The sequence below is a fragment of the Cynocephalus volans genome, chromosome 5, assembly GCF_027409185.1.
Source record: "Cynocephalus volans isolate mCynVol1 chromosome 5, mCynVol1.pri, whole genome shotgun sequence".
Lineage (NCBI taxonomy): Eukaryota > Metazoa > Chordata > Mammalia > Dermoptera > Cynocephalidae > Cynocephalus > Cynocephalus volans.
The window spans coordinates 166,130,688-166,254,281 of record NC_084464.1 but is presented as its reverse complement, the minus strand read 5'-3'; the positions used below and the strand labels follow the sequence as shown (position 1 = coordinate 166,254,281).

The following is a 123,594-nucleotide window of genomic DNA, read 5'->3' as shown; positions in this document are numbered from 1 at the left end:
GAGCCCGTGGCGCACTTGGTAGAGTGCTGCGCTGGGAGCGTGGCGACGCTCCCGCCGCGGGTTCGGATCCTATATAGGACTGACCGGTGCACTCACTGGCTGAGTGCCGGTCACGAAAAAACGACAAAAAAAAAAAAAGAAAAAAAAAAAAAAAAAAAAAAAAAAAAAAGATAGAGTTTGGAAAACTTCTGAGGGCAGGCACATTTTGGATAGTATTTTAGTACTTTGTATTCATCTTTTAAAAGAAATTACCACGTTTGAAGGAAAGATGTTAATATTTTTTACTACTTCCCTGTCTAATATCCTCCCTCTCCAATCAAAATGCTTGCAAATGTGTAGTTTTTCTATTTGTTGGTCTGTTAGTTAGACTCTTCTTAGACGTGAGAACTGAAAAGCCCAACATAATTATTTTAAAAAATGAGGAAAATTTTATTTCCCAGGCTTTTGACCAAGGATAGGTTCTTTCCATCTTCCTACTCTCCCACAGACTTCCATGTTCATTTCTTTACCTTGGCAGAATTTAATCATGCTGCCATAACTAGACCAGCCATAACCCACCCATGGGGTTGGAGCTGGAGCTCAGCTTCCCTGAAGCACACAAAAGAGTGTGCTTATGCAATTTACAAATTGGGATCTACTAGCATGGAAGCATGGTGGACTTGGGGAGGCAACCAGTAATGTCTGTGATAAGCAGCATGATTTTCACATTTGTACTCAGAACTGAGAACACCTGGTCCAATAGGTCAGTTGAATTACCCATTAGTTGAATGATCTGTAAAAACATAAGTAGAGGAAGGTTTTCTTTTCACTTATGTTGTATGATGAGTTGGTGTTGCTGTTTCTGTTTATGAGAGACAATGACCTGAACTGCAGGCCCTACCTGAACAACACAAGTGGAGTTGGGCTGAGGGAGTATGCGAAAGCCTGGCGAGAATTGTTCTCAGAAAACCATTCGAGTCATACTCTAGCATTTGAAGCAGAATGAGTGAGTAATTTAGGACTAACAATTCTGTACTGCAGAGCACAGACATGATAGTTGTACCCCAAAGAATCTTCAGAAAAGGAGTTATGAATTGCTAATGTTGGCCAAATTAAAAATCGGTAATAAATATATGAAATATGTCACGTTAAGCAATGTATTTTCCTGGTGAACTTGTCAGGATAAATGAGTTGCAAAATATAATGCCTAGTGATCAAGTTGACCGCCTCACAGACTTATTTGTAAAATGAGAGTTATACCTTTCTCCTAAGGTTAGCATGTGAATTAATTTAGACAATATGTAATCGAGCACTTTTGCACAGAGCATTCCAAGCCTAAGATGTTATCTGCTGTTGCTAGGTTTGACTTCTCTGAATTGCCTTAGCTCTGCTGTCTCTCTTGGCCTTCTCTCAACTCCCAAATACACTTAGTTGTTAAATTCTACAGATTCTAATTTTTTTGAAATGGCTCAGCATTACTCTTCTTTGTCACTCCTGCTGTATCTGCCACTCTGGGTCCTCACTTCCTGCACATCTGTTTCAATAGCCCTTTTCTTTTGTTCATCCATTTGTTAATTTTTTGTTAAGCAGTCTCATACATCTGCTGTGTTCCAGGCACTATGTGAGATGTAGATTGTATCATGGTGAAAAAAACAGATGAGGCCCTTGCCCTTACTGAACTTCCATTGTATTGTGGGGCTGGTTTTAAGCAACTAAGCCTCTGTTAGTCATGGCCAGGGAGAAAAACCGAGGGACCTAGTTTTCTTTGTCTCAAGTCTCATCCCCCACCTCACACACAGAACTGATGGTGTTATCTTGGAGTCATAACTTTGACTGTTTCACTCCCTGTCTCAAAACCCCTCAGTGGTTCTCGATTGCCTTTTGAGAATACAAATTCTTCTGCCGACTCTTAGGGTCTAGATTCTCCATAATATAAATACTCTCATTTTCTGAGGTTTGAGGATTCCAGATGCATTACAAACACCTCCAATCCTAGCAGCACCTCTCGCTGCCAACCCCACTTCTCTCTCACTTCTACTCCAGGTTGGGTTAGATTCCCTCCTTTGTACCTCATAACATCTTGTGCACATTTCTATTATTGCCTCCCCCATCAGAACCCCTTCCCACCTCTTCTTCCCTATAAGCTATATTGAGGTTTATACCAAGAAAACCTCTGCTTTACTATCATCCGCCTACTTCTCCACTCCACCTAGGCAGCCCTTTGTCATGAGCCTATAAAAGGGTGCAGTCACCTTGAAGCCACCAGACTATCATGCTAGATATTCAGGACCATAACTTCTGAATTAACTGCCCACTGTCCTTAAGGAACCATAAAGACCAATCACAGGAAATATCACATCAATATTTACTTCAATCACTGCCAGGAATCTGAACGTCCTCTAATCTGACTGCTTGCTTCTCCAAGCATTTTCTAGTGGGTTAGGGTAATTTCTTTACATGGTTTATCAAAGTCCTCTATATTCCCAGCCTTTCCCCCAGACATATTTTGAGTTCTTTTTCTTAACAGCAAACTGACTTTTCCCTGAGGAAGAGTCCCAGTGCAGCCCTTTCAAGTGAAAACTATTTTTTCTCTCAGTCCCTGATGCCTCAGAGCAGGAGGTAGGGTGGGCAACCCGTTTGACCTTTAAAAAGTGTAGCTCTTGGAAATTTATGCTGTCTGGATACGTAACCCTTTACCTCTGTTTGTTGCTGTTGTCTGTACTCCCTGGATTATTCCTTCTTGTGTGGGGGAAAACAGCCCCAGGTTGTTTTACCTGTGTTTCTGACTGACTGGTTCCCATGACCCCCTCCTTGGGTTTAATTTGCTAGATTGGCTCATAGAACTCAGGAAAACACTTACTTACATTTACCAGCTTATTATAAAGTATGTTACAAAAGATACAGAAGAAATTCACAGGGCGAGGTATGGGGGACAGGGCATGGAGCTTTAATGCCCTCCCTTGGCTCACCACACCATCCTCCAGGAACTTCCATGTGTTCAGCTATAAGGAAGCTCTTCAATCCCTGTCCTTTTGGGTTTTTATTAACCTTCGGCCCTCTTCCCTCTCCAGAGGTTGGAGAAACGAGGCTAAAAGTCCCGAACCTTTAATCCTGCCTTGGTCTTTCAGGTTACCAGCCCCATCCTAAAGCTACCTAGGGGTTGCCAGCCACCAGTCAATTCATTATCAAACAAAAGACATCACTCTGGAGACACCAAGGATTTTAGGAGTTGTATTCCAGGAAACAGGGACAAAGACCAAAAATATACAGAGTATTCCACAATGCCACACTTCTCAATAATTTGAAGGCTTGAGCTACTGCATCACAATCTTCATCTCTGTCCATCTCCTGCCATCATTCTTTGTGACTTCAGTTTCCACACTGATGAGCCATCCAACAAGGCAGTCCTCACTTGGTGGTTCTGGGATGCACACATTTCAGTCACCATTGTTTAGTTAAACCATGCCAGCTCCTAAACAACGTGGGTTTAAATTTTAATTATGATGGTATATTAACAGTGAGTAATTACATAAAGTACAAACTTCACAGCTAGCTCTTTAGTCCACAAATCACTATGAATATAACAGATGGGCATTGTCTTAGCTCAGGCTAGTACAATGAAATGCCATAGACTGGGTGGCTTAAACAACATTTATTTCTTAGGAATCTGAAGGCTGGAAATTGAGATCAGTGTGCCAGCTTGGTGGGATTCTTGGTGAGGTCCCTCTTCCTGGTTACATGGTCTTGGTGGATGCATGCAGAAAGAGAGAGGGAGAGATAGAGACAGAGACACAGAGAGAGATCTGTGTCTCTTTCTCTTTTTATAAGAATATTAATCCCCATCTCATGACCTAATCTAAACCTAATCACCTTCCAAAGGCCTCACTTCTGAGTATTAACACATTGAGGATTAGGGCTTCAACATAGGAATTTTGGGGGAACACAAACCTTCTGTCCAATCCTTCTTTCAGCATCTGTCTGCTATTGGTCACTGCACATCTGTTTTTCAGTTCTTCAGTTTACACACAGACAGCAAAGCATGTAGTTATGTTGCCTCATTGTTTCCCGGTGATAAACCCACATGATGTTTTACAAAAATGGATCATCAAAAGAGAGAATTAGCCAACAAAGATAAAAGTACAGCAAATAAATAAAAAATAATAATGCTGGGAGTGAAATTGCATGTGATTAGAAAATTTGAAAATGATGACAGCAAAGCAAAGCAAAGGTAGGATGAGAAGTAGGTGCTGTAGGATCCACACAGGAAGAATCCAGTAAGGAGGAAAAACAAGGTAAAGTTGCTTCAACATCTTTTATTTTAAATTGCACTAGGAACAGAAAGACAATTATGGCCGAGATACTTTCTTCTACTTTTGATTGCTGTAGACTGTAGTAAATAAATTTAAAAATCCCAATTAATTTGGCTAGCATTCACACAGAAGTGTTGAAGGTAGTTGTCACGTTGAAAGAACATGGTAATTACAGAGAACATGGTAATTACAAAGAAACTTTCACTGCCAGTAAAGTCTGGTTTCATCATGTTAGAAGTCAACATGAATTGATTAATACTGAGCTATCTGATGAAGATGCCAGCACAGTTCAAGGTGCTGCTGTGAGGTTTGTACCCAGTTTCACAGATTAGTTAAGACGGCTGTGACAAAAAAAGGTGAAGATGTGCACAGGAAGTGATGCTGATAAAACAGTTCACGTTAAAGAAATTCCTGGAGATATTTCCCAACAATGAAAGTGCAAAGATAAACTGTTGAAAGCCTATCCAAACTCAGAAAGGAGTATGACAATTACCAAGACAGAAGAGATAAGTTACAGATGAGAAGGCAAGCACAGCTGAAACTACTGTTGGTAATTTTTTTCTTTTTAATAAAGAATAAAGCACCAATTCTCCATGTTTCTCACACTTTAAATTGTATAATACTAGATAAATATTAGTTTTACAATTTAAAAAATTCCCTATACATTTTTAACAAGCAGCAAGAGAGTTTTTAATGTTTTGACAAAAGTTCTTAAACATTACAGGACAATTGTAATTTTTCTCTTTGATTATTAAGATTGCTATGTCAGCTTCCATGGTCATTTTTGTAGTCCTATGCTACTGTGAAAACTAGGAGTGGCTGTAATCTAGCTTCTCAATTACGTGCCCAACTCAAATTCAATGACCTTTTCTTCCAGCCCACCTTAGTTCACCCTCTAGACCTTGCTATCATCAGTATTGTATGACCTCTGAAATCTTTATTTCAAGCAAGCTATCATCATGCAATCATTTACTGTCCTTCAGCTCACCACCTCTAGTACCCTGAAGACAGCCACCCACTCTTTAATTGTATTGAAATCTCCATTCATTGGCCTTTTTCGTTGTTCATAGCCCTCTTGTTTTCTTCCTTGTTCAGCTTAGATTTCATAGCCCATTATAATCACTCCTTTACAAACACCTTCCAAATTCTTCTGCCCCTCTTCCTCACCTGGGAAAACCCCTTCCTGAATGAACCCCATTATCCACTTTGTCCAAACCTAAATCAAAGTAGCTAGACTTGACTGAGAACATCACAAAACCAGACTGAGTAGCTTCACTTTAAATTCATGACCATCAGTATCGAGTAGGCACACCACTTGGCATCCCAGAGACTTCGCTTTCCTACTCTCTGACACACCTTCTCTTTCCTCAAACCTTCTATGTTCCTCTTCTCATTTTCAGCCGATGATCTCACCCTATACTCGTATTTTATTACGGAAACAAAAGCTTTCAGAGGTAAAAGTCCTTCAAGTTTTCCAACATCAAATCTCTAAACCTTCTTGCAGTTTTAGCCGGCCACCTTTTGTCTTTCCTGTTACAATGGATGGATCGTGCATCTTCCTATCCAAGGCATATTGCCACACCTGTGTTCTGGGTCCCATTCCTTGTTGCCTCCTTACAGTCTGCCTTCCAGCGGCATGCACTAGTGTCTCCCATCTTAAAAACACCACCACCACCTCTCCAGTTATCCTCTTTCTCTATTACTTGTTACAATAACATCTCTCAGAAGAGTTGCCTATACTCTGGCTCCAATTCCTAGCTTCCCATTCCTTCCTTAATCCACTTCAATCTACTTTCTGAAACCAGCACTCCACTGAAACGGCTTGAAACCGTCAAGACAGCTAATTGCTCCAAAGTTGCTAAATACAATGGACATTTCTCTGTCTTCATCTTACTCAACTTTTTCATTGACATAGTTGACCAGTCCCTCTTTTTGAAACACTCTATCCTTTTGGTTTCCAATATATGACACAGTGAAAGAAAGTGAGCCTAGATGTGGGTACCGTTCAAACTTTATTAAAGGAAGAAAATCTGCCGAGCTGTGCTGAAAATGGCAGGCAGCCCGGAGCTGCCCTGAAAATGGGGGACATCCCCTAACATAGGGCAGTGGGAGCTTATATTAGCTTTTGGACCCGAAATGTATGGGGGGAGGGACCATTAGGTTGAAGTAACTAGGTGGAGAGTTGTTTCTAAGTCAGGAGGCTTCTGGTAAAGGGAAGTGGGGAGGGGCTTGGTGCTGGAGGGGAAGATGAGGCCGGAGGCTGTTTCGTGCTGGTGCTTATTGTGTGCACAATGGCTCCAGCCATGTCCTATATCCATCACACAGTTTTCTTCCTTCTTCTCTATCTTACATAGGTTAAGTAACTCTGGACTTCTTCGTCTTGGGCCTTTTTCTTGACTATGTCTACATGTTTTGAGTGGTCTCATACAGTTTTATGTTGTTCCCCCACCCCACTACTGTTTTGCCAGTGCCTATTAGTAAACAGTAAGGCAGTTTTTGATGAATGAATGAATGATTCCTTATATCCCCATCACCTAATATAGTTTTCAGGTCATAGTTGGTTTGCCATAAAGTATTTGTGTAATAATTGAATGGACATTGTTATTTTTATTCTACAAATGAGAAAATGGTCAGTGAGATTAAATAATCTACATACTTTCACACAGCTAATGAGTGGCTCAGCTGGGATTCAAACCAAAGTCTTAACTCTAAATGTTTGTTCTCTCCTTTACATCAGATTGCCTCCTATATATTTCATCCCTAACTAGAATCTGCCTTCATTTATCCTATTCTCAAGCCAAACCAGAAGTGATGTATCTGGAAGGCAGCTATGCTCACCACTATACCACCAACGCGCTCAGAAGTGATGTATCTGAATGTGTAAGTCTAAAACTGGTTTTAACTGTCTAAAACTAGTTGTAACCGTTTAAAACAGGTTTTATTTTCCTATCTCCAGTTCTTCCAAAGCTGTCTTTCAGGGTATAAGCTGAGCTGAGGCAGAGAGAGGACCATGCCCTTCAGACGACCTCAGGAACCTGGACATTCTCCACCAAACTGCTAGATCCAGATTAGACCAACCAAGGGACTGTTTTCAGAACTGACAAATGGATGCTGCCTCATTACTGTATTTGGCCCAACTTGGAACTAGCCCATCTCCTATCACCTGGTCATATGGCTTGATTCATACCTAGTGCCCCTTTAAAAGCTTGTTCAGCCCTGGGTCCTAGGAGACAGATTTGAGAGCTGTAACTCCTGTCTCTATGCCAGTTGACCTTGCAGATAGGGTCAGTGAGCCCCTGCTAGGAAACAAATATGCCTGCTAATTTCCCACCTCTCAGTCTTTTTTGGCTTGCAACCCATTTCCACTTCCAATTGCACATCTACCTGTATCTGTCCTACCTATCTCTTAAGACACTTCAAATTCTGTGTCAACTTTGATATCTTAATTTTTGTAGTTGCTAATAAATTTTCTCCCACCTGAGCTGCCTTTAAGTACAATGATATGTTTGTATCATATTAGCATTGAAGCTGCCTACAGGCATCCATAAGGTGCTTCCTTAATATTCTGCCTTGCCTTGCATAATGGAAAGCTGAATAAGTATTTGTTGACTTAGAATGAAGTATTTTAAATTTATATTCGATCTAGAGACCAAAAACCCAAGGGACAAGAGGACTAAATAACTAGACTTCTTTTTACAATTTATTTTATTTTATTTTTTTAACACCTCACTCTATCCAGAGAATCTGAGAGCTCTGATCAGGGAAGGTAATTTTGGGAAACGATGTCATTTCTTGGCGGGTTCAGTCAAAAGCTGAGGCAGCAGCCTGCAGCTGCACACTGGGGGCCAGAGCACCTTTCATCCCCTCACTCCTCCAGTGGACGTCAGGCCATTTTCTCAAGTGCACTCTAGGCAGGGTGATGGGGTGCTGGACTGACTGAGCTTGTGCGAGAAGCAAAGTCTGATTTAGGAGCAGTTGGATGGCCTTGAATCGTCGGGGATGCCATCTCTAATCTGGTACAAGTGAAAAAGTCAGGAAAGGGAGGGCTGGGAGAGTAAAGGAGGCCGTTTGTATTAACGTCACGGTCTAGAAATAATCCGTTTTGTATTTCCACACTTTGCTGACTGTAGGCACCAATAACAAATACAGAGGGAGCCACACTGTACTTTAAATCCAAGAACATGATCTTGCCAGAAACAAGCCACCTACACTCTCAGGAAATAAAGCGTCTGCTAAGAGATGGACTTCTCCACGTTTCTGGCTCCCTGTGTCTTAATGTGCGGTCTGCCACGTGTCTTTTCAACGTTTGCTTCCTAGCCTGCTGTTTTTAGTGCGGTCCTAGACGTGACCCGGTCCTCCTGGGAACCGGGATCACTAATGAACTCAGCTCCAGTGGAACGACTCTGCGGGCCCAGGCGCCTCCTCCGGACCCACCTCCGTGGACTGCGTTTCTCCCCATTTTGCAGACGTGAAAACGCAGGGGAAGTGGAGGCGACGGTCACACCCCTGCGATTCAACTTCGGCGGCTCCGCGTTTGAAGACCGCGACGCCAGCCACCGAACGATCGTGGTGGACCTGCGGGGCGTCCGTGGCAAGGCCACGTCCCGCGGCAGGTGGCTCGCGGCTCCGGGGCTCCCGCCAGCCAGAGAACAAAGGCGGCGCGGGGCCGCGAGGAGGTGGGCCGGGCAGTCAGGCCGCGGAGACCCCGGGCGGGGGGCGGGGGCAGGGGGAGGAGAGGGCTGACGTGTGGAGGGGCCGGGCCGGGGGCCGCGGGGAGGGGGCGGCCGCGAGCGCGCCAAGTGGCGACGAGCCGGGGCGGGGCCGGGGGCTGAGGGAGCGGCGGCCGGGGGTGGGGCGTGCCGCGGCCTGAGGGGAGCGGCGGGCCGAGCAGAACGCCGGGCCGTGGGGAGCCTCCGGCTGAGGCGGCGGCGGCGGGCCTGAGGGGAGCGGCGGGTCTGAGGGGAGCGGCGGGTCTGAAGGGAGCGGCGGGTCTGAGGGGAGCGGCGGGTCTGAGGCGGCGGCGGGTCTGAGGGGAGCGGCGGGTCTGAGGAAAGCGGCAGGTCTGAGGGGATCGGCGGGCCTGATTCGGCAGCGGCCGTGCGGGTCGGGCTGACGTGAGGAGCGCCGCCGCCGCGCGTCCTCCATTGCGGCCTCAGCCCGGGTCCTCGCAGCCCCGGGCGTTCTCCGCGCGGGCGGCGCGCTGGCAGCGGCCATGGCGGTGGCGGCGGCGCTGGCGGGCCGCGGGGCGCGCGGCGGCAGGGGCCGGCCCCCGGGCGGGCGGGCGGAGGGGGCGGGGCCGGGGCGGCGGGCGGCCCGCGCGGCGGCGGCGGCGGCGGCGGCAGCGGCAGCGGCCGGGACGAGGAGACGGAGACGGCGGCGGCGGCGGCGTGGGGCGCTCGGGCTGATGGCGGCGGCGGCCGGGCCCGGGGCGGCGCTGTCCCCGCGGCCGTGCGACAGCGACCCTGCCACCCCCGGAGCGCAGTCCCCGAAGGTGAGGAGGCGCCGGCGCGGCCCGAGCGCGGGCGGCGCGGCCTCGGCCCGGCCCAACGGCGGCCGCGGGCGTCTCGGGGGAGGGGACGGCCACGGCGGCCGGGAGGCGCCGTCCGCGCTGGACCCCGACCCTGAGGAGGCTGGGGCCGGGGGAGGGGAGGGGGGCAGCCGCCGGCCGCGGCCTCTCAGGAGCAACAAGTGCGCGCGGCCGCGGCCTCCCGAAGTTGTCGGCGGCGCCGCACGTGAGCGGAGCCTCGGCCCTTGCCTCGCGCTGCACAGGCCGGGCGCCTGCGAAACTTTCCTCAGGCGGGGCCGCCGCGTCCCCGGAGCCCGGCTGGCGTGTGCGTACTCATGAGTCCACCATTTCGTGAGCGGCTTCTGAAACCTGCACGCTCACCACAGAACAGATTGTAAACAATATGGAAAGTAAGACGGTTAGTGAGCTCGGCAGGATGGCGGAATTCACAGACGTCCAAAGCCGAGAGCGGTGACGCGCGGCCTCTCGATGTTCTCAGTGAATCTTGTTTTTTTATTAAACTTTGTAGTGTTTTCAGGAGGTTAAAAAAAAAAAAAAAAAAAGTGGTGTTTTCAGGCTCAAACATGAGTGGAGAAAGATCGGGACGAGCAGTAAGTAGGAGGCCAGGCGCCGAAACAGTTTGTTCCCCGTTCGTTTAGTGGTTTGTGACAGTTGGAAGGGAGGAGTGACGTTTTCGAAACTTCAGAACTTGTGCTTGGAAAGCAGCGATTAGAAGACACTGGGAACGCGGGCCTGCCGTCCTCGCGCGGCACCAGCAGTGGCGGCAGGAACGGTTCCGGTGCTGTGCGACGAGGCCGCCCCGCGTGTCCCCCGTGCCCCGGGATGAGGACGCCAGTGTCCCCCGCATCTCACGCGGCCTCGCACGCGTGGGCTTCCGGCCTGCCCCTTATCCACCCGCAGTGAAGCTTGTGATGTGCAGGGACCGATTTAATTCGAAGGTGGGAACCACATGTAACTCTGCAATGCAGCCTCTGATTTAATGTATTTGGGAGTCTTTTAAAACGTGGACCCCTGTGTCAGCATCCTTGTTACAAGTAAATTCTTGTAACAGTCTCATTCCATCTTATACTGGGAAAGGTATTGCTGTTACTACCTCTCTAGTAGCAGGTAAGTAAACCAGATGCTCACTTCATGCAATAATGTGTTTGCCTAAAATTTGTAATAGCAAATCTAAAACATCTTATATATGAAATTGTGATTTCGGCTTTCTTTGAGGACTTTCCATTTTAACTTTCTCTTGTTTTTTTGTCTATTTTTGAATGTCTCAATTTTTTAGCCAAAGGGAAATGTACTTAAACAAATTGACATAAAAATCCTTAAAATGCTCACAAGCAAGTAAAATAGAAAAAAAGATACTTGAATGCTTAAAATAAGTTATGTCTGAAGAAGTGGATATGAAATGTTGTAATTGTGATACTTATTGTTAAATGTAAATTTTGGGAAAATAGATTTTGATTATTTTCCAGCTCCTACTTGGTTGCTAGTCTTAATACGAATATACAGAGCTCTTTAGTTGAGTGTTTATTTTATAACACTGAAAAAAGAGAATATTTTGTGTATTTTACTATTTGGAAAAGAATCAGTAAATTCTTGGAACTGAGACATTTGAGACTTTATTAACCTCATAATCATAATTTTAGCTAACATTTATCAGACACATAATTATGGTCTAGTCCTTGCTCTAAGTGCTTTCCATATATTAACTCATTTAATCCTTGCATTAGCCACATAATATGGGCACTATTATTTTTTGTTTTTCAGATAAGTAGAGACAATCACAGAATAAGCACCCAGCTAGTGAGGGGCAGTGCCCAGTAAGATCCCAGGCAGTCCAGCTCTGGCATGTCTGACCACTATATCATACTGCCTCTTTATATTCTTTTGCAGGATTGCTTTCATTATAATATGTAACAAGGGAACCATGGTATTTAATAAAATTGTATTAGCATTAGAAGCTACATTACCTTGATTAAAAAAACAAAACAAAAGAACAAAAAAAACCAGTCTATGATTAAGACCTTAAGCTTTGGCTAATAGGTAAAGAAATCAAGTTCCCTAACTTCTGATACCTCAATTCATTTTCTTGATGAAATACTAGAACTTCCAGCATTTATATTCTTGACACTTAATGGATTGCATTAGAAATATATAAGCGTCTTCTTTTTGGGCTGTGTGTGTATTGCTATATTACAGATAGATGACTCTTAGTAGGGTATATTTTGGGGCCATGTGTGTATTGCTATATTATAGATAGATGACTTATTAGGGTATATTTTTGCTAGATTTTTGCAACATAAGGAAAAAAAATGAGTGGTTAGGATTAGTAACCTGTTTTTAGTCCTTGTATGTCCCCTTTCCACAGGGATATGAGTAACCTAAAGTAGTCAGTTGTTGGCATAGTCCAATGAACCAGCTCTAACTTGAATTAAGCACTGCAAATAATCCATACATTTTTTTCCCAGCTTGGGTAGGAGGGTTTGCTTTAATTTTAGAGTGATGCAGCAGTTTTGTGTGTTTATTAAAATCAGAAAGCATTTTAACCTCAGTTGATAAAGAGAGTGAATGTAGATTGAGATTTACAGGTTAATTGAAATTTTTCTTGTTTCGAGTGGATTGAAGATCCATTTTTAGTTCTGTTCCAGGTCTTGCTCATAACAAATTCTTGGCCCCTTTTAGTTATAGTAGGAAGTTAACATTTGTGTAACTAGTTGTCCTTAGAAAGCCTTTCTCTTGTTTTGACTTCTAGAAAGTCTGGGAAAATACATAATCATTCTTTCTTTGTTTATTATTCATTCTTTTATTCTTTGTTTAATTATTGTTTTTGAACCTTTTAAATGTACAGGATGATAATGAAGATAATTCAAATGATGGGACCCAACCATCCAAAAGGAGGCGAATGGGCTCAGGAGATAGCTCTAGGAGTTGTGAAACTTCAAGTCAAGATCTTGGGTAATGTCATTTTATTGCTTAGTAATATTTTTTGTGGTATGTTTCTCCTGTCTGCATTAGCTTCCTCTTTCCCTCCCCTCAGCCCTGGCAAAGGCAGTTGTTAAAAATTTTAGAATATTTTCTTCCTGTCTTACAATATGATACCAAAGTTGGTCTTGCTACTTAGTGCAATTAAAAAAGAATTTATCATAGTAAAATACATTTAATAAAATACACAGTTTTAACTGTTTTCAAGTGTACAATTCAATAGCATTAATTACATTCACAGTGTTGTGCAACCATCACCACTATCCCTTTCCAAAACTTTTTTACTACACCAAACAAATTTCATAACCATTAAACATAACTTCCATTCTCCTCTCTTCTCAGCCCTGACAACCACCATTCTACTTTTCTTTTCTATGAATTTGACAACTGTAGGTACCTCATACAAGTGGAACCATACAGTATTTGTTCTTTTGTGTCTGGCTTATATGATTTGTCTTCAGGTTTCATCCATGTTGTAGCATGTCAGAATTTCATTCCTTTTTAGGGCTGAGTAATATTCCATTGTATGTATATACTGTATTTTGTTCATGCATTCATATGTCAATGGACATTTGGGTTGTTTCCACCTTTTTGTTAATGCTGTGTTTAGAATATTGTGAGTATTGGCGTTTGGAGTCTCTGCTTTCATTTGGAGTTCCCTGTTTTCATACACTCCAAGGAAATAGCTAGATCATATGGTAATTCTGTGTTTAGTTTTTTGAGGAACTGACAGACTTTTTCACTGCAGCTGAACTATTTTACATTTCCACCATTAATACTGAAAAGTTTCCCGTTTCTTCACGTTTGCCAATTTGTTATCCTCTCCCCTTTTTTTTGATAATAGTCATCCTAAAAGGTATTAATTCCCTATCCGATATATTATGATTTGCAAATATTTTCTCCCATTCTCTGGGTTGTCTTTTCACTCTGTTGATAGTGTCCTTTGATGTACAAAATTTTTTATTTTGATGAAGTCCTAATTATCTGTTTTTTTTTCTTTTGTTTGTGCTTTTGGTGTCACAGCTAAGAATCCATTGCCAGTAGAGGTCATGAAGATTTCTATGTTTTCTTCTAACAGTTTTCTCGTTAGCTCTTATATTTAGGTTGTAGATCCATTTTAAGTTCATTTTTGTATGTAATGAGAGGGTAAAGATCCAGTTTCCTATTTTGGCATATGGATCCCCAGTTTCCCAGCACCATTTTTGAGAACACTGTTCTTTTCGTTAGTTACTTTTTGAATGAATAGATGCATAAAATAGTGTCTCATTCCTGCCTCTAATTTAGAGGTTGAATTGGCCCAGATACTGAAATTTGTACTCTTTTCTGTTCAGGATTGAGATTGACTGCAGTACACTGGCACCTTCAAACTAGGTCTGTTCTTTGCTTCTGGGTTTATAGAGTTTATAAAAACAAAGAATTATGGTTTATAGTACAACTTATTGAGAAATAGGTTTTTAGAGTTCTCCTTTCTTAGCTATTTGTGACTCACTGAACAGCAGACAAGAAACAGAAGTTGATTTACTTTATACCTTGGGTGGATGAAATGCTGGCTATGGGGGTTAAGCCCAGAAGAAAGAGCTGATATCACCACCTTGCTTCGGCCTCAGGTCTCTGAAGTTAAAAAATGCGTTTGTTCCTAGCAGTCTTGATTCTTCTGTTTTATATAGAAAATTTTATTTTTGATGTACTTTTTGGATTTGATATTCCAGATGATGATTTCTCTTCCTTCTACCTGCTTTGTAATTTTCTTTGATACACACAAAATCAAGTCATAGCAAACAAAGAATTTAAATACTTAAAATAGTTTTCAAAATATCCTTAAAAATAAAAGCAATTGAAATTTAATGAAAGCCACATTTAAGGCATAATATACATTTCTGTGCTTAGCTTTAGTTACTATCCAGCAGAAAATTTGATAGAGTACAAATGGCCACCTGATGAAACAGGAGAATACTATATGCTTCAAGAACAAGTCAGTGAATATTTGGGTGTGACCTCCTTTAAACGGAAATATCCAGGTACTTAAGTCTTAGTTTATGTAATAGATTAAACCTAACTTTTAACTAATAGTAATTCTTTATTATAGGCTGTCAACTTCTAAATTCTTCAGTGTGGATTATTTATAATATATTTTATGTTCTTGTGTTGTTGATTTTCATTTACTCCTATCTTTCAACATCTCTCTCTATTATTGATATATTCTAATATCTCATAAACTGATTTAAAAGCAAAATGAGAAAGGTGAATCTCCTGGGAAAAATTTTAGAAAAAATCATTTTATAGCCAAGAATTTTGGATTCTTTGCCATTGCTCCTTGACCTTAGGTATGGAGTTAGCTATATATAAACCACATCTAAACTTGAGAAATGTTATTTCTGATTATTTTAATACAGTTATTTATGTTACTTTCTTTCTATGGATTAATTTATTTTCAATTTTATTCTCTTATTTCTTGAATTTATATGATTTTTGTGTACTCTTTTTAAAAATATTTGGATATGTAATATGAAATACTTTTAAAAATTAAGTTTTTAAGCTTTTAAAAGTTTTACAAATGCATAATGTTTCACTATTTTTAATAGTCTTTTGTTCTTTTTTTGGAGATTTAGAGCGACGAGATTTGTCTCACAAGGAGAAACTTTACCTGAGAGAGCTAAATGTTATTACAGAAACTCAGTGCACTTTAGGTAATAAAAGACTTTAATGTGAATTTTTCAAGCTGAACATTTATGAGGTGATATTGATAAATATTTGTATTTCCTTTCCTAAAATATTTTTAAAAATTCATAAACTAAATTGAACTATTTAAATGCTAGATCATTTACTTCATTTTTTATTACTGTTAAAGTGCATAGAAGAATGAAACTTACACCAATGGTCCCCACCTGAAGATGGTTCCACTTAAGATTTTTCAACTTTACAATGTTTTGAATGCCATACAGGTTTAGTAGAAACCGTAATTTAAGTACCTGTACAGTCATTCTGTTTTTCACTTTCAGTACAGTATTCAATAAATTACATGAGATATTCAGCATTTTATTTTGCCCAACGGTAGGCTGCATGTCAGTGTTCTGAGCATATTTAAGATAGGCAAGCCTAAGCTATGATGTTTGTTAGGTTAGGTGTATTAAATGCATTTTTGACTAATGATATTTTCAATTTATGATGGGTTTATAGGGACAACCCTGTTGTAAGTCGAGAAGCATCTATATTCTCTAACAGAATATAATTTTCTAATAGTAACTTTCAGAGTTGTCAGAGTGTTTATTTTTTGTGTGCAAAATTTGTACAGTATTTTTAAAAGGTATTGATTTTTGTCTCTTAAAAGGCAAGTTTTGCTCAGTTTTTACTTCTGTGTAATTATCTTCATGCTTTATCTATTTTCTTTAATAAGCATTTTAATGTAACAGCTACTTTTTAATATACATTCATGGGAGTTCATTTCAGCAATTGGTGAAATCTGCTATTGTGAGTTTTGAAAATTATCTATATGATGTGTATATGTGCTGATCCTTTTGGTAAAATCTAAAATGTCTGTAATATTTCTAGTTATGGAATTTGAAGACTAGGAACTACAATACTTTGAAAACTGTTTTTTTAACTCATCTAAATAACTTATATTACTTGTTAGTATTTAGTGTACCTCATTACTTCACAATTGTTTCTAAGTAAAGGGATATGTGTTTAGAATACATAGAATCTAAAAAAACTCATTTAGTTGAAATACTGATTTGTTTACCCTTGCAAGACAATCTTTTAATTACTTAACTTTATGTTATGAATATTATTTTATAATTTTCAAATGTATTAAGATATTTTGTTTTGACTATTGGAAAACCTTTTTAACTGTAGAGTAGCTCAAAGGAGAAGCAAGTTTTGGAAAGCAGTTGTATTTACTTGCCCTTAAAAGAACTTCTTCACCCTTTTTTCCTTTTTTTTGGTCTAAAATAGGTTTAACAGCATTGCGCAGTGATGAAGTGATTGATCTAATGATAAAAGAATATCCAGCCAAACATGCTGAATATTCTGTTATTCTACAAGAAAAAGAACGTCAACGAATTACAGACCATTATAAAGAGTATTCTGTAAGTAATTGAGGTGACTAGCATCTTTTATTTGGGTTGGAGAGAGTGACATTTTGTAGTTAAATTTGACTTCCAACTGTAATATTTTTATTTCAGCAAATGCAACAACAGAATACTCAAAAAGTCGAAGCCAGCAAAGTGCCTGAGTATATTAAGAAAGCTGCAAAAAAAGCAGCTGAATTTAACAGCAACTTGAACCGGGAACGCATGGAAGAAAGAAGAGCTTATTTTGACTTGCAGACACATGTAGGATGACTTAAATTGAGTAGTCCCCAGACCTTGCTTACTGCTTGTTACTGCAGAGTGCACATTACCCCTTTATTATTATTGCTTTGTGCCAGCTATATGTGCTTTTCCTTCCCAGATTTTAAGAGATTAATTTTAATGATGTGCCTAATAATACTCAATTTACTTTTTTTGTGTGTGAGACATCTTTTGCTTTATGGTTGATATTCTACTGAATGAGACTAATAACAGCTACATATCATACTTGCTGTGTGTCCCCGAGGGTGGATGTAAGAGATTTCCATATTAATTCCTTTAATTCCCATAGTAACCACGTGAGGTTGGAACTAGTATTATTTCCATTTCATAGATGAAGAAGTTGAACGACAGAGAGGTTGTATAAGCTGCCCAGGTCACACTGCAGTTAAGTGGTGAGCAAGAGACACTGCCTTTCCTCAGAAATGCTCATGGTGAACAGGCAGATAAAACTATCACATGTAGAACTAGAAAGCACCAACGGTCCCATTAGATTATAGCTCCCAATGTCTCTTAAATTTTTAGCTTTTTTGGTGGGGAGGGGGTGTGCAATGGAGAGCACGTGGGGGTTCTTTGCCTGAAGCCTTGATTCCTAGTGTGGCATCAGTTTTGTGTTTTGCTCTATGTTAACACAGGTCATACAGGTGCCTCAGGGGAAGTACAAAGTGTTGCCAACAGAGAGAACGAAGGTCAGTTCTTACCCCGTGGCTCTCATCCCCGGACAGTTCCAGGAATATTATAAGAGGTATTCAGTAGTTTTAGTTACAACTGTTCAGTAGTTTTGGTGGGCTGTCAGTGAGGGGTTTTAGAACCTTGTGTATACTTGCCTCCTAACAATTTTTGGGTATATAAATATCACCATAAGATGTTATATAGGATTTGTGTCAATATTCTTTATCTTCTCTGGTTCTATGGTGAAGAACACCCTTCAGTCAGATTTGAACATCTGCTGACAAAGCCTGGATTGCCCATGTCTCTGCCCACCTTCTTTGAATTTGTCATAGACAGGTGCTGGAGGTTCTCTAGCATCTCTCTGCTCAAAGTATGGTGCAGGTCTCGCAGCACTGGTATCACTCACAAGCTTTCTGGAAATGCAGAATTCAAGCACCCAACCCCAGACCTACTGAACCAGAGTCTGCATTTTCACAGATGATGTCACCTCCAGATTAGAGTGTGGGAAGCACTGACTTGGACTGCAGAGGAGAGGAGGGGAGGAGTGGAGAGGCCACAGGGCAGGCGTGGACACCTGGTTGCTTCAGCCATATTACTGACCTGGCCTGCGTGTTGCTTCCAATTTGTAAACCAAAAAACCTGAAGGGAACTGAAGAAAGCAGGGCTAACAGGTTAATTTTGTTTCAGAATCTCAGCTTTAAACCTTATGCTGGAAGGAATAGAATAGAGACTGTTTTTTAGAGAATAGAATTTAAATAGAGTGTAGAATCATACTGTTTAAAAGTCAAATTTAAGTCATGGGTAGAAATTTTTATTTATTTATTTATTTTGTGTGTGTCAGCAAATTATCGAAAGTTATATGCGAGTGTACCAGCCTCTTTGCTATTTGGTGAGATTTCCTGGTTGAGGGAGGTGCTGACCCAGGTCCCTTCTTGAGTGAGGGCTTCACTGAGGGTAGGAATGAAGGTGGCACTAAACTTTGTCATCTAGGTGTGCCATCTGGCCGTGGGGAAGGGATTGCGAGTCTCTAGCTTCAGACAAAGTAGATGATTGAATTTGTTAGAATAGATGCTTCACAGATGGGTTAAAAATAACTTAGTACTGAAAATTTTATTTTTTAAATTATGTTCTCAGTAATATGTACCATGCACTGTTGTGATTCACATGATTAATTTATTTAATCCTCACATCAGTTCTGTCAGGTAGACTCTGCTATTACACCTTTACACGTGAAGGAATGGCAGCACAGAGAAGTAGTAGTGACTTGGGAGGTGGATGTGAGCATTCAGCCAGACCTAGGGCCCAGGCTTTTATGCGCTATTCCGTGTTGCTACATTTTCACCCTTGTCTGCTGACATTTTATTATTTTCTTTTTTGGGTTAAGGGTAAAGAGGAGAGAGGGGTTATCTTTTGATAATGAAAATGAAATGTGTATTTCACATGATCAGACTACTGTTCAGGCTTTTTTATTTATTACTTATCCCCACATGACCAAAATGAATAATTATCTCATCATTTTTCAGAAGTATTTGGTGTTGAGAAGTTTAAGGTGATCTTAGTAGCTCAAAGATTAGTCCATTTGTATTTAGCAGTAAAGGAAAACTGAAAGTAATTTTTCTTAACTTTAGGTACTCACCAGATGAACTGCGGTATTTGCCATTAAACACAGCCCTGTATGAGCCCCCTCTGGATCCTGAGCTCCCTGCTCTAGATAGTGATGGTGACTCAGATGATGCTGAAGATGGTCGAGTTGACGAGAAACGGAAAAATAAAGGCACTTCGGTAAGAATATCTTTAGTAAGAAGCATTTCCTTTCCCTTTGAGTTTTTGCAATTAATAATTGCTTTCCTGGAATGTTAAATTGAACTGTGTCAGCACCCTCTTTTTGAAAAAGCACAGTGCCTATAATTTCCAGAGAAGGTTTTCATCAAGAAAAGTTATTTATTGTTGAGTGTTGATATAAACAAGCTGTGCATGGACTCTGTTTAAGTTTTATATTGAAAATCACCCCTTTGTTATGAGCAGGTTAGGCAAGGGTACTGAACATTAGTTTGTGATCTTTTTGTTTAACTTGCTGTCTATACAGCTTAAAATAAAGACTTAGACTGATTTCTTGCCATAGAGAAACGTATTTTTCTTTATTTGAGGAGGAGTGCATTAACTTGTGTTCTTATTGTTGATTTAATCTTAGACTTCCTACATTTACTAACATGTTGTACTGTTAGTTGGGTTTTCCTGTATAATTTTTTTTTTTGTCTTTTTGTGACCAGTAAGGGGATAGCAACCCTTGGCTTGGTGTCGCCCGCACTGTGCTCAGCCAGTGAGCGCACCGGCCATACCTATATAGGATCCGAACCCGCTGCGCGAGCGCCGCTGCGCTCCTAAGCGCTGCACTCTCCCAAGTGCGCCACGGGCCCGGCCCCCTTTTTTTTCTTTTTAAACAAAATACACTTGCAGACAGTGGGAAGTTGGTGTACTCTGTGGAAATGAAGGAGAACCAAAAGCCAGTGATGGTATAGGGCTTTGATCTTAATGATGACACAGGGCTTTGATTTTCTTTAGCACTGCATTTTAAATAACTGGCCATTTTAAACTTTTCACGGTAGCCAGCCTGAACCTCAGAATGTGCTACCATGGGGTGGGCATTAAATTTCCTTAGAAGCTGTGATCAACAGCTTCTAAAACATATTTAATAATACTTGTTACATAAAATAAGGTGCTGTTCAAGTATTAAGGTGGTGATACCACTTTTCTCCTTTCTTGGTCTTGAAAGGGGAAGCTGACTTCCTCCCACACTACTGGGAATATAAATTAATCCAACATGTTGGGAAAGCATTTTGACAGTATACTAAGAATTTTAATTTTCACAGAATTTGACCTAGAAAATCCACTAATAGAATTTGTCCTAAGGACTTAATCAGATACTGACAAAATGTAATTAGAAAGAAATGTCTGTTAGAATGTTAATAGTATTTCTTATAGTGGAAATCAGATGTAAATTTTAACATTTATGGTGGGCGATATTACATTTATAGGATGGAAATGCAGTTCAAATAATATTTAATGATGTATGAAAATGCTTTAAAAATGCTAAAATAAGCACACACAGTGTAATCTAGATTTGTGTTTTAAAAAATGAGTGCTCATTATAGGGGGTGTGTGTGAGAGAGTCTGGATGTCTGTATACGTGAACACACACCCAGGAAAGCGATCAGGAGATGCTTCAGTGTTCCCAGTGCTTGTCTCAGGGTTAGGGTGGCTGTGGATAACATAATTTTTTCACTTATAATTTATATGAACGTAAAATTGTTATTCTGATTAGAAAATTTTAAATTATAAAATGAATTAAATGATCAAATATTGAGGTCTTAAACCTTGAACATGTAAAATATGTCAGATACTGCTGTAGATAGTTGGAGATATTGGCCCTACATAGTTTAACATTATGAAAAGACAAATGTGTGCTTGAAGAACTTTTTAATAACCTTTATTCCTAAGTGAAAATACCCACACTTATATGCAACAGTATGTTTTTGTATGATACAAATATGTTCCCCTGTAACATGAAAAATGATGTTGAAGCTGTGTGGCATAATAATAGCTGAAGCAGATAATTCCACTCTTGTTGACTTAAATCAGAAGACAAGTTGATTAAGGTACTTACTGATATAGATGGAATTAGCTTTACACTATATTTTACTTATAAAAAGGATGTTATTTTTAACATGACTTATTTTAGTCTCCACTGGAAAAAGCTTTTTCATACTTAGATTGATTTTTAAAAATTTTTAATTGACAAAACTTCCATTTTTTTGAATATATTTTGTAGTTTTCAAAATTAAGACTCAAATCTGTCTTAATTCCAAGGAATTTTTGTTTTTGCCTTTTAAACTCCAGGACAGCTCCTCTGGCAATGTATCTGAAGGGGAAAGCCCTCCTGAGAGCCAGGAGGACTCTTTCCAGGGAAGACAGAAATCAAAAGACAAAGCTGCTACACCAAGAAAAGATGGCTCCAAACGTTCTGTACTGTCCAAATCAGTTCCTGGGTACAAGGTAGAAGAAAAAAGCCCCTGACTCAGCTTCTTTACTGACCAGCCTCTCTCCCTGAAATATTTTAACTTTGAATTTCACGATTGTGGAGCTCCTGCTTGCTGAACCTCACTACCTGTTCTACTGTGGTGTGCCCTCTGTCAGCTGCTTTCTTTTTGCTTTATTTCCTGGTGGCTTTTCTGTCACTTTTGGCTATGGTTTAGCTTCTGTTTTTTGTATATGAACAATTTATGAGTCTTTTTTTTTTTTTTTTCTTTAAATAATAACCAGGCAAGTATGGGTTTTTAAAACATTCATAGGCAGATCTTTATACTTTCTTTCCTCGGAGTAATGGTCATAATTATCTGGTATTTTAGTATAGCTAAGCCTGCTGAGCTGTAAAGTTTGGGTAGATATACTGTTAGACTGTTATGTTGCATTTCTGTAGTGCCTTTCATTAGGAAAGATCCGGGTTTAATCTAAGGATTATTTGACCCATCTGCCAAATTCAGCAAACTCTGGGAGAAAATAGTAAACCTCTTATTTACATTGTGGTAATTTTTAGCATTACTTTGGCAAATAGTCTATATAATTCTATGACAAGGATTAAAACATACTTGTTAACTTTTTGATCTGATTATTCTCAGAGTAAGACAGTAGGTTGTCAGCAACTATTATTTTTAATGTTTCTTCCGTCTGCCTCTCCCTTTCAAAAGGTTAGGTGACAGATGAGTAGCCTTATTGTCATATAGGGATTTAAGAATATTATAAAAGGAATAAAATTAGCTGAGCAGTTTTATGTTTTGGATGGTGATAGTAAAACATACAGTTCCTTTGGTTTGGAATGTATTAGAATATGCTTTTCATTGTGATTATGAAGGTGTACTGAAGGAAAGTTTTAGAATGAAGTGATGAGAAAGTTTTGCCGAGTGAAATTGTGAAGCACCTTGTCTGTGTCAGAACTGGGATTGTGGTAAATAATCCACAGGAACAGGCTGAAGTGAGCTGTTAGCCACCTTCCCTCCAGCCTAACCAGAATTCTTCCAAGCAGTTCGTTTACCTTTTCTTGAAGTAAAAAAAGTGACCTAACAGGTAGCATATTCCATATTTTATTAGAAAATGCCTTCATGTAATCAACTTAAAAACACATGTTTTTGCAGACTATAGCAACCAAATTTTAAGCTTTGTTCACCAAGGGTTGGCTTCCAAGGGTGGCTTCAACAGGCTGCTGCTATGTGATTTTTACATTTCTTTTTGCATATATAGCTTATCTAATTTTTTTAAACTAAAGATTTAAATTAATGCTTAATAATTGAAAGCAAATGAACTCCAAAGATTAAATTTTGTAAACTTAGCCTATGTGAATGAGTGTGTGCTACTCATCTGTTAAGAGCTTCAAGTGGGAGTGGCAGCTCAAAGCACACTGTCCTGTTAACTCTGTTTTGTAGATCTTTCAAACAATAATACTGATTGATCATGGGTTAAAAAAAGAATATTGAAGTAGATGTTTTAATAAGGCTGAAAATGAACTATTCAGTACCATTATTGATTTAGTGTATAAAATATCATACAGATTACTAAGTTAATACTCAAGGGAATCTGATGTGCACAGTATACATTTTACAATCTTTTGTGAACATTTTTAGTACCTAAAAATGTTTCAGGTATTTCAAAGATGGGAACAACCAAGTATCTAGACATAATACATTAATGTGAACGTGTTTATTAAAAGTTAACCTCTCTATGAAAAGTATTAATAAGCCACGACGTGCCTAAATATTAGGGTAGTTCAAGCTGAACTTCATATATATGTGTGTGTGTTTTAAAATATGGGAGTTAAGAAACATGATAATGTATCTGATGTCTTGCTTATTAATAAGATTCACTAGTGCTTGCCCTTTATTTGTAGGACAGTATTGTTTAGGTTACATTAACCTGGAATTAAAACATAATTGTTAGGAGTCAGGCCTGTAAGTATATAATTAAAATCTATACTATATTAGTGCTACCATGAAAGTCTCACTTATCTTTGGCTGTTTTTCAAGCAGAAAGGAAGTGTACTATGAGTCTTCTATTTGAGAACTATTAGGATAAGTATTTTAATTTTTTTGTCAGTAGTGAAGCTTCGTTGTTGCATTATTAGGAGCAGTACTGTGTCAGTCTGACAAATGCAGGGTTCTGTCCCTTTCCTCTTCAGGGCAGTTCTGCACATTGTTCCTTCCCTCCCTCCTCAGCTCTACAGTCCCCTGAGTGACTAGCTTCCCAACCCACTATTGTTATTTGATGTGTAAAGTTCTGGATGCAAACATTGTGGCTTCTTAGAGAGCTCAGATGCTTGAATGAGCAAAGCACTTTTGTATGTTGAGCTGTGGCATCATCACAGAAAATGCTCCAAAGCTATCTCTCCCCGTTTTCCTTCTGTCTTTTCCTGTTTTCATCAAGATGAAGACTGTTGGGTAAGAAAAATTTTAAGTGGTTTAACAAAACACGATTCAAGCTTAGAAGTAAACCTAGGATTTTCCTTGTTTCCCTTTCTTCATAGGTGTTCAATGTATATTTAATGACTGTAGAACTTGAATTGCTCTAGAATATGAATGACTAGCCTTGTGTTTTGTTCCTGTTGACTTTTGTTTTGTAAAGGATCTCCTGTGAGGAGTAGTCTTTTTAGAATTAATACTGTGTGGTTATTTCCCTGACTTTATTGAAAGATATTTGGATACTTACTATGCCAGTATCTAACTTAAACTACAAGTATTAAATAAGTATATCTTTTATATTTAGTGTAGGTACCATAACCAAAAGTGATTCTTAGTTTTGGTGGATTGAGAGGTAGCTTTCTGCTTTATATTTTGGCAGTTACAGATTTCATCATAACCGAACCAGAGTTTGGATCATAGAAGTGCACTTCCTAGCTGTTTTTATTTAGGTATAGGAACACATGATGAGAAGCTTATGCTCAGAATGTAGCAGTAACAACAGAGGGTAACTACACTGCAAGACTTAAAAGGTTTGAGCATGTGACACTATCCTTTTGTTGGCAGCAGGGTATAAAAATATACATATAGAAGATGTAGAATAGTTAATGGTAAAGTTTTATATGTATGTTTAACTACCATATTTATTATTTTGTAGAGACATTTGTGATTGTTTAGAGTTATTGTTTTTATTATATTTATGTATAAGGTTGACTTTTTAAAATAAATAAGCCAAAAATTCTTTTTGAATGCCTCTGTCATCTTTTGCAAAGAAAGATAATTTTAAAAATAAATTAAGAATTAAGAATTGTTTAGGCGTAACAGGTTATGAAGGTGGCAGTGAGACATTTCAAAGCTGGAATATATACAAGGTTTGAGTTTTGTTTAGGTTCCTCTTTGGTTCAGTAACGTAGGAAAGGGAAGTACAAGATACATTTGACTAGGTTGGCATAAAACAGAAATGTAAAAATTCTACTTAAAGAGATTTTTCTCCCAGTTCATATATCATGTATGCCCCCTGCCCCATTTCGTTTTTGGCCCACACTTGCTCTTCCGTTTTTCTACCACTGTTATTTACGTATTCCTATAGCATGCGTGAATGTCATCTTGTAACGGTCAAAGCTGGGATGTTCGGGTGCCCTCCCTCCTCTGGCATTTTCAGGAGCCCTTTTTCCTTTGTCATTTTTCTATGTGTTGCCTAATATGTTTAAAGACCAGAAACCTTCACTGGACCATGATGTTTTTAACATGAAAGAGGAATAGTATTCAAAATATGAGTGTTTGTGTATTTTTTAAATGACTACAATTTTTTTTTGCTTGTCTGAACTTAAATTTTTCCATTATAGTGTTTTGCATTTCACAGTGAATGCTTTTTTCCTTAAGTGTAGGTTCTTTTATTATCTAGGCAGAGAATAATCAGACAACTCAGTTTTCCACAAACATGTATGTACATAAATGTATGCATGAGACATCTTTCAATTAAAATTTTTAGGGCCGAGCCCGTGGCGCACTCGGGAGAGTGCAGCAGCGCTGGGAGCGCGGCGACGCTCCCACCGCGGGTTCGGATCCTATATAGGAATGGCCAGTGCACTCACTGGCTGAGTGTCGGTCACGGAAAAAAAAAAAAAAAAGAAAATTTTAAAACACTGATTTTTATAGGTCTAGTTTTAAAACTTTGCAAAATACCAGTTTTTAAACAAAACCAATATATATGCTGCTTAAAACTTAGTCTTCTCTTTTATAATCAGCCTGACTTAAATATAATTGTCATTTGGTACTTGGATTTTCTCTTCCCATGATTAGTGACATTTGACATTGTATTTAGTCTTTCCTTCCAGTTGATTATACAGATCTTACTGTGCACATAGGGAGTATAGAATGCTACATCTAATCTTAACATGAGACCATGCTACAAAATTTTAAGATGAAATTTAAAGCTTTCATCAGTAGGCCATCGTATGTTGTAAGCAGACTCATGTCTTTCAAAAAGGTCCTTATTAGCAAGTTACCAGAAGTAAAGGTAAGGCAGTAAAATATCAGAACTCCTTTTGAACCCACAGTAAGCTCTTCTGGCATGAATTTATAGCCCTCTTCTACCCTTCCAGCCAAAGGTCATTCCAAATGCTATATGTGGAATTTGTCTGAAGGGTAAGGAGTCCAACAAGAAAGGAAAGGCTGAATCACTCATACACTGCTCCCAATGTGATAATAGTGGTGAGTATTGAAATGCCTTCTTAAAATTTTAACCACAGTATTTGTTCTTCAAAAACTGTTTGTCAGCTAGACTTCAACCAAAGAGTCACCAAATATACAGGGTAACTTGTGAGGCATAGACAAAGTCCATGTATTTTCTTCTACATTGTATTTTCATTTCTCTTTGGAGATTAAACTTTATAGCCATTCTTGGGAAGTAGTATTTTATATGCCCTATTAAGTTAAAAATTCTTGTGTGAAGTACTACTAATATTGGTTTTGATTTAGGCCATCCTTCTTGCCTGGATATGACCATGGAGCTTGTTTCTATGATTAAGACCTACCCATGGCAATGTATGGAATGTAAAACATGCATTATATGTGGACAACCCCACCATGAAGAAGAAATGATGTTCTGTGATGTGTGTGACAGAGGTTATCATACTTTTTGTGTGGGCCTTGGTGCTATTCCATCAGGTAAAGATTAAAAAAAAATAAGAACATTATCTTTGAGGGATCAGACTCTGGATTTTTTTTTTTTTTGAAGCTTCATAAATACTATAATGACATGACTGAAGCTGCAGTTATTCAGGTCATGTCCACCTGCTTTTTATCCCTAGACAACCCAACAAAAGGACAAATGAGATGTCAGAATGCCTAGGCTATGTTTTGGGAGTATAGTTCAATGTACAGAATGAGCTCGTGATTTTCCGCTGAAAAAGATAAAGTAACAGAACATCAGTTTGATTGAAGGCCTTGATTTTATTCTCATACGTCATCTATTTAGAAACTTAACAAAGTGACTGCTACGCCTTTATACATATTAAACCAGATTTCTATAAATTGAGGCAGCATGAAAATTCCAGCTAACTTTAGAATGAACACAGAATCCAAGGAAAATCACAGTAATTGGATTAAAACATTACACAGATAATTGTGTAATTTCAGAACTTATTTGCATAGTTAACACTGTATAATAGTACTCTTTAAAATATATGCCTAGAACTAAGTTTCCTGGGAATCATTAAGAAGCAAGCAACTTTAAATATTTAAAGTTCTGTAGTAATTTAGATAAGGTTTGTAGCATAGTTTAACACTGTGCTGTTAATAACTTGAAGTTTTAAAGTGCTGTGTCAGCACAGTACACCAGAACTTGAGAATGTGCTGTTGGACACGGAGCTGCCAGTGCACAGCAGGGAGCAAGGCTTAAAAAAGCCAAATTCAGTTACAGGTTTCATATTAGGATTTATATTATTGAACTTTTAAAGTACAAGAGTGCTTTAATTTTAGGATTATGATTATTTTATAAAGGTCCATATCATTGTATAGCCTTGCTTTCCCTAGGCCCCCCTTGACTTGCACTGAATTTTGCATGGCATTGATTACACTGATTATTTTAGGGGAAGTTTACATTTTTCTCCTTACATTAAGGAACTCCTTAGTGCCCTTTCCACCGAAAATCCACAGGGGAATATCATTGATGACAGCTAAGGAAAGAGAGCTTAAATGGGATTCAAATTCAGTCCTGTGAAAGTGTAATTTCATTCTATATTAACTAACAATTTTTTTCCTAGGTCGCTGGATTTGTGACTGTTGTCAGCGAGCCCCCCCAACGCCCAGGAAAGTGGGCAGAAGGGGGAAAAACAGCAAAGAGGGATAAAATAGTTATTTGACTAATATTGTATATGCATTTAAGTTGAATATTTGGTGCCAATTTATTTACAACATTTTCATTTTTATGCCAATAAAAAAATTTTTTTTTGAAATTAACTATGAGCTTAAAATCTGCAAGTTGATTTATTTCTGTTATAAGCTATTATTACCCTTGGAACTAATTCCAGGTAGAGAAATAGTCCATCTTCCAAATTATCTCTTAGTACTTTAACTCTCCCCCAAAATTCAGTGGAAATATTTAGCAATTTAATTTGAAATACTAAACTATTCCTTAGTCTGAAAAGTTCCTATTATTTTCATGAAACTTTCTTAATCTTTATTGTTTTTGGCCTGCCATAGGTAGCATAACAAAGTTTATAACTAAAGAATTTTAATTAATAGGTAGCCCAAGATGGTAAAACAACAAATGGCTTAATTAGGTGCACCTGGATTTACAATGGCCATTAATTGGCACAGGAACAAAGTTTGTAAATACCTGCCTGCCTGGAAATCCCGTTTGGATAAAGGTATCATTTCTGCTTGGAGTACAGGCATGGGAAGTATAAATAATTCCACTTCTGTCTTGATTTCAGTAACTCTTGAAAAGTTACACACTAAATTTCATTTAGAATCTCCAGAGTAAAATTAGAAAATTATCAACCTGTTAATCTGATCTGTGTAATTATAAAAGGTTGCTTTATTTTGATTTCTTTTACTTAAATCTGAGTTCCTGCAATCTTTCTGTTTAGGCACCTGACAAACTAATTGAAATAGTTTAAACATGTTATTTTGCAAATTTATTTTATAGGAATTTTGATCTTTAAGAGAAAACAAGTATCGTGCTTGCTGCTTTTCCTATTTTTGGGATAACTGAGGTAACAAAACCGTATGGCTTTATTTTTCCATCCCTTGACTAGAAAAGGTTAACCACAATGTCAGCTGGGTAAAAGTAGCAAAGTTCACAGCAGACTGCAATCCACTTCACAGACAAAGGGCATTGTACTCCAGAGTGTGTTGAATGAATCAAAAAAGGATTTCAAGTACCAGTTTTAAAATACTAATTAATATGGTCCACAGAACAGATTCCTCTTCTTGAGATGCGTCTTCTGGAGTATAAGCATGCTTCTGACTTGTGTCTGCACCGTCTGAGGAATAAGCAGTCTCACCAAATGGGTACTGTTCGGTGGTTCTATCGTAGTAGACTTTCATTTCAAACTCGCTCTCGTGGTGCGATGGGTGTCCGTAGATGCCTATTCCCACAGGGCGCTGGAAGTGTGCTGGTATATAAACGACATCCTGACCACAAGTGACTGCCTGTAACTCATAGTCATCAAAGCTTGGGTGGAGAGTGCTATCAGATATGTACAGGTCTGCATCCCCTTTTAAGCTCTGCATCTTAAGAATTATCTTTCCCTCATGATTTAACCTCAAATAGCTGTAATTCCCAGCTCCTATCTGACCCTGAACAACATGCAGCAGGATCCATTCTTCTGGAACGTCGTCGTCTTCAGAGCAATTCACCAAGGACATGGCTTGGGATGCCAGAAGCATCAGCAGGGCTCCCTTCCAGGGGGCTCTCCTGCCGGGCGCGGCCATTGCTGGTAGTGCTCAGCGCAGGGGCTCCTCATCTGTCAGCGTTCTGTGGGTGAAACCATGGTTGACACGCTTAACCACCAGTGCCCGTCTCCACTGCATGCAACCGGTGGCGCTGGCCAAGAGCGTGTCCAGGCCCGTGGGACTCTTCAAGCCCTGCAATTCCATTGTAGGCCCACCCCGGGGGCCCACCACTGGCCCAGAGAGGGGACAGAACAGAGGAGAAGGGACAGCAGGGGAGGGGGGACAGGAGAACAGGAGAAGAGACAGCTGGGGAGGGGGGACAGGAGAACAGGAGAAGGGACAGCAGGGGACGGGAGACAGGAGAACACAGAGGAAGGGACAGCAGGGGAGGGGGGACGGGAGCACGGGAAGGGACAGCCGGGGAGGGAAGACAGGAGCACAGAGGGGAAGGGACAGACGGGGGGGGGGACAGGAGAACGGGAGGAGACAGCAGGGGAGGGGGACGGGAACAGCGGGGCGGGGACAGCAGGGGACGGGTGACAGGACGGAGGGGAGGGGACGGAAGGCGGGGAGGCCTGAGGAGAGCCGCAGGAGAGGAGGAGAAAGGCCGCGGGGGGCGGAGAGCCGCCGGCCCCACACAGCGCGGACGCCAGCGGCTGCCGGGGCGGCCGTCGCGCCCCCGACTCACCGCGCTACCCGCAGGGCGCCGCGCCAGCAGCGTCCGGACCTCGGCCCGGGCCTGGCCGCACGAGGCGGAAGTGGGGCCGCCGCCGGGAAGGGAGGTGAGACGCAGGGGGCGGTCCCCGGAAGCGAGGTGCGCCTAGCTCTCGCGAGACTGGCAAAGAGGTGGGGCGCTCGGGCGCGGCGTGCTCGTCACCATAGCGACGCGCCGGGCGGACCGGGAGGTGGGGCTGTGCCCGTCTGGATGCCGTCGGGTGCTCGGCTTCGTGAGCTGGCGGGACCGCAGGTGACAGGCGTCGGCCGCCTTCTACCGGTTACCTGTTCACGTTCTACCGGTTACCTGCTCACGTTGCTATTCAAACATGGTGCTTTGTGCATGAGCTTAAGGAGACTTCTCAGTGGAGTCGTCTGTAGACTAGGGAGCTAGGGATGCCTGGCGCTACTGGAAATAGGTCCCAGTGAGAAGGGTTTTGTGTCATTTAGGGTCACGCTTTTAATTGCGTCGATTCCAAACCCTGCGGAATCATCACTTTCTGGAATCTGGCAGAGAGAGCATCTGAAAACATGTGTCTCTCTCCAGCCCCTTTCTGTGGAAGCACAACGCTGCCACCTGCTAGGAAACTTTGTCCTGGCCAGGATGTCACAGGAGTCCAGCAGCGGGGCTCAGCATGTACTGGGTTAAAAGAAGGCTTATATTGCAACATTTGGTGGTTGCATTTGCAGTCACTTATGGTTTTGTGGCATGACTGTCGTAAGGTTGATTATTTTCTTTGGGTTGGTTTTACTGAATTTAGGAGAAGCTGCATCCAGGTGGGTAGTAATCACTGGTGTTTGAATTAATGATGGAGATGGTACTGGTGGAGCTCGACATTTTTTCCTGCAAGAAGTGTCCCCATTGAACCTGGCTGATGGGTGGACAGTTCCAAGCAATAACTGCCCATTTTAAATCCCTGGGAAAGTATATCAGATTGGAAGACAAGAGAGTGTGTACAACATAGGGACGCTCTTGGATTTATTTTAAATTGTTACAAAAGAGAACAATTTTAAAACTTCAGCATCATAACTCATCAATAGTAAATGATTTTTGCTTACTTACCTGAGTCCATTCGGATCTCTATAACAACGTACCATAGACAGGGAGGCTTATAAACAACAGAAATTTATTTCTCACATTGCCGGATGCCGGAAGTCCAAATCAAGGCAGATTTTGTGTCTGGTGAGGCCACTTCCTGGTTCATAGATGGATCCATCTTCTCCCTATGTCCTCACATGGTGGAAAGGGCAAGGAGCTGTCTGGGGCCTCTTGTGTAAGGACACTAATCCCATTCCTGAGGCTCCACCCTCATGATCTGATCACGTCCTAAGGTGCCACCTCCTGATACCATCTCCCTGGGAGGAGGATTTCAGCATATGAGTTTGGCTGACACCGTCATTCAGACCATCGCATTACCTAACCAGTCACGGTGGTGCAAAGGTGTGAAATCATGGCCAGAACTGCCAGTCTATGAAGTTAGGTTTTTATCAGCTGGCTAAGAGAAATTTTTAAAAAAATTACAGAAGCTAAATATAAGGAATACTATTAGATTTTAATAAGTTAGACAATGACTTAAAGCTGTAGAAATGCCCAGATACAATTTCGTGCAATTCCCATACCTGTTATTGGCTATCACTCAATTTATACTAAGTCTGTCCTCACAGTAGACAGAATGAGAAACACTCTCCTTTCTAGGCTAATGCGGAGAATTTTGCCTTTTCTTTTGCTGTGTAGTAACCATCAAGGATATTTTATTTATAATGCCGTTTGCCATTTTACTATGGGAGCTCAACATGCTATCCACCATATTACGTTTTCCTAATTGGAGGATAAAATTGCATGTTTTTGGCTTGCTTAACTACGGAAAGAGAAAGATTTTGATCTTTCTAATCAGAAAGGAGTAATTTTCTCCTTCTAAAAATACACCTATATAGGTAGAAAAAAATGCAGAGAAAATGCACAAGATTTTAACAATGGTGCCCCTTGAGTTGTAGAAAGTAATTCATCTTATGTTCTTTCTAATTTTCAACCTTTTACATATACTGCTTCTGTATCAAGAAAAAGGTATTAAATGTCTAGCTTCCACTTCATCTGAGATTACTGCTTTGTGTTTACTGGCTTATTGTGGTGCTTACTGTGGCATCTTTAAAACGATGGTCCCATTAGCAGTCACTGGTAACTGCATTTTCCTGAAGTGCATCCCAAGTCTTAGTTTATCCTTCCAGACTTGTTCTTATGCATATGCATACATAGGATATTCCTAGGATATCCTATTACCTTGGTTATCCCTGAGGAATGGCATAACAGGAAGAGGAGGTAGGGATGGAAAACTTTTACTATTTCTGCATCGTTTAAATGTTTTATCCTTGATTGCTTTTGCAATTAGAAGAGTTGAACAGTTTATATTAGGGGTAGGTTAAGTGCAACAAATCGCCCCAACAAAACAATAGCATGTTTCTTGCTTACCTGGACCTGTGTGGCTGTTTCTGGTCAGATCATTCTCTCACGCAGTTCTCTGCAGGCTCTGACTCAAACGTCTTTTCTGTCTTGTGTCTTTTCTGTCTTCTCCCTCAGGCCCTCCAGATCCTTCTATTCAGTGAGTGGGTGGGAAAGAGGAGGGAGAGGCATGCACGGAGGGTTTTATGTCCAGGCTTGTAAGTGGCATACATTATATGCCCACATAGACCCTGTCCCTGCAGGCAGTGCCAGAACTCAGCCACGTGGCTGCGCCTAATTGCAAGGCAAGCTAGGGACTGTAGTTTAGTTTTGTTTCCAGAAGGAAAAGGAAGTGGTTTGGTGGAAAACAAGCAGCGAATGTATCAGTCTCCCTTCTGGTGACCAAACATGCCTCACGCTTGATCCCACATGGAGAACACTCTCACCCTCCCCAAGGGATACACCTGATCACGGTGCCCAGCACGACCTGCAGCATCTCCCAGCATTGCATGGTTCTCCCCATCAGGCCTGTGTGTGGCTCCTCATGGTCCAGAGACATATGAACTGAAAAGACTTAACTATTTGGTCCCCCAACCAAAATGCAGTGGTTTAACCTGGCCAGGGTTGTTGTAACAGAATCTCCCTTTCAGAAAGGTGGAGGTGAGAGCAGTTTCCCAGTCTGACCCCAATTCTGCTTCTGAGAGGAATTCCCTTGTCCATGGTTTTCTTAAGCTCTTGGCTCAACCCTTGGCCCTTTTCTTGCCATGGCCTCCCTGAAATGGCCAGTGAGGATGCTGTCCTTCTCCTCGAGGACTGCCTGGCCCTCCTCCTGGAGCCGTGAAGAGGGGACCCCTGACCATCAGTCTCAAGCTCTCAGAGCATCTTTATTCTTTGCTTGGTATTTTCTGTCCTCATGGTTCCCTGAAGGGAACCGTAGGCTCTGGCCTGTGTCTCATCAGCTCGCCCCAGCGACCCCCCCAACTCACCCTTCTGGTCTGCTTTTCAAGCCTGACTCTCTATGTTCTGTTTACACACTTGCTTGCCTGGATGGCTGATACCCTGAGGTTATATGCAGCTGAGGCTTTGAGTGGGAAGGTAACTTCTTTGTCTGCTTTTTGGTGAAAGGCTCATTGCGATGGTCCTTTGTCCCTCCCTGCAGCATCTTGAGGCAGCCCTGGCACCCCCGCTTCTGCACACCTTCTGTTCCCACTTGTTTCTGCTCCTGCACCAGGCAGTTCTTCTCAAAGCCAATTTTGTCTGTTGGCTGTTGACACCTGCTCCTTCCGCTCCTTCCCTGCAGGGCTGCAGGATCAGTAAGTGTGAGGTCACATGATCATATGAAATGTACTTTCTAGTTGCTATTTAAAAGCATTATTTTGCACCGTTTTGCTATATTTTATATATTGCATTGTATGCCTCCTAAATTCTTTCCTAAATATTGTGAAAGAATGGATAGGTGGATGGATAGATACATAAATTATAAAGCGTACAAGTTTATTTTCATAGATGTTCAACACAGTTTAACTTAAAAGAGACCTCTTTGCCCCTTATTTTGGGTGGAGACACGCACACGCACACGCATACACACACACGCACATGCACACGCACATGCACACACATGCACACGCACATGCACACGCAGCCACCAGGGGCAGTACACAGTTGGCCATGAGCCTTTGGCCCTCTCTCCCACGAGAGAGCTGGGAGCTCCCGCTTCAGGACAGACGGACGTCTGGACTCGCTCTCACCTTCCCAGATGCCTCTCCTTCCTCGTGCCATTGTCGGCCTGATACAGAAGTTGCAGAGTAAAGAGACACAGGACGCTCCGAGTGTAGGAAAGTAATGGTTTCATCAAAATTGTAGAAATGGTGGGGGAGGGGAGCAGGGAGGTGTCTGCTTTCTCCTTTCTGGACAGTTAACATTTACTGCAGTAGTTTTTCTCCTTTTTTCCTTAAATAAAGGAACGGAGGGGACCAGCATATTCTCGAGGGCTCTAAATGTTCTAATATTTTCTTTTAAAGTTGAAAAAATATTGGAAAAGACAATATTGGATTTTTAATAGAGATACATTTCTTTATAGGTTAGAAGATCCAAGTAGATATTTTAAATTTTATAAATTTTACCAAATATCTAAAATCTGTTCCTTTCAAACCTTTCCTGATACAAGTTCTCCAACTCAGCTCCTCATCGCCTTCATCCGAAATGTCTCAGGAGCCCACCTGCCTCTGGTCTTCCTCCTCCCTGTTTCCTGTTTCCACAGCACGCGGGAGGGTGAGGAGGGGTTTCAAACAGTTGCTCCCAACAGCCTGATTAGCAGAAGGAACGACTGTGCATTCTCAGCTTGGTGCATTTTAGTTTTCCCTTTTTTCTTTCTTTACCTCCTTCATAAAGCAATCTCCCACCCGTCACATGAACTGGGGGCACCACATTGCAATGCAGATGGTTTACACAACTGTTCTCACCGCCTAGTTATTCCCAGGAGTATGTTGGACAAATAGGTCATTATTGGGGAGAGTGTTATTTGGGAAGGTGATTTAAGGAACATGGTTCAGAGCATCCTGTGGGTGTTTTATTAAAAGCTTTAATGACAGAGATGTGAACTTGATCCTGTGTACTTTAAATTTTTTTCTTAGTTTGTAGTTATTCAGCAATAACCAAAGAGCACTGAACAGCTGCTCCTGGGCACTTTTTGGGAGAAGAATTTCTGTATGTCCAGTGTCGCTATTGACCAGCCTTGAGCTGACAGAGTAATGCCTGGGAAGGTGCCTTGCCTGCTGGCGCAGGCTCCACGTGTGTCCCCCTGTAGGGCCTCGTGCTGATGACGCAAGTAGCTGAGCACCCCTCGGCAGGGCCGTGCGTGTTCGCATGTGCCATTTGAGAGTATTTCACATTCTTAGTCACTAGGCTTTTGTTGAATGCCTGTCGTGTATTAGGTACCAGGCTCAACAGTGAGAAAATAGGCAGATGTTAACCAGTCATAGGATTCTGCGTGTGTGCGTGCGCATAGGCTGCATGCGTGTGCAGTGTCATATGTGATCACAGTGAACGTTGTGAAGGACAAGTGTGGGGGCCCTGCGGGTCCTGTCAGGGCAGCTGAAACGATGGGGTAGTCTGGGCCATGGCTGGCTCTGAGTGCGAGGGGGGTCAGGGCTTCCCCAGCGGAGAAGCAGAGGCGGCAGCAGCCACCACGAGCCTGTGGGAGCGACGGGCACGTGCAATTTGTCGAGGGAGGAGTAGACTGAGGAAGGGACTGGGACTGGGACTGGGTGAACAGCGAGGAGACAGCTGAACGTGGTGGGGCTCGAGGGGTGTGTCACGGGGTGAGCAGAGCACGGCCGGGCCTCTGGGCCTTGCTCAGGACTCTGGTCATTTGTCTGGGGAGAGACGGGCAGCGGTTGGCAGCTTCTGAGCAGGCATTGGTGTGGTTGGAGCCCTGTTCATAGAGTGGCCTTGGCGTCCTGTGGGGATGGAGCCCACTCATATCTTGATTGTGAGCCCAGAGAGGACCTCCGTAGAGCACTGACATTCCAGAAGGCCAGCTTAGGACTGGGGACAACATAGCAAGGACTGGCCCAAAGAGCAGAGGCATATCAAAGGGACAGCAGAGGCTTCCTGTAGCCCAGCAGTCAGTGCCCTTCAGGTTCATGAGCCCAAGTGGGACAGACAGTGCCCCAGGGACAATGTGGGCCCCGTAAAATGCAGCAGGTGAAGGTTGAAATCTCTGTCCCCTGGGAACTGGAGTACAGTAAATGCAGGCGGAGTTTGAAGAACCGGAATATCAAGGTGAACAGCTGGTGGTCCCTCCTCAGGTCCAGGAGCGTCCCCAAGCCCCTGCCTCCTTCCCAAACACGGCAACTGTCTCATTCTCCAGTGTGCTATAGTTTAGTTTTGCCTGCTTATACCCTTGATATGGCCAGGATCGTAGAGTTTGCATTTTTTTGGCTTCTTTCATTCAGCGCGATGCTTGTGGACTCATCTGTTTTTGCATGCAGTTCTGTTCATCTGTCATCTTATCGCAGGGCATCCCATGTGTGAACACAGCATTCTTCCACTCTGTTGGTGGCAGACACTTGGGTTGCTGTGAACGTTCTTACGTATATTATGTGTTTCTTGGTGCTTGGTGCATGTGTGCTCTGTTAGGCATATGCTTAGCATGGAATTGCTCCTAAATATATTTTTCCAGTGTGTTTGTAACAACTGACACTCGCGCCGAAGGGTGTAAAAGCTCATGTGGCTGCACATCCTTACCAATCCTCGGTCTTTTCAATTTTAACCGTTTGGGTGGGTGTGTGGCAGTTTTCATTTTTTCATTTTTATTTGCATCTCTCTGGTAACCAGTTGGGTGTTTTTCTCAAGTCGGTCACCCTTGGGAAGCCTCTTGTGACTGTCCTTGGCAGCCGTCTGCCGGGCGGGCCGGCTGTGCTGCTGACTCATGGGATTTCCTACGCTGTCGATGGCTGTGTCAGTTTCATGGGCTGCACGTCTTTTCTTGCTTCGTGGCTGGCTTTTCACTTGCTCACTGTCATTTGTAGATGCTTATTTCATTGAGGTTTCTATTTACCCTTCCTGAGATTTTTTGCGCTTCTAAATGCTAATCTATATTTGGACGAACTAGTACGTTGTGTTTCTGTTGCCTCTGCGCCCATCCCCTCTTCTGACAAAAGCACCTGAGGCCTCAGGCTGGCCCCTCCTTTCCCTCTGCGTGCCAGCCTCTCTGCACGCTCATCCTTCTCAACACACGACTCACTTCAGGCTGCAAAGTGGCCCAGACTGGCCCAAACTCACAGGAGGTGTTGGGGAATCAGCAGAGGAGATGCCTCTTCCCCCATACCCTGGAGCATGGGGGTGCAGGCGGGGCCTGTGAAACGGAAAAGGAGCCCAGACCTAGGCGGGCAGAGCTGGGGAGACCAGGCCCTGATGGTGCCGGTCGTGCTAGGAAGTCTGCCTGTGCTCCTGCCCTTTGTGTTACCGTCGGTGCTGTGATGGACAGCCCTGAAGAGATGCACTTTGGGGAATGTACAATGATGTGCTTGTTGTAGGTTCACAGAAGTAGAATTTACAAATCAAAGGATATGTACTTTTTCGACCCACATTGCCAAGTAGTCACAGTTTGTGCACACTTATCCTTTCACCAGCAGTGTATGAGAAATTATTTCTATGCATCTGTACTGATGATATTTTTATTTTATAACTTAGTTTTTGCCAATTGGGTAGATAAAAATAGTATCCTATTATTATTTTATATTGCATTTCTTGTTTACTATTAGTTAAGTATTATTTTTTATGTTTACTGGGCTCTCGTGTTGCTTCTTTTGTGAATTTGTTGCTTACGTTTGTTTCCCATTTTTTCCTATTGAAGTTTTACGGTTTTCCTTATTTTGTATATAGCTTTTAAAGTATTAAGACTGTTAAATTCTTTGTCTTCATTGTTGCAGATTTTTCACTAGATTTTTATTTACTTTTGATTTTTTAATGATGTTTTGTTTCCCGCAGTCCATCTGAAATTTAATTATTATCGTTTTTATTTCCCGAATGGTTATTTAGTTGTTCCTGAACAATTTTTAAAAATGTGTTTCTCATGGCTTAAGGTGATGTTTCTACATATTTCATCCCAGTTAAGATGGGCACATGTAGTTCTTAACTGGTTTCCTGCCTGGGCAAGGACTTCTGGCAGTTGACAGGTGGAAACTCAGTTGAGATGGCCTTTTGGCTCAAAGCAAAGGAAAACTGCATGTGGTCCTGAGCACAGGCTGGCAGGAAACTGTGCATTGGGTCCAGAGGGGTGAGCAATCCGCCTGTGGGTTCCAAGTCCGCACAAGGAGAGTGATGAGGCTTCAGAGACGCCTGGGCTCTTCCTGGGCCATGTGTGGGGAAGCTTGGGCCAGGCAGCGGGGCACAGATGCCTGGCCAACCAGAGCAGCAGCGAGTGGCTGCACCACCTGAGAACAAACCTGCCCCCCTCTGCACCTGTCCCCCAGCACGTGCCTTCCTGCTGGTGCTTGCAGGTCAGACTAACTGCATGTGCACAGGGGATGCCAGCAGGCTAGGGGTCGGCAAATGTGAATTCTAGCTGCGGTGATTCCACTAACTCGTTTTATCACCTACTAACCTCTTTGATATTTTTGGTTTTTTCCCCTGTAAAAAGTTATCTAACAACTGTAAAGGGTGATTGTAAGAATGATATAATCTATTACTGATATACACAAATCTGCATGTTAATATCTATGAAAGTGATTTGTAAACTGCCAATTGATATACAGATACTATTATTTGCAACGCATGGTGCTAAATTCTATAAGAATTACAGAAGAGAATAAGACAGTTCTTATGCCCAAGTTTATATTCAAGGAAAAAAATCACAATTTGATGGGTGCATTCTTAAAAAATTTGAAATTATGATTTTTGATATATTCTTTGATTTGTCTCACAAGGTATTTTGTGCTTTGGGGAAGCAAAGGACGGGGTGACAGGAGCTTCATTCATCCACTCAGGACATGGTATCCAGCACTCACTGTCCTGCTAGGCACTGATCACTTTGAAGTTACAAAGTCTACAAAGCAAATCATGCCACCTTTGAAACATCTAGCTATTTTTATGTGACACTCACTGTGTCTTGGCAATGCAAAATAAGTAAAACTGAAATTGTGAGTTGGATACAAATGTGCTTTAAACATTCAACACATTTTTATTTTGTTTTTCTTCAAATATCAAGAATTTTCAAGTCTTTAAAAATTACCTCATATATTATAACAGAGAGCATTTGTTATATGGGAGATCATGGGAGTATAAAATCTCTAATAGTATTTTGAGAACTTTACCAGTTTCATTACCCCAATTGCCTGTTAACTTGGCCCTATAAATGCTAAAATAAGGGTTTCTAGTCAAGTCTCTTATTGAAAACATTCACTGACCTCTTCTGAAATATTTTTCAATAGATAATCTGAAGTAGTCCGTGTTTGTTTTGTTAAATCTGGAGCTCCACACCCACACACAGGGAAGCGATTGCAGCTGCCCCATCGCAGCCCAGAGGTGCTCAGCGATTGCATCCTGCACCAGATGATCGGAATTGCCAACCAGGTGGCCAGCCAGGTGGAATGCCCACCTGACCCCTGTCTGACCCTGGGTTAGGGTTAGGGTCAGGCAGCTGGAGGATCCCTCCTGGGCCGTGTGACCGCGGCTCCCCAGCCCCCTGCCCCTGAAGGTAGTATGCTTCAGACTGTGGGGAGTGCTGAGTAGACGGTGGATGGGGAGGGGCCCCCAGGGGTCTCAGCTAAGACCTGGGGAATGAGGAGGAGCTTGAGGTGCAGTTAGGGCAGGTGTCCTGGGGCGAGAGGAAGAGTGCCGTGGTCTCAGAGCAGAGGGGAGAGGAGGCAGCAGCCAGCCTCGCAGGGCCTCACAGCCACGGCACAGCTCAGGGCGTAGTCGCAGTGTGGGGAGTGGACATCCGGATGTCCACTGGGTGTTCCTGGACTGAATGAGGAAGGCAAGGACACTGTGGTGCCGCCTCTCAGTGCTGTCCTTGCAGCTGTCATGGCATGCCCTGGGCCCTCTCAGGACAGTGCGGGCTTCGAGTTGGCATGTTCCTTCTAGAATATGGAGCTGGGCTGTGGGGGGCCACGTGTGGCAAGTGTCAGCTGTCCGTGGACACTTTGGCAAGCTCTGCTCTTCCTCTGGCGACGCAGCTCCTGTGCTTCCTGTGGTCGTGGAGCATGCTCTGTTTCTTTCCACGACTGGAATGCAGTCACGTAGTCCATTACCTAGGACCTTCTGGTTGGGTCACCAGGGAGCCAGCAGTGTTTGTTCTGCCCTCTCCGGTTCTCTGCAGACTGGAATGCTCTGCTCACATGCCACGGTAGGATCTGGCTGCCTGCAGCACTCAGTCCTGTGAAGAGACTGCCCTCCTGACCTCTGCTCTAATTACAGGTTCCTGGGGAAGGGATCCTGGCCCAAGGAAGAGAATCACTTGATTTTGGCAGACAATCAGGTGTCCACCGCAGATCATAGTCTTGGGATTTGCATGATCTTGCTCTTGGGTGTTGAGGCCAAATCTGAAAGTCCCTGAGAAGAAAGAAAGGGATTGGGTGGGAGATAGAGAGGGGAGGAGGTGCTCAGTGGAGCGGAGGGCTGCAGAACCGAGGGTTGTTGATCTGCGGTTGTTCATGCTGGTCTGGGGGCCCTGGGGCTAGACCTTCCCACCCCATCCCTCTTGATTCTGACGACCTCACCCATTGCTCCAGATTCATGGATGAGTTTTCGTAAACAGCAGCTGTACTTTTGTCATGTCTTTGTTCAACAACCTTCGATAGCTCTCCAGTGCCCACAGAGTTTAAGTGTCACTCCCTCTATGGTCTTTTGTTTGCTGACCATGACAGGCTTGCTCCAGTGGATGACAATCTCTCTTCACCCTCGCCCCAGCTCTGCTGGTCAAATGTCCACTCAGTCCTCCTTGGTCTTAGCTGCTACTTTCCCCGTGAAGCCTGCCCAGGCCTCTCCAAACTGAATTAACTCTATTGCCTTTGAAGCCACAAGACCAGCATGCTACTGGATGGTTGGGTCCTGTGAATGCACACAGCCAGCGTGACAATGGATGGTTGGGTCCTGTGAATCCGGATGGCCTATGTGATGGTAGATGGTTAGGTAATATTAATCCAGATGGCCAGTGTGATGGTGGATAGTGGGGTCCTGTGAATCTGGATGGCCTATGTGATGGTAGATGGTTAGGTACTGTGAATCCGGATGGCCTGTGTGATGCTGGATAGTTGGGTCCTGTGAATCTGGATGGCCTGTGTGATGGTGGATGGTTGGGTCCTGTGAATCCGGATGGCCAGTGTGATGGTGGATGGTTGGGTCCTGTGAATCCAGATGGCCTGTGTAGTGGCCAGATGGTTGGGTCCTGTGAGTCCGGATGGCCTGTGTGATGGTGGATAGTTGGGTCCTGTGAATCTGGATGGCCTGTGTGATGGTGGATGGTTGGGTCCTGTAAATCCGGATGGCCAGTGTGATGGTGGATGGTTGGGTCCTGTGAATCCAGATGGCCTGTGTGGTGGCCAGATGGTTGGGTCCTGTGAGTCCGGATGGCCTGTGTGATGGTGGATAGTTGGGTCCTGTGAATCCGGATGGCCTGTGTGATGGTGGATGGTTGGGTCCTGTGAATCCGGATGGCCTGTGTGATGGTGGATGGTTGGGTCCTGTGAATCCAGATGGCCTGTGTGGTGGCCAGATGGTTGGGTCCTGTGAATCTGGATGGCCTGTGTGATGGTGGATGGTTGGGTCCTGTGAATCCGGATGGCCTGTGTGGTGGCCAGATGGTTGGGTCCTGTGAATCTGGATGGCCTGTGTGATGGTGGATGGTTGGGTCCTGTGAATCCAGATGGCCTGTGTGGTGGCCAGATGGTTGGGTCCTGTGAGTCCGGATGGCCTGTGTGATGGTGGATGGTTGGGTCCTGTGAATCCAGATGGCCTGTGTGGTGGCCAGATGGTTGGGTCCTGTGAATCTGGATGGCCTGTGTGATGGTGGATGGTTGGGTCCTGTGAATCCGGATGGCCAGTGTGATGGTGGATGGTTGGGTCCTGTGAGTCCGGATGGCCAGTGTGATGGTGGATGGTTGGGTCCTGTGAATCTGGATGGCCTGTGTGATGGTGGATGGTTGGGTCCTGTGAATCCGGATGGCCAGTGTGATGGTGGATGGTTGGGTCCTGTGAGTCCGGATGGCCAGTGTGATGGTGGATAGTTGGGTCCTGTGAATCTGGATGGCCTGTGTGATGGTGGATGGTTGGGTCCTGTGAATCCGGATGGCCTGTGTGACGGCCGGATGGTTGGGTCCTTGCCCACTACGTGGTCAGCAAGTCTGTTGGCTGTGCCTTCAAGTGCATCTGTTCCCCTGCAGTGGGGGTGGGGCAGAATGGAATCAGGTACACCTTCAGGGCTAGCGCTGCAAGTGTCTGACTGAGGGTGTTTATGAAGTTATTAAGTATGAAGTGGGATAAAAATCTGAAACATTATGTTTGTCGATTTTCGTTAATTTATGCCTTATAAGACACAGCCAGGTAATCACTCGTTATATAGTCCATGGTGACTTCCCTTTAATGACAGAATATTCTAAAATAGTTGAATAAATCCCAGGCTAGTTATAGGAGGTCTAGATTTATGTTAATTTCATCACCAACTACTTTGCTGAGGTCAATTTAGAAAACTTTGTGTCTTAGTAATCGGTATCAGTGACCAACCTCTGAACACTCTACCCAGCCCAGTGCTGGCCAGTGCCTTAGGGTCATTGCTTACCGTTGCCTCCGTGAGGCTGTCTTCCTCGCTTGCCACTGCGGAGCAGACCCAGCAGGTGTAGGCGCGGTCTGTCGGGTGGGGATGGTGGATTCTGACTCGAGGCCTGTTTGGTTGGAAAGCCCGTGGGAAGCGTGGAAAGGTCCCGAATGTGGAGCCCCAGGGTGATTTCTCTTCCGTTTCCCCGAGCAGTCGGTGTGATGTGGTGTGTGTGTGGCCGTAGGAGTAATGACGAGTGAATGGTAGACCTTGTCTGTATTAAACATGACACATGAGTCATATGTACTTTGTGTTTCCAGACCGAAGATGGAAAACCCACGGGAGGATTTTCCCACTCATGGTGGCTGCGCAAGTGGCACAGTCATGGAGAAGTTCCTGATTCACTCCGCGGAGTCCACGTGCCACGTTCAGCTTGCCTGCAGCACGCAGCACTGTGCTTTCCCTCTGCACGGACGCCAGCTGTGCATATGGGACACCGAGGGCCCTCCTCAGCAGGTATCTGACAGGCTGTGCACGTTCCCTGTGGAGTCTGGCATCACGGAGGCCCTACCTCGTCCCCGTGGCTCTGAGCTCCATCGCATCGCTGCAGGCGTCAGCGGCTCGTTAACACTGAGTAGTGCCCATTGCGTGGCTGTATGCTTGATGATGACATTTTGTGCTGTTAGCCCCGTAAATACCTCAGCTTCTCAACTGCCTTTAGTGGGATTGTCAGAAAGCTGCCTTTACAGTAGGTGTCTTCAAGGGACAGGCGACCCCAGATGCTGGCAGCACGTCGCTCAGACGTCTCTCTGTGATCACGGTACCATAATTCTTTACCACCTTGGCTGCTTTCTGGTGCCTTCAGAAGAAGCTGTTTTGTGAATCTTGCTGGGTTTTTCTTGTTTGGTCAGGAGGGTCACTGTGGCTCTGCTAGCCTGCCGTTTCCAGAAGTAGAGCTCTCCCTGTCCTCTGTTAAGTGATGTCCCCCACATCACACGGCCATTGTCTACTTAACACAGCTTGTAAGCATCCCACTCACCATGGACGGTGCAATCTGTGACCTGCCCCCACCCCGTCCCGTCTTCCCTCTGTATTTCCTTCCTTTTCTGTGCCACGGTCACCCAGGATTAAAACCTGGAACCCGATGCCCGTGGCGTTTGTCCTTTCTGGTCATGGAGTCTTTGATTCATCATCTTCTCTCTAAAAGGTGACAGAGAATTTAATAAAAGTAGTGACATTGTGAGGCTTATAACATGTGAATGTAAAACACGAAGCAGCAGTAACATGCAGGTGGTGGGGGGAGAAGTGAAAGACATTCAGTGCTAAGGCCGGTGAAGGTAGGATATGGCCAGAGTGGACTCCAGAGGGAGGGGTGCCAAGTGGCACTGTGACAGATGCGTCCCTTCTCCAGGAGGCGCAGAGGTGCATCGTCTTCCCTCTACCTGCACCCCCACCTCCACCACGTCAGCTGAAACTCTGCCGTGTGTTCCCACCTGTCTCCTCTGCTCCACGATTGTGGCAGGTGCAGATCAGCGCACTGTGCGCCCCTGCTCCGTCACATCTCCTAGCTCGCCGTCAGGGCCGGCATTCCTGCCTCCCCGTGCTGCAGCCTGCCTGTTCCCCGCGTCCCCAGCGGCCTGCACCCCTCTTCTCAGCCTTGTTCTGTTCTTTGCTCTCCGTCTTTGGCTCAGCCATCACCTCTTCCGGCATGTTGCGGGGATGCGTGTACATTTGAGGAAGAATGAATAGTGGAGAAATGGGAGAACGCGTTCACCTGCAGAACTTCGTTTGTGGGTGTGACAGACAGTGACAGTGAAACGGTTAACTGGAGAGAATAATTTAGTAGTGTGTAAGCTGGAATTTTAATGAATGAATTTGGAATGAATATATGAAATAAATATATTTGAACAATTCAACCTATTAATTTCTTAGGTTTGAGGGTATTGTGTTATGCTCTTTTATTTTTTATATGTTTTCTATAATTATGGTATTTTTGGTTTTTGTTAATTTTCTCAGCTTCTAACCCTACAAGGACACCATCAGTCAATTACTGCTGTGGCTTTTGGAAATAAAGTGAATCCACTTCTGATCTGTTCAGCCTCACAGGATTATATCATAATGTGGAACCTGGATGAATGTAGAGAGAAAATACTTCAAGGTAAATGAAAATATAAAACATTTAAAAAAATGTACAGAGGAAATAACTCATCCTTAAATACACTTGGTAACATGGGGCTTTGGGATCATTTCTTACTCCTTTAACCTTGAAGCCAGACACCTGAGCTGGATGCTTAGCCTGGAAGCCTGCTGTGCTATTCAGACCTGCTGACCTTTGCCACGTGGTAAGCTGATATTACAGGCTCATTAGTATTGCTCTTACGTAATTTATTGTTTTAAAAGCTGAGTTTTGTAGAGATCTGAAAACGTGTAGGTGGGTTGAAGTGTTGTTTTCTCACACAGGGAGTGTTTCTTGGGCACCTGTCATTTTTCAGGCTGGATTCACAGTGGTGAAGGGCTTGCTCCCGGCCCCTGTGGACTTTACAGCTGAGTTTGAGGCCAACGAAAACCACATGAACAGGCAAGCAGGTGGTAGAAATTGTGGGCGTGCAGTGGAGAAAGCAAGAAGGGGTTGGCACGGAGAACGTGGGTGGGAAGCACTTTACGTGGCGTGACCTTGGAGGAGGTGGCATGTGAGCTGAAGGAGGAGAGGCACTGGGCGGAAGGGTGGGCTGGGGAGGGCACAGCATGGGCGGGACAGAGGATCCATGTGGGCAGAGGCCCTGTGCGTGCAGAGCTTGAGCTGTTCAAAGAGCTGAGCGTGTGCCTGTGCGGAGGAGTGTGGTGGGGATGTCAGGAGAGGCTTGTCGGATAGACTTGAAAAGTTAGGTGGGGACAACATGAAGGAATTTGAATTTTATGTAATCATATCGAGAATTTGTAGGATCACCCTAAGAAACTAATGTCACGTGTAGTCTGTAGTATGGCCACTCCATTGTCTGTGTGTCTCCACCGATATGTGCACATGCACACACTCGCTTGTGCACACGTGGAGTGAGCTACATATTTGTTGTCTGCTCCTGTGGGGGTCTTTGATAGCAGACAGCCCTCCGTGTCAGCAGGAGCCATGCATGCTCCCAGAGCTTATTTTTAAGTTTCTTCCGGAGCCTCTTATGGACTTCGGCTCCGAGTGGTCTGTTCCCAGGATGGTGGGTGGATGCCTAGCCCTGGAGCACTGCACCGATGCTTGCGTGAAACCTCAGGGTCAGCGATCAGGCCTCCAGCTTGCTTTGTTGGAGCTGCACCCTGGGCCCTGTGAGTGTGGCCATGGGGTTAGAACAGGCTTGTTCTCCACCTTCATTTGGGTTGTGGGAAGACGGTCTCACAGGCCATGAGCAGACGGCTGCGTCCCGTTGTCAGGGACAGGAGGTGGGGCACAGCTGGGCCTGGGCGGTGTGCTTGTATTTCACCACCTGAGGACGCACATGGATGTGGGTCTGTGTGGACTCAGCCATGGTGGTGGCCAGTGGCCTCTGTGGTGTATGTCCATGCTGACAAGACACTGGCCAAAGCAGGCCATGCAGATGAGCCAGGACCTGGGGGTGGACTCAGGGGAGAAGGGCTGGGATGTGCAGCTTAATGTGTGGGACTCTCCCTAGGTGCAGGGCACATGGCCCTCAGAGGAGAGACCTGTTCTCCTTCCTGCATCAGTTGCCCACGATGAGTCCCACATTCCAAACAGTTTCTGAAGAACTTTTATGTTCAGCGTTTCTTATACTCTCAAAGAACCAAAATTATATCAGAGCTTGTTATCCTGTGTAGTTGTCTGTGCTTTTCTCACTATGTTGATGTGACGTTGAGAGCGTTGATGACAGACACTAATGACTGGAACTCCGTTTAGGGTTGATCCCTCGAGGGACTGTCATGGGCACGCCTCCGGGAAGGGTGCTGTGTTTAAGATTTAGTCCGGATGATCGCGTTGTTGCAGTGTGTGCTGGAAACAAAACACTCGTGCTGGAGAGCCAGGTAGGATTAACATCGCACGCGCAGTTTAGTGGGGCCTGAAGCCCCTCGGTTGCTGAGACCCTGCCCGCCTCTATTTTTCTTTCTGGCTTCCTTTTTACTTTTCTGTCTTCTTATTTTAAACAGTATTTTTAATCCGGTGTATTTTTAATCCGATGCTGTAGGGAAAACAAATGAAAACGCATCTTTATCTTGCAGCTGGAAAGCCGCTAGAGTCAGATACTGCTGTTTATGTAAATCGTAAAACCCTCGCATGAGTCTGTGTATCAGGGATGACCTTAAACTACATGTTCAGTTAGACGTTTGCTTCTTGGTTGCTCTCCAGCTTCAGCCATCTCTGCAGAACCCTGGTCGCAGAGCGCTTTTGTCGGTCTCTTTTGTCAAAATTCGCCTTCTGTCAAGAATCAGACCTCTCTCCTTTACTCTTTAGTTGGGAATAGTTTACGTTAAGGATGTCGCCCTCCCAGGCTGCGTGATTTTGAATCTTGTGTTTGCTGGAACTGGTAAGCTCTGACCCGCGGGGAACAGTGTCAGGGGCTGGAAGGGGGACATGGGGCTTGGGGCTTGGGGGAGGGCTTCTTGCTTCCTCTGGATCCATGGGCTGCTTGAGGATCCTTTCGGAGATTACCCAAAGGCTGGTGTCATGTCTTGCCTGCTGTGAGCATTTGCCAGATTTACGCAGTTAACAAACTATGTCCCTGCTATAGCTTTTCTTGCTATAGCCAGTGAAATAAATTCAGGTGGGAAACAGGTGAGCCATAAAATATTAATGGATTCTCATGAGCCTAGTGTGTGCTAGGCAAACGTTTCTGACCTAATTGTGAAGTTAAGGCTCGGACATGAAAAAAAGTTAACATTGTAAGTTAAGTCACAGACAGACAATGGGATGTGTTCTAGGAGTTAGGTAGAGGGGCTTTAGTTGTTTCTAGTTTAACAGTCTGTGAAAGCTTCCTGGATAAGTTGGTATTTGAGCTGTAAATATTTAAAATGTTTTGTGCAAACATTTGTGACAGTTAAATAGATTAGTATTAGGCCATCATACCATATATAACAAAACTAACCACTAAAATGGAAAAAAAAAATATATCTTTATGCCAGGAAAAGGAAACCCAAAATGAATTAGGAAGATACTTAAAATTGTTAGTGTTTGGGGGAAGATAAGGTGTCCCAGAGAGAGGAGGAGGAACACAGGGTCAGGCTCAGCCACACACGCCTGTGCACGCTTCCTGACAAACATGAGAAATGCAAGAAGACGTACTGGGAAGACACTTCAACAGACGCAAATAAGTGAGCTGTCTAGTAATTAAACGACCCACGAGTGGTTCACATGCTTTCAAGAGAACGCTCAGCAGGCAGTTCACGAAGTCTGTGTTGAAAGACTCCAGGTGAAGACTAACACCTTTCAGTAAAAGTGCTTTGAATCAGCATGAAGTACAGCCATAAAATATCGAAAGGACACAAAGTATTTTTCAGGATATTATGTTATTCATAGACAATCGACTAGTTTTATTTTATAGAAATTAGGGGGGAATAGAAAAGTATATTTCATAACACTCAGTCTCATAACTGTCCCTGTTTCTACACATTTTATAATCTGATGGTGACTGGAATAATAGCATTCTAAATTGTGTTTACCAATGGCCATATGTTGTGTTATTAAAGAAAGTCTTCCAGCGTAAAATGTCTATTTGTAAGTTAAGTCACTACACACACGCACGCACACATGCACACGCACGCACACATGCACACACACACATGCACATGCATGCACACGCACGCACACATGCACATGCACACACGCACACACACACACGCACACATGCACACGCACACACACAGGTGCACACGCACACACACCCGTTTTTCTTGCATGTGTATTAGGGGATACTTCTCTTGTCTGAATTGGATGCTGTAAAGTTCAAGAAAAATGCCCTGCCCTGGCGCTTGGAGTCCCACAGGGATATTCAGTGGGAGGTGACTGATTTTGGGGACCCCTGCAGCTGTCCCTGCCCTGTTTCTCAAGCCGTGTCATGGAATTCCAGCTGCCTGGGCTGTGGGAGGTCTGAGGGCTTAAGGAGGAGGAATAACTTACGAGTAGACGTCAACACTGTCTTGTCCTGTTTTAGCAACCCCCGGACGGAGAACAGGTGCTGAAAAAGAAGGAACACAGGGCAGGTGCCTTTTGACTGACAGAGGAAAGGGGGGACTGGAGAAGGCAGGTGGCGCATCCCCAGCACAGGTGCACGATGGGGCAGTAGGAGGCGGGACCTTGAGGAGACGCCTGCTCCATAACTTTGCTGAGGGTCAGCTCAGGTTAGATTTTTCCATCTTTCAAATTTGCCGCTGATGTGGCCCATGACTGCTTCTGCCTCCCTCCTACTTGGGCATCTGAACTTTGATTTCTAGGTTTATATACAGATAGTTCCAGATTTGGAAGAAGCGTTAATGCAAAGGAGATTTTATATTAATAGGAGCTGTTTTCTGCGATACACGTATAACTTCTTGATAATAATAATTACTGGAAAATTCAGCTGCTAATCCTCTCTCCCAAACTCTCCTAGAGTCAGTCCGTGCTAGTCGAGCTGGAGGGTCACCTGGGCCCAGTGACTGCAGCTGAATTTTGTCCTTGGCAAGCAAACATCATGATCTCAGTATCTGAAGACAGAAGCTTTAAGGTGAGGGATGGATGTCAGCTGCTCTCAGGCCCACCAGGGCTTTAGAACCACACCTGTGACACACTGCTGCAGGGCTCCTGGTGTGTGATCACTGCCACGTGTATAATTTTGTTTCTCTCTTTTTTAAATTAAAATTTTATTTTATTGTTTTTAAATTTTATTTAATGACTATATTTATCATTGCACAATGTGGTCATTTTTTTGTGGCCCTTTACCCCTTTCTCACTAACTCTCCTCAGCCTTCCCTTTCTCACCTCTGGTGGCCTCAAGTCTGTTCTCTCCTTTTGAAATTTCAAGGAATTATTTGTTTGTTTATTTCTTTCTTTGTATTGCTATAGCCATAAGAGCCACACTTTTACTTCTAAAGAAACATGTGTTTGTTCAAAGGTCTGGGACCATTGTACGGGATCCTTAATATACAGTTCATCAGTGTTAACAGGTAAATTTAAAAATCTTCCATATTTTCTTTAAATGGGCTATACGTAATCAAATTCTCCTAGTACATGTGTTGTCCCATGAGATGCAGCTGTGACATTCAAGTGGCTCTGAATCAGTCTCACTCATAAACAGCTGTTTACTCCCACTCACATATTGAAAGGACCCACTTAACAGTTAATGACCTTGAAGTTTTGAACTTAAAATTAAACATATGCTTGGAGTCTGAGCCTTTCTATTCAGAAAAGAGTAAAAGAATGCCAGCTCTCAGATACAGTGCTGACCACTGCAGGGAAAGACGAGCCCTCTGCTGTCCCATGGAGGCAAGACCAGAGCTGAGACAGGGCTCAGAGTCTGTGGGTTCCGACTGCCCTCTTGGTCCAGCGTGCTGTTTGGGAGGGCTGCATCCCTCAGCTGCATTGGTTAGGCGTTAAGCACGCAGCTTGGGAAGTGTGTACGGGTGCTGTCTGCAAGCTGTTTGGTGGTCAATGAAGCCAATAGTTGGTGCAGAGTCTGTATGTTAAGCCGTGTGGGAGGTTTCCTTGGTTCAGGTCTCCTTGAAACACAGGATACTGCCTGTGACGTCCCCAAGCAGATCTCACCCTGTAAGCCCATGGCTGCTTCCCTCCTAGGACCTCACGGCACTGCAGGAATAGACAGTTAGGATAAGGTAGGTCTTTCTTGGGATAAGTAACATGAAAGTGCCACTTAAAGAATATACAGATACCTTGGTGACTTGGTAGAGTTACGTTATGTTTTCCCAAAGATTCAACATTCTTCCTGAGGTTAATTTATCCATGTGTAGAATACGATATTTTAACAACGTGAATACATTTACATTTCTTGGAGGTATATTGGAATTATTTTCCTAAAATTAATTATGTGGGATTATTATTTGACTGTCAAGAAAACAATTATAAACTTGATCTTTGATGTCATTTATAGTTTATTTAGAGCATAGAGTATTTTTCAATATCCATTAATCTAATTCTCCTTCTGAGTTCTTAATAGTTGAGAGTAGGTTTTAAATAGAATGACATCCTAGGCAATAATTTTTCTATAGACAAGACATCCATTCAATTGCTGTTTTCATCATTAAGTCCATAATTTTATCACTTCTGGCCGACTCTGGAGTTGTTCTGTTTCTGGTGCAGCACTGGTTGGATCTTTGTGCCACTGTCCCTCTCGGTTCTACAGCTGTGGGTCTCAGTGCCACGGGGTCCTGCTCTGGACACGCCAGTCTTCTGTCTGGGCACAGGGGTGTGATTTATTGGGTCTGTCCACAGCCGACTTTAATTAACAGCCACTGGGCTTTTATCTGGGGTACCCTCCCTATCTTCCCTCATGATCGTGGGGTTTTCCAAATTTGTATTCACTTGCGGTTTTTACTTCTGGGTAAAAAAACTTATTTGGGCATATTTCAAACTTGACTAAAAGAAGCGTTATAAGTAAAACTGACAATTCTCAGCTTAAATGACCCCAGTCACTTCTAAACTAAGGTACATGTCCCGTGTTCCTTTGCATAGCATATCCTCTCCTCAGCTTGTTCATTGATGAAGAAAGCAAGCAGCTTGTCACTGGGTGTGCTGATGGCCAGGTGAGAGAACTACACAACTAAATTCCAGTTTTCATACATTGTTATAAGTGAGCATGTGCACAAAAGGTCTTTGTTTCCATATTACTTTGTACTTGTGATTTGAAGAAACCAGTCAGCTCCAGTGTGCTGAGACTGTCGCCTAGTGGGTGTCTCAGCGTCATTGTGGGGTTTTTAATACAGGGCTGGGCCTTTGGTCTGCAGGGGGGCCAGGTAATCTGCATGTTCTAAAAGATATTTTATCTTTTTCACAATGTTTTCTAGTTAGTGTTTAGAAAGCATGGATAAAGGTGCTATTGATACAATTTGAGAAAGATAGATTTTTGGAAACTAAGATAATTTTCTATCTTTTTGACAAAGTTGACTGCTGTCATCCTGTGTCTTATCACCCAGTAACATGGTTAGACAAGTCTGTAGCTTTGAAACTCTGGTGTGTGTGTACAGACGAGATGGGGTGCGGGCTGTTGGAGGTCTGCTAGGTAGAGCGTCTTGCAGGATACCTGCATAATGTGCACTACGTCTGTACCTGAGTCAGGATTCTTAACTGACGTGCCAATAACGAGGAAGCGCCGTGAGGCTGTGGGTGTCCAGCAGGAAGGAAGTGGTCTGGACAAGGGCTTTAGAGACTAGAGAGCAGTTCAGTGGAATATCTAAGGGCCACGAGTGACACGGCTCTTGTGACTTGACTCTCAACCCGTTTTTCTCATTTGGCTTTAACTGCTTTTTCTTAAGTACCATTTGTGGAAAGAGATATGCGTCTGTCTGTGTTTTGCTTTTGTAGCTTTGGGTCTTCAGTTTGATTGAAACGCATCATTATCGTTGTGTGGCTCGTGTTGACCTAAGGAAAAGGAGCAAGAGTTTCTGCACGACGAGGACCAGGTCTGGGTGGTGCAGCCTCCCAGGTAGGCTGCTCAGATTGTCCCACAGGGCCTCCTACTTGGTGTGCAGTGTTCACTGGGCCCTGTGCTGAGGGCCTTCTGCTAGAAGCAGTGGGCAAAGAGGTTGGAGGAGGAGCCTCCTTATTTAGGAGAACCCAGGATCATGACCTCAGACAACCACTAACCCCTGGCAGGTCATGTGAATGACAGTGGCCTCTGAGCTAGCAGCAGACGAAGGCACAGGCTGTGTGTGTGTGTTGGGGGTGGTGGAGGGGTGGGGATGGGAGGCTACAGCGAGCAGAAGACCACAGGCAACAGGGAGCAGCAGCTCCAAGGTGCACGAGATGTTGTCATGGTGGTGGGGTCTCAGGGGGAGAAGCCTTCCAGCCTTGCACAGACGCTTCTTGCTCAGCAGACTGGTGCCTCCACACAAGATCCCCCTGCACCAGCCCAGCCTGTCCCCACCCTCCAGGCCCTCACCTGGTCCTCTCCTACTGCTCAGGGCTGCTTCTGGCAGTTCACATGTCAACCCTACCCCCGTGCTCTATGTAGCCACGATACTGTCAGAAAAGCAGCTGACACTGCATAGGAAGAACCGTTAACTTTATTTTTTGGATCCAGTTAACCATTGCGTTATAGGAGTATGCAGTGAATTTTCTATCTTACAGCCAGTGTGTCTTTGCACTGCTTTCTTATCTTTGTCGCTATTTGTTCTTTCTTTCAGTGTGTGTTTTTTGCAGATAGCTTTAGAATATTTCTTTCTATAGTAGATCAGAAATTACCTTTATATGCAATACACCAATTTTTCCGTAATGTTAAAATTGTGGCTTTCATTATTTACGTTATAAATACCCATTTATTACCGAAGTAAATCGTACATCCACTTTAGGAACTATGGAGTCAAACTTCCCAATTTGACCATCTCTTCTTCCCCACTCCCTTTCTTGGATCCTGTACTTGAAATTCCATCCTTTACAGATGTCATATAGGGTGTAATCTTTATTTTAACCTTATTTTTCATTATTGTTAAGCCTGAGTGTTTTTCTTGACTCATGATTTGAGTAATTCTAGCGACATATATTTATTAAAACCTCACACTATGTCAATCGTTTACCTCTAAGCTTGGTTTATAAGTTTAATTTCTGTTCTAAGATACAGAGAGTCAGCTTCGCTCCACCAATGACCCGGAGGGAGTCGGAGAGACGGAAGTGGCCTTGCCCGTGCTGGGACTCGCACACTGTCATCTTTCACCTCTACTCACTCCTGAACGGGGACGGTAAGTGTGACGAACTCAGTGGGACAAAGTCATGAAACAAAAACCGCTTAAATTCCTTCAATGAACATAGGTTCACTTTCAAAGAATGATTAAAATAAAACCAAGTTATTTTTGCCTCTTTGATTATTACTAACTCTAAGTGCCCTTAAGATTGCATTTTTTAAGTCTTAAGGTTGGTAACCTTGGTCAATTATGTTTAAGACTCTTTAATATGAGGAATTAGATTATTTTCATTTTTGCTCATCAAAACCCAGGCAGATCTTTTCCTCTGTAGCAGGACTTTTTCTTCAGTAAGGTGCATGGTCGTTGTAGCTCATTCTATGTGTGTAGCTCATTTCCCATGTGTGCCATGTGTCATACATTTAAAACTAACCCGAAGAATTTTATTTATTTCTGTGATTGACAGAAATCGTGTAAACATTTGGCCATGTAAGGAAGCATCGTTTAACTGTGATTAAAGCATATTATAACTGTGTTTACCTCTCTCCCTCTAAAAAAGCTTGGAAAGCCCTAGTGATTACGAATTTAGCTAAAGACTAGCCTCTGATTCTCTCTGGATGAGGAAGGATGTGTCTTTGGGAGGAAAGTTGAAAACTCGAATGGCCTTGGCACTGGCATGGCCTTGGGAGCAGAACATTCCCTACTTGATCCAGAGCACGTAGAGGGGACAGGGCAGGAACAGAGGCTGGACATCGTGCTCCTGTGCTGACTCGTGGGCCATGTCTTACCTGAGGGCAGTGGGAGCTGTTAGAAGGGGTGGGCAGTGGCCACACGACTGACTTCTGTTCAGAGTGACTTGCTGGTCCAGCATGTGCACCAGGGCTGGAGATGCCGAGAATGAGCCCAGGGCCCTGCCCCGGGTGACCAGGCTGGTGCTGGGGGTTAGTGTCCTGGGGGTGGAGCTGGCAGAAGGGCCATTTCTGAGTCTGAGTCCAGCATAACCAGAATAAGGCTTGTTGATTGGTTTCATAGCAGCAGCAGCAAACAGGCCTGTGTTTGCACTCCCATAAATGTGCTACTTGGGCAAGTTGGTTTCCTCCTTGAGTTTGTTTCCTTATCTGTAGACGTAGCTGGCAATGCCTTTAGGTGCAGGGACTGTGATGGCACCAGAGCCTGCAGGCTGGGTGCTCACCCGAGTAGCAGTCCTGCGAGAGACGCAGGCACCCACCTCCTCTGTGACCTCAGAAGAAAATAAAACCCACATAGATTGGAGTTGAGGTGAGGTCAGGCTTGGCTGCTTTGAGTTACCTGTGTTCAGTAGATGGTAGCTGGATGTCCAGGAAACCCAGCACAGGTCTTAATACCAGCCTTGTCAACGCACAGTGGTAAATCATCAGAACCAAGCCCGTGCAGGAGCAAGTGGAGATGGGATGGAGAATTAGTGGTGTTGCATGAAACTCTGGAACTAAGGGCCGGCCCGTGGCTCACTCGGGAGAGTGTGGTGCTGATAACACCAAGGCCACGGGTTCGGATCCCTATATAGGGATGGCCGGTTAGCTCCTGGTGCTGACAACACCAAGTCAAGGGTTAAAATCCCCTTACCGGTCATCTTTTATTTAAAAAAAAAAAAAAAAAAAAAACACCTCTTGAACTAAAGATCAAGGTCTTGTTTTTCAGTCTTTCTTCTGAGAATAGCAAATTCTTGTGGATCGGAAGCTCAGCTGGTTTGTTCATACTTAATCTCGCAAACTTTGAACTGGAATCTGTTTTACATTATAAGGGTAAGATCATAAGTTCAAATAATCTTTGATGTAAATTTTGTGTAACTGTAATGCTTTTCTTTGTAAAGGCTTTAGTGCAGAAAGCCTCGCCATTTGAATTTGAGGATCAGATGAGTTTAACTGCTGGTGACGGCTTATCAGTAGCCTCTGTGGGGCCAGATCCCAGGGGCAGGCCTCAGCTCTGCCCGCCTGGCCTCCAGGGTGTCGGCGCAGCTCCCTGCTCCCTGGGAGGCCCGTCCCCACCCTGCATGTCCACCCCGTGTCTGATTCCTGCCGAGTGCTGGACGTCACACCCAGACACACTCACGAGTGCCTCTCCTCTCCAGGCCTGGGTCCCTTCCTCCATTCCTGTCACCCCCAGTCATGTAGGGGTGGCTACCCATGCCTCCCCTCACCTTCCCCACATCTAATCCATCACCTGCTCCTGTCAGTCCCAGCCACTGCTTTCCAGCCCCTCTTCCTCTTCCCTGGCTCGGAAGGCTGCCACGGGGAGGGTCTCCCCACCCCGATTCTGCATAGGAGCCAGGTGGTTGCTCCCTTGCCCTCCTGTGAACCTGCGACGGCTTCCTTGCTTCTAGGGTGGGGGAGGAATTGCACAGCGTGGCCGGCCCACGCCTCCCCTCCCGGGAAGGGTCTCTTCTTTCCTGACGATGCTCCTGCCCACAGTGGCCTTCTCTCCCATCCCTGAACTCTCCAGGCCACAGCACAGGCGTCTCAGCACCACTCCCCCCCCCCCCCCACCTGTCCTGAGATCCTCCTCGCTGTCCTTCTTGGCACTGTCACAGCTGCAGTTACACGTGTGTGTGAGTTTGTGCGTGCTCTGTTTCACGTCCCCAGCACCCACACGGCGCCCACCAGCAGGGGTGTTTGGAAACAGCTGAACACACGAGTCAGTGAGCGTTAGGTCCCTCTACCTACGCTCTAAACATGGTTTCTTTCTTTACTGAAAATTAAGATTTTCGGAGCCTCAGCATTCGAGTTGCTGGATCGTGCGCAGTGATGAGCAAAGCCACGGATTGTAAGGTCAGTGACAAAGCAGCCACTGCTTCAGGTTCTGGGAAAGCACCTACCTCAGCTCGATTGACACCTGCTTCCCTCCACTTGGTGTCACGATGATGGGCTTGACAAATGTGATTTTTATGCTTTGTGCAGCACTGTCACCAGTCAGGCAGTGTGACCATCTGTGCAAATGCAGCAGGTGCACTTTTAAAGGCTGCGTTTACAGTAGAGCGCGGCATTGCAGTCTCCTCTGGGCCGGGTCCTGCTGTGAATTTCGCACAACTTGGGCCCACAGGCATTTTGCTTGCTCACGTCCCTGTTCGGAAGTCTGACTGCGGTGCTGGAAATCGACCTGGCGGCCCTGGTGAGGTCTCAGCAGCGCCTCGGGGTGGGGAGGAGCCTTTCAGTGCTGGCCAGGTAGGTCTTTTCAGGCACAGTGTCCACGCAGGTCTATCAGTTGTGAGCGTTTTATATTCCTTTCTATGTTATGAAGTAAAAGTCAGCTTTAGTCTACTCCCAACTATACTAACCCTGTTTGAAATTATTGTTCATGCTCCTGTTTATAACATGTTTAAAACTAAATTGTTCATAATTTATTTTAATGTGAAACACTTTTATTTCAGAATAGAATGTACATGATAAAACAGCACTTTTACTAAAAACGTATTATCTTTTTTCTTACAAGGATAAGAATAAGCTTGATAGTTTTCATTTCCAAATGTTGTTTATCCACATCTGTGTGAATCAATCATTCATAACCATCCTTCAAGAGGACACTTCATTGCAACAAATCCGCTGTGACTGATCTCATAGCACAGCTTCGTTTTTATTTTAGCTCCTGTGTCCTACCAACCTCTCCGCTGTATTTTGGAAACGTTGAGGAAAAAAGTACCAAGCCTGCTAGTGAAAAGCGATCTGGTTAGTATAACTACTCTGAAACACAAAAATACAAAATTAGCTAATTCTGATCATGGTTGGCATTGCTGCATTGCTTTGTGAATTCACGTCGGCCAAAATGTAAACTCAGTCCTTCCTTCCTTCCTCCCTTCCTTCCGTCCTTCCTTCCTTCCTTCCTTACTTCCGTCCGTCCGTCCATCCGTCACTCCTCCATTTCTCTGCCTCTCACGTGGTTTTTACATGTCAGCTGTGGTGGAAGTGTGCTGGATGCTTCTTTTCCTGATTTGGGCACAATTTACAGGTATTTATTTATTTATTTATTTATTTTGTATTTTTTATTTTTAACTTTTATTTTGTCGATATACATTGTGGTTGATTATTGTTGCCCCTTACCAAAACCTCCCTACAGGTATTTAAAAACATGCTTAAATACTGACAGTTGTTTTCTGGTAACATAATAATTATTTACTATACATTTTAAAAAAGAAAAACCACAATTATTTATTGTGAGATGAGAACTCTTTTTTAGTTTTTCTCTGAAGTATTTTAAAGCAAATCTCAAACAACATGTTATTTGACCCCTGCACACTTCCGTCTGCTTTCCTAAAACACGTGGGTGTTTCCTTACCGCGCTGCGATGGCATCATATCAAAGCTAACAGGAAGGCCTTGGTATCTTGTATTAGCCAAGACGTAATAAATTTTTCTTGATTGTTTCAAAACATTTTTCATTGGTTTGTTCTAAACAGCAGCCAAATAAAACCTCATGTTGCTTTTTTCAAAGAAATAATTTTAAAATTATCTTTCATTTTAATATGGTAGACTTCATTGTATTTCATTTATCTCCATTGTAAGTCATTGATAATTACTTTTTTCTTTCTTGTCAATGACCAGTCTAACCCCCAATCAGTCTTGTGAAGCCTCTTGCTTGACCTAATTAATTAAAATATGAGGCCCTTGATCAACCCATGTTATGTTGTGCCCTGTGGACACCTCACTTGCACGTCCCCTGGCCTCCGAGAAGGCCCCTCCACTTCCAGGCAGTCCCCGCTCAGCCGATCCCCCTGCTGGGCACCGAGGCAGGCGGGTGTGTTGTCCTCTCCCGAAGCCCAGGGCTGTGACGTCCTGTGTCAACTGTCCAGGCTTCCCCTCCCCTTCTCCACCACACTTTTGAAATCAAGCCCCAGTCACCTCCTGTCTCTGGCGTCCCATGCAGTCCTCGCCCCCTGGCAGCTGTTCTGACCCTGCGTGCGACTGTCATGGTTTTGGGACGAGGTGGTGAGCTCCTGATTTCCAGGTCTGGTGAGCTCTGGTCTGTCTTCGTCTCACTGCACAAGCAGCACATGCCTCGGTGGGGCGTCTTCCTGCAGCTGCCCTGCCTCCGGGCACTGGGCTCCTGGCCTTCCGGCTCCCTCCTCCCACTGCCTCCTCGGTTCAGCCTGACCTGCCAGCCTGTGGTGTGTCACGGCTCGCCTCGTCCTGGTCCAGTGCTTTTGGTGGCGGCACCCACGCCCATGCCTGCTCAGGCCTGGACAATCCCAGTGGACAAGTTCTCTCCTGAGAAACAGTTGGGGGTACACGAGGGTACTTCAAAAAGTTTGTGGAAAAATTGAATTAAGGGATAATATGAACACTTGCGTGAACGTTTTGAAGACCCCTTGTATTCTCAACCTTGTTTTACAGAGGATCAGAGTCTGGGTTACAGGATGCAGTTAGGATTTGGTGAAAGGCATGTTAGTAAGCTCCTTGTGCTTCCCGGTCCTCTCCGGCCTGCGTCTGCGTCCCCTCCAGGCTGGGCACACAGCGTTTATGTACCGCGCTTGGCGAACCAGGAATCTCTGGCTCACACCTGTCTCCCCCTTCTGTTCCCACCACCTACGTCTGGTTGATCACGAAGTCTACAGACTTGTTTTCTCTACGGTGCCACACATCTGTGGGTTTTGTCTCGGGGGCGAGGCTCTCAGTGAATGACGTCTGCTCACATCCATCCCCTCTCACACCACATCACACAGATCCCCACTTACATAGTGAGCAACTAGGGGTGGTTTATGTGCCAGGCGCTGCTCTAGGTAAGGGTTGGTGTGAAGCCAAGCAGACGGGCTCCTGCCCTGTGTGATGGAGCTTATGCTGTAGTGGGACAGACAGCTGTCACTCACCCTGCACAGCCCAGTCCTGACACCATGACAGTGGGCGGTTCCTGGGCTGGGGGAACAGAGGAGGAGGGGCACCTGGGGTACGGGTAGAGGGGGACGGGTCCCTGGGGTGGAGGTAGAGCAGAGCGGTGCCTGGGGTAGGGGCAGAGGAGGGTGGGGTGCCTAGTTGCATAGAGGAGGAGGGGCACCTGGGGTGTGGGTAGAGGGGGACGGGTCCCTGGGGTGGGGGCAGGGGAGGAGGGGTGCCTGGGGTGGGGGCAGGGGAGGTGGGGTGCCTGGGGTGGGGGCGGAGGAGGTGGGGTGCCTGGGGGCGCAGAGGAGGGGCAGGGTCATCACGGAGCATTCACTGCTCCACACCCTGGAACCAGCCGTTCCTTGACTGGGAATGGCCTTTCTTATATCCTTCCTTCCTACTGAATTAATTCTTCTGATGTGTTAAGGAAGTATTAAGAATCGCTGTTTAAAAAGCTTCTTGCATTTCAGAATGCGCACAAAGCAGAGCAGAGGGGATGCCGCTGTTCAGCGTGAGAGCAGCTGTGTCAGGGCCCAGGCCCGTGTCTCTCACTCACCCCTTTCCTTCCACCTGCTCGTGGCCTCTCTCGTGGCTTCTCCTTTCCTCTCCTGTCCCCGAGCAGTTTTGCTGCCCGTGACCCATGCTTGCACAGTACAATGGCTCGTCTTGACTGGTTTTGGACTCTTTATAAATGGAATCATTTTCTTTCGTGAGTTCTTTTGTGATTTGGCTTTTTCGCTTCCTGTTATGATTGTGAGGTTTATATTAAACGCTGTACAGCGTTTCATTGTCCGACTGTGCACAGTTTGTTTACTCATTATTTACCCACAGTTCATTTACTCTTAGTGAGCTCTGCTCGGTCTCTGGCTTTTTCTGTTGAAACAGTGCTGCTGGGCACAGCCATGTGCACCTGTGCAGGGAGGCTGTAGCCACGTGTGCAGGTGTGAATTGTCAGGCTGTGGGGTGTGAGGTTTGCCAAGTTCCCTCAATAACAGCCAAAGGTCTTCCAAGGCGGTTTACCAGTGTCTGCTCCAGCAGCTGTGAGAGCTCTCACTGCCCCACATCTTGCTAACAGCAGACACCGTTGGACTCTGACATTTTTGCTCACCAGGCAGAGGTACAAAGGTTTCTTGTGATTTCATTTAATTTGCATTTCCCTGATTGAAAATGAGGTGGTTATCTTTTATGTTTAAGCAACCGTGTTTCGTTGTGATAAACCCAGTCTGAATTTATTATTTTTCTGCTAATATTTTGTATAGGATTTTTTAGATTGGTGTTCTTGACTGATTTATTTTTCAGGAACTTGCTTAGTTTGGTTTTGGTGTTGTTTATACCAATTACATAGAATTAATTGGAGAAAGTTTTCTCTGTCTCTGTACCTGAAATAGTTTGTGTTAAAATTTTAAGTTACGTATATGGTTGATCCTGAGCATAAAACCAACCTTGCATGCCAGGAATATATTCTGCTTGTCATGATGCAGAGTCTTTTTGATGTATAGTTGGATTCAGTTTGCTGATATTGTGTTGAGGATTTTTGTGTTGAGGTCTGTCGGAGAAACTGTCTTGCAGTTTTCTTGTGATATCTTTGCCTGGCTTAGGTATCAAGGTGATGCTAGTGTCATAAAATGTGTTGGAAATATTCCCTCTAGCTCTATTTTTTTGGAAGAGCTTAAGAAGTATTTGTATTAATTCTTTGATTATTTGGTAGAATTCACCTGCGAAACCATCTGGTCCTGGGCTTTTCTTCGTTGAAAGGTTTTTAATTACTTATTCAATCTCTTTATTTGTTATTGGTCTGTTCAAGCTTTCTGTTTCTTCCTAACTCAATCTTGGTAGATTGTATTTTTCTAGAAATTTATTCTTTTCCTCTTGGTTATTCAATTTGTTGACATATAATTGTTCATAGTAGTCCCTTATGATCCTTTTTATTTCTATGGCATCTGTTGTAATTTCTTCACTTTCATTTTTGATTTTGAGTCTTCTCTCTTTTTTTCCTAGACTAGCCGATTTTAATTATTTTTGTAAAAAGCAACTATTTTATTGATTCTTTCTATGGTTTTGGTTTTCTATTTGACTTATTTCTGTTCTGATATTTATTATTTCCTTCCTTCTGCTAATTTTGGGTTTAGTTTGTTTTTCTTTTTCCTAGTTCCTAAGGCACAATGTAGGACAGTTTATTTGAGGTCTTTCTTCTCTTTTAATGTAGGCATTTATTGCTATAAACTTCCCTCTTACAACCACTTTTGCTGCATCCCATAGGTTTTGGTATTTTTTTTTTTTTTTCCTGCTGTTGCTTGTCTCAAGACACTTTAAAATTTTCTTTTTGATTTCTTCTTTGACCCATTGGTTCTTCAGGAGCTTGTTGTTTAAATTTCACGTATTTGTGAATTTTTCAAGATTCCTCCTGTTATTTGATTTCTAGTTTCAAACCATTGTGATCTAAAACAATACTTGATATGATTTCAATCTTCTTAAATTTGTTGACTTGTTTTGTGGACTGTTTGGTCTATCCTGGAGAATGTTTCATGTGTGCTGGAGGAAAATGTGTATTCTGCTGCCATTTGATAGAAAATTCTGTATATGTCTGTTATGTCCACTTGGTCAAAAGTGCATTTCAGGTTCAGTATTTTCTGGTTAATTTTCTGTCTGGTTGACTTCGTCACCATTGAAAATGGGGTATTGAAGTCCCCTCCTAATTGTATTGCTATCTATTTCTCCCTTCATATCCATTAATATATTCTTATTATTTTTTAATTGACATGTAACACTTGTACATATTATGGGGTAAAGAATGGTATTTCCATACTTGTATACGATGTATGATGTTTAAATCAGGGTAATTAGCTTATTCATCACTGCAAGCATTTTTCATTTCTTTGTGCTGATAACATTTGAACTCGTCTCTTCTAGCTGTTTGAAAATACACAATAAATTGTTGTCAATTATAGACACCTACCACTACTATGGAACACTAGAGCTTATTCTTCCTGTCTAGCCATAAGTCTGTATCATTACTCAGCCTCTACCCTGTTCCCCCACTTCCCAACCTCTAGTAACCGCAATCCTACTCTCTGCTTCTATGAACACAGCTTTTTTTTTTTTTTTTTTTTTTTTTTTTAAAATCTGGCTATTTCACTTAATGTAATGTCTTCCAGGCTCATCCATGAATGACAGGATTCCATTCCTTTTTTATGGCTGAGTAGTATTCCATTGTTTAGATATACCACATTTTCTTTATATGTTTATCTGTTGGTGGACACTTAGGTTGATTCCACATCTTAATTATTGTGAATAGTGCTGCAATAAACATGGAAGTACAGATATATCTCTACAGTATACTTATTTCCTTTTCTTTGCACATATACCCAGTAGTGGGATTACTTGATCATATGGTAGTTCTATTATTAGTTTTATAAACCTCCCTACTGTTTTCCATAATGGCTGCACTAATTTGCATTCCCATCAACAGTGTATAAGAGTTCCCATTTGTCTGTACCCTCACCAGCATTTGTTATTTTTTTGTCTTTTTGATAATTGACATTCTTTTTTTTTCTTTTAAGTTTGTTTTTTATTTCATTTTATTTTTTAAAAATTTTATTAATATTATTTTTTTACATTCTGTGATGTTGCAGAGCAGTTGGGAGGGAGGGGAAAGGGGGAGGAAATGGGATGGAAGGAGGAAGAAGGAGGAGGGGAGGGATTGGGGCCTGTGGCACCCCCACATTCCCACAGGGGAAACTGGGGGGCTTCCAGAGGTGGCTTGGTCATGGCCAGGCTGGAAGCAGATGTCAGGGGGCTGTAGCAAAAGCCCTCACCTCCCACCACTCCAGTTCGGGGACCCAGGGCTTTCTTGCTACAGCTTGGTGGTTGTTGCTGTGTTGGATGTGTGCATTGAGGGGCATTGCTGAGTCCCTTGGCCCCCTACTGCCCCAGCTCGGGAGAGCCTGAGGTGCTTCCTGCAGTGGCTCAGTGGTTGTCACTGGGCTGGTTGCGGATGTGGGGAGGGACATGGCTGAGGCCAAGGCCCCCCCCCCCCCAGCTCAGGATATCCCTGGGCACTTCCTGTGGCAGCTCGTTGGTCATCACTGGGCTGGATGCTTGTGTTTGGAGTGGGTGTGACCAAGGCCCCAAGCCCCCCACCACCCTGGCTTGGGAGACCCTGGGGCACTTCCTGTGGCAGCTAGGTGGTCATTGCTGGGGTAGTGGCTCATGTCAGGGGTGTGTGGCTGAGGCCCTCAGTGCCCACTCTTGGGACTGGTTGTGGGTTTTGGGGGCATGGCTAAGACCCCTGGCCCTCCCCGCTTTCTGGCTTGGCAGCCCAGGGGACTTCAGGTCTTCCAGATGTTATAGGTGTTCTTTGGTGAAATGAGACCATTACTAGTTAATATCAAACTTTGTCTCTGTTTGTGGGTACTTTGTTTTTTCTTTTAGTTCTGAGTTGGATTATTTGCTGTTCCCACCACTTAAACTCGCACTGAAACTAATTTTTTGTCCTTTGCTTACTTCTAAAATGGGGGAACTTCCTGTGGGGACCAGCACTTGAACTCTGTGGTTGAGCTAAATTGCTGCTTTGCTGCTGATTCCCTGTGGAAGGCTTTTTGTGCAGCTCAGGTTTTAACGGTTGGCTTTATAGGTACTTCTGGATCTGTTGGGATCCGGTGCACCTGAGTTGTGTAGAAACTCTGGTCTGGGCCTGTCTTTTCATCAAACTGCACCCCATGCAATTCTATTTCTGACCATCTCCTCTGAGTGGTCCTGTGCTGACTGGGGGCAGATCAGCTGTCCTTGCAGTGTCCCAGTGTTCTCCTGGTAGGCCTGTCACCCCCACCACCCACACTCCAAACACTTCTCATGGGACGGGCTGTGCTCTGATCCCTTGCAATGACTCACTGGCCTCTGAGTGGCTCCTTTTTTAGCTTTTCTGACTCCTCGCTCCTATCTGGGTCCACAGGAACCCTATTAGTGGTCTTGCTGTCCTGGGGGCCACCAAGGCTCTCTTCTCCCCTGCTGCCTCCAAGTACCTTCATCTGAAGGGCACACCTGTGGCTTTTTGCCAGATCGTGCTCCATGTGCTCAGCAGCTACAGCCTGGAAGCAGCTGGGATTTGAAAAGGTCCCAGTGGTTTTTTTGTTCTCTCATCATGGCTTCTCCCACCTTCATGCACTCCATAGGTCTCTCTTCCTCTTCCCCTGAGCTCTCAATAATTGCCATTCTAACTGGGGACGATGGAAAGGAACAGCCTCTTCAATAAATGGTGCTGGGACAACTGGATATCCATGTGTAGGAGAAGTCAAGAAAACAACCCTGTTATGACAGCATTAAAAAATTATCCTGGAATAAATTTAAAGAAGGAGGTAAAGATCTGAAAACTATAAATCATTGATGAGAGAAATTGAAATGACACAGATAAATGGAAACATATCCTGTGCTCATGGATCAGAAGAATCAATATTGTTAAAATGTCCATGCCACCCTACATAATATACAGATCCAACAAAATTCCCATCAAAATCTCTATGGCATTCTTCACAGAAATAGAAAAAAATGATCCTAAAATATGTGTGGATTCACTAAAGTCCCTGAATAGCCAAAATAATTATGGGAAAGAAAAAGTGGGAGGTATGTCACTTCCTGAGCTGAAATTATGTTACAAAGGTACAGCAATCAAAAAATGTGGTACTGGCATTAAAACAGACACACACACTAGTGGAACAGAATAGAGTCCAGAAATAAATCCAAGCATGTACACCCAGCTAGTTTCTGACAGGAGCAGCAAGAGGATGCAGCAGAGAAAGGCTGGCCTCTTCAAAGGGCGGTGCTGGGAGAACTGGGTTTCCACATGCGAAAGAGTGAAGTCGGACCCTTACCTTCCACCATACACAAAAACTAGCTCAAAATGGGTAAAAGACCTAAATAAAAGACCAGAAACTATGAAACTCCCTGAAGAGAACATACAGGAAAAGCTCCTGGACATTGGCCTTGGCAATGATTTTTGGATATGACCCCAAAAATTCAGTCCACAAGAGCAAAAATAAATAAATGAGATTACATTAAACTAAAAAGCTTCTACACACAAGGAAACAATCCACAAAATGAGAGGGCAGCCTACAGATTGGGAATAAATATTCGCAAACCATGTATCTCATAAGGGGTTAATATTCACAATTTATGAACAACTAATTGAACTCAACAGTGGAAAACCAAATAATTCAAAAATGGACAAAAGACCTGAACAAACACTTCTCCAAAGAAGGCATAAAAATGGCCAACAGGTGTATGAAACTGTGCTCAACATCATGAATTTTCAGGGAAATCCAATTAAAACCGCTATAAGATAACATTCCATGCCCATTAGGATGGCCCTTATCAAAAAATCAAGAGATAAATGTTGGTGAGGGTGGGAGAAAAGGGAGCCTTTGTATAGTGTTGGTGGGAATGGAGATTGATGCAGCCATGATGTGAAACTGTGTGGAGGTTTCTAAAGAAATTAAAATAGATGCACACTACCCTATGACCCAGAAATTTCTCCTCTGAGCACATAACTAAAGGAAATAAAGTCACCATCTCATAAAGATATCTCACTCCCGTGTTCATTGCAGCAGTGTTCATAATAGCCAAGAAACTGGTGTGTGTGTGTGCGTGTGCGTGCGTGTGCGTGCGTGTGCGCGCGCGTGTGTGCGCGTGTGCGTGCGCGTGTGCGCGTGTGTGCGTGTGCGCGCGTGTGCGCGCGTGTGCGTGTGCGCGCGCGTGCGTGTGCGCGTGTGTGTGTGCGCGTGCGTGCGTGTGTTTGTGTGCGTGTGTGCCTGTGTGCGTGTGCGTGCGTGTGTGTGCGTGTGTGTGCGCGTGTGTGTGCGTGTGTGTGTGCGCGTGCGTGTGTGCGTGCGTGCGTGTGCATGCGTGCGTGTGTGCGTGCGCACGTGTGCGCGTGTGCGCGTGTGCGCGTGTGCGCGTGTGCGCGTGCGTGTGTGCGCGTGTGCGTGTGTGCGTGTATAAAATCGACACACAGACATCAGCGGCAGTTTTATACACCAGTGACAACCTAACTGAAATGGAGGTCAGCTTCTAGTTTTTTAACAGCAGCTTCCTCAAAAAATTTAAAAATTCCTGTGTAGTCATTATGTTAAAGAAAAATTGAAAGTATTTACTAGGTAAATAATGTGATCTTGTACATTATATAGTTAAAGTGTGTTTTTCCTATTTAAAAAAACTTGCTTCTTTAGTTATTTCTTTACTTGCCTCTTGTTTTTTTTTTTTTTTTTTATTGTGGTGAAGTATGTGTAGCAAAATTTTCCGTTTTAACCATTTTAAAACATATGATTCAGTGGCCTAAAATACCTTCACATTGTTGTGTAATGTAAAATGTCTTTTTGAAATATTTGCTTAATTAATATCAAAAGTAATTTTATGTTTATATAAGCACTTCTATTAAAATTTTTAGAAAAACTAGGCTGGGACTGCACAATTTCCTGGGTTCCCCCTAGGAGCAGTTCCTTCGCTGAGAGGTCACTTTGGGGTCCCCGCTCTGTGCGGTGGCTTCCTTCCCCCTACCCCATCCCTTCCCTAGGCATGGGTTCTGCTCTCTGCAACCCCACGAGGTGGGTGATGCCCAGGCCCGGGGTGGACACAGGCCTCAGGGACTCCTGGTTACCTCTTGTACTTTGATTTGTCACAGTGAGACGTCTAAGATATTAATTTAATATCTGCTCATTCGGTTCACTTGGCTTTTAATGGGAATATGGTTCAGGTTGTCAGGTTTAAAATAGTCCCAAGGGCTGGCTGCTTATCTCATCACAGTGTCATAACACCAAGGTTTGGATCCCCACACCGTCCAGCTGCCAAAAAAAAAAAAGTAAAAGTGGTACCAGACCAGAAACAGAACTGAGTTTCCTTGTTTCAAAAAAAGCGAGAAAATTCTATTTAGAATTACTCAATATTATGCAATTATCCATTTTTCTAAAGCTATTTTATGATATTGTACTGAATATTTATATTGAACACCAAATATTAAGTTTATGTAAAGATAAATAGTTGTGAAAAATTTGCATTTTTCTGAAAGGATTTTTGAGATTTGTAAATATTTGTGATAAGTTTATAGGTCACATGTCAGAATTTTTATCATCCAGTAGTGCTATGGAAAATGTAAAATATGTTAAAATAGGGTGAGAGGTTTCATTGCCATTAAAATATATTAATGTAATTATTAGTAGCTTATTTTTCTTATTATTCTATCACATTATAAATAAAAAGTATAAAAAGAAATTTGAATCAAGTAAAGATAGTTGATATTCTTGCCTGTAGAGAGGCCGTGTTTATCACCGATTTGTAGAGTGAGCTGCTGCATGGAGGCTCTTTCTCATCACCCCGTGGACGGAGTTTGTACACCCAGGGTTTTGTGTGCAGCGTGGTTTATGGCCACCTGCGCCGTCTCTTCCAGGTGATGAACCTGTGGCCAGCACTGCCTGGAAGCTCATGGTTTAGTCCATAAGTATGTGAAATATGTAGTATTAAACATATTGTGATTTGGCATAATTTAAAGAATGAGAAAAATATCTGGTTATTTTCTTATACTTTTAATTCCCTTGGTCTAATCTTCTTTTGCTGGTATTGGCTTATTTAACTTCAGGTCAGAAACTCATTCTGTTTGTGTGAATTTTTCTGTTTTTGAGAGACTGTACTTTTCATGTCCGTAACTAAATTGAAATGTTAAATTCAGCTGCTTCTTTAAAATTATTTTTATGCAGCTGCGCGGAGCGCCGTAAAGGACCAGCCTCTGGTTTTCCACAGCAGAGTTCGGTCGTCTGGCTACGCATCGGCACCACGGTGAGCAAAGCAGCTACACGTCCTTCATGTCACTAGTGCAAATGGAAACGTAACTACGTCACAGAGGCAGGACCTAGACGTGCAGGAACATGTGCCCTCGAGGATCATCTGGGGGGAGGGGACAGAGATATGAACAGGAGTTAAAATGTGGTGGCTCAGAACCCAGAATGTCACGTCGCTGAAGTGTGCGACTGCAGCAGCCAGCATTCGTTGAACGCTTGCTGTGCTCTGGGGCTCAGATCAGCCCTTGAGTCCTTGTCTGCTGATGAGGTCATTTCAGGTGAGGTGGGAAGCTGGTGGGGTGTGGACTGGGAGTGGGTGACCGAGGCTGACCACACTGCCCTCCTTGGAGCACACCTCAGGGCGCTCAGAACCTGAGTTAGCAGGACCGGCTGTGTGAGGTTGTCCAGGGACAGGGGTGTGTGGCGCAGCGTGGTGCTGGGGAGCTGCGGCGGAGCCTCGGGGTTCCCCGTCTGTCACAAGCCCTGAAAAGGCCAATGTAGCTCTTCTGCATCCTGCCCTCCCCCTACCCAACTCTCCACCCCAATGTGCTCTTGACATAGAGGCCAGAATGACCCTGTTCCCCAAAAGCCCCCTGGTGTGGCCGATGGGCCTCCAGGCTCTTCCTGTTGGCGCTCAGCTCCTCCAAGCCCCCCTCGCCTGCCCCGTGAACCCCCAGGGCTCCGCTCTGTGTAACCCACGGCCTCCCCTCCCTGCCCAGCCCTTTCCAGCTTCACGCTCTCTTTGGCCGGACAGTGTGAGTGTGACTGTGTCCCACGTGTTATCTGTGTTGTAAGTCCCTGAGCCTGGGACCCTCTCATGAAGGGCTTGTGGGGGGTGGAATGAGTTCAGGGTTTGTGCCTCTGCAGAATCACACGTCAGTCCAGGTGTCCTGCTGTGAAGGCTGGGCGGTGCCATCTGCGGCGTGGTGTGTGACTCCCAGGGCCCTCTGTGTTAGGCGTGTGGGAGTGGAGGGTCGTGTGTGGGAGCCACGGGGATGAGGGTGCCAGACTGCAGCGCCACCCTGGGCCTTGGAGCTGAACAGGAGAAGTGCCGAGTGCTGTGCAGGATTTTAAATGTGGTCACTGAGGACGACATGCAGCAGGTGGTGTGAGAGGCAGTGGGAGGCGGTGGAGGCAGGTGGCAGAGGGCAGCCACGTGCAGTCATGCAGCCGTGTGTGTGGGTGTCACTGTGGGACACAGATCTGTCAACAGACTCGGAGCTCCTAGTCTTTGAGTGTGACACATGAGTTTTCTTTCTGCAGTACAACTATGTTTTCACCAAAGACCAGCGTCAAGAATAGTGGTGAAAGATCCTCGGAACGCAGGAGCAGTCACAGACGGTGTGTACCCTAGTGCGTGCACTAGAAGTAAATCTGAAATGACAGAGAGAGACCTTTAAATAAATACTTTAACTGACTTTCAAACAAGGGTAAGACCTTATATGTGTACATGCACATATGTACACTAGTATGTGTATGTCTATAGTATTCATATAGAACCTTTTAGTCAAATCTTCCATGTTAATAATTTTTCAGACATACTGCTATTTTTACCACCTTGACAATTTTGACATATTTAATATTTGTTAAAATTTAGTTTTAGGAAACAGTGTAGCCAACGATCACTCTTAGTAAGTGTCTTTGGCGGTAACTGGCTGGGAAGACTGGAGCAGCAGCAGTGTAAGTGCTGGTTCTGAGCGGCCTGGCTGGCTCGCCACCTTGGGCCAGCAGGCTGGGCTGCGGCGCTGGCTCTGTGCAGCTGTGGACACGTCTGGCAGACGCTGGGCCCCAGTGTCTGTACAAGGAGGGGTCTGGGGGACCCTCTCAAGCCTTAAGATTCATCCTCTATAAAGAGATTATGGGCTACTCTACTTCAAATAATACTCACTTTAATATACACCATGTCTGCATTTGAATAGTCGTCAGGTTTACAAAAATGCTTACTGGAACATTGATTTTACTGTTTATTGAGATTTTCCTTGACCTTTTCACTGTTTACCACTCGTGCTGCTTATCAGCAGGGTATTGATATTCAGTATGTGCCTGTAGCAAGATGCAGTCAAACCTTGTAGAGTGTTCTGTGCTCCACTGTGAAGCTCAGCCACGGAGTTACGTTGAACTCTAATTTTTGGGGTGACATTTTTTTGTGTGAGGAGCCCCCAGCTTTCCATATTGAGTCAGCTTCTATTTATTTTTGGCCCTTCTTGTATTTATTTTCATTCTGAGAGGCTGCCAGGCAGCCGTGACGTAGAGGTCTCCAGGAAGGTGTGAGACAGGCCAGTCCTTCCAGCTTTTAGAGAACGTGAGTGGTGTAAATCCAGGGTAACATAAGTCCTTCAGTGAATCCCAGTGTTCAGAACAGCGTGCTTTGATATCACAGTGGGTGGTTTTTTTGCACATCTGCCAGGTGCCTGGAGCTTTTCTCTATCATTTCTAATCCTGTAGCAACCATGTATGGCAGGAAGTTTCACAGTGTGAGGACTCAGAAGGTGAAGGGCATGCCAAGGTCATAGGAGCCCTGTGGGGAGAGCCAGCCGCCGCTGGCCCTACTCAAGATCCTCAGGCCCACGGGCTGTGGCCCCTCCTCAGGGTTCCCGTGGCGCCCGCTGCTGCACTGACCTGTAGCACAGCACTTCCCAGCCCTGCTTGGTTTCTTTTAGAGACTGGGAATGTGGTTGTTTTCATGGTAAATAGAGATATTTGCAGCTTATCTGAGCAGTTAGTATCCTGATAGCCACCCGTAAAGAGTATGCAACTGGAAAGTGCAGCATGTTTTCTGTTTTCTAGGAATACCCGTCCCAGACTCATGTCAGTATTCACATCAGTTTATGTGAAACATAAGTCCTTGCCATTTTATACTTAACATACATGCTTTTTTTTGTAATATGGAATGTATGTCATTTCATGATTTGAATGTGAGAGTGTATGTGTGTACTGGGGGTCTTCAAAAAGTTCATGGAAAGATTTGTAATTATCTTTTAATTCTATTTTTCCACAAACTTTTACAAGTACATTCATATATTTAAGTTTAACAGGGTAAAATTATACTGTAAATGGGGGAAATCCACTTCATTTCTAGTTTGCCTTTTATCTCCAGTCTCACTTTGGATTAGCTCTTGATTTCACTCCTCTCTTGTTCCTTGAAGGGAGGAATACCCCCTGGAGAGCGGCCTGCCCACCAGGCTCGGCCGGCAGGTGGCCGTGGCCACAGAGCCGGCTGGGGTGTGCTGCATGCAGTACTCAGGTGCGTGAGGCCGCCGGGAGCCCGCTGTCCTGCTGTAAACACACTTTAAAGATCTCGGTCACTGGAAGCCGCAGGCAGTGTCTGAGTCCGGGTCAGAACCAGGACCCAGCTCCTGCACTGAGGACAGGATTGTCCCGGAGTGTCCCACTTCTGCGTCTGCACCTGGCGCAGAGATAAGCCCTCCCAGGTTTGCCTTTTGCGTCCATGTGGCCACTCCCGTGTAGCCTTTAAAATGAGCCTGGTGGGAAGCTTTCCAGAGTCACGGAAGCCAACAGACCGTCACCAAGGCCCCAGAGACGCGGTCAGCCGTTTCCCTGACAGGTTGAAGAGCACAGGCTGCAGAGGCGCCAGGTCGGCCTGTGAGCGGCACCTTTCCGCAGCCCTCAGCTGGGGCCGTTTCCTGCAGCGCTGAGCGTTTCTCGACTTCCAGGGAAGCCGGTCTGTTCCTTTCTGGGACCTCCACGTCTTTTCTCAATCATGTTTGAAAGGAGTTGGGAGGCAGCTTGTGAGAGAGCCCTGGGCTCCCACTGGGTGGTTCTGCTGTCTGAGCTCTTCTCAGGAGGCAGATTTGCTCACAGGTGAGACAGGGCTTTGCCACGTGTCCAGGGATGGACACAGTGACCTGTCCCGGTGCCGCTGTTCTGTCTCACCATCTGGCCAGTGTCAGAAGTGTGTTGCCTGAAGGTTATCATTATTTACAACGCTGGTAAATTCCCTTCACTTTCCTATAGTTCTAGCCAAATAATTTTTGAATTGATTTTGTGCAGCCCGGGGTGTGGGGTGTTTTGGGTCCCTGGCTCTGTTGACGCGCCCTGCACCCTTGGGCGAGTGGCCTCAGCTCACCGCCTTCAGTCCCTCTTCTGTAAACAAAGGAGGGCACTGATAACAGAGGCTGCTCTGTAAGGTCGTGGGAAAAGTGCTGTGAGATGCTGTTAAAGGGACTAACACGGGGAGACCCTCCACGTGTGCAGGTGAGGGGCCGAGAGGGCCGGGAAGCCTTGTTACCTGTTTCGGATTTTCTCTCTACCTGAGAAAGTGAACATCGAGTTACCTGAGTGCTCTACGTCTTTCTTGTTGTCAGAGTGACCCGTGTGAGTTAGGACTTACAAGGGGTATTTCTTTTTTTTCTAAACAGGAGATGGGCGGTGGTTGGCCTGTGGCCTAGGCAACCATTTGTCACTAGTCTTTGACGCCAGCCTCACCAGGACACCTGCTGCTTTCTCAGGTAAGATGCATCTTCATTTTAGTCAACGTGAATCTGAGGCTGGGTTCCACTGTCATCCTGGTGGTTGATCGCCAAGAGCCGCTTTTGTCTTCTTGACAACAACAGAGCAGAGCTAAGGCCTGAATCGGGGAACAGAATGGTGAGATTTGACAGACGAGATTGCGGTGAGCACGGAAGCCAAACAGTGAACGAGATTTGGGACCAAAACCGCAGCCACGTGGACGGCTGTCCCCCCCGCCCCCCGCCCCGGTCACAAGCCAAGCGTTTGCAGAGCCGTAGGGGAGTGAGGGAGTCGGATCTTACGTAACCGAAACACACGTTGTTATTAACTTAATTGAGCGACATGCTGGACACATACTTGGAAATTTAGTAGGTTTCTGCATAGACACTTTTATAAATGTAACAAGGCATTTTTCTAAGAAAGTCGATTTGAGGTGAGAGCAACAGTGTTAGAGTTTCTGCCTTTTCAGCTCCATAGCTCTGACCTGCGGGGCTCCCGGCTCTGCAACCATGAAGCCTCGCGACCCCTGGTCCGGCTCCTGCTGCTGCTTCAGAGCTGAGGCTTGGTTGAGATCGGCACACGTGGGCCCTTGCGCACACCTTCTCCGGTGCGTCTGCTCAGTGTCACCCCCCAACGGCAACGGGAACGTCTCATGTCTCGAGGTTGTCAGGAACTACAGAGGCGGGAGACTGGCGGGTCTGGGGCTGCTGCCCGCCTGTCCCCAGGCCTGGCTGTGGCCTTACTCTTTCTGCTCACTTAGCCGATTCTGTTCTGCGTCCAGCTCCCCGGCAGAGGGTTCAGGAGGCGCTTTTGAAGGGAGTATGGAGCCTCGATTCTGCAGGAAAGCAGCAGCTCTGGATGAGTGAGGCAGAGTGTGTCTCCAGACGGACACGGCCCTTCCCCACAGCCTCTCTGTCCCTCGTCCCCCCCGGCCGCTAGCCCGCGGGACGCCAGGCTGTTGTGTGGCTCCTCCAGGCGCAGAACCCTTGCTTCCAGGCTCCTGTTAAAAGCTGACTCTCACAGGTTGGGGACCCTCCCAGTAGGTGTCTTTCTGCTGCTGAACAATTGATATAAATGGTCTTTATTTTGATTGTGGGGACTTTTTAATGTATCTTATTGTTGGGAAAGGGCTTCTCACTGAGCTGAGAAAATGCAGTGGACATTGAAGCATGTTTTACAAGCCTCGCTCTATTTCTGTTTGGGGCGAGTCCTCTTTACCCTTCCTGACTGCCCGACGCGTCATTCCACTCTGTGCGCCTCGTCCTCTCACAGTCGTGCAGCTCAACTTTGCAAATGTGCACAGTTTCGCAGCCCTACCCAGCAAACAGGAAAACGGTGTTTCATTTCCATCACAATCTAAGATGCATGAGACAAGTCTAAGTCAAAATTCTCTCCTGGAGAACTTGGGGACCTCTGAGGTACATCAGGTGGCACATTCTGGTCTGAAAAAGGAGTTTTGTGTCCGTGCTGTGGAGTTTGGAATGCTTTGGAACTTCGTGTCCATCCTTGTGCTGAGCACGTGCCTGGGTGGGGTCGATTCTCCCCCAGCACCGGCTGGAGGGGTCAGAGCCCGTCACATGAGAGCCATGTCATCTGTGGCATTGCTCGAGAGCGCAGGTCATGAGAGTGAAGTTTTGGCATCAGACGTTCAGTTGATTAAATTTAATTAAGTTTTCATTACAGATTATGGAATTGCATGAACTTAGAATCAGAATGTCTTATCTCCTGTTACTGTGTTCTTCGCCTGTCTGACCTCTGCAAGCATCTTCCCCTCTCCGTGTTCCTTCTCTGTCGAGTGAGTGTCACACACACTGGGCAGTTTATGTCCCACACACTCTCACCTGTTTCCCTCGTGAGGGCCTGAGTCCTGGGGAGAGAGGCCCTGCTTAGGGTTTCCGATGCTTTTCATCCTGTGCTTCTGAAGCTGCCAACCGCTCACACAGCGCAGGGGAGACAGTCAGCAGGCAGAGTGGGAGCCTTCCTGCTTGGCTCTGGTGAGAAGACGTGTCTCTGAAGATAAGTGTGCCCGCAACAACGAAGCTGGCAAGAGAGGAGGAGGAAGCGAGCTCCTTGGGGACTGGAGTCCCAGCTCCAGGGAGACCTTGGTGTCCACCACGGCGATTTGTCTGTGACACACTATGAGGCCGCAGCACTTCACACATGTGTCGGGCTGGAGCTTGGAAGGGAAGGGGAGCCACATTCTGGCAGGTCCTATAGGAGTCTCTGTTCTCATTCTGGGAGCAGGGATGGTCCATCGCTGATACTCCGTAATGCCCATCAGGAGGGCAGAGGGCGTCCCTCTGTAGGTTCTGCACTGCCCAGCACTTTCACGTACTGTAGTAATCTGGTCAGCCATCGTCTGTGACCCAGTGGGTTTTACACTCTGTGGCAGGAGGACAGAAGGACCAGGAGGGATTATTCCAGTCAGGGTGGTTCACAGCCTCATTGAGAGGAAAGAGCTGGGATCTGGCAACTTCTCTTCCCACCTGCCCTGGTGTGTGGCCTCACTTGGCCTCTGTGCCGTCTCGGGTCAGGTGGTGAGGCTGCCTGAGGAAAGTGAGCTACAGAGCTCAGTGACAAGACAGTGACTTCCGAGGCCAGACACCAGGCCAGGGCAGGCCTCTCCACCGGGGCAGTGACGCGGCTCCAGCTGGACAAAGCCTGCAAGGCAGGAGTTTGTGGGGAACAGGGTTCTCATGATTCTGCAGCGTTTCCGACGTAAGCGATGTTCAGTAAACATGTCACGGGTGCTCCATTCGTGGCGGTCATAAGCGTTATTTCCCAGGAAGTCTTGCTTCTTACTGTCCGCTGAGCAGCCGAGGCGGATGTTTGAGCCTCGCTGAATTGGGCCTCAGCACTTTAGTCAGAACTGCCCGAGCTCCGCACAAGAGGGCAGCAGAGCCACGCCAGACATTTCTCCCGTCAGTAAATTTCAGCTGTTTTCTTGGGGTCGTGTTACAGAACTGAGTTACTGTTTTTTCCGTTTTTATTTTGTTGGTTTTCTGACAAATAGGACAAGGTGATGCTGTGATTCATTGTCTGACCTTTAAATCGTCGTGTCTAATCCACGTGCGGTCCCGTGGGGTGGTTCTGCTGTGGCCTGAGCCTTCCATGGTTGTGTTACTTACTTTCTGAGGTTTTCCCCGCACTCTGCTCAGGCACATGGTGACACGTGGTCCTTTAGCAAGGCCTTGGTCCTGTCGGGGTGCGTGAGTGACGCGGCGAGTCTGTCCCCTGCCGTCGGCCTGCTTGCCAGGGCACAGCTCTGCGGCAGGCAGCCCCCGCTCACCTGCCACCCTCGCTCCGTCCCACCACTCCACGCACGCCCCATGCCCACGTCCAGGCACAGCTCCAAGAAGCCGTCTCTGGCTGTCTTCGCTGTCTCCTTTCCCTGGTTCTGTGCTTCTCACAGCAGGCAGGTGGTGGCAGCTGGAGGACGTTGCTTTGGGACCACCTGGGGTGGTGTGTGTGGGGCCATCAAGTGAGCAGTGGGCACGGTTCCTCCGAGAGCCAAAGGTGGTGGTGAAGGCAGATTGACGTCAGCCACCAGCAATAGCCTGAGTCGACACGACTTGCTGGCCCGGATCAGTGCGTCTGTGTGGCTGAGTCTGAGGAAGAGGGAACAGCCATGCCCTGGGGCCACCTCTCGTCACCTTACGGCCATGCTGTTCCTGGCTCTGCAGATGGAGAACGTGAAATTCCAAGCCGAGCTAGATCAGAACACATCCAGGACTCCAAGGTGCTACAAGCAGGGTTTAAGAGGATGGGCGTTGACAAAGTAATTCCCGTGGACAAACGAGTGCAAGTTTCAGGACAATTGTGAGTTCGTTCAGTGGTTCGAGAAGACTTTTGATGCAAACCATGACGGAGAAGAGTGTGGGCCTGTAGCTCCAGCTGCAGCTCCACGGCGGCCCGTGTCCACACAGAGAGCCACCGCAGCACCAAGGCCAGCCCAGGGTGGTGGGAAGGACCCTGGTGTGGGCAGTGGGTTGATGCAGCAGGTCAGTGTATTGAGACTGACCATCCAAGACTTGCAGAAGAGAGGTTTCCACTTCGGGACACTGAGGAACGTTGAATTGCCTGGAGAACGAGGGGGAAAACGACCCTGTACTGCAGAGGACTGTAGATGTTCTGTAACGCCACAGACGCAGGCTTTGTGATCCCTGATGAGGGGCCCACAGAAGGACAGGAGCAAAGGGAGTGTGAGCAGCCGGACCAGCAGAGCACGTGGGAAATCTTCAGTCCGAGTCATGGGCTCGACTGTGGAACACCCCCTTTCACTGTCCTTAGAGGACTTCTGGTTTCTTTTCATAAGAGAAAAGTTCCTCTTCTCCGAGTGCCTCTGCAGAAGCTTCACTCTTTTTCCAGTGCGTTTGAGTTGGGAGCTTTTACCTTGTAGCAGAGCAGCAGTAACATCTTGAGAATGCTGGTCACACCCATCGCTGGAGATGCCTTGTGCGCCAGAGACGCATTGTGTGACACGTGGAGCTGGTGACCCCAGCAGAGAAACATAAATGCTCAGTTGAATTTTTTCTTTTTTCTTTTTTGTCTTTTTTCGTGACCAGCACTCAGCCAGTGAGTGCACCGGCCATTCCTATATAGGATCTGAACCCGCGGCGGGAGCGTCGCTGCACTCTCAACGCCGCACTCTCCCGAGTGCTCCACGGGCTCGGCTTTTAAGCTAATGTGAAATCTCGGCAGAGAACGTTTTAATAAATAAATGCCTTAGGGTCGAGCCCATGGAGCACTAGGGACAGTGCAGCGCTGGGAGCGTGGCATCGCTCCCGCCGCGGGTTCGGATCCTATATAGGAATGGCCGGTGCACTCACTGGCTGAGTGCCGGTCACGAAAAAGACAAAAAATAAAAATAAATAAATAAATAAATAAATAAATGCCTTAAGAGTGTGTAAAATATGGTTCCATATTTCACAATATAAAAGGTCACACGGCGCGAGATTTCCTGTGTGCAATGTTGTGTCTGAGAAGGAGGGGCCAGGCCTCTGTACGTTTGGAACCTGCTGTCACGGGCCTTGCAGGGCTGCTTGATACTCACAGGCCCGGGCTTTGGCCCACTAGGAAAGTTTAAAAGTTGTTCTGAAAAGCCATTTGGTGTCACTGGCCAGTTGCATCCCTGGTGAGAAGCAAGAGGCACTGCTGCCTGGATGAATAGAGGCGTGTTCCAGCACTCGGACATTCGAGTTCATTTTCACGGAGAAGGTCTCTGACAATTTTTCCAATTATCCCTGAAATTTCTATGTACTGTATTTTTGGGGAAATAAGGTGTGTCTGGCTTTTTAATCTAACAGCTGAGTTTGGGGACATGCCCTCATCCCTGGGATCTGAGAGGGGTGTCTTTAAGTTTACACTGAACGTGTGTCTCTTCTCTGCTCCCCTTGCCCACCTGGGGCTCCTCTTCGGCTCCTTACCGTTGGAGGTACAGCCGGCAGGTGATCACGCTGCAGGTTCCTTCTGGACGTTTGGCGCGGGAATGACAGGGGAGGCCGTCGTGGCCATGGGGTCTGCTGCCCACAGCTCCCCACGGTTATCCAGATACGTCGCCAGCACACCAATCTCTTTGGAGAGAGAAATCATTAATGTGTCACTAGATATTAAATTTCTTTTCCAGAAAATGCAGTACCAGGTCTGATTAATTACTAATTATTCACATGTAAAGTCCTTCCTTCCTTCGCTCTCCGTCATTTGCTTTGTCCACAGGCTGTTCAGTCCCTTTGTTTGGCAGAATTCTATAAAACGTGTGTCACCATGACTGAGGTTCAGCTCCTGACGTGTCTGTATTGATTTGTTTCTGGTGGTAGCTTGTCCTAACATGTGTAGAAAAGCAAGTATTTTATGAGGAAATTGTTGTGCAGTGTATGCTCTGTGTGGAATTCAGATGAAAACCCAGATTCAGTGATTAACTGAACCACTAATTCAGTGATGCTGAAAAATCTAAGTAACTAGCCAATGTTCACATGACAGTGGTACTATTTCTCTTTTGTGGACTTTTAGACTTTCGTTGCCATAAAATTCCATTTTATCAGGAACCCATTTTCCACCTGGTCTTTCTTGACAGGATTTTTTTCCTGCTTTAGACAATTTCTAAATAAAATTATGTATTTTTAAAAGAAAACGAAGATCGCCTCCCCTGGCTCGATGTCCTCTCTGGGTGGACAGCCGGGCAGGACGGTCCAGGTGAGGGGCCAGCAGAGGCAGATGTGCCCCCCCCAGGAGCAGAGGCTGCCAGAGTCTGGGCCCCCCGGGTGAGGCTGGGGTGGGAGTGATGTGGGTACCGAACAGCAACCAGGCCAAGCCGTTGAATGAAGTGTGATCTTGAACCTGGGCTTGGGTTCTGTTGGTGTCACTATAGCTAGGAAATGCCTCCACATGCATGATTTATTACTTGAAAAAGTGCAGTTCCAGGGGTGTTGTATGAAAGTACTAGATAAATAACATTCTATCAAAGGTAATAATACTAATAAAAAATAAAACAAAAGAATAACAACACTCCTTGGTCATTCCTTTCTCCATGTGTCTGGTTAGGTCACGACGGAGCAGTGACCGCCATCTGCTGGAGCCACGATGGGAGGTGGCTTCTCTCTGCTGCCCGGGACAGGACTCTGAGGGTGTGGTCCGTTCGCAGGACAGAGCTCATGTTACTTCTGGTAACGAATAATCGCGTCTATTGCAGGCAGTCGCTTAGATGAACAGCGCTGTGGCCTTGAACTCTCAGACAGTCACAACCGTGGTTTTAGTTTTCTTTCATTTTAAAGCTTAAATGGCCAGAATTTGAAATGCTCATATTACAAACTTTTAGTTACTTAACACCTTTCAGAAGTAGTTAGTAAGCAAAAGCAGAAATTGTAAATTGGCTCTAACAAAGAATATTTACACACTTGCAATACACAGATGTTGGATGTGAAGAAGAAAGAATTTTATGTATAGAGCAATAGTGTTTTTAATTAACATTGTATTGGCAATAATTACTGATTGTATTACAGGGCAAAGACATGTTTTCTAAGCCTGTGCAGTCTGCCCAGTTTTATTACATGGACACTTTTATTTTGCTGTCTTCCGGCCCCGAGTGTCAGCTGCTGAAGTATCACATCGACACTTGCAAAGATGAGATACAGAGGTGGGTGTCCCCTCCTCTGTGCCCTTTCTTTCTGGAGTCAGCGGAAGCAATGCTCAGATAGTGAGTTCGCTCTGAGAGCGTCACCCTGGATCACCGTCTCGGTTCTCTGGCCTATGGAAGCGATGTTATGTGGGGAAGTTGCCAGAATAATAAAAAGCTGAAACTGCACTTCAAATGTGCAGGTCTATATGGGGAATGGTAAACACCCACTAGCTGCACCTGGCTCGGAAAATGTTATCGTTCTGCTTACCTTTGTTTTACAAAATCTTTAAAGAAATGAAGTCTTGCAGAGAGAATGAGAGACCTGCCTCCCAACCCCTTCTCTTCCCTTCCTCCTCCTCTTGAGGTTGCTGCGTTTGGGTCCCATCCGTGGCTTCGCTTTTGCTGTACCCGTCTGTGTGTGACTTTACTTTTCGGGCATTTCAGTGTAACGTGAGCACAGCTTTCTCCACATGCAGAGCTGCGTTCTGAGATGGCAGCGGGTTGTGCGTGGCCTTGCCCTGCTCCTGTCACTGCTGGACCTGGGGAGGTCCCGGCCTTGCGTCACCGTGGACGGGGCTGTGCTGGTTTCCTCCACAGACCCCCTTTTTCGGGTGCGAGGAGCACAGGCCCTGCAGGCTGCTCCCCCCTGCCAGCGCGGTGGTCACTGCACCTGCTGCACGTTCCCTCCCTGTGTCCTCCCATCAGCCATCTTCCTTCTGGTAACCGAGTGCCCTGCCAGCGGTGGTCCACACAGGTGGCTTTTCCCCTCGTGTCACAAGCTGCAGGGGAAGCCGCTGGCTCTGGCTCAAGGGTCTGTGCTGGCTCTGGCCTGCTGCTTTCCCTGTCACCACTTCAACGTGCGTGCTGCTGTGGCTCCCGGCACCAGGTCCGTGCGTCTGGCAGCACGACGATAGGGTCTACAGCCACAGACTGCAGGAGCACGCACGCGGACACTCAGCAGGCCATGGGTGTTGCAGGAGGAGAGGTTGGGGCTACACTTGGTCTTGGGGACATCTGTGCAGGATTGTCAGAGTCCACAGACTAGAGCATGCCAGGCTGTTAGCACCAAAAACAACAGAGTGCATAGGAATAAGCTTAGCTAAGTAAGTGAAAGACTCGGATCCTTAACAGTGTAAAATGTGGTGAAAGCGTTTAAAGGCACAGATGGCTGGAAAGACCCCCATGTTCATGGACTGGAAGCCTTGATATCGTGAGGTGTCCATACCACCCAAAGTGACCTATGGATTCCACGCAATCCGTATCAAAATTCCAATGGCACTTTTGTACATAAATAGAAAAAAGAAATCCTAAAATTGATATGGAACCATAAAAGACCCCAAATGGCCAAAGGAATCTTGAGAAAGGAAAACAAAGCTGGAGGCATCATGCTTCCTGACTTCAAACTGTACTACAAAGCTGCACAATCAAAACAGTGTGATACAGGCATAAAGACAGACAGACAGACCAATGGAACAGAATGGAGAGCCCAGAGTAAACCTGGACATACACGATCAACTCATCCTCGGCAAGGGTTAAAGACTTGCACGCCAGACCCGAAACTGTGAAACTACTGGAGGAACACGCAGGGCATAAGCTTCCTTTGGTCTTGGCAATGGCTTCATGGATATGACCCCAAAAGCACAGACAAGACAAGCAAAAATAAGCCAGTGAAACCACGCCAGAGCCTTCTCCTGCTGTGCCGTCCCGGTGAGTAGGGCTCCTCCCGTGGCAGCTTGCCTCACGTCTCAGGCTCCAGACAGATCACGTGCCCAGCCACTGGCCAGGTGGACAGCACGACCACGATGGCGTCAGATCCATTCTGAGTCACCTGCGAAGGGCTGGGGTCTCCCTGTTGAGGAGGTAGACTTGCACTGAGTCCCCTGGTCTTAACTGGGGTGCCCCTGCCCTCACCTGTCTGCTTCCCTGGGTCTTGGGCTGAGCTTCAGTTCTTTGCTGGGGTGGGTGGAGGGTAGTTGGGGGTGGGGGGACTCCAGGACCAAAATGTTTCCTGCACAGCAGAGACCAGTGCCCTCTCCCCCATTCCCAAGCCTCATCTTCAGACACTTGGGCACTTTAAAGCCCTGAGCTATTTGGGGGCGGGCAGGGAGAGGTTTGTGTGCATGAAGTCACTTCCCAGATTCTGGGTGTTGGTCAAGTGCAGGCCACTCCGTTCCTGAGATTTAAAGCTGTGCCTCTTCTTGCTCTTGCCTCCTCTCTCTCTCTCTCTGTTTTTTTTAGTCTTGTGAGGTTTTGCCTTAAAAATCTCTTCACAGCCACTTCAGTTGAGTTTTGAGAGGTAATGAAACTAATGTGTTTGTTCCATTTATGACATTTAGCTGGAGGTTGACAAGTTTTGGTAAACATACACAGAAAAAAACAAACCCTACAGGAAAGACCAATACATCCAACCACTTACCAATTTAAAAAAAAGAAGAAAGAAATATATTTGTACATCAAAAGTCATCATCAATAAGTAAACCTTAAATGAGACCCTGGGTATTGTTTTTGGCAACATTTATGACAGACAAATTGTTGTCTGTCATAAATAAAAAATATTTGCAAATCAGTAATAAAACAAACTCTTCAGTAGAAAACTAGCTAACAATTTAAGATGACAGATAAATATGCTGATACCAAACAAGAATGCAAAAGTACTTCCGCCAGTTCTGCTTGTCAAAGGAATGCAAAGAAAATCCACACCGACGTACACCGTTTCCTTCTGTCTAGTTGGCAGAATATCACGAGTGACAAAGCCAGTGTTGATGGAGGTCAGAGCAAGGGCGGCGCTCAGAGACTGCTGCGCGCAGCGGGCATCAGCGCGGCCTTCCCGTGGGCTGTTTGCCATGAGGCACCAAAAGTTCTGAGAGCGTGCCTGCCTCTGACTCAGCAATTCCTCTTCTAGACGTTCATCTTAAGAAAACAATCACGGGCATGTGAGAGATTAACGTCAAGGATGTTCACTGCATATCTGCTACAATGTTGGAACACTGGGAAATTGTAATGTTTTGGCAGAGTTAAGTGATGGTGTTTTCACATATAATTCAACTGAGATATTAAAATGTTATTTTTGCAGAATTTTTAATGACATTGAAAAATATTTTTGATATGTTATAAGTGAAAAATGGTCTGTTTTAGTATTTAAATGGTCAATTTTATATGAAAAAAGTGCCTGGAAGACTGTTTATCAAACTGTTAACAAGACGGTGTAAAGAGAGACGTATTTTTTTCTTGCTTTTTGTATTTTTACTATCTTATCTGGTAAACATATTTTACCTTTGTTATGTGAATAAAAGTTATTATAAAACACAGGAGTTATTCTGGTATGTAATTTGCAAATGACTAATTGTGTTAACAAGACTTGTGGATGCAGGTGACTGCATCTCTGCTCAAGCTCGTTGTCCGTAAAGGATGTGGATGTCACCGAGTCAGGGACTTAAAGCTATGAATTCCAGCTGTGTTCCGAGTTGCCAGGGGCTAGGGTAGGGCTCATGGTGGCAGGTTGGGTCCCATCCTGCTGTGATTGGCAGCCCTTACCAGGAGCACCCCAACTGGTGGTGGGGGAGGGGGAAGTGGTTCCCAAAAGAGGGGGGCCCTTCCCTGGCTAGTGATGGGCGTGGACTGGGCGCATTGTACTCGTATGTAGCTAGTTAACGTGAGTGCTCTTGCATGAAACGCTAGACACCTGCCTCGTGAAACACACCTGCTTCATTCTGCTGTGATCACCACTGCAGGTTACAGCGCAGCCAAAGTTGCGCTCCCGAGGTGGCTGATGCTTCCCAGCCGCTGTCTTTTACCTGCTCAGGTGGATGCATTCAGAGTAAATGACCGAAAACTGAACCCGATTGGTGGCAACATTGGAAAATCTCTGGTCCTAGGAAGTGCTGTGTTTTCACTTGTGAAAGACTGTCTAGAGGATAACCGTGCTCTGCGTACATCTCTGAACGCCTTCCGATGGGCTCCCCACGGACCGTGTTCCAGCCACCAACATGCTCTCCCTCCCCTCTTACGCTCTTTCTCTCTGAAAAGTTTCTTTCTTTTCTTCATATGTGCTGTCCACAGAGCTTTGATGCATTTTTTCCAAATTAAATAACTGATCCCAGATTTCTAAGCCATGCTGCTGTATAGTTTCAGGCAGTTTGTCGTTGTGAATGCGCAGTGATTCAGGTCATCGTCCTCCTGTCCTTGGACAACTGGACATTTCTAGCCCCACCCCTGCCCCAGGCTGGCCGAGCCTTCCTTCCTGCTGCCTGACTCTGCCTGTCACCCCACCAGCCCCGTCCCAGCGTTTCCCCACCTCTGACATTGTCACTGTAACATCACGTCAGCTGTCCCAAGACCCCTCAGACACCGAGCTCCCGTCATCTGTTCCTGCGTGTGCCTCGAGTCCTCACCCCACCTGGGCAGCCTGCCCGGGCCCGGCCTGGGCGCCTCTGACACCCTCGTCACCTGGTCTTCTCTCAGCCCTGCCCTCTCTGGATCGCTTTCCTTTACGAAACTATTGCTGGGGGCTAAGATGATACCTTTATTGAACCGATACTTCCTGCTTATGTTACCCTTTAGAAGATCACAGGAACTTATCTTTAAGTGGAGATACAGGTAATTTACAACAGTTTGGGGGTTTCCTTAAGTATGCATAATTATTTTATAATTAAGAGACAAATTTGCTTTCTCATAGATAGAAAGGAATTATTTCTGGCATGTAAAATGATATTATTTTTATAAAGTTTTTCTTAAGGAAAAGCTAGAGTTTAATGGAAAACTGAAGTTTCTCCTAAAGGAAAATCAAGGTAGCCGATTCACTCATTCCCTCAGTGTTATAAGATTTGACTTAAGTGATATGAAAACTTTCTTTCCTTTTCAATTTTTTTAAAGGTAGGAGGTTTAGTTATAGCAGAAGGGAAGCAAAAATATTGATCGTCTTTATTTTTCTTGCAGATATAAACAGAAGAGCAGGGCGAAGGCTGTTTTCAGGCTGTCTATGACCGACGCTGTGGACGTGACCAGTTTGTCTGCAGTAAATGACTTTTATTCCCGTATCCTTTTTCCCGCTGCTTTTCACGTTTTAGGTGTGGTGCGGGGCCCTGGGAACGCACGGTGATGATTTCATCTCGGTAATGAAAAGTGACTGAAAGGAAAACCCTGGGTGCAGCAGTGTCACCACAGAGTTCGGAGCTGAGCCGGCGTTTCTGCTGTGTGCTTTGTCGAATGCTGCTCATGTAATCGAGCACATTTTCTTGATAAACTGTCACACTTACTGAAAGCATCCTTTGATGTGTGAACAGTGATTCCATATTGTATGGGGGACTGGCAAAAATTCCAGTGTTTGCTGCTCAGTAGAATATGCAATTGAGTCCAAAAAACTTAATTTTTGAATTTTTGTGGCTCACATCATCACTTTAATTAAAAAAAAAAATTTAGTTTATTTAGAGGCAAACCTCCTGATATTTAGAAATTCATTTTATACAATTTTAACATATTTAAAGATAGGTTTAAGTTGAATTCTATGGAAGGGTTTTACGGTTGAAATTTTAGAGGCACTGAAATAAAGTGTTGTGAGGTTCTAGTATATTTTAGTTTGGAATGTGGTATTTTAATGCTAGAATCATTTGCTAAACAAACAAGTAAACAAAACACAAAAACCACGCAGCAGAAGTATGTGATTATGGCGATTCTAGCTTAAATTACAGTTTTTGCATATTTTGGGTTATCACTGGATTTACATTGCATCTAGGACTCTTTGTAGTCTCGCCATGTGTACTTTTTATAACACTGTTCAGCGCTACTCTGAAGGTTGGCAGGTTTTGGTCACACGGACCCTTGTTCATAAATTGTTCACCACATTTTGAGTTCATGAGGCTCATGGCTGTCACCCACCAGGACACCGTGTCACGGGTTGTGTGCACTGGCCTCACGCAGCCTGCTCCAGGCGGTATCACCCGCTCTTACCATGTATCTTCTAGTCTTTAGCTCAGACCTGTCTTCTGAGCTCACTGTGCATGTAACTGATGCCCTTTGACCTCTCGACATGGATACTCCATGGACGTCTCAAACACCGTGTGTCTGAAAGTAGAGCTGGGCCTTCCACATTTGCTCTGAGTCCCCCTCTTCCTAAGCAGCCCCCTGCCCACCCGCCAGGCTGGTATCAGGACTTTTCCTAGGGAACTTCAGAAATTTTTACTGATCATCCCGTGTGAGTCCTCTAATGTTCAAAATGTATGATAAAAGGAACGGAGCCGTCCAGTCCCCGTGGGCAATCACTGCGAGGAGAGCTCCCTAACTGAGCTCGCAGACGTCGTGCTCGCCGCTGGCCGCAGCAGGACTGTAGAAGTCTTCGACCTCAATGCCGGCTGCAGCGCTGCAGTGATAGCGGAAGCCCATGCGCGGCCGGTCCATGAAATCCGCCAAAATAAAGTGAGCTTTTGGACAGTACACATCCTTCGTAAAATTACGGGTTTAAAGTATTTAACAAGTACAAATGTATGATGCAATTTTATAACCGTTTGCTACCAAACTCATTGTTAATTTTTATTGATCATTATTCTAAACCTCATGTTTGACCTTAGAAGATACTTTAATTGATATTGAATGTTAATTTTTGTACTTTTGTCCTTGATTATCTTACGGGCCCATTTTTAGACTTTGCTAGTAATGTATTCTCACTTAAAACTTGACGGAGGGTTTGACTATTTCAAGCAATAATTGGATTGAATGAGTGTCACATAGATTCTGCAGGAAAGAGACACAGCTAAATCAGTAGCTTCTCTTTTCAGGTGGAGAGCTGGATATAGCCAGTCCATTTTGGCAGAGACATGGTTCAAAATATCCACAGGTCTGGGTTGAAGGCTTGGTATTAGAGGAGGTACCCGTTTTGGTGAATCCGTTGGCTCATAGCTGTTCAGTCCAGATGGCACTTTGTTACCCAAAAGAGTGTCTAACATTTGTGAACAAAACTGTTTTTTTTTTAGTACTAAAACTACAGTTTTTATTTTTGATATGCTTGGAAAGGCTTCCCACGTTAAGGATTTACTCATGATGCCTGCTCAAGTCTGTCTGCTAACGTGAGGGTGTCGTTTGCTAAGTGAAGTCTTCCTGTACTGCTTAAAGAGACCTTGTTATACGTAGTTTAACACACTTTCCAGGCTTACTTTACATGTATTTAATAGGGCAGGTATGGTCTGATAATCTGTGAAGTTCTGTAATCAGTTTGAGTGGGAAAGACACCACAAGTTCTGGCCATTTACTTAAATTGTATTGAAGCGGATTTGTCCCAGTGTCCCTTCTGGGATAAGTGGGGGCTGGAGGTGTCGGGGCAGAGGAAGACTTGGTTCAGGGGACTGGTGGGAGAGGCCCCTGCACTCAGGTTCCGTGTCCAGGAAGGCGATCCTTTAGGAGTCAATGTGGGTGGCTCCGCACAGAGGCAGATCCAGGGACTTGATGATGGGAGGGCCATCAGGAGTTCGGGTTGGAGGTGGCCGAGGAGGCTGCCTGGGTGGAGGAGGGGCCTCCTTTGTCATGGCAGGAGCACTTTCTAGGCTCGGACAGGTACCTTATCAGTATCCTTACTAGGACACTTCAACTTATGATAGCAGAAGGCTTTGTGGTTTGTGTAACACTGTGGAAACTATCAGCTTGGAGAGAGTTGAAGAAAACATTATTATTTTTCTGCATCTTCCTTTATTTGTACAGAATCTTATTGCACAAAAGCAGAACAAACATGTTTTTAAACACTGTGCAGTAGGTTCTGCAGATGGAGGAAGGAATCTCTTTGAAGAATTTCGTAACATCTTTATGAGGGTATTAAAATAGCAAACTTCAAAAAATGAGTGCGTGTTGGTCAAATCAGCACTGTGTATAACGTCCCCTGTTTTTAGCTCTTCTTGGAAGAGCTGAGAAGACAAGGGGACAGCGTGGTGGTTTATGGCAAGAATGGGGCTCTGCGTTGTGCCGAAGAGACAGGGTCTAGGCTGCTAATTTCACAGTAAGATCAAGGTTAAGTCAAGTTTGAGATTGATTATTAGACTTTATACATTTTTGGGCTTTTAAGTGAATTTGATAGTCGAGTCATTAACTTAAAAATTTTTGTTAGCCTAATACACATCTTGTTTTCTAGGTATCATGGTTATTTAAATTCAGGTGCAATCCAATGAGATATTGATAGCTAATATTTTGATGTAGAATGGTAAAGTGTCAGTCTGATTTACTAAATCTGCTTAGTGAAACTTTCAGGCAGAGGCATCCGACTTTAAGGTAGCTGAGAGCAAGCTGAGGTTCCAGACTTCGTGTCTAGCCTGTGTGGCGCCCAGACCTGAGATCTGCTCAGCTGGTACTAGCTTGTTTGAATGACAACTAACTGTTACCAGCAGGAAGCAAAGAAATACGATGTAAATCCAGAGAGCAAATGGTTTCTGTAAAGACTAGTTAGCACAGACAGTTTAGAGGTTAAAGTCTGACAAATTTTAAATGTACTAGTCTCAAAATGCAACATATAAAAATTATTTAAAGATAACGATTGCTAGCATTCATGTTTCTCTTGAAATGTTATGTAAGTTGTATATTAGATCAGGTTTTCTATAGTCTCTGTGAGTCTTTAGATAATACAGTTCAGTGAGAATTGACTAAATTTAGCAAATATTATCACTTTTTCTTTTTTTTTTTTTTGTGGCTGGCTGGCTGGCTGGTATGGGGGTCCGAGCCTTTGACCTTGGTGTTATAGCACCGCACTGTAACCAGCTGAGCGACTGGCCAGCCCTACCAAATATTGTCATTCTTGAGTTAAAATTTTTCAGTCATAAAGATAAATGAATCTCATATGTGATGTTTCTTTAATGTTGTAAATGTTACATTTAAGACATTTCTTACCATGCTTTTTGACACTTGCTACTTTGTGTTGCTAAAGTATTACAAATTATTAGAAAAAGACTTCTTTATCTAATTTTTGAATTTGTTGTACATGACTCTTGTAAAGGTGCTAATTTCAAAGCCAGTGAAAACTTTTGGTCTTTGGAAAATGGTCTGTCAGCATTTCCACTATAAACCTCCGTTTTCTTTTTCTTTTACGTGTTGTATTCTTTATTTCTTTCTGGGGTTTATTATAGAGCCATAAAAACTTGGCAAATTAGAGCTCAGTCTGAGACTTTTTTTTCCCAATTTGCTTTCCAAATTTGTTTTAAATCGTTTCAGATGTTTAGGTTGCATATGCAAAATTTAATGTTGGCATTATAAATGCTTTTTACTTATTACTTAAATGAAACCCTAGCTTTAAAGTAATGGTAAAGATAACTTTTTAAAACTTAGCTAACCAATTTTTTCTCATGTGTTCAAAAGGAGACATTTCATTTTGGACAGTGAAGTGATTCTATTTTGTGTGACATCTTGTAATTTTCTTGTTTCTTTCCTCTCATTCCCATTACATGATAGAGTTTTTAACCTTTTGCATATAATACTTTTCTCTGTTAACAGGATTAAATAAGATAATGCACGCAAATCTCTTAACCATGCTAAATTCATTAAATGGAAGCTATTATTGTTTTTTAAATCTGAACTTCTGAAGGCTGGTGGAGATTGCCAGAGAGCACTTAATTCTCACGTGCACCTAATTTCACACGATTCCTTTGTCTCCGTGAGCGTTAAGAACGAATGCATAAGAATTTTGCTACCTGCAGTAGAGGACGAGAAACTGAATGAGATGTGACTTCTGCTTCAGAGAAACAACACTGCAGAAGGTGGTGGACGTGGACATGAGTAACATTCATACAAAGTTGACCATCACAAGTACCAAAAAATGACGTGAAGGGGCGCCACAGGGGAGGTGAGGACAGAAGTGTTTATCCTGTCCTGGGAAGATTGGAGAAGAATTCATTTCAACTGGAATTTTCCGTTCTTGCTTTTATGAGGACTCTGAAAGTGTATAAAGTGGGAAAATAGAAAGTTTGAGGTAACTTCTTCAGCCTCCCGTATGGGCAGAGAGTTTGGACTGAAAGCCAGGTGGGCTCCTGGTCTCCCACCTCCTCTCTGTCGCCGTAGACTGACTAATATTTGAAATCGGGAAGGCGGGTTGATGTGTATGAATGCCCTGCATGCTGGGCGTCTCAGTCGGTTTGTGCTGCTATAACAAAATAGCTTAGGCTGGGTGATTTACGTGTAACAACAGAAGCTTATTGCTCCCAGTTGTGGAGGCTGAAGCCCGAGATCAAGGCACGTGCAGATTCCACTGTGAAGGCTGTCTTCCTCAGCAATGGTGCTTTCTCGTGTCCTCACAGGGCAAAGAGAAGACAGTCCCTCCAGCCTCTTTGATGAGGTCACTAATCCCATTCCTGAGGGCTCCACCCTCATGACCTAATCACCTCCGAGACTCCACCTCTTAACACTGTTGCATTGGGGGTTAGGTTTCAGCATACGCATTTTGGGAGGACACCAGCGTTCAGACTGTGCACCAAGTAACCACTAGGCTCCGTGAAGAATCTGTGGGGCAGAATTCTGTAAGTGTAGTTCTGGGAGCTAACGTTCACTGAGTATCTGTGGGGGGCTGTGGCCTTTACCTGTGTGATCCTCACAACCTCCGTGAGGATTGCTGTGGGTGAAGACGCTGAGCTTTGGGCTGAGGCGCCTGCTCAGGGCTCTCCCCGTCCCTCCACGTAAACCGTGAGCCAGGATTTAGACTTCTGGGCTGTTGCCTGCTCCGGTTCCTCTGCCTGTACACCTTTCCCCTTCCCTCGTCACCATCTAAACTTGAGGTCGTCCCACGTGAGCCCAGTATCTCGACCAGGTCAACCCCCTATGAACACTTCATACCACAAGCCACGCTTGCGGCTACGCACGCCTGTGGATTATAAAGTCTGTCTTGCATCTGCCCTCTCCATGCAGGAGGACGGACAGACTTGAGTCCTGCCCACCATCAGCTGGCACACAGCGGGCACGCAGTGAATCACGGCTGAGTATGTGAATGACTCCAAGTTTTGATAAATTTTCTTTATTTCCTCAGTTAGTGCTGATTTTGTTTTAGCTTCACTAGGTTATTGTCTTTATTTTTTTATTTTAATATTTGAGTAAACTGTGTTTTTGGTGACTTAATGAGCCAGATGAGGTACTGTTTATAATATACTTACATTTAGATTCATCCTGGCTTTTAAATATATTTTGTTAGGAAAATCATCATAGATTTCTTAAAACATTTTAAGCCGATGTAAAGCATTTGCTTGGAGAGTGAAGGTGTATGAAGGCAATTTGCAGCATAATAAATAAAGATTTGTTTTATAAAAAAGGAGTTTATATTTTGTTGGCTTGATTAAAATACCTTTATTTTCACGATTTAGATACATGCTGTTCTTATTAGGAAATAGGACGTTCTTACCGGGAGCGGTGGTTGCGTGGACGGTGAGAGCTCATGGCGACCTCTGCCTCTGCCTGCTTCACGTGCTGGGTGTCACGCTGTCCACTGAGTGCCAGTTCTGTGTGTTCACAAGCCGTGGCTGTGGAGGATAACCATTACAGGCATAGAAGTGCCCTGTTATTAAAAATGCCTTGATTTGTTTATTCAGCAGACCTATCGTGAGCACGTATTATGTGCTACGTACTGTGGACTGAAGTCAACATGACATTTGTCCTCAAAAACTCCTTACAAATTTGAGCAGAAACATATGTTGGCGATGACGTATGTTCGGTGTTACGATAAGGGTCTGTGTGGGAACGTCCCGTAGGGCCCTTGGACAAAGCAGCATCAGGGAAGGCTTCCAGGAGGAGGTGGTCCTTGGGCTGAGCCTTGAAGGAGGAGGAGGGGACAGCTGGACCAGCATGGAAGGGATCCTGGGGACAGGCCATGGCACACAGCCTAGTTTCCATGTGGCTGCAGCAATCCCGAATCCTCACACCCTCCACCAGCCTTGTCAGTCCTTTACTGGTGACCGCAAGACCTCAGGAGGGTGGCAAGCAGCACCTTTCCAGCCAGCAGTCCCCATGTCTGATGTGGCAGAAGAATGCGTGTTGCGTGGTGTGTGGAGTGTAGCTCTTACTGCAGCTTCTGTCCCAGCTGCTACCTGCCCACCATACCAGGCCGTTCCCAGCACTCCACCCCTGCTGCCGGCCTGAGCCTTCTGAAGCACAGTGCAGCATCTCAGTGTTTGCTTTCAAGCCTTCGGAGGTTGCCAGAGCTGCAAAGATAAAAGCCAGACTCTGCACACAAACCCCTGCCACCTTCTCGTGTCTTGTCTCCTTCTGGTTTCCTCAGGTGGTGTCGGGACCCTTTGTCTCATGCTGGGTGTCAGCGGAGCCCTCATTTCTGGACTCAGGTCATCCTCTTGTGCCCTGGGCGGCTCCTGTGGGCTGCATCTAGCCCTGGTGGTCTGAAGACGCCCAAAGTGCCTCTGTTGTGCTCTCACAGGAATGCAAGTGGTGACAGCTGCCCGATGTGACTTTATGTGCTTATTGCAGTACAACGACCCACATCACAGACATGAGACCTGGGACGTCCCCAGCTCTCCGAGACCCTCAGACCATCTGGTGGCAGGCGGGTCTTGGTCTGCATGCAGGCTCTTCTGCACCAGTCTCAGGGTGCCAACCACCTCTGAGCAAGAGCCCAGGAAACAGGCTGTTTCTAAAACAAATTCGATCACATCGCTTCACATCCACAGCACTGCCCCTGCCTGAGAGGTGACATCGAATGTCCCACCATCTGCTGTTTGACTCGCCGCCTGGTGGCCGGATATGCAGGCAAGCCGTCAGTCACTGGGAGGCATCCTGGGCCACCCGGACCTTGATTCAATCCCTTACTTTGCTTCTGTCCTCGCTGCCGTGAACAGGCCTTATCAGCACAGTTGGAACCATTCGTGGTCAACCATCTCTCCCGGGAGATTCTGACCTTCTTGAGCACGCACCTTGCCAGCATACAATTGGTGCTCAAAAATGGCTTGCTTGGTCAAACCCCAGAGGCCTCGCCCTGGCCATCATGAGCCGTCTGTGTCCCTTCCTCTTCATTATTTGCCAATGGGGGTCCCGCGGCCGGTTGCTGGTGCCCGCATCCCAGGATCCAGCTTTGGTTCTCGATAGTGGTGGTAGAAGAGAAGGTGCGAAGGTTTGTGTCCCTGCCAGACACTAAGCGCAGCCCCAAACCACAGTATCAACAGGTGCCCTAATGAGCCCTTGCTTTAATGCCCCTATGAAACTGTCATTTTGTTTTTGGCATTTTTGCAAGTTACAAATTTCATGCTAATTCTGAATTGTCTTTTTTCAAAACATTGTTCTTTCAGATGAACTCTTTTAATTTATAGTACGGTCTTTAACTTAAAAATTATTTTTCAAGTAGAATCCCTGCTGTAAAGTGAAAAACCGTGGTGACAGGGTGGTAAGTAACCCAGAGGGAAAACTTAGGAGCAGATGCAGGAGGGGGGGCACTTCCTATCAGTGGGAGGTAATGTGTAGAAAGTATTTGTAGGCACTGACATAAAACGACTGGAGGTTCAAATGGTTTTATTTCCCCATATTCTTAAAGCAACTTTTAAAACTGTCATTATTAAATGGATTGTAGTGTCTTCCGACTTTTAAGTAGTGTTTAGATATTTCCAGTAAACTAGAAATAGCAACAGGAGACATTGTCGAGGCCTGATGGAATCCTGTGCTGAACCCCAGACTTCATGATGCTTTTATTCTACCCTGTCAGGGACTGAGGAAAGTGAAGGGAACTAACCAAGACAATCCTTATATTTTTATTAACATCGTATTGGTTCTATTAGATGTTAAAGGTGAAATGAATTTTCTTGTGAGGAAACTGTTTCTGTTGGCTCCACAGCCTGTCTCAGCCTCAGGGCAGATGTGCTGTGGGCCCCACCTCTCAGGAAGGAAGGACCGTGGGGGCCACGCTGGTTTCAGGTCCTGGTGTTGTGTCTGTGTGACAACCCCGTGCCTGTGGGGTGATTTTGCCACCGGGCTGCCCGGGGCAGGGCCCTGAGAGGACTGCGTCCAGACCCACGGGCACGCGCTCCAGCGTTGGCTCTGGTCCGGGTTCCAGGAGCTGGGTCCCTCCTGCTCCCCCTGCTCTGACTTGGTGGGAAATTGAGTCCCCGGGTCTCGTCGCATCCTGCCTATTGTAGAGTATCAGCGAGAGGCCACGGCCAGGGTGTTGCATGTTGCTGGTCATCTAAACTCTGTCCTAGGTTGTTGTCAAACTTTTCGTGAAATAAGTAATTTAATTAAATTTACTGATCTTACTTTTTACTTATGATTAGATTAATGAAGTTACTTTCGTTCCTAAATAACATGAGCAGACCACCTGACCCTCTGTCCCTTGGCAGTAGTTGTGGTGTTTTTGATCGGTGCCCTGTGTGTCTGGCCCTCAGCTCTGAGGAGGAGGAAGCAAAACGCCACCCCCTCCTGGCCCACGCCTCTCACTTGCAGGAATGCCAGAGAGTTGACATGTATATGCTATCTGCTAAATCCGTCGAACCTGGGAGAGGTTGTTGACGCTTCCACTCTTATTGTGGTGAAATTTCAACTTCCTTTTGCACTTCCGGAAGGTTCTCTGTGTATTTTCCTGCCATGTTACTCAGTGCGTCCAGGTCCCTTACTGATGCTGCCCCGTTGCATGTGCTGTCATTCGTGCTCTTCTGCCTGATGCTGACACAGCACAGTGACCTCGCCTGTTGCTTGTTTCTGTCACATTTTCTTTCTAAGTGGGCCTGTGTTACTCCTGAACTCATCTGCCAAGGCCCGTGAAAACTTGCCCCCAGTTGGCAATGGGGAAAATCAGGCACATTTTAACACTGAATTGGCTCGTAGTGATTCTCAACATGTGACCGGTCGCTCTTTTAAATGTGCTAACCCTGATTTATCACAGTCGTGGACCACCGACGCGTCCCCCTGGCCCCTGCCACAGTTCTCTGTGGTGACTGTGTTAAACCCCTCTCTGTATTTCTGCAGTGGGCCCCACCCGTCAGGGACCTCCTCTGAGTGGGAGTGGGTTTACTTGCAGGGAGCCGCTGGAGCTGCTGGAGCCCCTCTCTCCAGTGCTCTCTCGAGGGGGGACTCAGTAAAAAATGAGTCACTTCTTTAAAAGCTTCCTATTTTTATAGCTCTGGTAAAAATAACGAGTAATAGCAGACTTTAGGTAAAACTTTGTTTTTAGTAATTTCTTCATCTCTTTGAGGAGATTAAATTTTATTATGATCACGTTTTCCAAGTGGTTCTCTTTTCTCTTTATAAAAATCCTACCTCTGGGGGTAGTTAGGTGGTTACCATGTGTCCCTGGGATGAACCATTGATTCTATACCTGTTCCTAATAACACAGTTAAATTTGTCAGTGCTTGTTTCAACTCCTACTGCTTTTAAGGTTGGGATGTATGTATGTGCATGTGTGTGTGCATGCAGGTGTGTACATGTGTGTATACATATGAATCGCAATGCATGTATGCACGTGTGCACATGTACGAGTGTATGTGTGTGCATGTATATATGTATCTGTATGCAGGCATGCATAAGTGCATGAGTGTGCACATACGTGTGTGTGCAAGTCCATGTATGCATGTGTGTGTGTGTGTGTGTGTGTGTGTGTGTGTGTGTGTACACCTGTCAATTAGTTCATTTAAAGATGTCCGTTGACAACTACTCTGGGCTTGGCACTGTTCCACAAGCACATGAGAGAAGAGAGAGTGTGGTCCTTGTGCTCAAGGAACATACACCCTCATGAAACAAAAACTGTGTTCATACGAGGCCAGGTGCTCTGGCTGATCAGGTCACCTGTGAGCAGCAGGTGCATGAAGCAGGGAAGGGAGCAGGTGTGCCCCTGAGGAACAGCGAGCGGTCATCACCACGGCAGCGGTGGATGGGGAGCAGGGGACGGACCCTCATGCTGCTTGGCCCTAGTCAGGACTTGGAATTAACTCTGCAAAGGGGTCCCCCTCATGAAGGTCTGAGCAGGGTGTGAGTGAGTGATGTGTACGTCGTGGATGTGTGGACATGTGTGCAGTTAAGTTTCACGGCCTGCATCCAGCTGCAAGAACCTTGCACTCTGCTGTTAGATTCCAGGTGAGGTGATCTTCAGAGGGGCTGTGGTGTAATCATTGTAGCCCAGAGGTGGCAAGTACTGTTTGAATGTTGTGTCCCTCCATAGTGCAGGGGCAGGGTCGCTGCATCTTGCCAGGCAGAGCAGAGGTGTCTCACTGTTGATGGGGTTGGAAGGTGAGGAGAGGTGTGCAGGGTGCTGTGAATCCCCAGGGTGCTGGCTGCCCTCGGGTTTCTGCTGCAGCCGCGCAATCTGACTCTGCGGTGCTGCAGCAAGCGCTCTGAAAGCCACGTGAGCCTTCGCCAGCAGGGTGCAGCCGGACACGGGCAAGCTGCAGAAATAAGGGGAGGCTCCTCTGGCTCACCTCCTGGCCTCTGGGGAGAGCTCCTTCACTTGGGCAGCAGCACCACTCAGCAGGGCCTCCCACTCAGAGGCCTGGGCTCCAGGCTCCGGTGCCCCCTCCAAGCACAGACACCTGTGGTGACCCTGCATGTCCCCTCACTCGGCAGTGCCTGACAGCTTATGCAGGCTCTTTGGGTGCAACTCCCTGTCTGAGTACAGGCTGTTGTTCCTGCCTCCTGCTGGGCCTGGCTGTGCAGACAGACTCAAGTGTGGACCCAGGGAGACCTCTGAGGAAGCCGCTGCCGTCGTCAGTCTCCACTGGGTGGTAGTTTAATGACGTGTCTTCACAGAGTGGTGTGAGGCCAGAGGAGGTGTCTCCTTCCTGATGGACATCTGGACAGTCGGAACTGGCTCTCTGAAGCATTGTCCTTACATTTCAGGTGTGTCCTGAAAGAGCTACTTAGCAAAGTCACTCCACAGCTTAGGTGGAGACTGTGTCTATGAGGCAGGACTCTGAAGAGCCCTGTGTGGCTGTGGTCATACATGCTTCCTGAGATGACATAGTGACCTTACGATTTGCCAGTGCAAGGAGAATTCTTCTCTTTTAAAATCTTGGGTCTTTTTGATGAGAGTATTAGTGTCTTTGCTTTAGGAAACTGCTTAAAATTTCTTCTACGTTTTGTAACAGTTTGTGCAATGACCATGCAGTGGCCTGAATTTTCCTCAGATCTACGTCATCTCCTCGTGATGATTGTGATATTTTGGGAATTGTCGTGGTTTGTTCTTGGATGAGAGGTGTCATATTAGGAAAAAGAGTTCTGAGGGTTTTTATGGGAAAATAACTGGTTTTACTTCTTGAAAATAAACATCTGAATGGTATATGAGAGAACGAAAGGGAAGGAGTATGAGGTTGCAGAGGTTTGCACTGTGTTCTAATAACTTGCTTCTTAAAAAGCTTCTCAAATTTTTGTGTGGTTACGCAAGGTACATCAAAGACCTCAAACTGACCGCGACCAGACGGGAGCCTCTAGCCGTGAGCTGTCGCTGTGCGAGTCCACGTTCGCGAGAAGCACAGCCGTGGTCGGCCCAAATGCCACGCTTGCCGTGAATGCGAACAGGCCGTTGTTGATTTCTCGTAAGCACAGGAGTCAGCACGGCCACGTTAGTCCTGCCCCAGGGGGCTTCTTTTGCCAGCCTCCTCGCCCACCACCATTAAAATGGTCTCCTCTAATTAGCCCTGTAGTCGTCCCAGTTGTGTTGGACACACAGAGATTAATCACCTCACTTTGTCATTGCGTAACAAGAGCGCCACATACATCAGAAAGCGATGGCCTTATCTTCCTGTTTTTATTATATCATTAAATGACTCATTTTGAGAATGAAAATACATAAATCTTTTATGATTACTGATGTTTTTAAAAATCATAGCAGGAGTTTTTATTTTATGGATTTTTAAAACTTGATAGGCTGCTCTTTCTGTCTCTGAATAAGATATTTGCTTTTTGTGATGCGAATATATGGTGGTACTAGACAGCTAATCCAAATGGAAAAACTAAAAAAAAGTGTAAAGGTTTCTATGCTTTTTAAAATGAAACAGTTTTATTACACAGGAGATTTAAATTTCAGAAATAGTTGCTTATGTTGGTATTTTGCTTTATTAGTTTTAGATCTTGCTGTCTTTTTTAAAAAAATAAATGTAACGATTACTGGTGGAGGTAAAACTCCACCCTGTCTCTCATCCATCTTCGACAAGTACTTCTGAGTTTGGTGGACTCTCTCCCTGGCGTGCACTCGCAGCGTCTGCGCGGTGGCCTCAGACCCCCTGTCCCTGGGCCGCTCACGTTTCGCTCTGTGTTGTGTGTGTGCATTTTGTCCATTTGGATGCATTTCTGACATACACCTTCAAGCCTATCAATTTCCCTCTCAATACTGCTTTAACTGCATTTTGCCATTTTTAGCATGTACTATTTGTATTATTGTTTAGCAGTGAATATTTTCTAATTTTTATTATGATCTTTTTCAAGCCAGGCTTTATTTAAATGTTTGCTTTTAGATTTCCGCATATAATTTTTGGTTATCTTTTTTGCTACTGATTTCTAATTTTATGGCATTGTGTTGAGAGCATGTGCTCTATATAGTACTGATTTTCTTGGTGTCTTTTGAGATTTTGTATTTGTTGAGAAATTTGGCTTTCTGGCTTGCTTTTTATAGATATTACATATATGTATAAAAAGAATGTATTTTTGCCAGCTACTGGATATACGTCTGCACAGATGGTCATTGGCTCAGCCTTGTTAATTATACGTCAATTGTTCAAGTCTTTCTGGTTTTTTGTATGCTTGATTTTTTTAATTAGTGAGAGAAAGGTGTTAAAATCTCCCATTGTGGTTATAATCTTGTCGATTTCTCCTTAAAATTCTATTATGTATTTGAAGGCCATGTTATTAGACATATTCAAGTTCAGACTTACATTTTCATGTCCAGTTATTCCTTTTATCATTTTTAAGAAACTGTTCTTAATTAGGCTGTCTTTGCCTTATATTAATTTTTTCTAGTGCTTCTGCAATCTTGCCTCTGCATAGCTAGTGTGTGCTGTTTTCCCCACCCTTTCCTTTCAGCCTTTTAAAAAACGTCTTGTTTTAAGTGTTTTTCTTGAAATCCAGCCTAAGACTATCTTCCTTCCCGTGCTCATTTAGTCTGTGTGCGGTTACTGCGATTACTCGCCCATTGGGTCTCATTTTGTGCTTTCTCTTCTACCTTTTAAAAAATTCCTGTACTTTCCACTTAGGGTGAATTTTCATTGCTTTTTTATTTCTTCTTCCTCACCCTCTACTGGATGCAACAGAATTTTTAAAAATTCTCTTTTTCTCTCAAAAGGTTTGATCATTACATATCATTTGTTTTCTGTTCAGTTTTTCACTCTTTAGCCACAAAACTTGCAACTGCTGTGAGGCGTCATGACTGCCATCGTCTGTGTCTGTCTTTCCATTAGAACATTGTGGAACTTAACATAAGCCTCTGTTTCCCGTTTGTCAGCGAAGATCCTTCTCTAGGTGTGTTCCAAGTGTAAGTTCTTGCGGGCATCCTTTGTTAACTTTATCTTAGTATTTTGGATATTCTTGATGTAGAAGGAAGATAGGAATCACTGCGAATTGTGATATATTTAGGTAATGTTTGGGGCCAGATGTTCTGTGAATGGAGTTCGGTTCCATTTGGTGAGATGTTTTAGATTAGGACAACATTTCTTTTGTCAGCAGCATGGGGTGGGCAAGTCAAAGTCAGGGCCAGGACCTTGCGGTGTCTCGGAGGCCACGGTGGATGTCATCTGCGTTGTCATCACAGGAAGCTGCTCAGAGTATCTTAGCGTTTGCTATTTGGTAGATTAATAACTGACCTTAACCTTAAGTGGCTTATCTAAGGGGCATCTTTCAGATAATTTACTGAATATGGGTTATGGTCTATACTTTACAAATCAATTTTGGTGTGTAAATATCTCAGTCTTTTGTTCTCTTACCATTTTATAGTTCTATAACTCTCCGTGGCATTACATATAGAGGAAACATATATCGATAATTCTTAAGGTCAAAATGTACCCTTGTTAATTACTTTATATGGAAATTTTTGGACTCCAATTCTGAAATTGTTATAAATAAGAAAAAAATTTGTGTTAAGTTTTACTTTAGATTCAGATATTGTTAGATGTCATTAGTATAGTGCTTATTAATTCTGTGTTTAAAAGTACATCTTATCTTCCCATTACAATTTTAGGGATCGTCCTTTACGACCCAACAACCCCAGGCTTATAACCTTTTCCTGACCACGGCCATTGGTGATGGGATAAAGCTGTGGGACCTGAGAACCCTGAGGTAAGGGCCATCTGCTCCGTGGCCTCGCGGTGGAGGGCGCAGCTAGAGAGGATGGGCTTGACTTGATTCTCATTCCAAGTATGATCAGGTTGCGGTTAATCTGTGCACGCTGATGAGTGTAAGAAAAGACTGATCTGTGCACAGAAAAGGTAACGTGTACATTTGGAATGGGGAAATAATCCCATGGGTTCTCCCGTCTCGTGGCCAGTGGCTGTGCTAAGGCCCCTGGTGTGGTGGAAAACCCTGAGGTTTTGCAATGGGCCGTGGGCTTGCTCTCGGCTCTGCCATTTACAGCTTGGAATGATTTGTTGAATTTCTTTGTATCTCATTTCCTTTTTAAAATGAAAAGAATCATACCTGCCTTCCAATATGATGAATATTAGCTGAGATGATATATGTGTAGTTATTTACTGACTTCTCAGTGCCCCACAGGCAGCCAGCAGCGTCCATTTTCTCGTGATTGTTATTTAAATCACGGTTTCAAAGGGGGACACTTTTTGACTTTGTCTCCTGATCTCGTTGACCTGAGCTTCCAGCAGCCTGCAAGGAGTTCACTTTGTGGTTTATCAGAGATCGTCTGCTGTACTTACTCACAGTGTGCCCTCCAGTTCCTTGCGGGCCCTTTCTTTGGACCCAGCACAGTCACACTTTCCTGCGTTGATGTTCCAGGCATGACCGAGGCGCTTCCCTCATGTGAACTCCTGTGAGCCCACTTTTAGGTGAGGAAGACGAGGCACAGGGGCTGGTGGCTCACCAGAGGTCACCTGGTGAGGAAGGGCCTGGGCCAGGGCTGGATCACCCTCCACGCCTCGCTGCTGGGCTCCTCAGGCGAGCGTGCACCTGCACTGCTGTGGTGTGTCGTGGGCTAAACGTAGAAGGACATCAAACTGCATAGTGCAAACCTCAACTTTGTTAAAAGAAAACAGAAACTGTGGATATGCAGTGAAAAAATGCAGGATGTCTGGCACATCGCCTCCTGTGCTGGTTGTTTGATGGAAGGGCTACAAGCGGTTTGACTTCTTTTTTTTTTTTTAATAGTAAGAGAAGAATGTAAATTTTTTTTTAAAAATGTAAAAGAAAAAAGTGATTAAATATATTACAGATATTGTGACAAATAGTTATTACATTTCTTCTGAGATTTAATATCTTTTCTCAGTAGTACAATACCACTCATGGTATTTTCTAAAACCTTAGCTCTGTGTACAGAATTTTTCCAGACATAATTACCTCCATACAGTTTTGCTACAGAGGACATGGTGGGTATTCAGTAAATAAAATAGTGAATTTGACAGACAGAAGGAGCCAATTAATGAATTACACAGCCAGACACGACACATTTGTCATGGTTGTATGTAAGCGTTCTGCTCTCACATGTCTGTTCGTCGGGCGAGCGAGCGTTTTAAGACACTGGCTGCGGAGCACGTGGTTGTGGGTTGTAGCTGCGGCTCTGGGGCTGTGTTTTCAGTGGAACTAGGGCCTGCACGAAGCCAGCTCGGCCTCTGCTCAGAGACAGCTCTGTGACCTGGAGCTCCAGTGCTGCGCCTCACTCGTCACAAAGTGGAAACTCCTTAGAGCCTGGGGCTTCCTTTCAGTGACATTTGTGTAATTAATATTGGAAGACTTACTTTTGGAGTTATCAGAGAATTTTGACAGGAGCCTTTTAAGTTCCAGGAGACTTATGGTAAGTCTCTAGTGTAACATCATGGAACTGCAGACATTGCGTGGAAAAAAAATTAATGAGAAAGTATTTAGCTAAACTGACTGAAGTTATTGTCCTAAAATAGCTTTTAAAATATGTCATTTATGTAAAGACTCAATATTCAATATTAAAATAAGTATATTTCTTGTACTTAGTCAACAGAAATTAGTTTTCTAAGGGAACGAAACTGTATATATTTATTTTAAAAGTGAAATTGTTAAGACATTGCTTGTGCAGAACTGATTCGTATTCACACCAGCTTTCTTTTATTTTACAGCCAGCTCCATGGAAGTAAGAGCTATAACTAGATACACAAAGGTGGCACATCTTTATGTGAATAGGCTTCCACGTATTTCAAAGCTAGATAATTCAGGTGGCTACACACTGTGATCAAATTTTTCCCAGTCATATGCCTCATTTAGAGATTGTTTGCCATACAAATTCTGTTAATTTTACATATTTATATAAAATATAAAATATTTTATTTAAGCAAATGTAAACAAGTTATTCTGGAGATCTTTAAAAAATTACTTACTTTTCAAAATTACATACATATGTACATTTCACACACATAGATTTACTCTAATGTGTACATATATATCTCCTGATAATTATATTATGGCAAACAGTCACTAAATGTATAATGTCTATAACAATGTAATAAAATTTATATATATTTATATGCATGTGTGTGCATGTGTGCATACTCACAAGGACACCGTGGGCAGAATGTCTGCATTGTCTGTAACTGGCTGGAGCACGTGGCCAAGCCCGCCTCTAACCTGTGTGTGCAGGTGTCTGCCCAGCCCAGTGCTGGCCAGAGCTTGTCGGAGGCGTCCTCAGGAAAGCTCTGGTTATTTCCAAAAGGTGCTGGAGAGCCTCTCAATAAAATTAGCATAACTTCCTTGACTTTTTTACAGTAAACAGATTTTACATAGCATTTTATATGTAGTCAGTTGTGAAATTTCATCAACCTGATAGAATGCTGCACCTCCCCAAAGTCCTTGAATCCTGTATCTAAATAATTTATGATTTTAGGAGGTTTGCCTTTGTGCTTTTGCAGACCTCCAGAGTGACCTGTTTCTTTTGATAGCCCCATAAAGTGTCCTTCCGTTAGACTGCGTCTCTTCATGAAGAAAAACAAGTGGGCTTCTCTCCTCTAACTTGTGTGAAATTAAAAATCATTTTTTCTCCCGTGTTTCCTTTTTATCTTACAGGTGTGAGCGTCGCTTTGAGGGACATCCAAACCGCTGTCATCCATGCGGAATCGCTGTGAGTCCCTGTGGACGATTCGTGGCTTGCGGTGCTGAGGACAGACACGTATGTGCCGTGCGCCGGCATGTGTGTGTGCTGGTGTGTAAGTGCAGAGATTCCAGGCTTTGTTACTGTGCAGACTGCTTAATAGTGTTGCATATTAAGATAAAAATCTATTTAAACTTGGCTCTTGGTCAATAATTTGAGACTCTTGCACAGTGATGGTATTTTAGTAACAATAATGTGGTATGAAAGGCTCTCGTGTTCTTTTTAATAAACCCTAATCAATTCATTTCCTTATTCATTTGTTAATCATTTCATAAGTACTTATTGAGGGCCTGCTTTCTGAAGGACATTGTGTTGCATGTTCTATTTTCTTTAAATTACAAGATGATAATATTAGTTAATTAAAAACAGATCGTATCTCTCTAACTGGGGTGTTTCTTTTCTAAATTAAATCCCTTTGAGAACAATGTGCTTTAAATTTTAATGAAATTTCCTACCCGCTCCCCTGCCAACATTTTCTACACATTATACATGCATATCTGATGGTGGATTTGGAACAGATGCTGATAAATATCCATTAGTCCTTAACATATTTAAAAAGATCTTGTGTTCGTTTCCTAGGGCTGCTGTAACAAATTACCACAAACTTGGAGGCGTAGAACAACAGACATTTATTTTCTCCCAGTTCTGGAGGCCGGAAGTCTGACATCAAGGTGTGGGCAGGGTCAGCTCCTTCTCGGGGGTCTCAGGAAGAGAGTCTTTCACACACACCCCTCTCGGCTGCTGCAGATTCTGGCATTCCTTGGCTTGGAGGCCATATCAGCCCAGCCTCTGCCTCCGTCCTCACGGGGCCTTTTCTTCTTGGTGTGTCTCAAATCTCCTACCCTTTCTCTTACGAGGGCACTTGCTATGGTTTGAATGTTTGTCTCCTCTGAAACTCATGGTGAAATGTGATTGCCGTTGTAACAGTACTAAGAGGTGGGCCTTTCAGAGGTGACTTGGCCATGAGGGCTGTGCCCTCAGGGTGGGATTGATGCCTTGATAAAAGGTTGAGTCAACCTCTTTTGCCTCTTGTCCCTTCTGCCATGGGAAGATACAGTGTGAAGTTCTGCCCGGATGCTGGTGCCTGGATCTTGGACTTCCTGGCCTCCAGAGCTATGAGAAATACATTTCCATTCTTTATAAATAGTCCAGTCTCAGGTATTCTGTTATAGCAGCACAAAATGTACTAAGACAACCCTAGTCATTGGATTTAGGACCCACCCCAAATCCTTGCTGGTCTTAAAAACCTTAATTACATCTGCAAAGGTACTATTTCCAAATAGGATCACATTTACAGCAACTAGGGGTTAGGCATAGAAATATTTTGGGGAGGGCAATTGAACTCATTAATGGTCTGTAAGTCTTACCTAAGGAAAGAAACAGACTATGGTCTGAATGTTCGTGTCCCCCCTGAAATTTATATGTTGAAATTCTAACCACTACAGTGATGGAATTAGGAGGTGGGGCCTTTGGTAGGTGATAAGGTCATGAGGGTGGAGCCTCACGAATGGGATTAGTGCCCTTATAAACGAGGCCCCAGACAGCTCTTCGTGACTTTCGTCATGTGAGGACACAGGGAAAAGGCACCGTCTGTGAACCAGAGAGCGAGCCCTCACCAGACACCAGGTGTGCTGGCACCTTAATCTTGGACTTCCAGCCCAAGTTCATGGTACTTGGTTATAATAGCCTGAATGGATGAAGACAAAATATAATGAAATTTCCAAAAATTCAAGGACATCATGAAGTTTATTTGGAAAAAAATCACTTTATGATTGAACTGAGAGTCAGATTTGTTTTCTAAACTTTTTTCCTTATTCCGTTTAACTAGTGAGAATGGAATTTAAGAACACTGAAACCTATTTTATGAAACTCTTGAGTAGGAGGAGGTATTCTAACATCGTACTAGTTCCTAACTAACTAAACATGCCCCGCTGGCACCTGTGGTGTCTGCTATGATACATGCTTTGTGTTTGTCTCTGAATGAGGTGGTTTGAACACGTGAATAAGGGGCAGAAATGGGCAATTCAGGTTTTTTCAAAGAAAACGATGTATTCTAAAACTTAACTACCAAGCTAATAAATAATTTGCAAATTTATTAAAGCAACTTAAAAGATTAAAATAAGTAACATTTATTTGAAAATATAAACTATTTGCCACCTTTTTGTTATACATTAGAAATAAGTGACTTTTTTACAATTTTGAACTCCCGCACCACGTCTATCACCACTACCACAACAAAATAATGGAATTTTTGGTTTTTCCTCAAACTTATTTCTCTGTCTTTACTCACGTACCCCAAACTCTCTCTAGCAATTCAAATTAAGTTATCTTTTAGAATTTCCTATTACATATAACAGCTTTCTGGTTTTTAGGTAGAAAATCAAATCCTTATTTGCTTCAAAGCCTTGAACACTATGTGTATATTACCTAAGAGGTGCAGGAGATAACTTAAGCATATACCGATTATTTTAGGAGCTAAAAGTAAGTGAGCTGTGTACATTGAATTTTCCTGAATTTTTCAGTCACCATTTTCCTATAGTCAGTTCTCAGTATAGGAAGTTCCTTAGAGTAGGTGGCACACTTAGAGAAATATTCACTCATTTGACAAAAAACAGAAACAAAACCAAAACCCCACAACCGTACAAACAGAAAAAACTCCTCCCTGGACTATGATTTTTCCAGTGATGCATGCTTTGGCTTATTCTTATATCCTCACAATCCAGCAAAGATTCTGACAAAGAAACACCTTTGACAAACATTTCTCGACACTTGTTGAGGCCTGGACATTGTATTAGAATCTCGACTCTGTCGCCTCCTTTGAGTGGCCCCTCGTGCGAGTCTCCACGTCAGTCTGTGCTGCTCTCTAGCATGTCCCTGCTCTCGACAGGGACATTGGCTCTGTGCTTTAATACTCCCTTCTCATATTAGTCAGCTCAGGCTGCTGCAACAGAATACCACAGGCCCAGAGCTTAGGCAGCGGGGGTTCAGTTCTGGAGGCTGGAGGTCCAAGGTCAGGCTGCCAGCAGATTACTTCCCCAGGAAGGGCTCTCCTCCCGTCTTGCAGACGCCACGCTCCTGTGTTCTCACTCTCTCTTCCTCTTCTTGGAAGGGCACTAATCCGGCTGATGAGGGCTCCCCCCATGACCTCATCCAAACCTGGTCACCTCCCAAAGGCCTCCCCTCCAAGTACCATTGCACTGTGGTTTAGGGCTTTAACAAATGCATTTTTGGGGGGATGCAATTTAGTCTGCAGCACTTTTAGAATAAATTTTACTGACAGTTTTTTTAAAAAATTAAATGAACTAAAGTGTGTGCATACCATTTTCCATTGGAAAAAATATATATTTTAATGGAAATCTTATTTGTTCTGAAGTCTATTTTGATTTTAACACAGTCACTCTCTGGCTTTCTTTTGACTGGTGTTTACATGTTACATCTTTTCCCAATCTTTATTTTGGTTAATTCATATCAAGACATTTAAATGTTTGTTTGTTTGTTTGTTTTGGAGTAAGTTGAGTTTTGTTTTTTTAACTGAGACAATCTCTCTTTTAATTGTTGTGTTTAGACCTTTCATGCTTAACGTAATTATTGATACGTTCGGATGTAGCCTACTGTTTTATGGTTTGTTTTCTGTTTGTCTCCTCTGTATTTTTCGTGGTTGTTCTTATATTTTCCTTTTCCTGTTCCCTTCTGCATTATTTCAATTTTTTCTTAGAATTCTATTTTAATTTATCTATTTTTTTGACTATGTTTTTTTGTGCAGTGGTGTTTGCATGGTGGTTCTAGGGATCACAACATGCATTCCTGATATTTTATCAGACTTCTCAGAGTTGGCATTTCCCTTCAAGTGAAATGTGGAAACCTGATCACCACGGTGGTCCCTTTGCCTTCCCATTTTATATTTCAGTTATCTACATATGGCCAAATCTCCATCACATAGTTTTTCTTTTTATTTTAATAATTACACAAATTTTAAATAACTTGAGAAAACAGTGATAGCATAATATATTTTTACCCAGACATTTACCATTTCTGTTGCTTTTCCTTCATTTCTCAAGTTTCAAGTTTCCTTTAGGGTGGTTCCTTTTCTGCCTGGAGAATTTTTGTTGGCATTTGTTTTAGTGCAGTTCTGCTGCTATGAATTCTCTTAGTTTTCTTTCATCCTAGAATATTTTTATTTTGCCTTCATTCCTGAAGCATATTTTCACTGGTCGTAGAATTCAGGCTAGACAGTTCTCTTCTAGCACTTAAATATCGTTTCACTGTTTTCTGGCTGCTTTTGTTTCTCATGGGAATCTGAAGAACAGTTAAATCATTGTTTTTCTGTATCATAATTTTTTCTCCTGGCTGCTTTCAATATTTTTTCTAAACTTTAGCTTTCAGGACTTTGATTTTGCTCTGTCTAGGTGTAGCTTCCTTTTAACTTATTATGTTTGGGATTCATTGAATGTTTGAATCTGAAATTTTATGTCTTCCACTAAATTTGAGAAATTTTCTTTCATTTTTCCAGACTTTTTTTCTGCATTATAAATGGTGACAGAAAGATTTTAGTTGTGTGCAAAGAGAATATAGAATGAATGGATAAAACATCTGGTCTTAAATCCCAGCGTAGCACTCGTATCCAAGAAGAGCTGTCTCCACTTGAGATATATCGGTTCCTCTCAGCGTTGTCTTTACTTTATCCTTTACGGTCTTTAGGAAGGAAGGAAGCAAGTATATTCAGTACTTGTTAGGCAAATATACGTTTTTGTGTTTGATTTTTTTTTTTAATTCCAAATGGTAAACCCTAAAAGATCTCAAATAAAATGTGCAGGGAAATCCAGAAAGTGTGTGATAATAGTTAAGAAGCCTGCTTAAGGGTAGAGATAAATTGCCTGGCTTGTGAATTAAAAAAGGAAATATCAATATTTTCTGAGTCAGTATGTTCTTAATAAAATTAGTTTCACTCATGTGAAGAAATGACTTTGACTTTGCCTGGAATTTGAGGCAAATTATATAGCACATGTGCATTTTTTGAATTTTTGAAATAATTCCTTCAGTTCTAAGTTTTTTTAAAAAATTACATTTGGCTTGTAAAAGTCCTCTTTATTTGCCTATAATGACAAATATAATAATGCATAGTATAAATAATAATATAAGTTACTACATGTCATGAATTCATAACATAAATTTAAGCTATTTCCTAAAATTTATTTTAAAATAAAGATATAGTAGTAAATATTGTGGCAGCCTAAGTGACAGAAAAGGGGACAATATAACTTGATTTTGGATAACATCATTGCTGCTTACAGTAACGTTCTTACTTTTATTTTAAGGTGTTTTATAGAAGTTTGATGAAAAAGGTATAAATGATCACTTAACGGTTGTATTCTATTTTGCATGTACTGTTTGTGCAGAATACTCAGAGCCATTTCCGTTCCATTTCCCCATCGAGGCCTCAGTTATCTGCTTCTCTTCTGTGATCTCCTACTTGTCACATCCAGGGCCTGCTCCACGTAGCTGCTGCTATGATCTGAGCATTCCTCCATGTCTGCACTGTAGCTTCCGTGGCTCCCACGGGAGACGTCACTTCTTGTTTTCTGCCTGCACCTGGGTCCTTTCCTTGCAGCCAATTGCCCCCCAGCCCTGCCCCGGCTTTCCTGTTCTGTCCCCCTTTCAACGACTGAGGTTCTCCTGAATTCTACCCTCACCTCTCACTTTTTGCATTTTGCAAATTCCTTGCAGGTCATCTTATTACTACCAGCGCTTCAACTATCATCCCTATCCTGATAATTACCCTTAACTCTAAAAATTTGATTTATATGCCCGATTCCACACCTGACTGCCTGAACATTATTTATTACAGTTTCCTCTTAAACTGTTCTTAAAGCTGAATCTGCCTCTTACGTTTTCCAGTTCTGTGTTCCAGTGTTCTAGAACATCTCCTCTCCTCTTTCTCATTATTTAACTAGTCCACACCTTCCTGATTTCTTGCCCCCAAAATAACAACTGGTCTCCACTATCAGCCACTCCTCCTTTTCTTCATTGTTGCCAGAATCATATTCCTCAAATTCAAGCTCAGCACTGGCTGTTATGGAGTAGCTTGGAACTGACAAGTGCTCCTCACAGAACTACAACAAATAAACCTGTTTAAGGCCATTGGGACTTAGGTGCAAGTGGTAGCCTCACATTCTGTAGCTGTTTTTTGCCTGGAGGAAGTTGCCATTCCTGAACATGGACAAGAGGCTGGATTTCAGGCAAAGGCTACACAGAGAGATGCAGCTGTGTGTGTGCATGTGCGTGTGCGTGTGTGTGTGTGTGTGTGCGTGCGTGTGTGGTGGGGTAGGGGTGGAGGGTAAGAGGTGAGGCCAGGCACAAATACTGGCAGAGCTTTTGTTGCTCTCGTGGGGATGGAGAGACAAAGACTGAAGACTTTAGGGCCATGGAATACAGAGTGCCATGCTCACATTGTTTTGAATTCTGGAGTCAAGCAGGGCAAGAGCTGACATGTTAAGCAGAAAGCCTTTAGAAAGCAGAGTGGAGTTTTGAGCAATCTTGCAGGGCTGAGGATATAGAGACTAGAGTTCAGTACCAGTGAACACCTCAGCTCACCGTGGGTAAACCAGGAGCTGACACAACCTAACCCAAACTGCAGTCCAGGCTAGTGTCTGCTCAGTTCTGATTGGAAAAAGGAAGTCCTCCCCCAGCATTAGTAGTTGTTTATACACAGTGTCCAGCATTCTGTCAAAAATTACAAGTATGTCAAGAGATAGAGCTTAAAATCAAGAGAACAAAAAGTAATAGAAACAGTACCATGGGTAATCCAGATATTGGACTCAGCAGACAAGGATTTCAAAATAACTATGATTAATATATTCAAGGATATAGAGGAAAAATTGGACACAGTATATATAAGAAGAATAGAGAATTTCACCATGTAATTGGAGTCTACAAAAAAATTAAGTGGAAATTTTAGAACTGAAGATATAATAATTAAAATTAAGAGTATAAGAACAGAAATATTGAAAGTTGAAGAGTGGGAAATGAAGCAGATTTGACAATACTTAAGAGTAATACTCTTAAAAGGCTTAAAGTGTTGCTAGAAATAATGAGGGACGTCTAACAATGGTAAAGATGCTGGTCTACAAAGAAGATCATAATTCCAAATCTTTATTTACCATAGAACATAGTTTCAAAATACATAAAGCAAAAGTGATTTAACTCTCAGAAGAAAAAGAAACATCATCAATCACAATGAAATAATTTAAAAAGCATTTTTTAATGGTTGGAAAAGAAACACATTATTTCTGATCATGCCACTTTTCTGTTTAAAACGTTGTGCTGGCTCTTCAGTGTTATGTAGAGCACAGACCAAGGTCTTTTGCGTGGCATACGAGGACCTTCACAAAGTGTCTCCAGCTTGCCTACCTACTTTCCTATCTTTATATTCCTCCTGTATGATCTATTTTCTATTTTATTGTGTCATCAAGCCTCTGGATATGACAGTCCATTTTGTAATACAAAAAGATGGGGATGAACCAAAAAACATTCTCACAGGCAAAGAGACTGTGCCAAAAAATGCATTTTCTAGACAGATGAAAACTAGTGATATATTTGCAAATTAGCTGAAGGAAATTAAGAAAACACCTAAGACTTTAACAGCTAAAGAAGAAACAGTGGAGTTAGAAATGAAACTGCTACCCAACAGGAGCTTTTGAAATGAGAACTGATAAATGTCAGGAAAGCATTAGAAAAATCTCTCAGAAATAGAGACCAAATTCAGAGTCATACAGGAGAAAATAAATACTAGAGAGAACAGTAGGAAATAAGAGAATACAAAAGGAGATAAGTAAATAAAGAAGATCATACACACACAAAAAGAAAAATACTAAAAAACCTTCAAGGTGAAAGGGTAGACACAGAAGTTTAGCAAAACAGATCCAACCTACATATGTATAATTGGAGTCTCTGAAGAATAGTTTTTTAAGAAAGCAATTGAACAGAACTACTATTTAAAATTGTCATTCAAAAAACTTTTTATGCAATTAAAAGAAATTTCTTAAATATGCATATCGAAAGAGCACTTGGGAAAACTGGCCCAGACTGGTCAGCACAGAAGGAGTTCAGTAAACATACGTGACCAGGAACCTCAACAGCAGAGAAAGCACGCCTTCGTGGACTCACATGAAACATTCAAATACCTACAAGGGAAAGAACGTTAGATTCGATCAGACTTCTCTAAATCATCACTTTATGTTAGAAAACATTGGCAGAAACATATTTAACACATTCAAAAAGAGAAAAATCTGAGTTGAGAATTTTTAACTTTAGCTGAGTTTTGAGTATAAAACCAGACACACAGTTATGAACATCGAGAGCTGAGTAAGCAGCGTTCCCTTGAGTCACCGTCAAAGAGAAAAGCTCCAGGACACCAGGCCTGAAAGAAACTTCAGCGGAAGTTTCTGGTTGAATGATAAATATGTTTAACTCTACGAGTGCTCTTCAAAAGTTCATGGAAAGATTCGTATTATCTTTTAATTCTATTTGTGCGCAGACTTTTCAAAGTGCCCTCGTAGAAGTAAGACTGCAAGATGGGGGGAGGGTACCAAGATGCTTTGTAAGTGATGTGTCTATTGTAGTTTAAATAACGATACAAAAATGGGAGAAGCGAGAGTATAACTAGACAGAAGAATAATTCCTTGATTTACTCAGAGATGTTGAGGGTAAAAAGATTCAGATGAAGCTCACAGTAGAACTGTAGACTCTTAAGTGTGTTTAAGATTTTAAGTGGTGTGATAATTGTAATAGCTGACACTGGATGGTAGGAGAGAAGCAGCAGGGAGAGGGGACTGAAGGCTGGACCGTCACCACTGCACGCAGAGGAAGGTAAAGCAAGGGTCTTGGAGGGAAGTGGACTGAGAGCTTTACACAGAGACTTCAGCAGAAGATAACCACGAGAATAAGGATTCCTCGCTTATACGTGTCCAAAAACATAACCAAGGAGAAAACAAAACAGGCCATAGGATGAAAGACTGTTTTCTTATACACTAAATATAATTAAAAATAAAGACATATGACAAAACTGAGACTGAAATGTCAACCATATTAATGAGTTTAAGTAGAATAAACTTATCTTTGGAAAGAATAACTTTCAGATTGGATTTTAAAGATGGGAAAAAAAATCTGAGTCCATGCTGAATTCAGGAGATGCCCTGAGCCAAAGTGATCTCGAGAGGAGAGAAAGAAGAGACTGGCAAATGTACCAGGGAAACAATAAAAATAAAGCAGATTATGTGATCTTGATGTCACACGAAGCATCATTCAAACCAAAATAAATTAATGAGGCAAAGACACTTTATAATACCAAAAGCTAAAATTCATGATGAAAGTATGACATATTAATATCTAATCATCAAGGGAAAAAAACCCAGAAAATTCACAAAGCAGAAACTATAATAACTGAAATAGTAAATAGCCAAACATTAATAATGGAGACGTTAATATATCCTCTTTTCAGTCTTGGCCAGATCAAGCTCACAAAAATTATAAGGTTATAGAAAACCTGTGTGCCATGATGGATGATGCGTTATCTTGTAGAAATTTGTAACCATGTTTGTGTGCCAATAAGGAAGGCACCTTCTCTTCAAGTGCATATCAGACATATAGGAACAATGACCATATATAAGTCCATAGAGAAAAGTCCTCAATAAATTAAAATAAGAACAAAAAAACCCAGCATTCTCTCACCATGATGCAATCAAACCATAAACTGGTAATGAGATAAAAAGCAAAACGTTCCTCCCATCAGATTTCAAAATTCTATTAAACAACTCTTGGTTTTAAAGATGTGACATAAAATATGAAATTGTAGAATTTTTTGAGAACAATGATATTTCTAACATGATACATTAGTGTCTCTGGGATACAAATAAAGCAGCGCTTGGAGGAAAGTTTATAGCACCCAATACCTATATCATGCAAATAAAAAAGTAAAAAAGATAAATTAAATATCTAACTAAAAGACCAGAAAAGAAAGTAAGTCAGAAGAAAGGAACTGATAGAGATAAAAGCAGGCAGTGAGAAAACAGAAAATCAGTAGAATTAGCAAATAAATTAAAATGATTACTTTTCAAGAAAACATAATAAAATAAACTTTAGCCAACGTCAAGTTTTTAATAGAGAAAGTTTAATATATAATTAATAAGAAAGGGTGAGGAGAAGAAACATGGAACAGAGGAAGTTTTGAAAATCCTAAGACTGCTTTTCAGTTTATGCAAATAGCTATGAAGGCCTACACTAAAACTTATAGAAAATAAAATTTATTAAAACTCCCCCAAGAAGAAAAGAAATAGGCCAATTTTTATAGAAAGAATAGAGCAAATTTTCCAAGAGCTCTTTTGCAAAAAAGTCCCAGGTCCAGGTGATTTCTAAGGGGATTTAACCAAACTTTAAAAGCTCACATAGTCTCAATGATACTTAACTGTTTCCAAGCATAGATATATAAGGAAAACATTAGATTATTTTTTTGAAGTAAATATAACTGATGTAAAAACTTGATAAAATTTCAGAAAAAAGCTACGTTTCAGTTATCAGTTCAAAAATCTTAAATGAAATAGGAACAAATAAGAATCTGACACATTCACCATAATTTGTCATGGCCCAGTGGGGTTTATTTATGGAATGCAAGGATGACTCAATATCAAGAAAATCACTGATGAATTCATAATAATAACTATAAAAAGAAGAGTCATATAACTGTCTTCATAGATGCAGAAAAGCCATTTAAACAAAAGTCCAGATTCATTTCTGATAAAACACCCAGTAAAAGAGGAAGCTATGAGTACTTCTTTCACATTATAAAATGCTTCCTTCAGCCCCAAAGCTAGCGTCTTACTGAGGAAACCTTAGAGGTGCCCGACGACGGGGAGCACAGCGAGAACGCCCACTGGTTTCATTCCTATTATACGGGATGTGGGGCATTTACCTATGAAATCAGACAAGGCAATTACAGACATTGTCACTGGGAAGGAACAGTTAAAACCATCTTTATTGATAGATGATGAGACTGCATATCTGGAAAACCCGAGAAAATTAATGGCCAATATGAACTTATCGTGTATAGGAACGATAAAGTGACGTATTAGTAGTAGGATTTAAGTTAATATATGGAATTCAGTGGTCTTTATATATATATATATATATATATATATATGTACAAACAATAACCTCTGAATAGTCACAGTGGAAGCGGAGACCCCACCTTGAGTAGCCTCGGGGAGGATATAATATTTAGGCATAAACTTAACAAGAACTCTGCAAAACCAATGTGAAGAAAACTTTATTTTTCCCCTGGAAATGTAGATTTGAACAAATGCACAGTCTTAACTTGTTCCAGGATAGGAAGATTCAGTCTCACAAAGAAGGCAATTCTCTCTAGGAAATTTGTAAATTTAACATCACGTTAACAAAAATACTAGTAGGCTTTCCTGTAGTTACACAGTTTGGTTATAAAGTTACTTGGAAGAATAAACAAGTAGCAATTGTCAGGATTCCCCAGAAAAAAAGAGCGTTGTGGTGGGGACTTGCTCTCCCGGCTATTAAAGCGTTTTCGAAAGCCTTTCACGTTAAAACCACACGGAGTCGGTGCACAAGCACAAAGCCAGACCAGGATCTCCTGGCACCGGCCACGGAAAATGCTCAGAAGCAGGGACAGTCCAGCCATCACCTGCGTGTCCTCCTCCAGTCTCTGAACACAGTCTCCTGCTAACAGAAGCCACAGTGGCCTGGATGAATAGCGGTTTCAGGTCTGTGGCAGAAAGTTTGCAAGATAAACCAGGAACGTCTTGTGCCGAAAAGAAAAGTAGAAATCAGACGGACAGAGCCGTGTGGGAAGGCCACAGAGGAGCCTCACGGGCCATTGGCCGACAAGGGAGTAATGACTGGGACAGAGTTTAGAACATTGTACATCTAAAACCTCATGGTTTCTAAATCGTATTCCAAGGAAAGGATGCACTAAAAACTAAACAAACCTACCTAAAGCAAAGCCTCACTGGCACCCATTGCGTCCGTGCAAAGGAAAGAATCAGCATTTGTCTTCCTTTCCTGCTGGAACTGTATTTCAGGTTAACCAAATACCCTACCGATGAGGGAAGTTATTTTTTAGAGAATTCCAGACAAGTAGATGAGAGGTAGCCTTAGAAGATCACTTTCGTGTGATCTCAGACAACGTGACTGGTTTAGGCAAATGTCACCAGTAGATGAAGCTACCAGACAGACCGACGGCCCAGGCCGCCTGAGCAGACGTTTCCCTAAAGAACACTCATGAATGGCAGACAGGTCCATGACAAGATGGCCAGCATCACTAATCGTCAGAGAAGTGTAAATCAAACCCACACCTGAGGATGGCCATCGTCACAAAGACCAGAGACAACGAGCACTGTGAGCCGTGCAGACACCGGGGACCCTGCGTGCACGGCAGGAACGCAAGGGGGTGCCGCCGTGGGAATGTGCAGAAATCCTCAAAACATGGAAACACAGCAGCTGCCGTGGGACCCAGCAACCTCCCTCCTGGGTACTTATCCCAGAGACCTGGAGTCTGGATCTTGAGTAAATACTCGCACTGTCACGTTCACTGCAGCACCGTTCACAACAGCCAAGATGTGGAAACAGCCTAAACGTCCAAAAGCAGATGCATGCATAAAGAAAATGCGGTATACACAAAAAATGGAAAATTATTCAGCCTTAAAAATAATGAAATCCTGCAATGTGCAATGACATTGATGAACGCGGAGGATACTCTGAAGGGAAATAGCCAGTCACAGAGGGACAGACACTGCACGACTCCGCTGCACATGAGGTGTATAAAACACGGAAATTTGTAGAATCTGGAAGTGCAGTGGTGGCTGCTGGGGGATGGCCGGAGGATGCGGTGGGGTTTCAATGGGTATAAAGTGTCAGTTCTACAGGACAAACGTGTTCTAGAAAGCTGCCGTACAACACTGTGCCCATGGTTAACAGCACCGTATTGTACACCCGAAAGCTTAAGAGGCGGACCTCATGTTAAATGTTGTCACTACAATTTAAGAGAATAGATAGGCGGGAAGCCCTCCACGGGGGCGTGTCTTACTGTCACGACCCAGGCTTGCTGGCCGGCGTCAGCATCGCTGAAGGAGGAACACACCACCACACATGGAAAAAAAGGGAGCCTGAATCTGATCGAGTCTTTGGAGGTAATTTCTAGCTCACAGCAAATGCACAGGGCAGTGGAACAGGCTGAAAGACATCACAGAGAAGCAAAAGGACAAGTCCTGAAAGATGGAACATTCTACAGGACCAAGTCCGATGGTATTAAAGCAAAAATAAAAAAGGAGGGAAAGGATTGCTCCCCAAATAAAAGTGACTTGAGGGAGAGATGTAGCAGCAGTGTATCAATCTTATTTTTAATTTACACAGATAACTGCAAAAGGATATTTGAAAAAATTTGGAAATTGTCATGACTGGGTATGGAATGATATCCAGGCATTATTTTTATTTTAGTTAGGTGTAAAATGGCAGCATGACTGTGTTAAAAATGTCTGTTTTTTTATAGATACTTACAAAATACACGGGACAGCATCTCTGTAACTTGCTTCAAAATGCTTCACACTTTACCGACAACAAAAACCAAAAAGAGAAAGCGAAGAGAAAGGGTGCAATCGCTGAAGCAGGGACAGCAAGTCCTGTGATGTGTTGAGTTGTGTAGTAGGGGACTCGTCACACAATTCTCTGCACTTTTGTACCCATTTGCCATTTTCAGTGACAGGAACTAGCATAGTCTTTGGACACAGACGTCGACGCGGATCGTCTTGGCTTCCCCGGGCAGGCCCCTTCTCCTTTGCCCGCAACCTTTCAGCTGAAGACGGCAGCCACGCCTGTGAGGGGCTGGCTGCGCGTCCCGGTCCTGCTTTGTGAGCCCGGGACTCACTTAGGCTCCGACCTTCAGCTTCTGCATCCGTGGCCGTGTACTGATAGATAAGGTCTGCCGTACAGCAAAATGAAATAATGCGTGTGTAGCTGAATTTAGTAAATGTTACCTGAATCTCTTTCTATAGAAAGATTATGACACTGGCATGACCTCTCAGAACAGCACTGAAGTTATGGGCCGATGTCAGCTACTCTTTTGCCAGATCCCTATTTTCACAGAAAGAAGAATGAATGAACTAACGGATATTTAAAGATGACTCGTTATATAATTGGTTGGTTATGTCCACAGATGCTGAAAAAGACCAGCCTTTTCCTAGATATGAAGCTGATAAATATTTATTTCAAGCTTTAAAAGCGACTCCGCCCAGTGCGTGCTGTCACGCGCTGGTGAGAGCAGCAGGCAGCACCACAGCTCTCACCGTCCTGCTGGGATTTCGCACGAGGAAGCGGGAGAGCAGGGCAGAGTGCATGGCCGTGTCTGCCACATGTCCTTTCACCAGACCTCGATGGAAGCTGATGAGAGACAGATTGTGTCAGCCTTGAAACCTGATGGGAGAACCCAGGGCCACGTCAGTAGTGCCCAGTCGTTGGTCTGGAGGCCGGTGCCCGGGTGCCCACGCCAGGGGTTTCCTAACAGCGTTTCCACTTCCTCTTGGAAGTGGGCGTGTTTCTGTCTCAGGGTGGCTTTCAATAAGGCTCTATAGAATCTTGAACATTTTTGTGAACAACGTCATTTCTGGAAATATTTTAAAAAGAAAAATAAATGATCGTAATGTGGCCGTTGATTCCCTGTGGACAACATCACTGTTACGAGTGCCCTTGTTTGAGATCCTTTCTCTTTTCTTTCCGTGGGGATAACTTGGGCAAAGGGGAGTGGAGGACACGTGGTGAGAACCCCGTGGAGGAAAAACAGCGAGAGAAACTTCACTTTTGCGGGTACGGTTCAGTAGAATTACAAAACAGTTGTGATGAGCCGTCTGGTGCTGTTTCCAAAACATTTGTCTTTTTCAGTAGTACATTCAGTCCCTTACAGTGTTTGTGAAAATATTCTGAACCGTGAAGTGCTATTCCAGCACCCGAGCGGCTGCTGCCACGTCCTTGACTTTTGCCTGAAAAAACATCGCTTCCTTTTTCCCTCCCCCTTTCAAGGCCTTGTTCAGCTTTGGCATAAGATTTGCTTACACAGGTTTTATTTCAGGTTTCATTTGTTTCTTAATATGTTTTAGCTACATCTTCTTTCTCTTTGGTGGGGACAAGGCGCTTCATGAATCAAATTATTACCTCTAATTAGAACACTTTCATTCCCGTAAGGATTGTAATTGAATTGGATCATTTGCAGAGTAATTCATTACTGTTCCACTGTATTGAACACGAGGCTTCTTGTCCTTTTGGAGGGATTGGCACTGTGTGAAAGCACAGCTTCATACAGAAGTCAAATACTTCTGATACTTGGGGCTCTGAATGTACCCCAAGAACCTTCTGGGACAAAAGACGTGTTTCATGTAATTCCATTTTCCTACAGGAAATAAAAAACTCGTCTCTTAGACAACTTTTACCTAGCCTCCTTTCACAGTGGTATGGTGAATACACACTGTGTGTGTATTTTGAAATTTCACAGAAATAAAAACCAGTGTTAATTCCCACTTAGAATGAGGCAAGAACGTACTATCAGGAAAGGCTTTTCAACAGAGATTAGTGATGCAATAGAAGCCGATTTAAAAAATACCTGGAACTGCCAGTGCTGCCGTCACCTCTCTGTCCTGACTCCCCACTTCCCGGTCTGTGCCCACCTTTCTGTGTCCCCTGGCCACGCGGCCAGGAGGGCTGCTCGCCTGCGGGCCACGGCTCACCTGCACCTGCCCCCCCCCGCCGCCTGTCCAGGCCCTGCTGGGGTGGAGACTCCCCGTGTCCCCACTGCTCCTTCTCAGCCTTCCCTCTGTTAACCTGCAGGCTCGTTCCTGGAGTTGTAAATGTTAACTCAAGACATCAGCTTGCACTTAACTTGCTTCTGTAACTGGGCTTCTGTTGCATGTTAGCATGAAACTGCTTTCTAGACAGTCACCAGGGTCAACCTGGTCACCTGCCCTGCGGGCCTGTCTCCCTGGCCAGTTCTTGTTTCTTGAAATCCTCTGCTTAGTGGCTTCCTTACTCATCGTTCTATTTGTACGTGTGTTGACTTCTCTTCTCCTGTATCTTCTGTTGCAAATTCAACCCACTTTCAAGGGTTCAGCTGTTTCCTCAGATCACAAGTTAAATGGGTATCAAATTATCTCTAATCCTGGTCCCTTTCTTACTTCCTGAATACACAACAGTTGTTAGACATCATCTGCAGACCTGGTTGTCACCTTAAACTTAGAGTGCATGGGACAGAATGCATAACTTCTCTAGGCCACCCTCCTCTCAGACCATGGCCACTTTTTAGTAAGGTTCTGGTGCCTCTCGATGCCTCTAAGCTACATTGTGGAGATGTAAAGGTGGTTAAAAATCTGTGTCTCCTGCCCTCAGCAGCCTGGGATCTAGAGGGATGTGGATGTGTGTGTATAAATTCTGCAATATATTCCTCACATTGTGTAATTAAAACTTTTATTGTTGTATAATTTACATACAGGTTATGAAGTAGTTGCATGTTTAACTTTTATGAGTAAAGCTGCTATGACCGTTCTGTGCGAGTCTTTGTGTGGGCATGTGCTTTATTTCTCTTCTGGAAATACCGAGAGGAGGATTGCTTGGCCATAAGTTTGGTGTATGTTGAATTTCACTGGAAACTGCAAACAGGCATCCATAGCAGTGGTACCATTTCAACAACTCAACACCAAGTGTTCTGTACACATGCAAGTGCACACAAAACTACAGAGTCGCAAACGACAAACCAGAGCAAACGAGTGACATGAGACATGCTGAGTATGGTGAACACTAGAATGGGCAGGTGGATGTACTTGTGAGGAGCTCAGACTCTGGAATGAGGCAGTGACAGGTCACAGTGCTGGTTCCAAAATCCATAGCTGTGTCACCCTGGAAAGTTGCCCACCCTCTTGGCCATGGACTTTTGCCTAGAGAATTGGGACCATAATAGTATTTTCTTCATAGGGTTGTAGAGAGGATTCCGTGGGTAAATTCATAAAAAATTCTTAGCAGAGTACCTAGAAAAAGTTAGTGTTCAGTAAGTAATTGCCATTGCTAATAACCTCTATACTTTAGCATAATGCATGCAAAGGATGTGGGGCACTGAATAAGCAAGCTGACAAAGTCCTTGCTTTTCTGGGGAAGCCAGCAAGGCTGGCACCCCTTTTGCCTACTTCCCCCTTCTCCCTCCCTTTGAGGTCTGACCTTTGATTGAACCCAGGACCCTGGAAGCTTTGTAAATGAGAAACTTACGTTCTTATTTTGCTGATAAGTAGTTAGCTAGGAATCTTCAAGCACTGTGGCAGCTGAAAATGTTTTGTTCTATAAATAGCTTGGTAGCAGATATAACTGATTTAATCAATACGATTTGTTATTTTCACTGGCTTATAAAAAGGAACCTAAAATAAACTAAGATGCCTTACAGGTCAGCAGCCTGCAAGGTCCTCCTGATCCCATAAAGTAAATCCTGTGTTTCTTCATTTCCCACCGTCTCCCCTCAGGGTGCTGGTCGATAACAGGAGGAAGCCCTTATTTAATCAAGTCAGCAGGCAAGAGGAGATTCTCAAGTCCTCAGAAGCCTTCTGATATTAAGGTTTCCTTAACGAAGACAGAGTGAAATAAGCAAAGGGGGTTTTTGATGCACCTGTGGGACAGAGGGGATCTAGAGGGATGCCTAAGTCCCACGGGAATGGGCATTGTTGTTGGCAGGACAGTGAAGCTCAGTCAGAGCAGTTCAGAGTCGCAGCACCAGCACTCGCCGGCTGCAACCGTGCCCGCTCTCCACACACCGTAGTTTTCTCGATAATAATTGGAGATATTACTAATTTCAAATGGGCATCATTGTAAATAGTTTAAGTGATGGTTGTGGGGTATTTTGTAAACAGTGATGTGCTGCGTAAATGTTAGGGTGACGCTAGCCCATGGTTCTCAAAGTGGGGTGCCCCGGGCCAGCAGCATCAGCCTGGCCCGGGACCCTGTTAGGAAAGCACATTCTCAGGTCCGTGCCAAGCCTGTACTGGTAACCACGTAAGAACTTTCAGAGTTAAGTGAATGTATACTTTGCAAATAAACATGTGCTTGGCCAGAAGAGAATAAAAAGCAGGCATTTTATTTCTCCACTTGCTTTCAAAATATATCAGACATCTATTTGTAGACTTTACTCCAGAACTACAATTTAGCCATTGGCAGAATCATTGGTAAGGTCTAAATTCTTACATTTCAATAGTGTGTGTGTGTGTGTGTGTGTGTGTGTGTGTGTGTGTGTGTGTATGTGTGTGTGAAAAGGAATCCCCTTTGTGGTCTTACTGCAATGTGGCATTTCTCTTTGTTACTGGAAGACTCTCAGAAAATACTTGTCAACAGTCTTTGTTACGAAATGATCATCTCCTCTTCAAATCCCATCAAGATGGTGTCCCAATACCAGATTTTGTCCCTAAAATAAAATATTTGTTGGCAATTATATGCTTATAGTAATACCATTAGAGAGGAACTTTTTAAATCAATAGCTTTAGAAAAAAAATCCAAGTATTTGAATTGCTCAAATTCTAAGTAATTAGTAGGAAGCAAAGTATATTACTTTAACAGATATGTATAATCAACTGTTACAATAACAAAAATAAGTGTATCATTGTATCTGCAGTTCCCAAGTTTATGGAAGGACAATATAACACCATTTTTTCCACTTAATTTGACTTCAAGTTAAGGTTGAAATACAAAGTCTGTGCTCCTTCCTTAAAATTAGTCATCAAATACAAGCATGTATTAAAAACTGTCCACAGGATATTATGGAGGCTTATGATAGGAAAGAAGTAGAAGTTCACTAAGATGTTAAAAAATCTGAAAGAGAAAGGAGAAGATGCATATTTCACAAATTTAATTCCACAACTTGGATGTCATTTTGTCAATTATGTCAGTAGTTGCTGTGACAATTAGCTATAGTCTTCTGTATAGTTTATAGTTCATTGCTGAGTCTCTCAATTAACACAGAACACCTGCTCATCTTGTCTCTTAGGCTTACGTGTACGAAATGGGCTCAAGCACTTATTCTCACCGGCTGGCGGGACACTCAGACACCGTCACCAGCGTGGCCTTCAACCCATCCACTCCCCAGGTACAGTTGTCCAGTATGCATGGGGGCATCTCTATTGCATACTAGTCTTAAATCATATTTTTTGTATCTGTCAGACTTTATTTTGGTAGAATTTTATGACATTTAAGATTACATGCTGGTTTTCATTGAGGGAAAGGAGAAGAACTTAGGAAATGAACTTTTATTGGGGAGAAAGAGAAACCTTTACTAGAGTGAGAAAAATCTAGAAAGCCACCAGGTCCTGGGCTTTTCTTGAATGGGAGACTTTTTATTACTTACGTATTGATGCAATCTACTTATTACTGGTCTGTGCAGATTTGCTATTTCTTCATAATTCAATCTTGATATGTTGTATATGTTCAGGAGTTTATCCACCTTTTCTGGGTTATCTAATTTGCTGTCATATAATTGTTCGAAATAGTCTCTTGTGACTCTTTGCATTTCGGTAATATCAGTTGTAACGTCTCCTTTTTTATCTCTCATTTTATTTATTTGAGACTTCTCTCTTTTTTTTCTTACTCTAGCTAAAGGTTTACTGATTTTGTCTATCTTCTCAAAAAAAGCAACTTTTAATTTTGTTAATCTTTTGTATTGCTTTTATAATCTCTATTTTATTTATTTCTGCTCTGATATTTATTATTTTCTTTCTTTTACTAATTTTGGGTATAGTTTGTTCTTGTTTTTCCAGTTTGCTTAGATGTAACGTTTGGTGTTTATTGCTATAAACTTCCCTATTAGAACTGTTTGTGCCGTATCCTATAGGCTTTGATAGGTTGTGTTCATACTTTGGATAGTATTTTTTTGCTTCAAAACTCATGTTGAAATTTAATCCCCTATGTTGGGGTGGAAACTAGTGGGAGATGTTTGAGTCATGAAGGCTGATCCCTCATGAATAGATTAATGCCCTCCTTGGGGGTAAGTTCTGCTTTATTAGTTCCCATGAGAGCTGGTTGTTAAAAAGAGCCTGGCACCTCCTTGCCCCTGCCCTCGCTGTTGCCATGTGATCTTTTTGCACACACTGACTCCCCTTATGTTTTCTGCTAAGAGTGATAG

The 123,594-nt window shown here is 44.0% G+C and overlaps 3 protein-coding genes and 1 pseudogene across 6 annotated transcripts; 3 read left to right on the top strand and 1 right to left on the bottom strand.

Moving 5' to 3' along the window:
- The first annotated feature begins 9,683 nt into the window (after window positions 1-9,683).
- PHF10 (PHD finger protein 10) lies at window positions 9,684-28,247 on the top strand. Of its 4 annotated transcripts, none has more exons than XM_063096792.1 (12): window positions 9,684-9,780; window positions 12,659-12,765; window positions 14,680-14,810; window positions 15,402-15,479; window positions 16,744-16,877; window positions 16,974-17,123; window positions 17,774-17,883; window positions 19,439-19,592; window positions 21,708-21,863; window positions 26,419-26,527; window positions 26,795-26,983; window positions 28,081-28,247. In XM_063096792.1, the coding sequence occupies exons 1-12, from the start codon at window positions 9,694-9,696 to the stop codon at window positions 28,164-28,166; spliced, it is 1,491 nt and encodes a 496-aa protein (XP_062952862.1). In that variant the 5' UTR covers window positions 9,684-9,693; the 3' UTR covers window positions 28,167-28,247. The 4 variants fall into 4 exon arrangements, with proteins under 4 accessions (XP_062952862.1, XP_062952861.1, XP_062952863.1 ...); XM_063096791.1 differs by having other exon boundaries at window positions 15,396-15,479; XM_063096793.1 differs by lacking the exon at window positions 9,684-9,780 and adding an exon at window positions 10,204-10,923 and having other exon boundaries at window positions 15,396-15,479.
- C5H6orf120 (chromosome 5 C6orf120 homolog) lies at window positions 27,267-30,508 on the bottom strand. Its single transcript, XM_063096795.1, has 2 exons — window positions 30,405-30,508; window positions 27,267-29,798 (listed from the first exon to the last, which is right to left on the bottom strand). Exon 2 carries the CDS (start codon window positions 29,753-29,755, stop codon window positions 29,183-29,185), a length of 573 nt encoding a protein of 190 aa, XP_062952865.1. The 5' UTR covers window positions 29,756-29,798; window positions 30,405-30,508; the 3' UTR covers window positions 27,267-29,182.
- A 12,944-nt stretch (window positions 30,509-43,452) lies between these two features.
- Window positions 43,453-122,607, top strand: WDR27 (WD repeat domain 27). The gene is made up of 23 exons (XM_063098389.1): window positions 43,453-43,641; window positions 45,142-45,283; window positions 47,024-47,148; window positions 49,707-49,820; window positions 50,208-50,259; window positions 51,782-51,852; window positions 52,631-52,751; window positions 53,880-54,003; window positions 55,621-55,724; window positions 56,680-56,747; window positions 57,019-57,140; window positions 57,559-57,641; window positions 68,527-68,605; window positions 69,871-69,948; window positions 71,754-71,851; window positions 72,987-73,076; window positions 79,618-79,739; window positions 80,076-80,209; window positions 85,127-85,224; window positions 86,481-86,602; window positions 100,290-100,387; window positions 103,304-103,406; window positions 122,464-122,607. Exons 1-23 carry the CDS (start codon window positions 43,453-43,455, stop codon window positions 122,605-122,607), a joined length of 2,481 nt encoding a protein of 826 aa, XP_062954459.1.
- On the top strand, window positions 76,407-78,569 carry LOC134378184 (microtubule-associated protein RP/EB family member 1-like; annotated as a pseudogene).
- Window positions 122,608-123,594: the final 987 nt, after the last annotated feature.

What these genes read in the sequence shown, in the direction of transcription:
- WDR27 (XM_063098389.1), top strand. Translation starts at nt 43,453, where the DNA reads ATGGAAAACCCACGGGAGGATTTTCCCACTCATGGTGGCTGCGCAAGT. An exon ending in CTGAAGACAGAAGCTTTAAG is followed by an intron (nt 49,821 to 50,207) that starts GTGAGGGATGGA and finishes GTTTGTTCAAAG; the next exon opens with GTCTGGGACCATTGTACGGG. An exon ending in GCGGTGCTGAGGACAGACAC is followed by an intron (nt 103,407 to 122,463) that starts GTATGTGCCGTG and finishes CTTGTCTCTTAG; the next exon opens with GCTTACGTGTACGAAATGGG.
- PHF10 (XM_063096791.1), top strand. Translation starts at nt 9,694, where the DNA reads ATGGCGGCGGCGGCCGGGCCCGGGGCGGCGCTGTCCCCGCGGCCGTGC. An exon ending in TTCCAGGAATATTATAAGAG is followed by an intron (nt 17,884 to 19,438) that starts GTATTCAGTAGT and finishes TCTTAACTTTAG; the next exon opens with GTACTCACCAGATGAACTGC. An exon ending in AATCAGTTCCTGGGTACAAG is followed by an intron (nt 21,864 to 26,418) that starts GTAGAAGAAAAA and finishes CTACCCTTCCAG; the next exon opens with CCAAAGGTCATTCCAAATGC.
- C5H6orf120 (XM_063096795.1), bottom strand. Translation starts at nt 29,755, where the DNA reads ATGGCCGCGCCCGGCAGGAGAGCCCCCTGGAAGGGAGCCCTGCTGATG.